Below are 138806 nucleotides of genomic sequence, written 5' to 3' on the forward strand. Positions count from 1 at the left end.
TTCAGTAGCCACAACCATGGCTGATGTAAGAGGAAAGCACCAGTCCCTGCACACCTTCCTCTCTCTCACACAGACACCTGACCCTGTGAGGGAATCCAGGGTGACCACACCTCAAAAGCAGCTCCTTATTCCCTTGGTTCCCTCAGGCCAAAGCAGCTCTCAGAGGTCATCTAGAGCCACTTGTGTCCTTAGGTGGAGAGGCTGGTGACCACTGATGCAGGATGTTGGCTCCTGTAGGACCTCTGCTCTGGAAGGCAGTTCTTGGTGACTGCTGCCTTCCACTGGAGCTGCTGCAGGAGGCCCTTTGCTGGCTAAGAGCCATACATCCCCCTCATCCCATCACCCATCAGAGCCTTCCCCTTATGATTCTGTCTCTCTCCCATCCTGGATCAATCCTGCACTGCTTGAACACCAGTTGAAGCTCCTTCTCAACCACTTCCTGCCCCTTGGGTTGCAGCCTCCAGAGCCGCAGCGGAAACCGCAGCAAGAGCTTGTTTGGCACCACGGTCTGTGTCCAGGAGAGCCGGCTCAGCCACTCAGTTACTCCTCTCCCATGGCTCCTCCTTCCCTCCAAAGGAAATAAAAACAAGCTCCAAGCCAGACGTGTCCTCAATGAATCCCATCTGTCAGAGCCATCACCATGGTCTCAGTGGGCTGTTGCCTGGTCAGGGTGTCCGGCCCGGCCATGGAGAAGCACACGTAGCCAGTCCCAGGGGCAGCACGCACCCAAGGGGACACGAGGCTGGAGCAGGGGATGCCACGGGACAGCCAGGCAGCTGTGTCCTCCCCGAGCACGCTGCCTGGGGCTGTGCTACCTCTTCTCTCAGCAGCGACAACAACTTCCAGGCAAGGAGCCAGCTGATAGCTCTGCACATCTGCAGATGTTTCCATGCAGTTCCCATTCACACTGTTTGGAGTGGTGAAGAGCTCCCTAGAAGAAACAAGAGTGGGCTGATGGGCAGGGGTATCCACCCATCTCCCCTATCTGCTTCACAAATTTCCTCCAAGGTGTATTTCCTAGTGCTTAGTTGTGTGACCCTTGTAAAATCTCCCAAGTGTTTCTCCCCCCCGCCAGGAGGTTTATACTAACATGTTTTTACAACATGCATTCAGTTAGTTATACTCCATATGTCCTCTGCACTCACCTCTCCTTCTCACTGGGATCTCCCATCACACCAACTACTTTGTCCAGCCTCCAACAGAGCCTTTATTAGAGCATGAACCCATGGCCTTCTGCCATCAACTCCCCCTCCAGGCATTTTCGCATTTCACTGTTCCCTCTCACCTCCTTGTCCTACCGCACAGATCAGTTAATAAGAGTAGATCCCACCTATTCTGCATTCTCCCAGTGCTCTTGGAGAGTTAAGCAGCTGCAGCTCCAATTCTGAGTCCCTCTACATGTCCCCAGCTGGCAATGGCTTGCTGCCCTGAGAGCCCCAGCAGCAAAACCAGTGACTCTTGCTGCAGACATCCAGAGTAGACACAGAGTGAAAACATGTGGGTTCAACAACACTTCAGCTCCTAACAGGGCTTTGCAGCCCACCACTGCATTCCCTTTGGTCCCTATTCTGGGCCAGGTTTGTTTGTACCTCTTTAAGATGTCCTCCAGGGACCTGTGGATGCAGCCCCAGCCCTCCTTCAGCATATGTGGTGAGGCCAGGACAGTTATTAGGGGCTCGTGTGGTAAACTGTGTCCAATTAAGGAAGCTCTCTTCCACTCCTTGCTAACCCACCTCAGGACTGAGGTAGAAAACAGAAGGGAGATCACCTGCATCAAGATCTGGTGTGGCTCATTTCTGTGAGCAGGTCTGGATTCTTGACACTGTGCTGTACACACCACTCACCAGAAAGAACCCCAGAACCTCCCCATGGCTCAGAGAGAGGTGCAGTCCCTTTAGATGTGCATGGGGCTCATTTGCAGTCTTCCTCCTCTGTTGTCTGCCTGCATCTTCTCACTTTTGGTAGGTTGTTTTCTGCAAGACCCGAGAATGTAAGAACACATCTACCTGTGCTTCCCCCTGCTCCAGCTACGCCTGCACATCTGCCCCACCTGCAGCAGGCAGGGAGAGCAGCCCTGCCAGCTGTGAGGACAGTGACCCCCAAGCCCAGGCTGGGCTGCAGGGCTGTGTTTTGCAGAGCACGTGCAGCCCCACGCAGGAGGCACGTTTGCTCCTGCCGCCTGTGGTTCCTGGCAGGCTTTCCAGGGAGCAGCCCTCGGCTCACAGAGCTGCTTGTTCGGGAGCATGTCGTGTTTTTGCCTGGGCTTGCAGCTGCCTGTCAGCTGCTGTACAAATACAGCCCTGTCTCCCGTGCTCCCCCCGGCCTCTTCTCACTCCTCAGCTCTGCTCTTTGTGGTGCTCAGGATTAGCCACACCTCAGCTGGGTAAACAGGAGCTGATCCTGCCCCATCAGCCAGGGGCTTTGCAGCCTCAGCTGCTGCAAGCAAGAAGCACTCCTTTATTTTTCTCCCAAGTAAATCTCTCTTTCATCATTCAGCAGATCTGAAGCCCTTAATTGGACACAGCAGTGGATGTGATCCTCTGCATTGGATTCATCTTCTATTTTTTTTATCCTTTTATTTTCTTTCTTTACCCTTCTGTTCTCTGCTTTTGTTCCATTCAGCTTCCTTATCTTCCAATCTGTTCCTCATTTTCTCATTCCTTTTACCCACTTTTTGCTTTTACACCCACCTGAGAAAAGCCATCCTTTCTTGCTGTAGTCACCTTCTGGGTGCTAAATAATGAACTAATGAACTATTCTGGTTGAAAAAAAATCCCTGGAGGTTGGTGGTAACTCCAGCCAGCATTTTAGTCTTCATCTCAGCTCAGAGGCATTTCTTGAAGATTTTTACCTGGCTCTGAAGGGATGCTGGGCAGGGAAGGAGGAGGACACCCATTCCCTGCAGCACAGCACCCTCTAGCCTCCGCCGGGGCGGTAGCTCTTTCCTGAGCTGGAAGGAATGAAGGACCTTCACCATCATCACTCAGCCATGCATCCTTCATCCTGCCACACTCCCTACATGTCCAGCCCTGCTCCCTGCATGTCCAGCCCTGTGTAATTCCGACAAAATCCTCCTGCAGCATTACTGCCAAATCCCAGGATGAAATCGATTTAATGGGAACTCTGGAGGTCAGGACCTTAAAGCTGGTCTGCTCTGAGGAGACGTGTGGCAAATCAGACGTCATTTCCCAAAAGTTGAGACATGAGTTTTGCAAGGTGGAGCATGCAATGAGCCAAGGTGGAGTCAGCCTGGAGATGGGGTCATGACACAGCATCAGCAGCACTGTTTATTTCCTCCAGCCCATGCAATACCTTAACTCAGAGGTGGTGCAAAGGGACGTGCTGCTCCTGCAAAGCCAGGTAAGGTCAGCCAGAGGAACTGAGTGCAGTGCCTCTGCAGTCGCTTTGTTCTCTTGGGACACTGATTTGCAGTTTTCCAGGTGCCTGTGAATGGAATTGGGTGGTGACTCCCAGTTCAGCCCTAGCCATGGTGGCAGACTTTCACTGTTCAGCTGTGCATCTCCAGGAAGTCATCAGGCAGATGGAGATGCTCTGGATTAGCCTTTCATCCCAGCCATCCCACTGCTCTTTGCAGCTTCCTGCTCACCTACCCACCCTGCCAAACCATGCTCCCGTGAACCCCACCAGCCTCACCCACAACCCACCTCCCTGCACCAGCATCAAGCCTGTTTCCTCTCACCCCTGCTTTCCTTCTACACCTCCAGGAAAGAGAACTCTGGCTTTCTGTTCCCAAACACCGTCACTCATTCTCCCAAATCACAACTGTAACCATTTCTTTTGTACTCACCATCATCCAAACACTGTTGTGTTCTCCCTCTCTCCCTCCCTTCCTGCCAGATCTATCCCAATTCTCACTATTTTGGCACAAAATCAATCTTCCGCCTCCACTCAATTTATTTCCACAAATATTGCTCTCTAGGAAAAGGTCCTTCCCCAATCCTCAGGCAATATTAAAATTTGGATTTTTACAAGGGGCTGCTAATCCCATAGTTCAGTTCACCGAGCACTTCAGTTTCCAGGATTGCAACTCTGCATTCTCCTCAGGCACCACTACTTCTATGGAAACTTTTCCACAGAAAGCCTTTTGCAAGCAGCCACTGAAAAACACCCCATAAAACTGTGGCTTTAGCAGACTCCCTTGCCAGCTTTCTGAGGGAGGACAATCACAGTCTTTCCAGACTCCAACCTCAGGAACACACTATAGTGGGAAATGTCAGACAGACCACTTGGGATTAATCAGAAGACCAGTGGTTTCCTTTATTCAGTATGACATCTTGGAAACTCTCCAGGACAAGCTCATACATCCTTCTGGCTCCAGTACATCCATTTTTCTGAATCCACCCTGCTTTCCTTCACAGACGCCTCCTCTCCCTGCCCTCACTGCCTGCCAAACACCTGCAGCTCTGATGCCACCTTCCCTGCACACAGCCCCCCTGCTTCTGCAGGTGGCTTTAGGGACAGGTGCCACACCAAAGCACCGCCTGGCTCCTGTAGCTGTATCTTAAGTTACCAACATGTGTGAAAGGGGCAGAAACAGCTCTAACTGAACGAGAGGTGGCATTAGAGGTGGCTGCAGGGAACAGGTCTGCTCAGCCTGGAAGCTTTTCGCACAGAAGGTATCCTGAAGGTAGGAATTTCACCTAACTAGACTCCCTGGAAAATTCAGTAGAGTTGTGGCACAGATTCTTTTCAAGGAAATACAGATGGATCCTTCTCCTGGATCCTTCTCCCAGACCACCAAGTCTGTTTGTGGAGCCAGGCAGGGTTCAAGTGCCATGGAGCAACCAAAAGCAGGACCAGCAGCACAGCTGATGCCAGGGAGTGATTTTCAAAACCTCTTCCTCTGGCCAGCCACTGTGGCTGGATGTGGGATAAAAGCAGTGAGCTGGCTGCTGGGAAACTGGGGACAGAAGCAACAGAACACAGACTGGTAAAGTGCTCAGCTCAGTGGCATTTCTCTTTTGGCCTAAAGTATTTGGGAATGCAATAGCCCATCTGCTCTGAAATGATCAGTGAAGCTCTCTTTAGAAGCAGTCTGAGCCCTCTCGGGTTTGGGAGAAAAAAAAAATAAGTGAGTCAGAAAGTCTCTAGCAATGGCTTTCAGCCATTAGAGGAGACCAGAGCCTGTGGTCTAGAGGGGACAAAAAGGTGGACAGCAGTACCCAGAAGGGCTGAGGTCAGACACTTCAGTTCTATAATTAGGAAATAAATAGCCTGCTAAATAAACCCAGAGTAGAAGCTTTTGAGGAGCGTGACAGAGATGAAGTTGGCAAGGAGCAGCTGAATGAGAATGTGATGGAAAAATACTGATCAGGTGGGCCACGTGCCACCCAGCTGGTTTGTATGATGCAGCCGTTCTCCATCCCTGGCACTTGCCTCTGTATGTTTCCAGCTCCTCAGGACACAGCCTGGTCTATTTAGAGCACTGCAAAGTGCCCATTACTCTTTTAGACACCATTTTCAGAAAATATGTAAGAGTCCAAAGAGCCCTGTGCCTCCAGATCCAACAGGCTCTGGAACAGCAAGGCTCTGCAGCCCACGAGCCAAAGCCTCACTGGCACTGCAGGGAAGGCAGAACAGGAGAAGAGGAAAAAGCATTGCCTTTATTTCCATCTGCAAAGCTTTTTTTGTGGTCACATGTCACTGACAGGCACTTTGCTTATTTTCAGCTGGCAATCAAACCCTGCCTAAGAGGTGTTTTCCTTTCTGCTACACACTGCCATCGATGCATACCCTGATGTTTCCTCTGGCAAAAAGGTTTCCTCAGGGGTGCAAAGTCCGTGGGAGTCCTTCATTGCACGGCACGCTTGCTGAGCAGGGGAAAAGCTGGGCCAGGGGAAATGAAGCAGAAAAAGAGTTCAGAGTTGTGGCAGCAACAGCCAAAAGGGAGAGGGATGTGAAGAACAAAAGGTGATTGTCACCACGGTGTTGCACGGGGGTGTCTCAGGCTGGCTCAGCAGCACGTGGAGTACTCTCTGCCTGGTACCTTTCCAATTGCTGCATTAAAAAAGGTGGAATTTTCATCAGTCTTTTTTTGGCCTCTCTGTACAGAGGTAATTGCCTGCGTTCTTCCTGTGCTTACAGTTTCCAGCATGTACATTTGTCCCCTTTTGCAGTAGCCACACTGCTCAGAGAGAGATCCTCCTGTCTCCAATGCATTAGGGTGTTCCTGGACACTCCCAACCCACCTCTCTGCAATAACAGCAGGCAGAAATACCTGCTGGGCTGAAGCAGCTAAATCCTTCCCTAGAAGGCTCATGAAATGAAGCTCAGCTCTTTCCAGCACTCCTCCTTTGGGCATGGCTCAGGCTCCTGCTCAGATGGCATTTTCTGAGTATGATCTGTTTGCTGTGAGTGGCACAGCCTTGCTCCTGGCTCCGGGCCAGAGCTCCACCCACGGCACAGGCACACAGGTCTGCTCCAGCACCAACCCTGCAGAGCCCACCAGCACATCGGCCCCAGCAGCTCCCCACACACTCAGAGAGGGGACAGCTTCCTTCCACCACCTGTTTCAACAGCCCAAAGCTGGATGTGCATTCCCAAAATTCTCTTGCTTCCTCCCAGACATCCCTGCTCCCATGCTACAAAGTGCAGCTGGAACCCCTCAACACTGCCCAGAGTAAAACACCAATGACCTGCACTGGTTCTTTCCTCCCTTTCTGGAGACACAGCACCTTTTCCATCACTTCCCTCCTTGCAATAAACACAGGTCAGGATTTTGGCTCCCACTGCCAAAGCCACCTGTAAGTTTATGCTGCCACCTGTTCAGTGTTCACCTTTCCTCAGCAAGAAGTGAGGAGCAAGTTTGGTTTGCTTTGTTTTGTGACAGGTCTGTACCAAAGCTCTCTTCTAACAGCTGAGCTTCTCTCAGGTCAGAGAAATCTCCAACAGTCTCAAGGACTTAAAACAAAAGCCCTGCCTGGAGGCTCAGGTCCAGTTTGAGGTGTGTTTTCCTGCCCGGATATGTTTTTTCCTGCCTGGATCAGATGGTGAAAGAGCTAAGGTACACCTGGAATCAATTGGACTGCAATTTTCTGTAATCAAACTCAAACACATTCCTCAAATACTTAGTTGAGTCTGATACCGGATGTTTATCTGCTGAGCCCATCTGTTAACTTGATCACAAGCACAACTTAGCTGCTTTGAGACTCACCAAACCTCAGCCCAGCTGAGCTGCTGCCAAATTTAGCAACCATGAACCCTGGGTATTGCCACAAGGTTAATTAAAAGATAAGGAATATAACTCTGTTTGAGTGGTGTGGGATCACACCTGTAGCAAGCGTGGAGGAGAGGAGGATGCTTTTCTTTTGCCACCTTCATTCCAGAATTTCCCTCTCTGCCTTTATCCAATCTCCCTCCCTCTCTGTGACTCAGGCTACAGCAATTACTCATCTCTCCACGTACACAGCGCCCTGGAAAATGTGACTTGCTCTTTGAGAGCTTTCTCCACGTAGGAAGCTCCAACACCCAGTAAACAGAGGAAACAAAATATCTGAAATGAGAGGAAGGATTTTTCCATCCAGTTATATAAAGCAACCACTAACACAGCTCAGAATGGTTGATGTTACCAGCAATATAACGCATGGCTCTTTTGGAAGAACACAAAAAAAATCGGTTTATAAATATCACATTGTTGACAGGTTTTTTTATGTTATATTTTCCTCCGGTGCCTTTCAGACGGGGCAGGGTCCATCTACCTCCGAGTGGATTTCGCTGTCCCTGTCACACACCCCGCTTGGTGGGACGATGCTGCGCTCACTCTGAGGGAGCAGGGAAGGAGGACTGGCACAGCCCAAGGGTGCTCGCAGTGTTTGTCACACAGAGCTGACCTGTGCGCCCACGACAAACAAACCCAGCGTGCTGAGGGCCCAGCCACCACTTTCCAGGCTCGAAAACAGTTTTTAAAAGATGCAGTATTATGTAAGCAGCATCTAGCACCGGGCACAGCACACGGCTTATCGGCAGCCTGGAGGGATTTTTGGTCCTCAAATTCCATGTCACTGAGGAGCAACCGTGGCCTTCAGCTGCAGCCGCTCCCCAGGCTGCGTTCCCCACGTCACGGTGGCCCTGGCGGCAGGAAGCGGCGTGCGGGGGACTGAAAACGCGGCTGGGGCTGAGGCTGCCCCACCACTCGCACCCCGCCGTGCCCTCACGCCCCGCTCTGTCATGGCAGCGGCACCGCTGTCCCCGCCGGCGCCGATAGCCCCGCCCCCAGCCCGCCGCCGCCAATCACCGTCGTCTGCCTGACTGACTGACAGGTGTCTGTGCCATTGGAAGGGCGCTGCCCCGCCCCGCGCTCCTCCTGCAGCCAATGGCGCCCGCGTGCCAGTGATGGAGCGCCCGCCCTCTGCTGCCCTCTGACCAACCGGCGCGCTGCTCTGGGCGGAAGCGGCGCGGCGGTGGCCAATGGGAGGGCGAGGGCGGCCGCTAAAGGGCAGCGGGCGGCGGGCCCGCGGCAGACGGACGGGAGTGGCGGCGGGAGCCGTTGGGGGCTTCGTGCCCGGCCGGGGCTGCAGGTGAGGTGGGGGCGCCCGGGAGCCCCTTCCCGCAGGGCTCAGGGGGCGGCCGGGCCTCCTTCTCCTTCCTCTCGGCAGGCCGGCGGAGCTGCCCCGAGGCCGGGTCTGTCGCTGCCCAGCCGCCGTCCCACTGTGCACTGTCTGGGCGCCCGGCCCCGCGTGTTCGTTGCCCGAGGGGGAGATGGGGTTATCCCTCCGTGGGCTGTGGCGGTCAGTGTCCGGTCCCCTCGCGGTTCTCCCCGGCGTTGGAAGCTCTGGGAGGTGCTGGTGCGGTGGCAGCCTCCACTTTGTCTCCCTGGGGGTGCGAGGCTGTGCAGGGCAGGAGCTGGGGTGGGAGCAGCGCATCCCTGTGCTCGCAGGGAGGGAAGGCCGAGGTGGGATGCGCTCGGGAGCTGAGTGCGGAGCAGAGAATGGTCCTTGGGTTAATGAGAACCAGGGGCATTGTGCCCCTGTCAGGTCATACTGCTCCCGCTAAACGAGGCTCTTCCCTGGTGCTCACGCTCCAAGGTCCTGACCCTGCTGCGAGCATCTTGCATCAGTTTCAGACTCCCCTTTGTTGCCTGCTGGGTACCTGCTTGCTACCCTGCGTGATGGGACTCTGCTCCATCCTGCACCTTCAGGTGTAACTTGTGAATCTTCTCCAGCACAGGATGTGTCAGTGTATGTATCACAACTGATGAATTACAGCTGCTGAGATCTCTCACCTGATGCTAACTTGTTTGTAGAGGTATGTCAGGAGCAGCTTTATTCAGGCAGTTGGGGCTGGAAGGATTCTGTGGCTGGAAGGATTGCATTCTGTACTTGCATTCTCTTGTAGGTTGCCTCAGAGAATTCATAGCAGCTTCCTCTTATTGTTGATGAACAATTGTCACTGGTCTGGCAAGTGCTAAAGATTCCTGTCAGCCTCTTAGATTGCTTTTTTGCTTTCACAGCACGGATGCACCCTTCTGTAACAAATGTTCCTGTCTTATTAGTCAGGCTAACTGGTACAGTGTGTTCGTCTTACACGCCTTATTTATCAATTATTATCATGCTCAGCCGTGTTCATAATATTGCTTAGGTTGACATGTTCTAGTCACTGCTGATATGGTGTCCACACAACACTCAGTTCAGTTGTTTGCATATATGGTATCTCATTCTTATAGTTTCTTTGATAATGTGTATTTCCTGCGCAGGGAGTTTTGTTATGACAAATAGTCTTGAGTTTCTGTCTTATCTTTCGTGTGTCACCTTCTCTCTGAGGTGCTTGCTGAGTTCTGATATCACAAGAAGTTTCAGTAGCTTCTCTTGTCTCTTCTTCGATCAGTGGACATGCAGCCATCCTTCTTATTCTAGACATTATTTATTTTGGCTTAAAGTCAAGAGTAAGAACAGGAAGGATATGAAAAGAGAAATAAAAGCTAATGTTTGAGTTCTTCTATTCTCCTGTCTTATTCTTAAAAATAGTTGCTTTTGCATGAGAGGTCCTCTGTGTTACTGAATGATTTAGCAGCACAAAAAGTGAAGCTGACCTAAGATTGTGCCAGACTGTTTTTTAGGTGTGGAAAAGATTTGGAGGTTGTGGATAAAACCTTCTATCTTGCAGAACTGTTTCTGAAGAAGTTAAACTTAAAAAATAACTTTTTCTATTCTTCCTGTTAAAGCTGTATTTCTCTGTTCAGGGACTGAATAGCAGCTTAAGCTCTTAGTGTTTCATAAAGCTTTATTAAACTTGTCATGTGAAAACTCAGAAATTAACACATTGAAAGAGTTGTTCCAGGATGTGGCACTAGAAGGAAAAATGACAAAATAACACCCTTTGACTTTGACGCAGGCATCTGAAGATGTTTTCTGAGTCTTCTAAGTTCTAGCTATACTCCAGATGAGATTTGATGTAGGATAGGAAATGGTTGCATTAGAGCAGTGAAATGCCTGGGTGCTACTGAATTTATGTTGTCCTGTTACCTTTCTTCTTCCACGTCTCTTGCCTCTTCATCCAGAATTTCACACTGCCAGCTCTGGCAGTACCAGAACTTGGATTAAGCTAACCAAGAACAGGATTTTTCAGTCTCTGGAGTGTTAGTGCTGAGTTTCTTGGGTGCTTGTAATTCCTACTGAAAGATGCAAAGACCAGCCTGAAACTGGTCACTTGGACTTTTCAGCAAAAGCCCAAACAACTGTAGTTTGTGAGTACTTTGGAGTCTTCATCTACACGTTTGAGTTGCTCTGGAAGAGTGTGTTTCATGATGTGTTACAGCTCTGAATTGCTGTTCTTAACGTGCTATAGATAATTGATCTTCTGTGCAAGTATTTGTCCTTCCTCTGCCTATATATCTTGCAGTGTTTAAGCTTATATGCAGTTAAACATCTGATCAAACTCAGCTGATTGATTGTATTTCAGTTGATTTAATTTCAGTGTGCAAGGGCACATTGTCCTTCTTGTGGAGAAGCAAAGTCCCACTTGCCCAGCATATATGGGTGGCACTGATGGTACTCTGTGGGGCAGCTATCTTAGCCTTTTCTGGCTCTAGGAAGACTTCTACACCCAAGGGCTTGTCTTCCCTTCAGCTCGCTCAGTTGACTTAATAATAAAGACTGTCTCTGGCTGCCAGCCTTACTATGCCAGTATCAGGCAGCAGTAATTGAAAATGCTTTGCAAAGCAGTTCAGTACAAACAAGGTGCTTGAAATGTCATTATGCCTGAGCTCTTAGAGGTAGTGGCAGTGGGAGGCAGTGCCAGACTTGGCAGAGAACAGATTTTTATCTGTATTTCTGGACTGACCAAGAAGTGCAGCTGCCTATTACTCTCTCTGCTGTTGAGAAGTGCTTTCATTTCTCCTTATCATGGGTTCAATCTGACTAAAATAAATGACATTGACAACTTCCTCTGCTAATATGGGTTGAGCCCCTGCAAACACCAAACTTTTCTGAAATGTCTCATGTCTTATTTGCAATTAACTGAGCTATAGCCCTATTCAGGGCATCGAGTACTCAAAAAGTATAGTCCAGGCTCCTTATAGGAAGGGACAAGTGACTGCTACTGAGAGGCTCACTGTTGAGTAGCTTGTCCTGCTTCTAAACTTACCTCAAAGCATCCTCAAAGATGCTTTTATATAGAGCTGCAGGTTCCAAAAAGCTTGTGCAAAAAGGTTTCAAGCCTGGCTCTCCCTTATCTGGAACACCCAGTTCTGTGAAGTGTTGGTTGAGCATATGTGAATATGAAGCGTTGTACTAAGAGGAAATAAGCACATGCACAGTCATTTACAGTGAACCTCCTTGTAAGTGGTAAGGACAAAATGTCCTAAAACATGTGCCTTAATACTCCTAGCCTGTCACTCTGATTCAGCAGGAGAGAGGGCAAAATAGCTGTTTGCACATTGAATTGCTGGTGACTGCTGTAGTGCTCCAAGCCCTCTCTTTTAGTTGCAGTCTGGGAGAACCTGAGTGTTCAGCAGTGGTGGTAGCTGTGTGTTGGTGAGCCCCTGTCTCTTTTGTGTGCAGTTCTTCTGTCTTGAAATGTTTTTGTTTCACTTTCAATGTATTTGTGTGAATTACATGACTCCTCTAGTGCGAGCCTTCTATCTGTCATGGACAGGCTGTGAGAGAATGACTCTGCAAATCTTCTGCTGCCCTGTGGAGAGGAGCTGCTCATCAGGGGAATAAAGTAAGCAGGGTGTTTAAAGACCTCAGTGAAACAGCACCTTAGCTTTTCATCATGTTCAATATAGGTGTTTTCAGACTGCTTGAACTGGACCATTCTCAAATAAAGTTCTGTTACCTGTGTTGTGATTTGTTTTCCCTGCTGTGTGTGGAGCATGTTCCCTACTTACTCAACCCTCTAGCTGAGCAAACAGCTGTGATGTGCTTGGACTTTGAGCTGTCCCTCCAGTATGTTCAGCTGAGCTCTGTGGCAGTGTGGGAATGGAGGGGTTGGAGTCAGAGGATAAATGAGGCTTTAACAATGTGATGCTTCAAAATATAATGAAGGAATAGAGCAGACTTCCTTGAGGAGGCTTGGTCTATAATGCAGTTTTTATTAGCTCACTTAGCTCTCTGTGGCTTGATTCCAACAGCATTCCCTCCACTACTGAGCAGGGTTTGTTGGGTTCTCTACAGTCTGTTTACTCCTTTCCTTCCCTGGAGCTTAATACTGCTCCCTGGCACAGTTATGTTGGTAGGCAAGGGACACCTGCTAATGCTGTAAGACTGTGGAAAGGTGTTACCAACATTTCTCTGTACCTTAAAGTTATCTTGACCTCTTCTACACGGACCTGAAGCTTTGCCCTGTAGTTACATAACATAGTGGTTAGGGAGACAGTCTCATGTCTCTTCACCTTATCTTGAAGGAAAGGCTCATGTTATTTGAGCAAACATAATTATTTGATTACTGCAATTAATTGATTTCTGTGAAGTCAGAGTCTGATCCTGTCTTGTTTTAATCATGTTCGTGAGGTGTGAGCAATAAAAGCCAATGCAGAGGTTTTCAATCCATTTGACACAAACAGGAACCAGGATAAGGTGATGTAACAAGGACTCTGCACAGCAACCTTAGGTAATATATTAAAGCTGCCTGTCCTGAAGTAGGGCTGTTTCTGATCAGTTAAAATGATATTGTGGGAAAACAAAGGCAGTTTCTGTAGTTAGAAGGAAGTGAAAAATCAAGGCTCATTTGACTGTAAATTAACCTTCTTAGAGAAGTGAGAGTGAAGAGCCTTTGGCCATATTGGCTGTAGATTTATTCTTGGGTGCATTTCTAAGGAACATGCCTTGGGATGTACACCCAGCCCTCTGAGATGCTTGATTTTTGCTCTGAAGGTGTAGAACTCCTTGAGGGCAAGGTAAAAAGCTCTAGTTCAAGGCACCTGTCTTTCTGACTGTGCTGATGGTTCCTTGTGCTGTGACCTTTATCCCTGTAACCTCACAGTACCTCTAAATTTAGTATGAGCCAAGTATTGTAACTGATGAAAAGGTCAAGTTCCATTGAAGGCACCAGCCAAGAAATTTTTTTGGAACAGTATGTGTAAACAATACTTGCTAGTTTCTGTGCTTGCTGGTTTCTGCACTTGCCAACCAGCCAGATCCTGGCCTGGGTATGGCCCTGGCACAGGGAGGGATTTACACTGAGGACTTCAATAGGCTGTCCAAATAGTGTTCTTTTAAGTGTCCTTGTGCTGGGGCATGTCAGTGCGCCCTCTTTATTTGAACATAAAATCTGTCACATGTTGGACAACAAACCCATGGTGGGTTTTGCCAAACTTCTGAGGACTGCGCTTTAGCTCTCATTGCCCATGTAACCCTAAACTGAAGTGCTTTAAGTGCTCAGCTAATTCCTAATTATACCCTCTGTGCATTGAGGTCTGAGACTTAGCTGGCTCTTGTGAATGCCCAGAAGTACCGAGTGATGCATCAAGATGTCAGCATTTGCTGCTGACGTGTTCTCTGAGCCACACTCAAGGTAATGGGAGGTTCTGCACTGGCTGAGCTTGGGCTGGGTAGATGCCAGTCTCAAGATAAGTGGTGTTATGACTTGGTTTATGTGCTTAAGCTGATGAGGCATATCATTGGTGTGGCCCTAAAATACTTGTCTGTGTTATTTTCAGGGAACAAAACAGTTTAGACTTAACACTTTGCCATGAAAACTAAGGCATTTTTTGTGCGAGTGCTGGATAAAAGGATATGGAACTGCACAATAAAGCTTGAGGTTTCTTCATGAGTCCTCTTGCACAGGTTCTGTACTTGTGCAGCTTGTTCTCCAGTGCTTAGTCTGGCAGCCTTTCCCATCAGGATACATGCCTCAGGGCCTTTCTCAAGTGTGTTCCTCTTCATATGGAGGGTCTCTAAACATCATCCTCTGCATTTAAACTAGTGAAAGCTCAGCAGTCTGACGCTTCCGTGCACTTCCTGGAGTGACATTTGAGTAATAAACTGTCATTAAACTTGTCTTTGTTTAAAAAGCTAGATAGTGCTCTGACTTTTTACTCTTTCCTTAATAAAGTTTCTTTCCCCATAATGGGGTTCTAAATAACTTAGCTGGTAGTGACAAGCCTTCTGCTTTTGCTGTATATCTTTCAGAAAAGTCATTAGCTTTGGCTGATGTTAAAGATGATTAATTTCCTGGAAACATGACATAAAGAACTAACTTCAGCCTTCCTCCTTAAGAAGGTGGGGGAAAACCCCACCTTATTTCTGATCCCAGTCTGCCTAGGCACAACTCTTTAAAAGTAGGGTGGGTTTGCTTTTCTCTTGTCTGGTATACTTGCTTTCAAAATTTTATTCCCAAGCAGACACCAAAATATATGAAACCAGTCCAAGAAATGTCTGATATGTTAGTTAAAGTCTGCCAGCTTGAATTTGTCAGAAATGGCCTCTCTGGCTCTTCTAAGTCCTAGTGGGTAAGAGTATTACTCTGCTTGGTAAACTTTACTGAATAGGAAAGGGAATTTTTAAGGACTTTCACTGTTGGCCAAGCATATTTCCCGTGTGTTGGTGTCCAGCTGAGCTCTGAGAGCATCAGTGAGCCAGAATGCTGAGGGGTGGGGAGGCATCCATGAGGCTTTTGTACCAAGCTGCTCTTCCTGGAAATGGCATTCCTTCAAGATCCTTCAGTCCATGTAATGAAGAAGAGAATATCTCCTTAGCAGAGCGCCTTTCAAAGAGGCCTTTGCTCTTTCTGTTCCATATAGCTGCATCCTTGCATTAGCCCAAAGCATTTCTAATGCTTCAGTGAAATAAATGAGTGTGCCAGGCTTTCAATGGCTTGTTAAAAGGCCTGAGGAGGAAGGATCCTGTGGGAATGGCTTCCTTTAATATCTTTGCTTTTTTAATGTTGGCTTTCCAGCGTGAAGAGTCAGACTCTGCTTCTGTGGGTGGAGAAGCTGTAAAGCTTTGGTAGCTACCAAATCCTGTGCGTGCTCTGTTGAGTCACAGTGACTTCTGTCCCTGGAACTTTCCTCTCCACAGGAAACCTGGAACTGAAATGTGTACAGGTCTTGGATTTGTGGATAGGAAATTCACAACTGAATTCACTTACTGTTCAAGTAAATATTTTGGTGATGGCTTTCCTAAAAACACAGTGTTTTTGAAAGGCTGCGCAAAGAATTTGCTGTAGCTCTACTGGCTTTTTGTTGTACTTCTGTCTGTTTCTGTCTGAAAAGGGTGAGACTTGGGATTTTTTTCTCATTATACTTGAACAGATGAAGTGGACTCTGTTAACAGTAATGCTGAAATGTTTCCTGTAACATGATTTTCAGCTTTTTGTGGTGAAAGGGCAGATAAAAAGACCGCAACTCCGGCACTGACTTTTCAGTGATTGATTTTAAAGTTATCCCTCAGTTAAAATTGGGACTTAAAACAACATTGCTTGAGAGGGCTGTGGGTCTTTGGGGCTGTCATGCCTGTAAGTGATTTTTAAAAAAGAGTACAATTAAGATGCTTCAAAATAACATCCTTGGGGCCAAGAGCTTCAACTTCTTTGGGTTCCTCAGTGTGGGTCTCAAATACTTTGATGGCTGGAAAGGCTTGATTGCTTCCAGTGGTATGCTTTTTTGGTAATTTTCCCTAGCCTTTCAGAAGTGAATCCAGTGTTTTGTATATGGAAAAAGCTAAATGTTTGGCCATATAGATTAATGCTGACCCAGTTAGAGGAGATTCTAGATTAGAATTTGTCAGGCTCAACCCTGTGGTTATATATGGGGGTTTTGTGTGGTTTGATTGTTTGTTAGGTTTTTAAACAGACAGGTTTATTGGGTCAATGCAAAAAGGGTTTAACAGAACAGAAGCAAGGTGACCTCATCCCAGCTGGTTAAAGAGGGAGACATTTGTCCTGTGTGATTAGAGGCAAAGCTCAAATCCATTTTAGTAAGCTAAACCCTTAAAATTTTAGAGCTGGGTGCCTTGACTCAGCCTTGCAAATCTGCCCTGGCTGAGACAGGTCTGTTTAGGTCTTCAGAAATTCCAGACTTTAGAGAAGTGCCTCAAGTGACACAGCTGAATCCATAGGGCATGGAGTCTTCATGGACTAGATCCACTGCTTAAATAGTCACTGCAGGAAGCCGTGCAACTGAAGCAGTGCCAGCTTTGTGTTACATCTACAAGCTGATCTGAGCTTTTGGGTAAAGATTTTGACAAATACATGAACCTCTAGCACATGTTTGAGGTGCGTAAGTTCTGTGAATGTGTTTTAGGCTGTCGAAAATGAAAAATACTAGTTCATAAGTGTCAAAGCATAATCCTGCCTACCAACAGCTGATTTTTCTGAAAGTAATGGCAAGCTGGTATGCTGTTTTAAGGGACTGACAGGGTAACATGAGATATAAAAGTATCAGAAAAGATGTGGTGTGTTTGTAATCTGAACATTATATGGGAGAGAACATTCTCAGGGAGATGGGGTTTAGTCGGATCAATTATACAGAATCACTAATACAAAATCCTAATGACTAATTGTGCTCAGTTTTAGTTTTAAAAAAAAACACTAAGGTGAAAGCTGTTAACAGCAAACTAGCTTAAAATCCAGGTGTCAGGATGGTCTCAGGTATTGGTGTCTCTTAATTTTCTGAATAAAACAATGATAAGAATATGATAACAGAACTTCTGGGAGTTTGATCTGAGGGAGATTTGCTGGAGCACCTGATTGTCCCTGAGTTCAGGAACCTGGTCTGCCCTTCAGGCAGTTGTACCTTCCCTGGTGAAGCCATTGCTGTAGTTTGCCTGTCGTCTCCTCCAGAACTGATGGCAGTGTTGGTGAAAGCTTACCAAACAGAGGTGTGACATAACATCCTGCAGCTAAACGTTGTACCTGAACGCCTCTCATGATGCCCATGCAATCTTCTGAGTAGAAGAATAGAAGGCTTTTTGTGGCCCATCCTCTCCCTTCTACTGTGAAGCTCAGAATTGGAAAACAAAAGCTGAAGAGTTGTCCAAGATTAAATGTCTCTGCTTCCCTCACTCTGTTTTTCTATGCAGATGGTTGTGGTGGCAGGAACTTGCAGCTTTCCAGCATGCTGTTAGTCAATAGCCGATGTCATGCATTTTCTTCCAAGGGATTTTGGTGTAGCTATGCTGAGTACAGAAAGTACTTCCAGGCTCTTTACTGCTGCTATAAAGGGGAGTAAGGCTTTGGTATGGTCTGTCCTGATAGTGTTTTCCATTTGGAAGCAGCAGCTCTAGTAGAGAGCAGACAGTTCTGGAGCTTTTCCTGGAAGCTCTGAGTCCCCATCCATTTGTTGTGCCTGTGGGAAGGAAGGCAGTTCTAATAGCAAGTATTGCTTACACTTCTATGGTCAAGGCTGAAAGCTTTTTCTTTTATTGGCCTCATCAAACTCTTGTAACAAGCCTTCTTGCATGTGCACCAGCATTAATTAGGTGTCTGTGTCTGAGCCTCCTGTGGCTCCCGCTGTGTTGAAGTGTGATATGTTGTAACATCTCAAAAAGCAAGTGTGGGAACAAGCAGAGACTGTTTACAAGCTTCCATCTGTAGGAGTGAGCTGCCTTGTTAAGGCTGAATAAAAGTAGCAGGAAGCTTCACACTTCAGTAACATTGTAGATATTGCAAAATTGAGAAGAGTACCCTGCTAATCCTAGTCCTTTAAATAGGAAGAGATTTGGGTAGGTTTTCTGAGTAGAAAGTCTCACTGTCTTGCAGAGATGAAGTCTCTCTGCTCATGAAGTTGCATATGCACACTGCAGATGAGTTAATATGCTGTGGGCAAGTGATCTAGCCTGGAATCTGTCCACTGGCAACAGATTTCTAATGCAGATGGATCAGAGCTGGTTATGGCTGACTACACAAATAGCTTGACTTGTCTGTGATGGAACCTTTGTGTAAATTTGTTTATCATTTCCAGCTGAGAAATGCAGCTTTATCAGTAATAATCAATTTGCTTTCCCCTTTCCTCCACAGGCTAGCTCGGGCAGCACGTGGATCAGTGACAAGTCTGCTGAGGACTGGCAATTTTTTCTAGCTTGAAGAAAATTGAAATTGGTAAGACTTGGCTTGTCACTTATCTTACTTGGGCTACCCATGTGACTTAGGAAAGACCCATGGAAAAACCTGTCTATTCAACAATAAATGCAGCCAGCTGTTTGAACTGTATGTTTAAAATAAGCTGGATCAGTTTAAGAAATTGATTTCAAGCTAGAAGCATATATTTTTATGCTACTTTATTTCTGTTCCTTTACTGTGAAGCCCTTGAAAGAGTAGATATTAATCTAGTCCTTCAGCTGCAGAACTGCAGCAGATAAAAAGAAGTGCTGAGAATGCCAGAACATAAAGTGACCATCTTAAGTGCAAGCAGGATTTAGTACCAGTGTTCTCATGGAACTGCGAACTTGGGCTGAGGAACTAACACAGTAGTTCTTTCAGGTGCTCCTTTTCAAGTCTGGCTTGTACACCTGTGAAGGAACACATGTCCAAAGCTGCCAAGGTGCCTTTATAACCTGGCTTTTCACCCAGCTTCTGTTTGACCTGGGTAGTCTTGGCCTAGATCCTGCATGTATTGACTGGTTGTGGACCAGGGGCTGACACCTGAGACACTGGTGCAATTCTAGGGCAGCACTGATTAGGAATAAATCTCCTTCACAGCTGATCATCCAGTTTTTCTTCTGTTGGTCAGGGTGTTTAGAAAAATACCAACTAAATTTTCTTCCAAATTAAAAGTTGCTGGTCTGAGTTGGTATGCTAGGATTTCCTTGGCAGTGTTGACTGACAAATTCAGTTGGTTAGCACAATTGTATATTTAACGTGACAGTTGATATTCATATCCAGCACTGTATTTCTAAAAGCTTTAATGTTGTTTTTACCTTCAGGCTGAAAATGAGTGCAATATTGGAAACCTCTGAGCTGCCAGCAGTGTTTGATGGGGTGAAGCTGGCTGCAGTTGCTGCTGTTCTGTATGTTATTGTTCGCTGCTTGAATTTAAAAAGCCCAACTGCCCCTCCTGAACTCATTTACCAGGACTCTGCTTTGGCTCGCTTTCTACTCAAATCCTGCCCACTTCTGACCAAAGAGTAAGTAGTATATTTTTTCCATGTTGACCTGTATTATAGGAAGAAGAGCTGCACTTATCCATTCTTCCTTGTGTTTCTTAGACTTGGGTTCAAACGAATATCAGGGTGTACTCTTACTAAAATAAATCTTTTCTAGGTCAAGCTTTTCCTTATTGTCTCAGATAACTGGATTTAAGACCACTTGTGTGGAGTTTTCTGCAGATGCATAGGAAAAGTCATCATTGTCCATCTTTATAGAAGCTGTATGCTGATATTATACTATATCAGCACCAATAGCCCACTGTCTGTAGAAATGGGGAGGGATGGGTGCAGTCAGCACTTGTTCATGTTCTTGTACTCCTTTTTGTTAGGGAAGGAATCTGTTTGGGCTCACAGGAAGGAAACACTTTCATGGTATGTCAGTGCCCTTATAATGAACACAGGGTTGTCTATTAGTTTTAAAGTGCCTGCTCTTATCTGAAGTACTTCAAGTTGATTGAAAACTAATGAAATTTATTACTCGGAGAGCACATCCTAACTAGTTTAATAAAGTAATGACACAGAGGCCAGCTCTAAGCCTGTTGAATACACTTTCAAATTGACCTTGTGTCAGCTGTGTATTTGAGCAAGCTGATCCCTGATCTTCCATTCCAAGACCTCCAGAATCAGTGTAGCTGCCCTTAGCTTCACCAAGAACATTCTCCAATAATAGCAAGCATTTTAGTACAATTTCATGAGGCTTTGGAGGGACAAGGACTTTGATTACAGTATTTCTCTTCTGCAATCACTTCGAAAACTTGCAAGTCCTATTTAGAAGCTCTAAGTACATCAATTATATAGTAAGTGCTGAGTGCAGCTGCATGAACTTTCCTTTTGGATCTCAAAAGTCAAACTGACTTAAGGATAGTCATTTTAGGAGAGATGAGAGGCTTTTAGCAGTGCTGTTAGGTGCCTTGATTACATAAGGTATGTTAGGCCATGGGGTCTGTAAACTTTTAGTGCAAACAAAGCATTATCTGTTAAAATTGGAACCCAGAGAGAGTTCTGTGATGCATTCCAGGTTGGTGGTGACATAAATGTGTTTGGATTCTTGATTATGTCTACTGCCTTAACTGCAAAGCAGTTCCTTTCCTAAGAAATACATTGAGGAGCTTTGAGTTACTTGGTACTTCAGATACCTGCCATCCCAGTGTTGCACTGCAGTATTACAAGTCTCCAGTCACTGAAGGAGCAAGCGTGAAGCTGTGCTGATTACCAGCCTTGAAGGCATATTAGTATCAGGCTAGTCTTTGGAAATGAATTGTAAGCTGTTTCAGAGTCCATTTTTCTATTATTTCAGCTGTGTTCTCACAGCTCAGGCTCCTAGCACTGCTGTATTAGGGCTACATCTTTTACTTTCAGTTTGAGAACAAAGCATTCCCAAATGAGTGAAAATGTAAAACATGTCCAGCAGTATTTAGACATCTGTTGTGCATTAATTGCAGGATTGATGAGCTGCTTGCAGAACCCTGGTATTGTGTTTATAGTGTGCAAGTCTGATTTGCTTGCTTTCTCTGGATCAACTGAGCTCAGGCTTGCCAGCTTCTCTGAAAACTGTAGCAGTCACCTCCAGTACCTGCTTCTTGGGCAAAATATTGTCTGAAAGACTTCCATGACAAAAGGAAGCAAACTCAGCTGAAACAAACCACAACAAAATGTGTTAATAGGTAGCTGTTCAATCCTCTTACCTCTCTATCTCTGTTAAGGAAGACGGGACTGTTGGGAATATAATTGCTGCTGGGAATTGAAAGAGTTTACAGGAAGGACAGCTTTAAGATGTATATGTGATTATTTCTTTTTACTATTCTAGTGATGTTATCACAGACTTTTTTTCAATATAGAAATTAAAAAAATCAAAGAAATCCTGTCTTTAGGCATGAAAGTCACCTGGAGACTAAAGGGGAACAAATGTATTTAAATTCCTGCAATTATGCATGAAACAGTTTGTAGGATAATTAGGAAAAAGCTATGTGAAAACAGCTTGTGCCATACTCTACCGAAAAAATCTTGCAAAGCTTTGATTACTTGCTAATTATTCAGAGTGTTAGGAAAGCTGATTAAGCAGCTCTTTTCAGATTCTACCATGAAAGCAAAATAAGTAGCCCAGCAATCCCTTCTGTTATATTAGTACTGGGTTTGTTGTCAGATCTGTTATAAGACCAATTCTTCTGTGCAGAGGAATACTCACAGCTGTGAACTAGCTTTCAGACCTGGTTTGTTCAGCTCCTGCTTAAGGGAGGAAGGGGTGAGGACACTGCTGTGAAAAACAGGCTGGCAGGGAGAAAGAATAACTTTTCTTTTTCCTATCTGTGCAGGTGTTTAAAAATTCTTAGAGTAAACACTTTTGGACCTAATTTTCCTTTTATGGCACAATCCTCACTTCTGGTCTGATTCAATGCATTGTAACTGTGGTGTCATTCAGTAAGCCAAGTGGTGGTGGATGAATAATTTAAGAACTTTGAACTGTAAAACTGCCTGAGACGGCAGGCAGTATGTTTGGTACCTATGTGCCAGGTACCTTGTACTTGTAGATGTTAGTACTGGTTTTTACAGTTCTGTAAACTGCCAGACACTTTCTACATATCTATCAAACACTGGGAAGCAAGAGAGCATCTTCTTAGAGCTCATGTTCTCTTACCCCTTTTTCCATTCCTCTGACCCTCCAGATCAGTATTTTGGCTTACCAAGTGGAGTAGCATAATCAGACCCTTTTCCATCCAAATTGCTTCTTCTTGTATGGAAGCTCTTGCAGTTCAGTACAGCTATTGGTGCCCTTGAGCACTTGGGCCTAACTGCTGGTGGCAGCTGTGTCCTTTTCCTGTCTTTCAAAAGGGTACAGAAAGTCCTTAATCTGTTCTTATTCCTGTAGAAATGCAGTGCTGGCTCTTTGATTCATGAGGGTAAATTTGGCCAGTGCTTACTGTACTAGGCTAGACATTTTTGGCTGTTTACAGTTTATTCTAACAAAAAGTGTGTGCATCTTTATTTCTGTAGAGATGTGGCACGTGTCATCTGTATCGAAAATAATTATCCTTGCTGTCTGCACACTTTTTATCATCAGTAAAGGCAAGCTCCTCAAAGATTGAGGCAAATGACTGTCAAACCTGTTAGTAAACACTGTCAAAGATCCAGCCTAGATCCTTCTTATCCTTTGTTTGCACACCGACCTATGCTGGGTGTGCAGGCTGCCTGGTACCACAAGACTCTTTTACACTGTCACTGCTTTTCTCTTAGATGCAAGGAGATAAGTAGTCAGAAAAGCTGTCTTCAAGCTTTTCAGTGTTCTTTTCCTCCCTGTAATAGCAAGCAGTGTTTGATCCCTGTCAACTCCTAGGTGTTTTACTCTGGGAGGAACACTTCCAGGAGAATAATAAACTAGAAGAACAGTGTTACCCCTGAAGCTTTGGCAGGTGAACATGCTGAGAGTAGAAGAGAATGGCAGCTCCCTGTTGGTAAATTGAAGCATTGACCTTGCAGAGAAGCAGCCTTGGGGGGGTCTGAGTTTCTGCTGGGTGCTGTGGCATTGGCAGCAGCCTTGTGTTCTCCAGCTCTTATCAGCAAGGAGGATTCTAAGTGCTATAAATCCTCATGCCTTGTTTTGACTAAAATACTTCTTGTAGTCACTGGTGGGGGAGGAGGGGTGTGATGGGCACTTTACTAAATAAAAGCTTCTTAAATAGTGAAGGAGGTGGTTTAGCCAAGGAAGCCAGTCTGTAATTTTAAATAATTCTGACTTCATACAGGTGCTGTGGGCAGCAGACAAACACTTCTACTCTGTTTGTTTCTTTTTTGAGACTCAGGGAATGTGGAAGCTCCATAACTTGCTTATTTTTTTTTGTTGCAATTTTTTTGCTGTGTCCTCATCACATTGAGCAGCATAGCTGAGCTGATGCAGAAAAAGGTGCTTTCTACATATTTGGGGTTGAGGGCTCAACCCTACAGACTTTTACATGAGTTTCCTTGATTGGAATTTAATTTACATTCCCTAGCATCAAATAAAGGACAAGGCTCAAATAAAGTTTGATTTTCTAAAGCATTCTTTAAATACCTCCAAATTGCTCTGTAAAGGGAAAAAATAATCTCTTACCTGTTGTAATGCAGGCAAAAATTCTTAGAATGTCCTGATGTTAACTGTTTTCTCACCATCAGTATCCAGTGTGCTATAGCACATAAAGGCCATGTAAGAGTTAATGTTTAAAGTGTTAATCTCCTCAGATGAAATGAAGCAATGCTCCAGAAATAAGCCTGTTGCTGAACTTCCACTTCACATCTTTGAGGACCTGAATGCTGATGCCTGCTAATAAAAATAGCACAGTTTTTATGTGCTTTGTGTGAGCTGCTTATACAGCTGCTGCTTTCCTAAATTCCTGCATACTGGATTATGTATGTGCTCTAAAATGATAATCTGCTGCCTGAGAGCCACCAAACTTAATCTACAATCACATGCTGGAATTGTTTTAAATGTTAAAACTCCAGGAGAAATTTTTGGGAAAACCTAGGAATTGTCTTGTTCTCGAGCACTGTGAGCAGCCATCTATCAAGATGTGAGGCTGTGCTGCACGGCTGAAATGCAGGTTTGGAGCTCAAACACTAACATTGGTGAGCAGATTTATGTAACTGGCTGTGCATTCACTTAGTCACTGAAGAGTGATGAGTTCTGTACTTGTTGGGCCGTGTAAGTGACCTTCCAAAATAAGTAACTACCATCCCCAGGCCTGCTCTCCCGTCTGCCTTCTGTTGCAGGGTCCTGTTACTGGAAGTTACAGGGCTGGTTACTGGAAGACAGAACTGCTTCAAATATTTATCTTTATTTGGAGTGCCTACTCTCTATTGCAACTGACCAAAACAGGGAAATGAATCAGTTAAAAGCCTTTCGGTCTGGAGAAAGCTCAGAAGCCATTTTTGGTTCACAGAAGTAAAAATCTCCATTTTTGGTACAACGCAACTTTTCCTTTGGATTTTTTATCAGTACATGTTTTTCTGGGTTGTTGTGCTGTGCTGTCCTTGTCCTCGTGTGGAGGCCTTGGCAAGAGGTCCTCCTGGCTGGTGTTCACTGCTCAGCTCCTGTCACCATAAGCCACTATTGCATAACAGTGGAAATGCTGCTTATGGACATGGTGTTTGTTCCTGGGCTTTTGAACATCTGGGAGCAGCTTCTCTGGAAGTGGGCACTGGGGAATATGTACTGAACCATCTCCATGCTGTGCTGGAGTAATCTCTGCAGTACACTGCATTTCAGAACCACTTCAAATTATAGCAGACAGAGAGGAAGGAGTTGGAAATCTGTTGTGTCTTTGAACACTTTCCTTGTTTCTACTTGTTATCAGTGCTGGAGGGAAGCCACCTGCTTTTGAGTGAAGGGCCCTTGTTTGGAAGACATGGTTAAATTTAGCAGTAATTATAGTTTTAGCATAAAGTCCGAAGGGCAGTACTCAAATGCTCCTTAGAGTGAATACTACTTAGTTGCTCAGTCTGCATGGTTGTGTTTCCCTGTGTTGCATCCTGCTGAGCTTGTTTTCTTAAGGTAAACCATGAGAAGAATGTCCTGAGTAAATGCTCTTCTGTCTGCAGGATGACTGTTTTGGAGAAGAATCTTTTTTCAGCTGTTTGCCACTAAGAATGTTGACTTCACTATAAAACAATCTGTTCTAGCTCTTGCTATCAGCACTGGGTAGTCAGGTTTTTTCAGCTGGGTTGAGGATAGAAATGTCTCTGGAGCTGCTTTTCACATAATAGGCTTAAATAAAATTGATCTGATCTGTCCTTTCAGAGGGTAAAGGCTTTTGCACAATTCCTGGCAAGTTTTCTCCCTCACCAGTGTGGTATCATGCACCTTCAGGACTGGAGAGTTCTTTCTGTGCTTTCTTCTTTGAATGGATTTAGTAAAAGCTAGCTGAAAGTCCACACAAACCCAGTATAAAAAGGTGACCCGTCCTTCAGTCTTGCACCATTAGGCTCAGTACTTGATCTTGGAAGTTCTTGTAGGCTTTGTCTCAGTGAAAGACATAAAAGTCACATGAAGATTTCAAAAATAGACTTGCCCACTGGCAAAATGGAGGGTCAACAGAAATAGTGTGACAGGCAGATCATATGTCTGATTCTGCTATAGATTATAAGGATACCTTGTCCTCAGCTGAGAACAGATTTTACCTGAATTCAGTAAGACAGAAATCACTCTTACTGTAAAGGCATTTGTAGCAGGTTAGATTGGCAATTTGTCATGGTAAACAGAAGTGATATTTTTATTAGCTGCTTGGTTTTGCATCAGTCTGGTAAGGTAAATTCTAATCTGTCTTAGTTTTTCACTGATAACACAAGATTTGTACTATCTGGGCAGCTTTCTTCCTTCTCCCTGTTAGTGTTGTGGTGTTCAGTCTCCTGAGCCTGGATACTTAAAGGATGTGTTTTGCCTCACAAGTCTATTGCTTAAAGGCTGATGGGCCTAAACAAAAAGACTGGTGAGATAACAAGCTTCTGCCTGAATACTTGCCTCTATTTCAGAGCTTCATCTGCTTTAAAACTTATATGCAAACTAGAAATATACTTAATGCCTTGGTAGAATTTACAAATCTCTGCATCAGAGTACTATGCACATTACTCATGCTGAAGCTTGGCCTTTGAATATTTATCTAAAAAAATGCAGTTACATGCAGAGTGACTAACACAAGCTATCTTTGCTGCAGGCAGCAATGCTTAAGCAGCTGACTGGAGTTAGCATCATAAAAGATAAGCTGAGCATTTTACTTGGTCAATAGGATGCTCAAATACTTGTGCATTCTGCAGGGAGCAACAGTGAATGCTCGCTTGTCCATAGGGTTTCACACAGTTTTAGCTTTGAGGGAAATGTGGAAACTGTAGTTGTCACTTGACCATCATTATGGATGGAGCAAAAGGGATTCCTGCCTTAAATAAAAAAACATGTCAAGGAAACTGCTTGTGCTGTTTGCCTGTAAAAGCAGTGTAAAGGTTTGATTTATTGCAGATCAGTACTTAGATAACCTCCAGCTGGGTTATGCAAAGACAGATCTGGGGATTTCTTTCCCCAGAGAAATCATCAGTGACCCGAAGAGGCAGGCTGTGGGAAGCAGTGTGCTTGAAACCATTTGCCTTTGTTTAAACTCTGGCAGTAGTGGTAAGGCTTTAAAAACTGTTCTAATTTCATCTCCAACAGCATCCTGTGGTATGTGCTGCTGCATCTGTTCCAGTGGATGGCTGTAACCTACAGCTGGAAACTGAACTGTAGATTAAACATGAGGATAGGATTGGTGCTTGCAGAGATCCTTGATTTTTTTTTTTTTCCTTTGTTTTGGCTTTTTTTCATGGTAGCAGTAATCAGTAATAGCTGTCTAGCTTAGCTGCTGTAGCTGGGCAAATTGCTTTCCTCTTAGCCCTATAGTGTAAGATTTGGGGATAGTCTTTGATTTGAAAAGCACTGTATGGAAGCAGAATCACCAAAACCTTCCAATCCATGTTCTCACCTAGGATTAGAAACCCTGAAGCAATGTTGATGTCTGAGTCTCTTCTAAAAGAGCTGCAAATTCTTATTATAGGTTGTATTTGTCAGCTCCCCTCAGAAGGTGCTGGAAAACCCTATCTTGTAAAGGATATCTGTGGAAGAAAAAAGACAAAAAAGCCAGTCAAGCACTGTCTAGTGTGGAGTATGGCTACTGATGTAAACTGGTGGTACAGTAAACAACTGGGGTGAAGCCAGCTGTTTCTCCTTGTGTTAGGAAAGTGGTGTCTCTTCCATCTGGCATAATAGTTGTGTTCAAAACCCTTGCACTGAGCTGTATGTGACTTGAGCAGAACCACATATAGTTCTTGTGCAGCCTGGTTTGGTTTGCCTGATTTATCCCAATGGATATCTACCCTGAATTGTGAGAATGGACCCACTGACTGCTTTCCCCCTCTAGCAGCTGTTGCAGAGCATGGGCTTGTCCAGCCTCTGTCAGTGCTGGGAATCTGCACGGTTGTACATTGTGCTTGGCAAGACCCAGTGCAGAGATGCTGGGCTGACAGAAGAGGGGTGCTACTCCTGGCCTTGCCTGGATCCTTTGAAAAGGTCTGTTGTTAAGTTATCAAATCTAGAATGCACTTAAGGGCTAATTCACAAGGTTGTGAGCATCAGCTGGCAGCTTTTGCAGCATTTATTGAAGCAATAGCTGCTTCTCCAGAAATCTGTTTTGGATCTCCTTGGGAAGTGCAAGTGCAATTTGCAAAAATGAGTGACACAACAGCAAACTGTTGTGTTGCTTTGACTGTAAGAAGTCCCACTCATAGATGTGGGAAAAGAATAGGGAGAAAGAGGGCATACTGCTGCTCTTGTCTTGCTAAACACCCTTAAGCAGTTTTTATTTGATAGGAAGTCTTTTTAAGGAGTTTATGGGGCAAGAGGGAGTTGCGGATATGACACATAAGAGCTGGCATGGGGAAAGGTCCAGCTGTATGAGTAGGCAGTGTCAGAGCACAAACATAGGGTTTCTATCACATTCTAGATAGTGGGCTTAATTAGTAAATTTGAGTCCTGAGCTGCCTATTTTTTTGTGAACAGGAAGAACACGATCTGTTTTATATGCTCTCTAAAAGTCAAAAGGAATAATTGCAGGAAGCCCTAAACACAACAGCGAGGGTGTTGCTAGTCCCTCAGGATCCAAGGCGAAGTCAGAAGCTCTCAAGCTGCTTCTGGATACCCTGGTCTGTGCACCAGAGACCACAGTTCTTTAATTGGAAATGTGTCCCTTGGGACTGCTGTTCTCCTCAACAATAAATCATTCATGCTTTCCTGTTCAGAGCTGATGTAACTCTCTTTTTCAAGGCATTGGCTCAGTCCCCTTTGCTGAGTGACCAGGTGACTTGCCCACATGGGTGGTGGTGCTGGGGCACAGTGTTTCCTGTTAAACCACTTGCAGCTCTCCTTGTGCTAAAAAAAAATCTGATAACTAAGCCTTTAATGCTTTCCAGCTCATAGCTGTGTTTCTCACATATCTTTTTTTGAGATCCTGTAAGCCAGGAAAGGAGAGACAATCTGCTTTGTCACATAGCTTTAATATACCCTTGCTAAGCATAAGTAATTGGTAGACTCACCCTTCTTAACTGAAAGGGATTTATTATTCAGTAGAGTTTGGTCAGTTCTGACTGGTTCTCTTAATACTGTCCCAACTTTTACCTAATTCTGAAAGGCAAAATCAACCTGTACTGTGCTCTTTGTTGAACTTAGTAAAGCAGTTCTGTATAAAATGGTCCCAACTAGCAAGCCTTGGGGCTTTCAATTTTCTGGAACTTGGTGTGGATCCTGTTGTTTCTGCCACTGGTTTGTACAGTAAAGTGCTTACACAAGTTCATGTGGCTCAACCCAGGAGGCTTCAGTGTTTCAATTAAAACAGATTTACAGCACTCTGTAGTTCTGGAGGTCACTTTGGTTGGTTGGCAACATGCACTCCCAATCTCACCAAGGTGCAAGGCCTCTGTGTATTTAGTGAGAAGCATTTGTTCCTCTAACATCTCAATATAGGGAATGTCTGGGTTTTGGCTTCTGCTGCTCCTATCAGTACTGATTTTTCAGCTTTGAGAGTGTTTTGTTCTCTCCTCTTGTGTAAGGCTGCAAAGATCACTGCTGCCAGTTCAGTCAGAGCAAAAACAATTCCATATTTGTTACTATATTTGGGAGCTGGTGAGAGATTTGTTATGGGAGTGCTTATGTATTCTCAAGGGCTTGTTAACACAGCAGGGGTAAGCAATTAAATTACTGCCTTTCAGGTACATTCCACCCCTCATCTGGGGAAAGAGTGGACATATCCAGACAGCTCTTTATGGAAAAATGGGGAGAGTGAGATCACCACATCCATATGGACTTCGCAAGTACCTCACGATGCCAGATGGAGCGACAGCCACCTTTGATCTCTTTGAGCCACGCTCTGAGCACTGCACTGGAGGTCAGTCCAGCAGCTGCTGCCTGCTAACTTTGATTCTTTGCTCTGGGGGACAAATGAGGATAGAGCCCATGGCTCCCATTTGGCCCTCAGAAAAAATAGATTTCTCTTCTTGAACTGTCAGTGTTGAGATCTTCATGGTACAATGCTGCACTAGAACAGTTACTGTTATCTTTATTGCTGAAGAGAGTCTGAGCAGTGCTTTTCTAATGAGATAAAAATTCAGTGGCTAGAGCTGGTAATGTTGGAGCTTTGCACATGAGAGTTACAGTTAATTTGAAGTGCATATGATAATCCTGAATGTAATTTACTGTGCTTACTTGAATTACAGCAATTACTTTCTTGGTTGATGAAATGATATCTTGTTAAACTAGTGAACAGTGTCAGCAGATCAGATATCATTAGATTAGCCACAAAGTAGATGATGGTTAGTGTCAGCTGATCAGAATGCCTGCACTTTGCAGAGCTTCCTTTGGAAGATCTGTATTACACTCAGCTCTGTAAGGGAAATGAGGGGGAAATAGCATAACCAGTCTACTTGGAGTGCTGGGCTCCACAGCTTCCACATGTCACAACAGGCTGTCAGAAGGCAGAACATGTGTAACATCAAAAATGTCCTTCAGACAGAAGAAAGTGCTCTTGGTCTCCAGGCAGTGCCTGGAGAACTGTTTGCACAGCTTTCCCTGAAGTTAAAGACTGTTCATCTCGTATAGCATGAATTACTTTTTCACATCTATCACTAGAGCTGCTGGTCTCCAGTCCCATACAGGATTTTTGGCAGACTGGTAGGAATTGTAGCTTGCTTGTGGTAGGTGGTTTCCCATGGATCTGAAATGGAAACCTTCTGACTCTCTTAATTTGCATGAAGTGACATTTACTTAACTTCCCTCTCTTTCTGAGCACAGAGGATGTCACGATGGTGATCTGCCCAGGGATTGCTAACCACAGTGAGAAGCAGTACATCCGCACCTTTGTTGACTATGCCCAGAAAAATGGGTACAGATGTGCTGTCCTGAATCACCTGGGAGCCCTGCCAAACATTGAGCTCACTTCACCACGGATGTTCACATATGGTAGGTACTTTGGGGCACCTAGGGATCTCATTTTCAAACTTATGGAACTTCTAGGGACTGATCAGCCTCCTTCAGGATAACAGAACTGCTGTACCCAATGGGGGTAAAACAGGTTTGTGCTGTTTCTTAAGAACTAAACTGAACTTAGCCTCCTCTCTTCCTCCCATCTAATACTAAATTCACTTTTGTCGCTTCTGCCTGCTCTTACACATGTATTCTCATCAAGGAGGCAGTTTTTTGTAAGAACTTTTCAGGGGAAAAAACCCTTTTGTGCCTACCCAGAGCCTATTCAAATGATTTTAGAGATACTGAATTTGCCAGTTTCATGGGATGTGAAACAAACCTACCTCTGAAGGATAAATGCCACTTCTGAGGCTTTGTAAAATGCAACCTGAGAGAAGTTTGTACCAGCCTATCCAGAAAGTACATTTAAATCTAAGGAGAGACATGTGAATATTTTTTCCTGAATGTAACACAAGTCAACAACAGCAACAGTTCATGAGTGTGACAGTAAAGCTACAAAAGTGGTAGTGCTTAACTTGCCATGATTATGGCTCTCACCTGGACTATAAGATCTTTCCTTAACCTAGAAATTAAAAGGAATAAGTGATTTGAAACTGTGTGAAGAGTGACTCTAGTTAGTCTTAATTGCCCTTTTGGTGAGTAATGTGATCTTTGTAGAATGGGGCCTCTTTGCCTGTGACCTAATCTGCTTGTTCCTGAGTTCTCTTGAGCCCTCATCTCCCTTTTTTTCTGTAAGTATCTGTGGGTACTCTGTCAATTGTGTGTTTAGCTGACTTGTGCTAGGTTTTATTTTTTAAAGTTAGCTAAACTATTGCTTAGATTTTGGATTAACAGAATAGTTATCTTCAACAGTTAAATTGTCAAAACAGAAATGCTGTGCCTTGAGATGCCAAGTCTGGCAGGCAAATAGGCTGTAATGGTTTGTTGCTTGTTTTAGAATTATTAAATATACCCCTCTTTGGGAAACACTTCAGGAATACCAAATACCCTCATTTGTAGTGAGGCCCTAGGCTGGCAATGCCTGCAAGACTACCATGTCTTGAAAACTAAATTTTAATGTTAAAGCATTTGCTATTTTACTAAAAGTTAAGAGTTTCCTTTCACGGAGCTTTGCTTTAGACCTTGGGGTGTTATTCTGTAGTGCATCTCTTGAGACATACCTTTCTGAGTCTTTTATAGCCTTGGGAAGGGCGAAGAATGCCTAGCACTTCCTTTGAGTAAGACAGTAAATCACTTGGCAAAGTTGCTTGTTAAGTTATGTGCTAGCAAGTCCAGTAGACGTTACTCTGCCTCCTAACCAAATAATTCAGTGCCCTTTCACCTTTGCTGGGTTCCAGGCATACTTGTTGAGGAGCAAGTAGCCTAAATTTGGGATTTGCTGAGTCCCAGCCTCTATATCAACCTTGACCTGTTGCTTTTCTATTTTTGCGTTTCCAAGCTGCCCTGAAATCACAAAGGTCAAACACTAACGTATTTTGACTGCTGGCTTCTTTCAGAGGAAACCAGAGCAGTGCAGAGTTTGTTGTCTTGAAGATTGCTCATTAAGAATGTTCACAAGGAAGTGCCCTCCCCCAAAAGCAGGAGTTTGCTGTTCCACTGAAGCAAACAAACCCTGGTGCTCAGAGTTCACTCCAGAGCTAGGTAAAAATTGGAGTCGGATGAGGATGGTACAGCTGGGGTGGGGGCACAGTGGAGCAGTGTTAGGTTAGTACATGGTGGAATGCCAGAATCCTAGGATTTATCTGCCTGGACAAGTTCCACAGGATAGAGCTGAGTTTCTGACTCTGGACAGGAAGAAACATCTGGAGTTCTATTTCTGTTGTTCATGTGATGCCTTCTGTGGTTTGCAGCCTGAAGTCCAAAGGGAAGGTTAACAAGCTGCATAAACAGTTGATACCAGTGTACTAATGCCATCACTATTGCAGCTGCTTTTCCATATCTCCTTTTCCCATACTCACAAGCAGGAGAAATAGTTATAGGTACTCAGATTGTATGTGTGGAGGTCTTCAAGTCTGTTGAACAATTGGAGGATGCCAGTACTGCCAGAAACTGGATCCCTCACTGCCTGCAGCCTGTGGGATGCAAGGGGGTGTTTGTTGACAGTGGAACAGATCTGTGTAGAGACACTTAACTCTTCTCTAGATGTGAGGATACCCATGTGTATTTCAGGGAGCTGCAGTATCTTTACCTGTTCATTGGTTACAAAGGGTTGAATATCTCTGCTTGAACCCTTCTCCCTGATTCCAGAGATCAGCTGCTTAGTCAGGCTCTGCAGCAGTGTGCTGGGAGCTCCTCCTGACAAGCCACTCCTTTCCCCTCCCCACTGCAGCGTGGATTTAGGGATCCATGGTGGTCTTGCTAAAAACAAAGGAGCAAACTGCATTCCAAATACCTCTCTTCACTTCAGAACTGGTAAACTGCCTCAGGAAAGTAATGATGTGTGCTGCTCTTGCATAGTAATGTCAAGCCTGGAGTTGCTGGACTCTGCTTTTTAAAGGTGTTTTAGAAAGGAAGAGTTTTGATTGTCATGTTAACTGTTGCCATGTTTTTTAAGCAACTAAATTTTGTCTTGTTTTGGCACTCTGTCAGAACTAAGCATGAGCTAAGCTCCACAGGACTCACAGATGTATGAACACATGTGAATCAGAGCTGTTAAAACCTTAAAGCTATTGAAAAGTCAGAAAGGGTAAGAAGCTGAATTCAAAGCACGCAACTGAAGCTTCAAGCGAGAATTTAAATATATTAGAAGATGTTTTTTTAACTTCATTCTTCTTTTTAGGATGCACCTGGGAATTTGGTGCCATGGTGAATTACATCAAGAAGACCTACCCTCAGACCCAGCTGGTTGTCGTGGGCTTCAGCCTGGGTGGAAACATCGTGTGCAAATACCTGGGAGAGAGCCAGGCCAACCAGGAGCGAGTCCTGTGCTGTGTCAGTGTGTGCCAGGGGTACAGTGCACTGAGGTAGGTCTGGAGCCTTCTCTGCTGCTCTCTTCTGGGAGTTCAGGAGGGGGCAGATCTTTGCTAGGGCCAGGTGAGGATGGGTGTTTCTCTTGCACCAAGCTGGCCTGACAGACTGTGTGGATGACACTGTCCTGAAGGAGCACCTGAAGCTTTGTTGATTTGCTAGCACAAGTAAACTTTGTCAGCCATGCAAACAGGTTTTGTGTACCTGGCCAGGTACATGCTGGCAGCTTTTGAACTGTGCATGTGATGCTGTCTCATGGCTACAGTGTCCTAAGAGCAGGCATTCTGTGTGCAGTCTTGGTGTAATTACCAGGCAGGCTGGGCAGTGTGTGACCAGCTGCTGAGCTGATGCCAGGTTTGCAGGCAATAGTTTACACTGTCTCATCACTCTGAGAAATATCCTGTGGTTCATAATAGCTTCTTTGGCTTCAGTGTGCAGTTTCACCTGGCAGCTCTTACCTGGGGAGCCCAGAAAGACACAGCACATTCTGTTAGTCTGTGCTCCCCTCTTAGTGTGTGTCACTGAAATGGGCTGATCAGGGCATGGAGAGGTGCTTGCAGCCGTGTTATAGAAGTGGGGAAGGTGGAGAGGAAAGGTATTACAGCCCTAAAGTCTGAAAATATTGATGTCTTCCTATGTGGAAACCAAAGCTATGGCACTTTAAGAGCTGTGATGACTTCACTTGCATGTTCTGATGGAGGGTCCAGGCACAGCAGTGCTGCTTGAAAACTGGACTCAACTAAAGTACTTTAACCTTTCCATGTATAAACAAGTAATGAAAATTAAAACACTGTAACTAATGGCTAAGCTGCTATTTCCAGTTTTTACTGTCTGTACATATGGACAGTTACTAAGGTGCAGCTGACTCTGCAGTAACTTACCTGCAGTTTTGAGCCATGAGACTACTTACAAAGCAAAAGGGACTGTTGAGACTCAGGTATTGGGGTCAAGATCCTTTGGGCTGATATGAAAGGTGAAACTGTGGCAGGTCTGTGAGGGGCTTGCTCTGGAATTCAGCCTCACAGCCTGGTCAGGGTAGCTGGTACTCTTGATGCTGATGATGCTCTGCCTGTGTAGGGACCAGTTTGTTATTCAGCAGTCTGAAGACACCTTTTATGAATCAGGCTCTTAGAGGTAAAAGCAAAAAGCTTTTCTGGAAGCACCAAGATGTGAGTAAAAGCTTGATATGCCTGTAATATTCCAGCTATCTAATACCTTTTGAGGTCAGATGTGACTACTGCTAAAAAAGTGTATAATCTGCTGCTAGTTCACACCCTTAAAGCCTGAACAGATGCTACAGGAACAGCTGTTCTGTTTTGTTTCAAGTAAAATGTTCTTAGCTGTCCTGGGGTTCTGGCATAGAGCACAGAGCATCTTTTTGAAGCCAGCTCCTTAATTGCAATCATCAGACAGGGTTTACAGGGATAATATCTGGCTGAGGTCCACTTGGTTCATCTTCTACAATTATGCAATATTGTATTCCTGATCTCCAAAATGCTGTTGTGAGTAATGCTGGTATGCTTGCATGGCAAGGCCAACCTGATTAACAGTTCTCCACTTGGATATTTGTGTGGAAAAACAACTTGCTGAGGTTTTTTTTTTTTCCCCTGAGTTTAATGCACCCCATCATGTGGGCTGTGTGGATTATTGAGCTCTTGCCTCCACCTGCTGGGTAAACATCTCCTAGCAAACCTCCTGCCACAAAACATCTGCTCTCTATTACTGGACAGCCAGCAGGGAGGATTTTCACGTCTTGTGTCTCCTTCCTAGTATCTGCATCTTCTCTAAGTGCTAATTAGCTGAAGAGTTAGGGAAAAGCAACATCTACTGAGCAGAAGACAGGAGGAGGGAGGGCCTTGTACCCTGGTTATAGAAGTGGGAGGGAGGAGGTCCAAAACACTCCAGGTAGAATGGTGAAGCCTCTGCCTTCCTGGCTTTGGTCTGGTACATTAAAATAGCTGGCTTCAGCCTTCAGGGGCTGCATGGAAGTGGATTACTCTGGTAACATAACCAGTTAGTTTACAGTTCCATTTTTTTAATATTGGTTTGTCCAGCATTTATTCCCCAAATAACTATCGTAAGTGAAGGAAAAAGTTTTAGTGAGCAAGGTGCACCAAGGATCTCAAACAGGAAAGCCTTTCCAGAGCAACAGCAGTACTAGGATCTGCCAGAAGAGTGAGACTCTTCGTTTAATGAATTAACACAGAGTCTAGGGAATGTGTTCCCTGAGGCTAAACAGGGACAGGTCTCCTTGTTCCTTAATCCCTGCCTGCATAGGCTTGATTCTGCTTCTTGATCTTGTGGAATGCATCTTCACCATAGCTACAGGCTGTGGGGAGAGACCTCAGCTCTGAACAGGGGCAGTCCTCAAAATACTGGAAACTGCCTTTTTTTTTTTTTTTTTTTTTTTTTAATGCTTGCAGCTCTTCATATTGTGAATACTGCTGTACAGCACAGAAACTGCAGGGAAATGTAGCAGCTTTAACTTCAAACATCTGGTAATAACTTAATAGATTTGCTTGGAAAACCCTTTGTGAGGAAAGAAATGTGCATTTTCCTATCTTTTTTCATTCCCCTGCCTTGGCATAAATGTGGTATAGCCTGGCTAGACAAAATGGTCAAGAATTTTTTTTTTTTGATCTATACTCTGCAGCATGGCTAATTACAAGAAAACAGCTTGCTCCTGCCTGGTAGGGGACTTGCAGGCTATAGCTTGGAAGGTCACGTTAAATCTACACTAGGTCTCATGGTATGTTAATGTTTAAGTGGTAGGAGAGCTTCAGTAGCTGAAACTGCTCCCAGCATTCTTCAGTCTCTCAGTAAATGATAGTGTGTTCCCTCAGTAACAGCAAACCCTGCTAGGAGTAAGGCTCTAACCTGCCCATGACCCTGCATAGCAAAGGAGTGCTGGTATCTGGCAGAGCTCACACAACTCTGGATGGCTTAAATTCTGTTTTAACAACAGATAAGCTGTGAAGTGCTCTTCTGCTTTGAGAATAGGTAGAGACTTCAACTCAGATGCCACTTGCAGCTGCAACTAGTATTTATTCCTACAGTTCCTGCCAATGAAATGAAACAATAATAGTATCTGTACATATTGGAAACATCTGCACAAATTATTTCCTCTGCAGAGCTGTATTACACAATAGACAACACTGTTGAGCAACAGGTTTTAGCCCTTTCCTTGAAAGTCCCATTATGTAAATTATGTTCAACTTCTGCAAAGGGATACTAAAATCCTCTTGTCAGTGTTATGGATCTTGATTGATGGCTCTTAAATGCTCTGATCAAAACTGCTAATTGTATTGTGCAAGATGAGACTGCAGATCTGTTTTCTGATACTAACAAACTTCATCAAACTGGAAGTCATTTCCTGGAAAAGGTTAAGCTGTGGCAGGGAAGGCCTGGAGGTTTGTTTACACAGCCCCCAGGCTGCCATAAGATGTTAACAGTGTATTAATCTGATCTTTCAAGAGCTCCATTAGCAGCTTTGTTTGTTCTGCACTGTGTTTTTTTCTAGGGCACAGGAAACCTTCATGCAGTGGGATCATTGCAGAAGATTTTATAACTTCCTCATGGCAGACAACATGAAGAAGATCATCCTTTCTCACAGGTACTGCAGTACATCACTCACACTGACAGTATTGATTGGGTCAATTGCTATATTGGATTTGTCTGCCTGGTCCTTTAAGACAGGACTCCTGAAAGGTTTAGCACAAGGTCCTTGCTGGGTCTTTAGATGAACCAACAGTGAAGGTGAGCCCATGTCAATCTCATTATATTGTAAAATAGACATATAAGCTTTTGTCATCTTGTTAGAAGAAAGACATTGTTGCCTTTTGTGTTCTGTGGAAATTTGCTTAATGAATAAACAAGACATGCACAGGAAAATATTGCAATTAGACTTCAAAGTGGAGTGTTCTGCATCTGTTTCACTTCTAGCCAAAGAATTCCCTATTGAAGGAGCCTCTTGTTCTGCCACCTACCTGAGGTAGGACTAAACTTCAAGATCTGCTATATGGAGTTGCTTCTTATCGAATAAGCAAATAGTTAAACCTGTAGCTCTGGCTTCTAGCTGTTCCTCTAGAAAGAGCATGTAGCCAGCAAAACACTTAACATTGCTGTTCCTGGAGTGCAAGTGTACTGTAGGATCTTTGTGCTGCTGTTGCTGATCCGTGGCTCTTGCATAACAAAGAAATTTGTGTGCCAAACAGGTGACATGCTCGATGTTGGTGATTTCCCCATCAAAAGTTCTCTGGGTGGTACTTTCTAGGCAGGAAAGTACCTCATCTGTGTGCATTGGAAGTTGCCTGACTGAGGGGAAAGGAGGGGAATATCTTAAGACCTATTTCACTGAAGGAGCATGTGTCACTTCAGATTTCTGGTTCTTTGTTTACACTCCTGTGCAGTATGAAACACTTGTAGAAGGAGGGTAGCCAATATAGGATGATCCACATGATTCATTCCAGGTTTACAAATATTTAGACAACTTGAACAAATTTGACATGTGAAGTTAGGTAAGCTCCCATTAAAAGGTACTTAAATTATTAACCTAGAAAAAGCTGGTGCTAGCTTGAAGGGAAGTGTAAGTAAACTTTTCCATAATCACTTGTGCTCTAACTCACCCAAATCAAACCTAGCCTCCCTGCTGCTCTGCCCTGCAGCTGCCTCTGAAAGGGAATAAAAATCCCTTTCCAACTTGTGGCTTTTGTTCTGTTTGTTAGAGAAGAAGTTTGTTCTGGTAAAGAAACACATCCCCCCTTGAGAGCAATAACCAATTATGACAAGTGTCCATAGTAAATAGCTTTCTGCTAAGGTAATACCCTGAGTAATTTCTGTGTGTGAGGTAGCCTGAAGTCTGTGCTGGGGGGCTTTAGAACCAGATGGTGCAGATGCTGTGCCCAGCACTGCTGGTGCTCTCACCCAAACCACCCACAGGTTTGATCTGAAGCCAAAGAACCCTTCCTGTAACATGTAGCCTCTAGTCCATATACCCTTAGTGCTCTCTGTTCTGGGAAGTTTAAGAGGCCCCTCATGCAGTTTTTCAGTAGATAAGAAGAACATTTTTTCCTACAAGGAGGCTGCTAGGGTTTGTTATGTCTTGCTGCAGAGGTAAGTGGACACATAAGCTGTTCTTGCTCCCAAGAAAGCCTCATGTTTATGTAGCCCACTTCTAATCTTATCTTGTCAGATTTGGTAAACTCAGTTGTCCTTGAACAGGTCATGGTTTTGCTGCCCATGTATTATTTGGATGTAATTCTTGCTGTCACTCTTCCAGGCAAGTTCTTTTTGGAGATAACAACATGAAGAAGCCACAAAGCCTGTCAGATGCTGACCTGGGCAAGCTCTATACAGCAACATCACTCATGCAGATCGATGATAACGTTATGAGGTATGAAGGGCAAGTCTCTGGTCCCCTGTGGAACTCCAAGTACCTTCTCTTCCCAGTGTTGCTCTTGCATGCCCCTTCTGTGCCTGTAGGAGTCTGCTTGAAATACAGTGAATTCTTACTTGTCTCCACATTAAAGAAAGTTTAGCAGAGGAAAAAAAGAAAACCACAAAAAACAACTGTTTACAGTCATAGCTTCTTTTAAATCATCCAGGAGGCATTTATTTATTGGTGACACTTGGACCTGCAGCCTTTGCTAAGGTAGGAAGAGGCAGCTCTGCTGCCAAGCTATAGCAATGAAAAGGGGAATGTAGAAAGCAGCTCAGAACTGCTCATGGATTTCCTTTGCTCTGTTTGAAGCATCTTCTCCCCATAAAACACTGCAGCTGTCTCAATACACAATAGGGCTGGCTGAGATAATATAACCTTTCTTATTTGTCATACTAACACCTCATTAAGTGCTCTGCTTTAATAAGCAGTAGCCTGTTACTGCCTGTGTCCTTGACAACATAGCACTTTAAGTGGCAGTGTTCATACCATGGCATGTTCTGTATCAGGCATTGACCCCTTTCCAAAATACAGCTGTAAAGTGTTAGATAAAAGGCTATGACACTTTTGGCAAACTGGGAGTATGGTTGGCTGCTTATAAAAAACACCATTCCTTGGGAAATCTCTCTGCTTGTCCCCCATCCCTGAGGCCTTCCTAGTTTGGACCAACAGCTATGTTGTCCCTTATATTAAAAAAAAAAAGACACTTGAATATAGGCTTACTGAATTCTTGGTTTGGGATGATATGAAGAGTTTTGGCAAAGAAGTAGAACCACAGTGAATTCTTGGGAACTTGTCTGGTAAATTTGAGGTTTATAAGCTGTGCTGGGCTTGTATTTGTAGAGACTTCTAGGGAAAGATGAACAAGATCCTAACTTTCTTTCATGCATGTGTACAATTCAGTGCAGTGGGATGTTTTAAAAGAAACACCCTGAAGGCTGCTGGTCTTCAGTTTGCATGTTTGACTTGCCCATGCTCTCAGAACGTTTGAGAAGGCACAGAAACCATCAAGGCATGTGCTGCCTTGGGTTTTGCAGAGAGACTGGGTATTAAAAAAATAGTCTATGGAAATTGAGGCATCATTCCTGTTTCTGCATATGTGTCCTCACTTAAAAGCCATAGTGACATGGCTGAAGCAGGTGACATTAATGACAATCTGCTCTGTTTCAGGAAGTTCCATGGCTACAGCTCACTGAAGGAGTACTATGAAGAGGAAAGCTGCCTGCAGTACTTGCACAGGGTAAGCTCTTGCAGCACTGCTCTTGCACTGGAGGGAAAATACTCTGTGGTTTCTGTTGTTAATCTTAGTTGGGGTTTTCAGAAATACTCAGGCACAGTATATTGGACTGGGATTTCAGATCTTGCTACCACTAACACTGGGGCTAAATTCTCTTAGCTTATAACTCTTGGCAGGTGGTAGCACCCAACAGATGGAGATAAAGCCACACATTCAGCTGAACTGCTCTGAGTGTACGAGGATAAAGTGGGAAATGGGTGCCTGCACTTTCAAGGAAGAAAGGCTTTTACTGAATACTGTGGAAGAGACTCAGGACACTGACAATCAGGTGCTTGAGCAAAGTTTTGCCAAAGTGGAACTGAGATCAATTCTTCCTTTTTCTACTGAACCAGCAAATGGAGATATTCCAAGGGAGTTTCCTGGACTTTACCCAAGGTGTCCATAACAGAGCTGGCAATAGCTGCCTGATATGCAAAGCAATGCAGAACAAAAAAAGGGTGTAGCTATTTCAGTTCTAAGAATGGGGACTCAGTCTGTTTGCTCTCTGCCTCTTTCTTACCATTAGAGGAAAAAAATTAACTCTGAAATAAGATATCTTAACTGAATTTTGCTAGGATACTTTTACAGTTGGTAGATTGACATTCAAATACTAACCCCTTTCTGTTTTGGTTTTGTCATTTCATGTCATATGTCCTGATGCAGATCTATGTTCCTCTTCTGTTGGTTAATGCTGCTGATGACCCTCTTGTCCATGAGAGTCTTCTATCAATTCCAAGAGCTCTTTCAGGTATGCTGAAACAGTCTCCTCAAGCTGTGCAGATCTGTGTGCCTACAGCTTGCTTATCACATCACAATTCCTGGTTTCAAAGCAGCTTGACTTGCCTCCTTACACCTGTAATGCTGTTGGAGGTGTGCTAAGCCTCTAAGTCATTAATTGCTAGAACTAACAAGGCTAACCCTGAGGAGTAAGAACTTCAGTCCTTTCAGGCACCTGTTGCTTGTGTTGATAAAAGGTGAAAAAAGGTTTCTTCACATCTCCATTGCTCACTGAGGTTTAGTAGGAAGATGGGTGGTGGTGACAGTCTGGATGAAGCACAGATAAACACCCTGCTTTGCTGATGAAATGGGGACAGTGCATGCATGGCTCTGTCACTTGGCACTGAACTGGGATCTCTCCCTTGAAAGGAGTTGAGCTGTCTGTCTTCAAACAAGGAAAAAGGTAAATTATCCTTAGAAGCTCAGAAGAGGGAGCTGCTGCTGCTTCATCACACAAAGAGTGGGTGCACAGGGAGGGAAGCATGGTTCATTCTTTTCCTGGTTAGAGGCTGTGAGCAGAGAATTTATCCCCAGCTGCCTTCAGACAGAAGCAAGCACTGAGAGTTTTTCACTGTCCATGCAACAAGATGCCTGATGCACTGTCAGAGCTTAGTGCAGCTTGACATGATACAAACAGTCCTAGTTCCAGTGAGTGTGAGTTAAAGGTGCTCATTTGTTAAAGAATGACCATTCTTACAGCAATACAGGTGCCAGCAGCACCTCTTGGGCAGCCTTTGTCCTGGCAACTCAAGATGCTTTTATTCTCAGCTTGAAGATGTTAACCTTCTGGAACTTTCTGCTTCTTTTTCTTTTACAGAGAAAAGAGAGAATGTCATGCATGTGCTGCCCCTTCATGGAGGCCACCTGGGATTTTTTGAGGGGTCTGTGCTATTCCCAGAACCTCTTACCTGGATGGATAAGCTGGTGGTACAGTATGCCAATGCCATCTGCCAGTGGGAGAAGACAAAGCCTCACTGCTCAGATGCTGAGCAGGCTGTGTCTGGCCAGGAGTAATCGACCCAAAGACTCTGGATCACTTCAGTATATCTCTCTGGGAACATCTTGTTCCCTCACCTGCTGCTTCAGGTTTCCATTCTCCTTGATATCCTATAGCTGGGGTCTGATCACCATGTGTTTTTTCCAAAATGGAATTAAAGCAGAGGTTGACATCTGGTCAGAGCCTCTTTGGATATCCAGTCACACGGATTTGTAATTTACTGCTCTGCTTGAAGAATTTGGTTGCTGACTGTAGCTTGTTACAGGGCTACTGAGCTAAAGACTGCTTGCTTTAATATAGCAGAAGTTTCACATGTCAAAATCTCTTCACCTGCTGGTCAAAAACTTGATCTGCAGCATTTGTTTAGGTGTAGATGATGGGATAACTGCGGCCCTCTTCTCTGTCTGGGTGCTGGAAAATCCCTGTACCAAGCCACAAGCCAGTGAGTGGTTCAGTCTGTAAGACACTACAATGCAGCTTGGAAAAACAGATGCTTGACTGCAAGTGTCGTGTCAGCTTTGCACCATCTCAAGGGAAGCATTTTAGTACCTAGGAATGCACTTGCACAAGTGAATCACTTTAAAAATATTCAACTTTTCCATGCTTGAGCTGTCAGTGGATTGGGGTGGCTTTATGCTGGGTCTCCAACTAGAGAAAATGCAGCTTGGTAATGCCAGTTAATGTTTCTATGTAAACATGTTCTCACTCCAGGACCTGATCAGTCACCTTCTTGTCATCTTTGCCTCTTTTTAAATACTGTTATCTTTTCAGTACTGGATTCTTTGTTTGACCTGGGGCTTTTTAAAGCTGGCTCTGGCTTCCAAATGGAAACCCATGATTAAGAACCTGCAGGATTTCTTCTGTGAGCTCAATTTGTTTGAAAGAATATTTCATGGAGAGCTATTGTACTCTCTTAGGGATTAATTGGTATGGGGTAGGGTATATCTATTTAGATTTACTTCCCTTGTGTCAGGGTAAATAATACCAAAATTCTTCCCATTAGCTTTCAGAGCATCAAGTAGGTTTGAGACATGTGACTTGCCTTGCAGTTGATGTGGAACTGGATGTCTCCAGCCCTGTGCAACTGAAATGACATCTTTGCAAGGCTGACTACTTCCACATCTGTGTAATGCTGTAGGATTACTGGCTCCAGTAAGACACTGGGCTCTTTCTCACTAGAATTTCTTTTCCACAACCAGACATCATCCCCCTTCTAGTTTTAATGTGCAAAGTGAAGTGTGAAAGCTGTTTGCAGGAAAGCTGGCTACTCACCTGTGCTTTTCCCTCAAGTGGCAGTTATGGTGCCAAGATAGTTACTAAAGGAAAGCTGTCCCATGACAATCTGGAGACTGAAACTAGTGGTAAAAATATTTGATTTTCCGTACTGTTTGTTCTGTCAATATTGTAGTGTCATTAATCTATCCTTAGGATTTCTTTATCACAGTGTCAGTGAAGTTCTTTTCCTGTCACACTTCCCTCATCAGCACTTTATTGCTTCAGCCTTGGTCTGTGTTCCAGGCACTTTAATTTATAGCTTAAGGGTGAAACAAGCTGCAAGTCTTCAGTCTGCTAACAACAAACCTGGGGAACAAGCCTCCTGGACTGCCCTGTCCCTGAACTTCTGTAGGTTGAGTAGGTGGGGTTTCATTTTAATAAAGCAATAATTAACTATTGTAGCAAAGGTGCATTGTCATATCAGGAAATTCCTTTCGTTTGCCTTAGGCCAAACACCTTGGCCTGTGATCCACAATGAACTGTGGATATCTGCACATTCTCCTAGTTGGTAAATCTGGGCTTCTGTTTTTTCTTCAAAGAGAAGATGAAACTAAGTAAAGCTACAGCAAGATTTGGCTGTGCTTGTGGCTGTTCCTTAAGAACTATTTTAGGGCATCAGTTAGCAAGGATATTCTTAGCTGATGGATATCTTGTCTCTGTGTTGTTATGCTCTTATTCATACTGCATCACTAAAGTATGTCATAAAAGACATTTCATTTTTTTTTTGCTTAAGTAGTGTTCATGTAATATTCATTGGGTATGACTTAAATATCTTCTCGCTTCAGCAGAAGTGGAGTGTAAACAACACATGTACACATCAAATAGATACAGTATAAATTTAGGTGTCTAAGTCTCCCAAAATGAGGTGAGCAACTGGGCAGTTCTCAAAGCAACAGGAGCTGGAGCTTTGTCTAATCAAGTAGAGATTTTTCTTTAAACTTGGAGAGCCTTTCTGAGTCCTCCTCCTTCCTGCCCCACAACCCAAGCCTTCATTCTTCAGAAGTGCCAATGCTGTGGACTTTCTGAAACTCTCAACCACAGAAGTACTGTGGGTCTGTCTTGCTCTTTTGCCCTCTTTTTGCACTCGAATCTAAAACTGTTCAAATCACTTGTGACTTGACTGAGTCTGGCTTCTGTGGGGAAGGACAACTTTAGTTGTGGCTTTTTTGTGCAAGGTTGCTGAAGCTTGAGGTTCAGCTTATTAAGCCTGTAGGTGGAAGCAGTGTAAAAAAAAAACCCGTTCTCTCCACCTCACAAATTCGATGCTTCTTTCAAAGCAAGACTTGTAGTCAGACTTGCAGCAGTCACTTAGAGGTCTTGGGGAACTAGGAGAGGAGAGAATTAAGCTGCAGTTCACGTTATCTAAAGACCTTTAAATTATGTATTAAATCTTGCTACTGACAATGATGGATAATTGATACACAGTGGCACATGGGACTTTGTCCAGTCCTAATCTGAAATACTCTTATCTCCCAAAATAAGGCAATACTAGTCTTATGTGGGCAGGTGGTCTTTATTTTCCCAGTGAACCCAGCCTTAAATGTGGTCAGAATTTTTCAGTCTTAGAGGTGAAATCTGTCATCTCTTGTCAAAACACATGAGGCTGCTGAAGTGTGCACTTGTAGGTCATTGCAGTGTGGTCTGATAGAGCAGTTCAAGATTACAACATGGTGAATCTGACATGTGCTCTGCTTAGTTTCAAACTGGGATTAGAAAAATCATTACAAGAGCTCTTCCACGGGTAGTTTCATGGTAAACACACCTTCCCCATCACTGAATGTAAGTAGCACTTGAACGTGAACCCTGAGGACCCTCTCAATCAAACAGCAAGTTGCAGAACTGTTACTCTTTGATGGTTAGGCTGGTCCAACCATCACCTTTGTCATTTTTCTGGAGATATCTGAAGATGGTAAATAAGCAGCTCAGACTTGCTTTGAACACAAGGACCTTCAGCTTCCACTACAAGAGCTCTGCCAGTATTTTTAATTGTCCTTTTGTTAGCTTCTAAATGATGGTGTTTTCAGGTGGGTCTGGCAGTGTTGTAGTTGCACTGTAAAGGCAAACACTTGAACTTCCCTGCAATCCTTTTCCTGAGTGTTATTCTGCTGTTTCTGTTCACGAAGATATGGGTTACAAAGACAGGGCATTAAGTAAAAATATTGGGAACTATTAACTCCAGTACTGAATCTAGCCAAGCTACCTGTGTGTCATCTGTCCTGGGTCTGTCACAAGTTCCTGGACCACAGCCCTTTGACACGTGGTGCCTTGCCCTTTTCCTCCTCCTCCCTTGACATCAGCATATCTAGAGACTTCAGTGACAGCTCTTTGGGGTCAGAGCTTTTGGGGCTTTGCTTTTTGGTAAATGAATTTTCAGACACTGAGACACACCAGTGATGCACACACAACTAAGTGCTGACTTAAAGCACCTTTGTGTAGGTAGCCTACAACTGGCTACAGTCATTTTCAAGGCTTAAAATAACAATGTATATAAGCAGTGGATCACTTTCAGCTCTCTGGTCCTCTAGTAGGAATTGAGTCATAGAAGCAGGGTTTGCTTTGCTTAATGTGTGACTTGTTATCCTGTAATCCCAAAGTTTTTGTGTCTATTAACACTCCAGCAGCATAGCTGGAGGTAGATTGCTCAAGTGGCTACATCTCAAAGGAAAGAGCACAGAGTACCATCTTCAGGATTTAATTGGCAGTTTAGTCACCTGGATTGTTTCCAAGTTTTTCTGGAAATGCTATGCTTATCTGGAGTTTACTGAAATTCTTCAGTCTTTTTTTGTCAGCCCAGAGAAGGCCTGAGCTTTGTGCTGCCTGTGTAAATCATTTGTTGTAAAGAACATCTTGTTTCTGGCTTGAGTCATTCTCCATGGGTCCGTATCCCTTACGTGGGTTGGTTCATTTGGGAAGGTGCTGGAGTCACAGTGACTCAAAGCAGTGTCTCTTCCATGGCTTCTAGGTGAAAAGCAAACAGCCTTTCTTGGTGTGAGGACTTTATGATTTTTCTCTAAGCTTAGAATGCCTCAGAGCAGCACCAGCCCAAGGGAGGGTGCCCTGTTACTGTACCCTCTTCTCACTGGGAATGGGAGTGACACGGGCCTGAACTTCCTCAGCTGTTAGGGGAGCTTAGGCAAAAGTGCCATCAATAAGTCAAAGCAGTTGCCAGCTTTCCATGCTGTGCTGGAAAGGTTTCTGGAGTTATCCTGAACATCTGTATGAGGTAGCACAAAAGCCCCTTTGCTTTGGTCTGACTGAAAAACTTCCATTGTAATCAAAGTTCTTGCATGAGCAGAGAGGAGTTAGAGAATTTTCTTCTAGGATCTCCACTATAGTTCTGCTGGGATGTTGACCCTACTTATGGTTCCTGCCAACTGGAATGTCTTTAAAATAAAATAAAAAAAAAAAGCCAAATAAAACCCATTTGTATTAGATACAACCAAATCCTACTGCTTTGCCCAAGTCAACAACTTTCCAAAGGGGCACATTTTCTCGTTGTGTTACATGACAGCTTGACTGTAATTCCCAGTGACATATCTCTAGCCATGCTTCTTGAGCAAGCATAGCCTCTTTCTCTGGAAGTTCCTAGCCAAAAACATGTGTAAAGAGCTTGGGAAGAGGAGACCTGTGCCCTTGCTTTTCTCATGCAGCTGTGTTAGAACAGGCAGAGTGACTTCCAGTGTTCCTGGTGAGCAGTTGACTATGAAAATATTTCAGTTTGGCCAAGTTCTATTCTGTAACTATCTCTAAATGCTGCCCTGAAGAAGCTTGTATACTGAGACACCCTCCCTGCTGCCATGTTCTGAGTCAGATTCTCTGGAGCTGAGAGCTGCAGGGGAGATGATTTGCAACTAGCAATGCAATTTTTCTATATCTGCTGATGTTTACCTTTAAAATTATATATAAATATATATAAAACTGTCTTTGATTTTTTTCTTTAATTTTTGTTCTTGTGTGTTGTAAAATGGAAGTCATTGCTGAACAAAATGTAATTTTGTTATCTTTGATTCAGTGGGGTTTCTTTATTTAAAAATAAAGGACTTATTGAAATCAGTGCTACATCTAGTGCCTGTGTGTGAAGTTTCATATGCTGGGAGAGGCTCTCAGTCTTCCCTGAGGCCCAGCTTAGGGAGCTGGCTGGGGAAAAGGGGGATACAAGCACTTGTGGTGCTCAAGCCTTTCCTGGTTGCTTTTTGTCTTCTGGACAAGAAGAGGTCTTTGATGCCACTCTGGAGAATGGGTATGGCATCATTTTTAAAAAACACATCTGCTGTGAAACTACTGAAAAAGTTATTTTTGCCAGTGGAATAGAACATCTATTATTTTTCCTTATGTGAGAGTAAATGCATTTCCTAATCTTTCAGCTGCTGGCGGAAGAAACACAAACCAGTGTCTCTGGCCAGGACAGTAACATCTTTGAGCCTAGGGCATACAAAAGCTCTGCCAAAAGTGCCACTCACCCTGACCCTAACTCACCAATGTGTGGTTTATTATCTACAGCCCAAGGGAGAGAGTTGTGGAGGGTAACTGGGCCTGGTGACCTGCTGGGGCAGCTGGACTGGGGGCTCTGTGGGAGACAGTGGGCTTCATCTGTAATTTATTGGCCATTAGCTGTTAGAATCCACTTCAAAACTCCATCCTGTCTTGGTCAATCACTCAGCTCCCAGCTCTACTGTGCTGTTCTCTGTCTCCCCATCAAAGCAAGCTCCTGGCTGACAATTAGTCACAGCAGGCACAGGCACCTCCCTAGAGCTGTGACTCTCCCAGTCCAAATCCCAGAGGTAGCTCCCAGTCCAAATCCCAGAGGTAGCAATGTGATACTCCTGTCTGTTTGGATGGTTTTCTCCCCTTGTTCTCTTTCCACAAGCTGCAGTTGCTCTGCCTGCCAGGCAAGCTGTGCTGTTGTGTTTGCATTGGCCTGATGACTGCGGGGTTGTCACACTTGGTTTCCTTGGGATGGCTCCAGGTACAGAAAGGAGCCAAAGGAGGTGGAGAGGTGCTTTTGCTCTGTCTCTGGACTCTTGCACAAGGTTGGCACAGCCTCAGGCTTTGGGACTTGCCATGCATGGGCTTACCAAGGAGCTGAGGCTGGAGCAAACAGATCTAACCCCAGACAGGCCCCGTCCTCCCTGTGGCTTCATAGCCAATGTCCTGTTTGGTTTGAGCCTGAGCCAGTGCCCTGATGAATGTGGCTCCTGTCAGCACCCTCCACCTCGGCCAGCTTTGGGTGGGAGGCTGATCTGGCTGATGAAGAGGACCCGTGTGGAGCTGGGAGGGGGGACAGGACACACTGTGGGACCAGGCTCAGGGAGAAGGTAACCTGGGCAGAGAGCAGGAGCTTGATCCTCTCTGAGCCCTGCTGCTGGCCAAGGGAGGAGATGGTCTGGGAATGGGTGTCTAATTGGCTTTTTGGAGGAGATGCCTGGTTCATGAACCAGACCAGACTCTTTTGCCTGGGATAGCTACTCATGCCTCCCTCCTCCCACCTGGGCAAGGTGTAATTAGTGTCAGGGGCAGCTTGCTTGCTGTACAGGTACCATCTTTTGCCCTTCATGGTGACTTTTGGTGGGGATTCCCTGACTGAGCTCTCTTTCACAGTGCAGTGCTAGGAGAAACAACTGTGCTGAAGCTTTTGAAGGATTTAGGAGGGTACATTTTGCTTGGCTTTCAATTGTTTTGTGATTGAAATCCATCTCCTAGTCTCGGTGGCTACTGCAGCTTGTTCTCCTCCCTGCCCAAGCACGAACTTGGCAGAAATAGCTCCACCAAGGACCCTGGTTGGATTTTGCTTGCATCTGTTTTCCCTGGTTAGAGCAGATAACGAAGAACTGGGGGTCCTTTCTTGGGCAAGAAAGGTACTTGATCTGGGATGCAGGGAGGATGGAGATGGGCAGTTCCTTAGTCCCAGTGCCAAAGTGTAGTCAGTGATGAGGGGATGGGGGTCTCCAGGCACACCTGATCTCCTTGGAACCAGCAACACATCCACCGCCCCAAAAGCTCCTCACCATGAAGGACTGCAGAGCTCTGCTGTTTAACACTTTATTTCTCCCTCACCGTAGCCCTCCCTTCCCAGAGCAGACACTCTCCTGTCCTCCCCTCACAGCTCCAGGAAATGCTGTGGGAGAGGGCTGGTGGCCTCCTTTCTCCACCGGCTCTGGAGGGAAGGGTGCTGTTCCTGGGAGGGGCAGCCCTGCCTGGAGTGGGGACAGGAGGGAGAGGCGTGGAACAACACGCCTGGAGCGCCCCAGCACGAGCAGTCACTCAACCAATGCTACAGGAGGGAGGTGGCTGGGTTAGAGGGCCACCTCTGGTGCTGTGGTACAGGAGAGGGCAGCAGGCTCCCTCTTTAGAGAGCCGTGTCCTCGGACTCGATGCGAGGCCCAAAGAGCTTCTCTGCAGTTGCTTTGCCATCGTACTTGGGCAGGTTGCCACCAAAGTCTGCTGGCAAGATGTCAGCGTCGATCTCCTGGTAGAAGGATTCCAGCTCCTCGCCGTGCACAAAGACCTGGGGGGAGATGGGAGTGACCCTCAGCACAGGACCAGGGCAGCTCTTCCCAACTGCTCTGTTCCAACCAAGGACACGCCTTTGCCTGCAGGTCCCTTTCTCACACTCACCCTCTCCAGCAGTTTGCTCTTCAGGAACGGTTTCACCACGTTGTAGGTGGTGGTGAAGTACCAAGGCTGGTGGATGAAGTGGACGGCCTTGAACCGTGCTGGGAAGGAGTCCTAGGATCCCAAACCCAGACACAGATGGTTACAAATGGTGCTGTCCAACCAGATCTGAGCAGGCAGCAATGCATACACCAGCACCACCACAGCTTTCCATGGTCCATGTCCCCTTCTCTGATGGCCACTTTCTGTTCTAACCCAGAGGATCAACCATCGCAGCCTCAGGAGCACCAGGGAGCTGAAGAACCTCCCAGATAGCTCACTGCTCCCACTCCATGAGAACCACCTTCCCTGGGAAGAGCCGAGTGTCTTTGGCATTTGGTCCAAGGGCAGAAATCCTGGAGTGCCTGTGAGTCTCCATCCAGCCTGCACCAGGCTGGGCTGAGAGGCTTGTGAGGAAAGACCTCCAGGCCATGCCCTAGGATGCTGCAAGGAGTGGTAGTACTGCTTCTGGTCAGGCATTTGAGAAGGCAGGGAGATGGAGTGGGAAGAATTTTGCAAGATTAAGCCAATTAGCTGGCAAGGCAGGGAGAGGGTGATGGGGAACAGCCTCTCCGGGATGCTTTGTCATTTTTCCAGCATAGTGGCAATCCCAAACACTGCCACCTCCCTTCTCTGAGCTCCCTGCTTCCCCAGGGTCCCCTTTGCCACTGCAGGAGCAGACTTTGCCACCTCACCTGCAGCATGTCCACCATCTTCTTGAGCTCGGAGGGTTTGATCCCTGATGCCTGCTGCATGGTGAAGCCCTTGAAGTTCTCAATGATGCAGAACCCATTGATCTGGGTCTCTTCGTTCTCCAGTAGCTTCTCCAGGATAATACAATAGGCACGAAGAATCTAATGGAGAGGAGAGACAGCAGGGTCTTGTATGAGCTCTCACCTCCCATAGACCCTAGGGGAAGAGTCCCATGGAGAGTTATCCAGGGTCTGTTGCACTCCAGCCTGCTTCTCACAGCCAGCCCCCAGATTTCAGAGCAGGGAGGGGGCAACCACATTCTCTGTTCAAGTCATGAGCATCAGATCTGGATCAGTGATACACTGAGACCAGATTCAGAGCTGAGCAGAAAAGGAAACTGGGAGAAGCTGTGAGTTCCATGCCTGGAGACCTCTTTGCCACAAAGCCCTTCCCATGCCCTATGCCTCAGTTTCCTCCTCTGCCCTTGATTTAATGGTGTGGTACCTTTCTTCAGCCCCTGTTACATGGGCTGGGCCATGCACACACTGAATTTGGCATGCATCTTGCACTTCATCCTTTGGGGTGGACCATGCTCTCCCAAAGGATGAATTCAAAGGGCCACAGATTTGCTTCCTCCTGTAAGGCTGGACGGATGCACATGTGTGTGTGTGTGTGTAAGGATGCTGTGCTCAGAAATGCCAAGAGGAACAAGCCCAACAGCAGAACCCCTGTGCTGTGGGAGCAACCTCCGAGTTGGGCTCACCTCATCAAAGGTGATCTCCTCGTAATCCCAGTTCTCGATGTTGAAGAGCATCACCACCCGCCCGTACTTGTCCCTGCTGGCCAGGATGCCGGGGTAGCCGGCCTCGATGGTGCTGCGCACGGCCTCGGGGCTCAGGTTGTCAAAGAGCTCGGGGTACTGCTGGCGGAAGTTGACGTAGCCTGGAGAGGCAAAAATTGGGAAAGCTGGCTACTCGCCCGGCCTTGGGAAGCTGGGGGAGCTGCCAGATACGAGATGGGCTGGTGAGGGTGAGATGTCAGTGCTGAGCCCAAGAACTGTGGAAAGCTCTGCCTCCAGCAAATGGGGGAAAGAAGCTCAGCAGCAGACCAGCCCCAGCATGCTTGGTGTCATCCCTCCCCTTGCCAGGATCTTCCCACACCTGCTTTCTCTCCAACAGCTCAACAAGTAGAAAAAGTAATTTCCCCCCTCATTTCCCTTCCCCCCTTCCTCCCTGTTTGGGTGAAAACCCCAATCTATCCTTTCTTGGCACCCTGCAGGCACAAAATAAGGAATTTCATCCTGGGAAAAAATGCAGGCAAACAAAAGAGCTGGTCTGAGAGCCAGCATTGATAATTACAACTCATTATCCCCTAAGCTGACACAAAGAAGAGCAGAGCTGGAGCCAGGCAGGTTCCAGTCAGCAGCCACCCTCTGGGCTGCCCTTCCATCCCTATGGGTCACTCTCAGTGTGAGGAGAGGGTGCCACAAGCACCCCAGCCTGTCCCCAGACCCAGAGATGCCCTAGGGGTGCAGAGCCCCCCAGGAACCGTGCACAGAGGCATGGGGAGGGTGCAGAACTGGCTCCTTACAGGGATACAGAGGGGGAGTGTAGGGCATGTATAGGGCATGGGGCTCTCAAGGGGATGCAGCCCAAGCCAGCTGGGTTTGCTGCATAAATGAAATCATCACCAAATGTGAGAGTTTTTTCTATTTTGTTTGGGTAAATTTGCAAGGAATGGGACTGTCCTGGTGCTGCCTGGTGTCACCCTCATTTATTTTCTTCTTCATCCCAACTCTTTTCCAAGCCCCTCAACCCTGACTTTTTCTATTTATCCCCTCTCTTCATGCCCTTCCCATGTCAGGGTCCTGCTCTGCCAGCACAGCCCAGTTTGGGCTAGGAGGCACCAGCACAGGACTGGGAGCTGCTGGGGGATGTGTACCCTCATCCTCCCCCTGCATCACAGCCCAGGAGCCCTCCCCACCTTTCAGCAGGTCGTAGGCTCTGTGCACATCGAACTTGCGAGCACGGATGAAGCGGAGCAGGAAGGAGTCGTCCTTCTCCTGCACCTTCTCGGCCACCTTCTGGCAAACATCCTCACCGCCCGCCCGCTCCTGCACCAGCTCCCGCAGCGCCTTCACTGCCACCTCCCTCTTCTCCTCCGTCTCGTTCAGCTCATCCTTTGCCTGAGGGGGGCAGAGAGGGCACCCAGTGATGCCACCCACACATTCTGAAACACCCCAGGAGTCGTGGAGGCACCCAAAAACCAGGGGAGGACAGTAAAACCCCTTGCAGCATCCCGGCATAGGAAGGGCAGGGTGACTCCAGTCCCCAGCTTGGAGACATTTCCTAAGTGCATCCCCCCAGTGCCAGAGACAGTCGAGGGTCTCCTCTGGCCCCTGAGGAGCAGCAGCCTCGGGCTGCCCCTTCCCCCCGTTCCCCACAGCCGCCTCACCTTCTGCAGGGTGTGTGCGGGGATCTTCTCGCACCTCCCAAAGACAGGGCCATGGTCCTTGGTGGTGAGGCGCTCCAGCTTGGTGCGCAGGGCCTGCTCCTCCTCCGACACGATCCGGAACGTGCCCGTCTGGGGGTGACCACAGCATGTGGGGGCACCCCAGACAGCCCCCCCAGCTCCCACTGCGAGTCTCCTTGGGAGCCACAGGGAAGGGGAGAGGCCCCACACACGCACCCAAGGGGGTGCAGTGGGGTAGGGATGGACTGTGTGCTGCTTGGACTAAGGGGCACCCTGTGCACCCCATCCCAGCACTGCAAGGAGGGCATGGTCAGAGCCCAGGGCATGGGGCAGCGTGGGGACAGTACTCACAACTGCAGACATGTTGTCCTCTGTCTTCTGTCGGCAGCAGGACACTGGCAGAGGAAAGGAGGAATCAGCATGGATCCAAATGGTGTCCACGGGCCCCCCTATGCCCCATTCCCTGCCCATCTTGCACAGATGGGGACAGAAGTGGGTGTCCAGAGGAGACCCCCAACCCTCTTCAGCTCTGTCACCTACTGCTTGCATCTCTGCCTGCCCGAGGAGGCTGAGCAGCCTGGAGAAACGCCAGGGAGGTTTACAAAAGCAGCTTAAAAATCTGTGTATTGATAATCTGATACTGTCATGTTTTTCCTCACTCTGCCTTTCCTCTTTGGGCTGGGGGCATCTCAGCCTGTGCTCACCCAGCACTGTTCTGTCTCAGACCACCTTTACATGGACAGAGGTGAGCATCTGACTTTGGCCAGGCAGCCAGGTCATCCTTTTATTTCTACTACCAAAGTAAATAATATTACCAGAATAAATACTTATCCCCAAAGTATTTCCCAAACTCTCAAGTCTCATGGCTCCACCAACTGCAAGGCTGAACTATAAACCTCTCAGCATCTTTCCAATGCAGTCAGGGTGAAACACCTTGTGAATCCATGGGGAGGAGGGCTGCCTTCATCCTGCCTCCAGCATCTACCCCTGCCTGGCTGTAGCACCAGCTCTGAGCCCAGGCTGTGTGAGGGATGCTTGGCTCCAGCTCAGCCATTTCCCAGGGGGAATCTTCTTTCCTTCCACCTCCTGGGAAAGGGATAGGCGTCCCCTTGTTCCAGGCTCTAAAACCAATTCAAACTCTGGAGGTGCCAGGTTGAGTGAGGATAGATGATGGTCTTCAATGCAGTTCTTTCTGTTGAAAAAGGTCCTGGATACTCACCAGGAAGAGGGAAGGCTGAGCTGTCCTCAGAAGGTCAGCAGCAGAGCTGAGATGGATACAGGGGTGGCGAGGCCGGAGTGGAGCAGTGAGGAAGCCGGGCGAAAGCTTTGTAGAGTCACCGGGTTGGGATTAGACCGTCACAAGGCATCAACTCACTGCAGCTTTGTAATTAAGTCACCAGAGCCCAGGAAAGAAACCACATTAAAACATTACAAAAGGCAGCTGAGGAGAGGGAAGGAGGGAGCTGGGGCTCCACGGCCAGCCGGAGAGGCGGGCTGGATGCTGGACCCGATTAACAAAGTATAAAAGCTCCTTGTTGTGTAACTCGCTCATTAGCACGGGGCAGGGGCAGAGGCAGGTGGTGGGCAGCCTGCCATCCCAGCCTGCTCCCCGGGGTGAGCAGGACAGGTCTTTTCCCCAGCTTCTGCCCCAAAAACGCTAGCAAGGTCCTGCTGTGAATTTCGCCATGTGGGCAGGGTCCGGCTGTGGGGATGGGTCTGTGGCAGAGGATGCTCCTGGGGCTCTCCAATTGCTCCCCCAGGAGGCCTCCCAAACCGGCATGCAAACAAGGCCCCTTTCAGCTTAAAAAAAAAAAAAAAATGGGCAAAACTTCTACAATGCCCTCAAGTGATGATTAACTGCTCAGAGCTCTGGGAACTGGAACCCATTCCACCCCCAGGGAGATGCCATAAGGGGCATATGGGAGAGACCCATAAGAGAGGGGAGCCCCAGGATGTGGGAGAAACAAAGGTGAGTCCACATGTGTGTGCAGCAGGATGGCAAAATGGGTTTTCTGGGATGCCCCAGCATGCTGAAGCTACACAGGGCAGGAGAGCCCTTGCAGCCTTAATTCTTTGGGTTAAGGGCTGTGGGAGCTGGATGAAGATGTGGTGAGGATGGATCTGTGCTCAAGCCCAGGAGAGGAGCTTGGCCAGGCTCTTACCATGATGGGAATTTTGGGGAGGTGGCAGGGTTGGGGTAAGCACCAGAGCAGGGCTGAAGGGGCTTACACAAGGCATGTTTTGTAATGCCTCTGGGATTTACGGATTTGGTTTCCACACAGGGCTGTCCTGCGAGCGAAGCTGAGACCCCGATGTGAGGGAAGGAGGAGGAGGAAGGCACGAGACTCCAGATGAAAGGTGGGGGTGCTGCTGAGGGAAAATTCGGACCTCTGCCAAAACCCTGAGCAATGCTGCTGTGGCCAGAGGCACTGCACGCTGCTCTTCAGAGGAGACCCCAAATCCTCCCATCCGCTTTCCACACCAGCCCTGGTGCAAGGCTCAGCTCCCTCCTACAGCCCTTTGGATCTTTGTGTGTAGTTCAGTGCAAGATAGTGGATAACAGGGGTGCATCATCAGCATGGGGTTTTCCAAATATATCAAATAATGTTCTGTTGGGGTGCCAGAAAGAACCTGTGATCCCTGGGCCACCTGGGCATCCTGGCCAGCATGGTCACGAGAGGTGAAATAGTTTTACAGACACATGTACAACCCCTGGCATCACAAACCGAGTGTTTTGCCCTGGGTAAACCGGTCTCAAGGAGGACCCACCGTGATGTACTGTGACAGAGCCCTAAACGCCTCTATCTCTCTTCCAGGTTATCCCACTTCCAGTGGTTATCCCATTCCCCACAGCCCCATGTCAATCCCGCTCCCCTCGCTCAGCAGCACCAACTCCACGTGAGCACGGGGCTTGTGAAAGCTCCCACGCTGTGCTGGCAGCGGATCCCTTGGCCAAATCCCGCTGCTTAAAGGCGGGCTACACCTCCTGGTACGCTGGAGGGGACATTCCTCACGTCCCCCGGCATTAAGGGGTTTACTCGAATGTATCCGAACCGCACGTGGGTGGCGCTCGCTGCTGATGCGGCGTGGCCCTGAATGGGCACTTTGTGCCAAAAGCCCCGGTACCCCCGGCTGTCCCCCCGCCGTGTCCGCACCCCACTCCGGTCACTTTTTCACTGTGCAGCCACCATGCACTGGAACGGGCTGCCCAGGGAGGCTGTGGAGCTTCCCTCACTGGAGATATTCCAGAACCACCGGGCTGCAATCCCGAGCCATGTGCTCCCGTGCTTGGCCCAGGTGACCCCCGCGGTCCTCTCCGGGCGGACCCGCTCCGTGACTCTGTGCCTCGGTGACGCCGCCCCCGCGGGACTCGAACCCGCGCCCCGGGGGCGGCGGGGCGGGGAGCGGGAGCTGTTCCCCGGGTGACGCGCGGCCACTTCCGGGCGGGAATTTCGGGGGACGGAGCTGCGGCCCGGCGGTGCCGGGCGCTCCCGGGGCACCATGGCCCAGCGCATCCTGTCCTTGGCGGCCGAGGAGGGCCCGGAGCGGCTGCAGGAGGCCCTGCAGAGCCTGGCGGAGGGCGAGGTGCGCGGGGCCCGCGGGGATGCGCCGCTGGGGCTGCTCGGCGGGCGGGCAGCGGCTCACAGCGTCCCGCTCTCTTGCAGCTGGGTGACATGGTGACCAGGCAGGCCCTGAAGGGGAGGGAGACGGCGGCTTTGCTGAGAGGGATCTTCAAAGGTGGGTGATGTGTGAGCTGCGCTCGGGGGGCTGCGGTCCCGGCCCTGGTGGGTGCAGCCCGTGCTCAGCAGTGTCACTTTTGGCAAGGAACCCCCTGGACAGGGCTGTCACAGCCACACGACATCCACAAATACATCCTGTCTCTAGTCCAGACAAACTGGACAACACCGTGGTAAGTGCGATTTACTTCTGAGAGCCCTTGCGTACCTTGCAGTAGGACTGCGCTGGCCAGATAAAAGCTAATTGCCAAGCTGGTTCTTCACAAAATTTTGACACTTCCTGATCTCCGGCAGCAGGCTGAGTGAACCACAGGATGTGATAACAGGGTGGGTGACTACCTTATGCAAGTATCTCATTTCCTGTTCTCTGGGGGTTTTTTTATTTATTTTGTCAGATTGGTAAAATAGGGAGTTGCAGCTAGGTGACAGTTTATCCCTGCTGATTTCCTGGAGTTCAGCAACATGTTGGTACTTGCATAACTTTTCCCCCTGTTCTTTTGTCCCTCTATTTGCTTGCTGTAAGGCTCCCCCTGTTCCCAGAGAAGCGGCGTTCTCAGGAGACTTCAGGTTTACAAGCACTGTGTCCCACTCGTGGAGTCAGGGGACCTGCATTTGGGCAAGGTGTCTGAAATCATAGGACTGCTGATGCTGGAGGTAAAGCTCCTTTGGGCTGGCTTTCCTGGGCTCTGCTGAGCATAATTTCATATGTAAATTGAGATACTTCACTAAGATACTTCACTGAGGAAAATCAGTTGTATCCTTTTCATGGATCTTCCCTAGACTAAATTAGCTGGTATTGGAATTGGCCCTGTGTGTGAATTTGATTATCTTTAGATATTTAGCCTTAGGCTCAAAACTGTAAACTTGTAATCACATAATCTTGATTTATTGCTCTGTTCTGTAAAGAACAGTACAAGACAGAGGTCTCAAGGCTGAACTTTCCTTTCAAGGGAGCATTTCCCTGTAAGAAATTCTGTCTTCTGCTGGGTTTTGGTGACAGTGTGGATGTATATGTGGAATTCTGTGTGCTGCCTCAGGCTCTCTCCTGTTCTGTGCTCTCCCAGGCCCGCCAGCTGCCAGGCCACGCGTTGGCAGAGCTTGCCAACCTGTTTGTGGATGTTATTAAAGGGGGCAGCCTGACCAACGGGAAGTCCTTGGAGCTGTTTTCCACTGTTCTCACAGCACTGGCCGGTTCAAAGGAGAACCTGGCTTATGGGAAAGGTAACCCCTATCAGTTTCTTCTCTGCAGCTTGTCCTCCCTTCCTCTGGATTCAACTCCTAAGACTTGCTTTTGCAGGTGAACTGAATGGGGAAGAGTTTAAGAAACAGCTGATAAATACCCTCTGCTCCAGCAAGTACGTATGCCTGGCAGGTCGTGGTTACATGGCAAAACGTTGTGTTTCACATTGTTCTTGGAAAAAGGCGTCACCATGAGCTGTGTGTCCTGTCTTCCTTGAATCTGTGTCCTCTGGGACAGTGTCCTCTCTAGCTGGGAAGGCAAGGCAGCACCCTATTCCCAGATCTGGTGAGACACTTGCATGAAGTGGTCTCAGAAAGTGCTTGTTTTTATTCCTTTCCTGGCTTTCATTATTAAAGGGGCTGGGGCAGTTCAGAACTATGGAAGTGTGGGGGATTAGATTTGTGCTGATGATTTCTGGTGGAAATCTGGCTTCTAATTTTAGTATCAGAATGTAACGGGAAAATAGTGACATTGAATAATTGTGTGGGAGGGAAGAGCTAAATGATAATCCAGCTTGCTCTCAATCTTCCAACATATCTTTGTTTTACCAGGTGGGATCCTCGCTGTGTAATACATCTTGCCAACATGTTCAGGTAATTCTTTTTCTCTTCAGCACTGACTTGTGCTGTGGTCCTGTCTGTGTCCAATTTCACAAGCAGTTTGGGCAAGTTCAAATAGGTCTGACCATGCCAGGCAAAGCACCATGGATGGTTGGTCAATCCATGCATCCACACCACAGCCATTTGGATGCAAAACACACCTGGGCATGGCATCATGGTTCTTATTCCATGTGTGAAAGAGCCTTGGCAAATAAACAATATAATGGAAAAAAAAAAATCTTTGATTCAACAGGGATATTCCTCTATCAGGAGAGGAGCTGCAGTTTGTGGTGGAAAAGGTCCTTAGGATGTTCTCCAAATTAGACCTGCAGGAAATTCCCCCTCTGGTCTATCAGCTGCTGCTGCTTTCTGCAAAGGTAAAAACTCTCGGGAGCTGGATTTCCCCAAGTTTATTCCATCAGAAAAAAAAGAGTGATCTATAGTCTGGATTTTGGCAGGGATTCTGATTGTTCCCAAACCACATTGTAGGGATACAATGCAATATCAGTAGGTTTTGTTTCCTCTAACTCTCTCTAGCCTGAAGAAGATGACTGCTCAGAGAAAGATGGGATTTTGGTCTTCCTTGTGGGAAAGGAAGCAAACCTTTGGGAAATAAAGGATAAGCACAGATCTAGCAGATAGCATAGAGAATTGATTTTTTTTCAGTGTGGTTTTGCTCACTCTCTGTGATCTGCATGCTACAATAATAGCTCATGCACTATGATTTTCTACTGGGCTGTAGTCTGGGGATATGTCATCTCCTGTGCTCTTCTCCAGAGCAGAGACTGCCAGGGACATCTCTGCCCTTTATCTGGGTGATCTGGCTCTTTTCTTTGCTTCATTTGTGACCAAGTCAATGCCAAAATGATCCAAAGACAAATTATATATGTGTTATAGAGAGTAATTTGGGTCTACTGGCCAAAAGGTATTGTTAGATTTAAGGTTAGGAGTTTGAAAGCCTTCCCAATTGATTAAAACATAAAGGATCCTTTCTAATTAATAACAACTTCAAAAAAAAAGATGGTCAGAACACCTGAGAGCCTGAGTTTCTTCCAGCAATTTGATAATGCAGTCAAAAGAAATAAGTGCAGTCAAAAGAAATATGAAAGCTGGAAATCTGGAAATGACCCATATAGGAGCACTCACCTGCCTTAGGAATTTATGGAGGGAAATGAAGGATACCCTGAGATTTGTGATAGGTGTGGGAATTGAGTATTGTTCTCTGGGATACTGCAGGCCTGCAATGGCTTAATGTAATGTCCTGCCTTGCAGGGCAGTAAGAAGACTGTTCTGGAAGGAATTATCAGTTTTTTCAATCAACTGGATCAGAGACAGAAGGAAGAAGAGAGGGTTCCACAGTAAGTTCTTGCTCTGTCACCCCCTTTCTTTACTGCCTGGATATTTGTGGTCACACTGGTCCTGCCCAGGTCTCCTTCAATTTGAACAGTTAAACCTTGTACAAAAACATCCTTCTTAATCCATAAGGAATGATTTCTGGTTTTGGATGGCTTGTTATTTTCTGGTAAAACTTGCAGGTCAGTGGACCTTGAGGTGGCCACAATGCCCCTGGACCAGCTCCGCCACGTGGAGGGCACCGTTATTCTCCACATTGTTTCTGTCATCAACCTGGACCAGGACCTGGGAGAGGAGCTAATTAGACATCTGAAGGTATGGCAAAAAGGGAGCAGCCACTGTTCTTGAAGATTTTGAAGCAGGGTTTAAAAACTAAGTTTATTATCTGGACAAGGGATTTAATAATTTTTATGACTGCAGTATTATTCTCTTTAGCAAGTGCTGTGATATGTTTGAAAACACACGTGCCTTCATGTTCCTGAATTTCCAGGGTGTTTCAGTTGAAGATAACAAGATTTCTCACTGCTCCTTGCTCTTTCCTAGACTGAGCAACAGAAGGACCCTGGTAGAGCCCTGTGTCCCTTCAGCGTGGCCCTTCTGCTGTCAGTTGCTGTAAAACACAGACTGCAAGAGCAGGTATGTGCTTGATTACCTTGCAGAGAGCTTCCATGGGGATGCACTGTGCACTCCCTGTAAAGGAAAGGAAGCATGGTTAGGTCAGAGTCCCATCAGAATTAGGCTTAAAATGCTTTCAGGATGCTGGTGGGTAGGCAATTATATCATTGGAATGCTGTACTTTACTGAACACTGTAAAAGACCCCAGAGCAATATCACAATTTTCCAGAGTAGTGGTTCCTGTGGGTTGGTATTGTAGGATGAGAAGAAAAGCAGCCTTATTTTTCTAATGTTTTGGCTCTGTGGTGGCCACATGAAGAGCATCTGGCAGCAAGTCACCCTCCTTGAGGCACTTAATGAGACTGGTGTATTTGTCCTGACAAAGAAGTGAGTTAAGATTTTTGGCAGGCTGTAGTGGAACTTGTGTCTGGTGCTGGCTGATGCTCTTACTGGAACATACCCAAGACTATACAGGTCCCATTTCAAAGATCATTTCCTCACACTTAATGATTTTATGTTCCAGATATTTGATTTCTTGAAAACATCAATCACAAGAAGCTGCAAGGACCTGCAGTTCCTTCAGGCCTCCAAGTTTCTGCAGGATTTGTTTCCTCAACAGTATGATATAACTGCTGTCATTCTGGAAGTGGTGAAAAATAGGTGAGTTGCTGCCACGTGCTGCAGAACATTCAATGGGCTTTAGGAGTGGGGAGAGTTTCAGCTTTGTTAAAACACTCTGGGATGCTAAATACTTCTGACCATGTGCCGGCAGGGATCAGTGTCAAAATCCAAAGGTTTTATCCCAGTTTTATATTAGCGAATTAAGAAAAAAACAACAACATGCGGCTGTATAAATCTGCTCCTTCTACCTCAAATCTCAGGGTCTGGTGGTACAAAGGATTAAACTGATCAGGGCCTAATCTGCAGTGTGAGTCATGCTGCTGGCTGTAGTTTGTGTTCTGATCAAGGGATGAGGAATAGGTACACTGTTTCATCTGGTTCACTGGTTAGACCTTTAAACATCCTGTGGGATAGCTCTGGTCTGTCACAGTTGTTCTTTAGTTTGGTGGGAGGCATTCCCTTCTCTTTTCCTCCAGCTTGAAGATCCTGACATCAGTAGGGTACTCGTGCATCCCAACTGTAGCCTGCTGTTATGTTCAGGTCAGACCTGAGGTCGTTCCTGATGGTGAGGAAAGCTTTGGGCTGGAAATGAATTCTGATGGAGAACCAGGACTGCAGAGATGTGCTGAGCACCTGTCCCTCAGCCTAAGGACAGTCACAGGTTGTGAGGGCTGTCATCTTCCCTGCTGTCATCAGGTGTCTCTCACTGCTGCTTTGGACCCTAGAATGACTGCAGAAGAGACGAAGTTGTTTCTTTCCTCATCTATTTCATCTTCTCCTCAGTGCGTTTGGTTGGGACCATGTTACTCAGGGCCTGGTGGATCTTGGCTTCAGCCTAATGGAATCCTATGAGCCAAAAAAGCCCTTTGGAGGAAAAGCTGCTGATAACAGTTATGGCCTTTCAAAAATGCCAGCCCAGCAGGCTTGCAGACTGGGAGCAAGTATCCTGCTGGAAACCTTTAAGGTAATGTAGGTTTTGCAGAAGTTTTTTTTTTTTTGGTGGAGGGAGAACAATTCTGTTCTTATTCTCTCCTGGTAAACAGTGTCAGAACTTTGCCTGCTATATCAATTGTGAATGTTTTGCAAACAATAGTAGATTTTGTCTCCTGTTTGCCCCTTTCCAGCTGGAAGAGACCATCCCCATGAAGATCTAATTCTAATCTGTTCCAGCTGTCATGATACTTGTATAATCCCTATTACAGTTTCCAAGAAACTGCAGAGGTAGAGAAGGTAGAGAAATTCAGAGGTACAAATACAGTCTGACAAGGCGGGATTGAAACCCATTCATCTTCACCAAATTGGTAAATTTTCATCCCATAGATGATTGGAACCATTATGTTCTGAGTGTATTACTTGTGCCTTGATGTGCTGGTTCTGATTGTCCTGGGATGAAATCTGAATCAATCTGTGTGAACTTAGCTGAAAAGGGACTTTTGGTGACCATCTTTGCTTACTTGTCAGATCTGGATTTGCTTTGTACTGTACAATGCCTGTGCAGTGAAGTACAGGAATATCTTAAAGGTTTTGATTTTTATTTATTGTTCTTCCTCATTCAGGTTCATGAGCCCATCAGAAGTGATATTCTTGAGCAGGTCCTGAACAGAGTCCTCACAAAAGCAGCATCTCCTGTCAGCCACTTCATAGGTAACAGGAAAGAGAGAGAAATGTGCTGTGCTCTATGGACAGTCATAACACAGCTCCTCAAAACACATTATAGAATCACAGAATTTGGTTGAGTTGGATGGGACCTTCAAAGGTCATCTAGTCCACTGCCTTGGAGCATGGAGATCTTCCACTAGAGCAGGTTGCTCAGAGCCTCATCCAACCTGACCTTGAATGTTTCCAGGGATGGGGCATCCACCACCTCTCTGGGCAACCCGTGCCAATGTTTCACCACCCTTTCTGTAAAAAAAGTCTTAAAAAAAGTCTTGTTTATATCCATATATTCTTTATATCCATATATTCTATCCATATTCTTCTATATATTCTTATCCTCTGAATCTGCCTTCTTTTAGTTTAAAACACTTAGCCCTATTCTTGTCACAACAGCTATTGATAAAAAGTCTGTCCCCATCTAATAAACCCCTCTGAGTACCAAAAGGCTACAACAAGGTCTCCCCAAGGTCTTTGCTTCTCCAGGCTGACCAACCCAAACTCTCAGCCCATCTCAATAGCAGAGGTGCTCCAGCCCTCTGAGCATTTTTGTGCCCCTCTGGACCTGCTCCAACAGGTCTCTGTCCTGCTTGTGCTGAGGACCCCAGAGCTGAACACAGTACTCCAAGAGGGCTCTCACCAGAGTGGAGTAGAGGGGGAGAATTTCCTCCTCAACCTGCTGGCCAAGCTGCTTTTGATGCAGCACAGGATGTGATTTGGTTTCTGAAGCTCCTGCTGAAGTGACCTGAAGCCAAGAAAATCAGTTGTTCCTTCTCTTCTGACTGAAGGATCAGCTGCATCAGATTGCCTTGTATTCATCACAGGTGAAAAGTATGTTTGCAGGCAGTTGCCATGGAACAGCTGACGCACAGAAAGTCAAAATCATCAGTCAGTTGCCTGTTCCACATTCCTAGCCGTGCCTTATTCTGGGCCTTGGGAGCCACTGGGGCTGCTGGGATGTCAGTGCTGCAGCCTCTTCCCTTACACCTCAGTGCCCTCTGGTGGGGTGAGGCCCTGCAGCTGGGCTGGGAGCGTTTTTAACGCTTGGTGCCTGCAGTAGACTCACTTTGTCGATGCTCATTTTATCATGACCTCTCTGTGTCGTGAAAGGTCTTTGATTAGTCTGTAATTGTTAGCTCTAGAGAACATCTTCTGCTAAGGCTTTTCTGGCCCCTTGGCATCAGCTGTTCTTTTTGTCCTTTTATTTTTCAGACTTGCTGTCCAATATTGTTGTGTCTGCTCCTCTCGTGCTTCAGACTTCATCCTCCAAAGTCACAGAGACCTTTGACAATTTGTCCTTTCTGCCCATTGACACAGTGCAAGGGCTCCTCCGGGCAGTACAGGTAAAGCTTTGCATTTCTCCGTGGATCTCCTTGCTAGTTTAGTTCCAGTCACAGCTCTGGGCCACAATTATATGCATGATCTGATAACCCTCCTCGTGAAATAAGCCTTCGTTCTCTGCTGTGGGATGTTCGGTGTAGCATGGAACTGTTCTTCAAGCATGGATTTGCATGTGCCCTCTAGCAAAAAGCATATGGTGTAGGACCAAAACTGCTCTGTGCTGACCTTTCATCTGGAAGATGCCCAGATGCTGCACCCTGTAGAAAACTAAGTCTGCAGTGTTTAGCTGAACAGCTGTAGCTGTCACGTTGATTTTTCTCCTTCCAAGCTCCATGTCAGTATTCCTCTTTGCCTGGGCTGAGATATTGCCCTGGTGTTTTCACTTTTACCTGCTTTGTCCAACCTGGAGATAGCAGTTATTTTCCTAAAACCTTGCTCTGTGTCCTCACTAACCTGCTAAGGTGTCTCACTGCCACAGCTCTATGGGTATTCTTGTCTATTTTAAAATGTTTTGGTCTCCCTACTGTACTGATGACAGTACTGGAAATGGAGGGCCAGATGGGCCTGAGGAAGATGAGCTCATATGCCCCAAGGGCTTGGCATGCCTTAGTGCTTTTCTCTCCAAAGGTTATTTTCCTTTCCAGCCTCTGCTCAAAGTCAGCATGTCAGTGAGGGACTCCCTGATACTTGTTCTCCAAAAAGCTATCTTTTCCAGGTAAGCTGGGGAGGGGATTCTTTGAAAAAAAATTCTACAAGTCATTTATGGTTTTGGAGCAGATTTTTTTTTTTTTTGGCTAACTATGTTCTTACAGTGTTCTTCCCATAACTAGGTAGTGACATCTCCTGTCCCTTTAGCCTGGAATTGTGGTACAGTCACAGCTCCACTGAACTGAGACACAAATCCCAGCCCCCATCTGAATGAATGGGCTTTGCAAGTTCAGAAAGCTGTTGAGAACTCCAAAGACATAGGCAAAATTAAAACCAATTCCAACATGTGTCTAGCACAGCTGAATACATCCAAGGAGGGTCTGGAAGGAACCTCTGATCCCTTACAAGGTGTTATTTTGGTCATGCTTTGAGCAAACCATCCTCTGATTGTAGACTGGATTTTGTTGGCCAGTGGCTGCCTGGTTATGAATATAGAATTCCAAAATATAGGATTATTTTTCAAAGCAAGGGACTTGGTATTTCTGTAAGCAAAGCAAAACAGGGGTTTTTTATTAGAAATTTTCCAACTCTGAGGTCTGTGACACTTAGCTTTCAAGGGATATTTAATACTTGGGTCTTGGCCTGGGCTCTCCCTGAGTGCAAGCACTGTAAGGACAGAAAGGAGATTGAATATTGTGAGTGTGTAGAGCAGGGGAGTTTCCAGCTGGGACTGCCCAGCTCTTGACTGTTTGAGACTGTACTGCCCTTTTGAGTAATACAGTTGTACAGGGCCCAGTCACTCTGTATTTGTGGCCTTTTTTTCATTGCTGAGTTGATATTTTATGTGCTTCTGAGCCTCTTGCTTCCATATTTCCTTATGTAACCCTCTTTCTGTCCCAATTCCCAGGCAGCTCGATGCTCGTAAAGCTGCAGTCGCTGGTTTTTTGCTCCTGTTAAGAAATTTTAAGGTTCTGGGCAGCTTGTCCTCTTCCCAGTGCAGCCAGGCCATTGGTGCCACTCAGGTAAGTGCTGTTCTGCAGTCCCTGGGTGCACATGTGGGACAGTCTGGTGTCTAATGTGCACTGTTTGAAGCAACTCAAAAGGGAAGTGTTCCTCCAGAATGGAAATACAGCTTTAGTAAGGATTAGTCCTGGAAATCCAGTAAGGATTTCCTTCCTGTAAGGAAAGGTTTAGGAAGTGCAATGTGCAATGAGAAGCTGGCCTAGAGATGTTGCTTCTCAGAGTCATTCTCTCTTACAGCACCAGTGTTCTGGGGAGCATTCCCACTGCTCCATGACAGAGATGAGGAGCCTGACAGCACAAGGACAATCTCAGTGATTGTTCAGGGGCCAGACCCTCACCACCTTGCTCCTGTGTTGTGATATTGTAACCAGTATAAGGTGACTCATGTTCCTTCTCAGGTCCAGGCAGATGTTCATGCCTGCTATAATTCTGCAGCTAATGAGGCCTTCTGCCTTGAAATCCTGGGCAGCCTGAGGCGATGTTTGAGCCAGCAAGCAGACGTTCGGCTCATGTTATACGAGGTAAACATGGATTCTTCTGTCGTAAACAGCCACAAGCTCTTCTGTGGTCTGATTCTTCTCTAGGCTCAGGTAAATAACAATCATGTTATTGTGAAAAACGGCCTTTCAGCTCAGTTTTCTTCTTCATGGAACATGTGTAACATATTTTCACTCCTTCTGCTGCTGTTTTTTTGACCATTATAAACCCAAGGACACATTGATGTATCTTCTTCAGCTCATGCATTGTTTAGGAGCAAAAATATGTCAAAGTCTTTCTTGCTGTGGTAGGGCCTAGGGAATGGGAAGGATTTTGCTGCCTTGTGAGGAAGAGTGGTATAACAGGCATTGGGTAGATGTGGAGCTGTTGAGAGTTAATGATGGGCTCCAAAGAAAACCCTGTCTGGAGAGTAGGGAGAAACTTCCTTAGAGACTGCATCAGGGATCTGTCTTTTCTCCTCTTCTTTCCAAGTTTCTATAAAAGCTTGGCTGTCCTTAGGTCTGTTGTGATAGGCCTGCTATAAAAGGCCATTTTTGGGTACATATCTTAGGTTGTGTTGTAACCATGGGGTACCACCTTGAGAAAAAATAAACCTGTACAGGTCAGAGAGGTTTGTTTCCTTCTTGGGTTGGATTGACCTTTGATGAGCTGCAGGTTCTGGGTGTATTCGTCACTGTTGCTAGAAAACTTGTGCTTTTTTTCACTGCTTTATCCATCCACTGAGTTTTCTCAGTCTGCAGGATTTGTTGCCTCCTACAGTTTCCCCACTGGCTTGTTTTGCCTTTGAAGCAGGGTTTCACAGTTTGAAGTTGGATCTTGTGCTAGTGTTAAATAGCAGTGAAAGTCACTCTGGGCTCCATGCCACCGCTGCTAGGGAGATACAGCTTGTGAGAGGGCCCCTGTGAGGAAATTCATACTTTTTCTGATTCATACCTTCTTTCTGTGGTGCCTTTGCTTTGCCAGGTATGGAGTTTTACACTGAGCACATTGTTACTTCCTCATGGTTCCTTGGAGTGCCAAAGTGTCGTTGCTATCTTATGACGCCAACTCATTATGCCTGTGGTTCATTTTCTCTGCTGTGTCAGCCAACCTGTCCTTCCTTCCTGTCTCCAGGGTTTTTATGATGTCCTTCGCAGGAACTCCCAACTGGCCAGCTCCATAATGGAAACACTGTTGTCCCAGGTAAAGTCCTGCTCCCTGGTGGGGCTGCAGGGACTCCTAAGGATTCTGCACTTCAACCAGTGTGGCAAACAATTCAGGTTAAATATTGGGGAAATCATTCTCCCTCACACTGGAAATGTATTTGAGTGCTGTGACACTTTCCCAAAGAAGTGTTCAAACCCCTGCTATGCTGAGAGAGCAGACTAGGTAAACTTCTGGAGACAGGTTCATTTCCTGCCGTAGGGTGGAAGAGCAAGGATCTCCTGGAGCTCTTTCCAAGCCTTCAGTTCTTAGGTGCTGTGGGAAGTGTGAGCCCAGAGAAGTTCTTTGTGCTCTCCCTGTTCCTTAGCAGTGCACAGCAGTTCCCCTCCCGTAGTTCCCCAAGGATATGTGCTGACACAGTAATTATTGTTGCTATCCTCCCATCGGGAGAATACCCAAGCCCATGTAGGATCTGGGAGGATTAACTCATCCCCCAGCAGTGTTGCTCATGGCAACAAGACAATCACACTTCCTCAATCCATTGGACAGGCTGTGCTTTCTTTGAGACAAGTAATTTTCTTCCCTTTAATCATCCAAAGAGTTCATGCTGACTAATTCCAGCTTTCCCATGACAGTATAGGGTTTGAGAAAGGAACATGTACAGAGCCAAGACAGTTTTGGTTACAGAGGGCACTTAATAGTAAGTTGGTGTAAAGGTGTAAAATTTTATAGCATCATTATGTATCTATAACTTTCTATAGCAGCAGCAGCTATTGATCCTCACTGTTTAAAGGAGGGGTAACACTGCAGGTGGGGTGCAAGTGATGTTACTTTTTGAGACAACACAACAGCAAGTGGTCAGCTAATCTTGTTCTCGGGCACTGACGTGTCCTGGCTGAGGTACAGGAGCAACTCAAGAAGGGATTTTAATCACCAGTAGAGCAGATGACGTGCCTCATGTACTTGTATAGTCCCCTTATCACAGTGCCAGGTTTTGCTCTCTAGAATGGGGTACAAAGATTATTGGACTCTGTTTTCAAGCATCCTAAGAGGCTCAGTTACCAAGTAACTGGTTATTTTTACTTCTTGTTTTCTGTGACAGATAAAGCAATATTACTTGCCCCAGCCAGACCTCCTACCTCCACTCAAACTGGAGGGATGTATTATGGCTCAAGGAGATCAAATCTTTCTACAAGAACCACTGGTAAGAGCTATATTGGTTGGCCACAGCTGCAGGCTCATCTGTTACTAGCATTTTAGTTGTCCTCCTACATGAGCTGAATACCTTGTGCTTCTTCAGCCTCTTCTAGCCTGGAGCAATTCTTTTAATGGCACCAGAGCTGGGCATCTCCCCCCTTCCTCAGGCTATTTATTAGAGCTCCCCAAGCATAGTGGTTGTGGGGACCTGTGTGAAAAATGCTCTAGGAGTAGTGTTCTTCTGTTATCCTCTATTGAGTTCACCCTGCGGGGTTTTTTCCCCTCCTTTAACTTGACTCCACATAAAATAGTTGTGTAGCGTTTGTTTGTGTGGCAGGGGGAAGAATTTGTCCTTTGGTTTTGCTCCTTTGAAATTGTTGGAGATGAGACCTCAACAATCTCTTGGATTTCCAAGGGAACAAATTCAAATAAATAGTTTTGTTTTCCCCTAAGGAAGCTTGTGTGCAGTAGCACACCCAGGAAAGGTGCAGACACGTTGACTAGAGTGAGAGTCCCTTTGGAAATTCCCTTTCCATCTCCTTCTGTACCTGAGGTGGTTGGGTGGAGGGAGCAGTGGGAGTTGAGTCTTTACATCCCATCTAGGAAAGCTCAGGCAGAGAGCACTGTCTGGAGCTGGAGCTGGGTGTCTGTGTGTGAGATTGCTGATCCCCTCCATTTGGGAATGAGGCATATCCTCGAGACTCAAGGCAGTTACAAAGGCAGCTACAACTTTTTACATCCCACCACAACAGCCTGGCCCGTGTCCACTTCTGCCAGTGACCTCCAGCTCAGAGGCTGAGTGTAACTGTGGCTGCTTCCTCCAGGCCCACTTGCTCTGCTGCATCCAGCACTGTCTTGCCTGGTACAAGAGCACTGTGCGTGCGTGCCAAGGAGCTGATGATGACGAGGAGGAGGAGGAGGGCGTGGGATTTGAGCAAAACTTTGAAGAGATGTTAGAATCTGTCACACGACGAATGATCAAGAGCGAGTTGGAAGACTTTGAACTGGTAAATCAGATTTTCAGTTTGACTCAGTGGGAGAAGATGCCGAGTTCTCGTCAGGCTTTGAGAAGATTTTTCACTTGTTTTCTTTACCTCTCAGGATAAATCAGCAGATTTTTCGCTGTCTTCTGGTGTCGGTGTGAAAAATAACATCTATGCCATTCAGGTGATGGGAATTTGTGAGGTTTTGATTGAGTACAATTTCAACATCGGGAATTTCAGGTAAAACATTAAATCAACCCTCTAGCACTAGCTGTCCTAGTATTTGCCCAGAAAATACTTTGGAGTACAGCCTCATTGCAGGCACAGCATGGTAGTGCCAACACAGAATCAGTGATCTGGGTGTGAGTGCCTCGTGGCACAGCCACTCACAGAGCCTTGGGGAGTGTTTTCCTTTGGAATGTCATGTGCTGTGGGAGATAGGATCTGACATTTTGTAGAAGAGCAGGTTGAGGAGGATTGGGTGAGGTATACACTGTTAGGGGGGCAGGGAGATGTAATAGGTTTCATCATTTAGGAAGTGTCATTGTGCAATTTGGCAGCTCAGCTTCAAATGGGAAACTCCAAGAATGCATTTTCTCCATTAATGCTTTCTACTATTTTATTGCAGTAAGAACAAGTTTGAGGATGTCCTAGGCCTGTTTACATGTTACAACAAACTCTCTGAAATCCTGAAGGAGAAAGCTGGAAAGAACAAATCTGCCTTGAGCAACAAAACTGCACGGAGCTTCCTGTCCATGGGTTTTGTCTCTACTCTGCTCACAGCTCTGTTCAGGTGAGAAGGTCTCCAGTTCTCTGTGGAGCAGAGCCAGACATCAATTCAAACCATGTGTTAGTGTGCTTCAAAAGCCTGGTGCAACTCTTATCCCCTGAGTGTTCACTATAATCTACCAAAACAAAGGGTCTTCTCCACCCTCATTTCAGCCAGAGATTTTATTTGCAAATGCATCCTAAGTTTTGGATCTCTCTTGGAGCTCTCTCTGTGCATCCCCAGCTCTCTGACAGTTGTCCTGGTGCTGCAGGGACAATGCCCAAAGCCACGAGGAGAGCCTGGCTGTGCTGCGCTCCAGCACGGAGTTCCTGCGCTACTCTGTCAGTGTCGCTCTGCAGAAGGTGCAGCAGCTGGAGGAGACGGGACAAACGGACGGACCGGACGGACAAAACCCAGAGAAGATGTTCCAGAACCTCTGCAAAATCACGCAGTGAGTCAGGGTGGCGTGTGGAGACATCAGCAATGCATTTGGGGGATTTTTGATTCTGAGGTAGGGTTCTGAAAGAGGAGTGTAGTCCATAACTGCTTCAAACTATTGCTGTTGCTGGGTTGAGGCCTTTCTGTGCTCCTGAGAAATCAACAGTTTCTGTGCCATAGTGAATGATACAGCTTTAATAACTTGGCCTGGAAGAACCAAATGCCATCAAACATTTTCAGCCTCTTTCTGACTTCCTATTCCTCACTCATTGTTATAGAGAAGGTAAGATGATTATAGGCTGGGTTCTTGAGGCCTCTGGAATGCAGCAAAGTTAAAATTCACTTTGAGCTACAGAACAAAACAGATGTATGAGGGACACAAGCTTTAGAAAGCATTTGTTTAGGACTTCTGCTAGATGCTTGAAGACATTCACGCATCTAATCCTTTGGAAATCCAAGAATGTGAGCCATGTAAATGTCTTTTGGAATCTAGGTCATATCTGCATGGGGTCTTTTCAGAGCCCAGTCAGCAGAGAGCACAAAATGCAAATTACCCCTGCCATGCATAATGCCGGTTTTGTGTCTCACCCCAAATAATAGAGGCTATTTTTGTTGCAGTCATTAGGACTACATGTGAGCTACATGTTTTGTGTGATTGGACATTGAAACAGAATAAGATCATCTGTGCAGGCAACAGAACTAATGAGAAGAAAGGAGAGGGAACAAAAAAGGGAAGAAGTAGGGTTAGGGAAGCAGGAAAAAGATGTTTGCCTACAAATAGAAGTCTCCTTTGGGCCAAACAGTTTTGCTTTCCTCACAACTTTTTACTTTGCTTTGCCTGCCTTTACTTTTCTGTTTTTATTTATAGAGAGCCCTGTAGTGAATTCTGACATTTTACAGATCCAAACTGCCACAAGAAAAGCTCTTTTTGTCACTGGTGGATTTGACACCAGTGGTCAGGGTAGTCTGAGAAAGAGAGAAAGCTGAGTGGAAGAAATGAGTGTATGAAGATGGATTAAAATGGGATTGGAAGGTCCCTTGGCACCTGGGAAGAATTAAATTATTTAGCTGTGCAGGAAGAATGCAGTAGCTGTTTTGCTGACATTGTAATAAAATCTTCTTAAAAAAGAGCTCTTCCCCCACTCTTTTCCTATAGGTAAAAGACCTTCCAGTTTAGTTGTATTAAAAACACGCTCCTAAGAGTAGAATCTAGTTCCTGCTCTGTGCAGCCATCTTTACTGGAGTGAATCTCATCTCCCATCCCACAGGGTTCTGCTTTGGAGGTACACTTCAATTCCCACCGTTGTTGAAGAGTCAGGGAAGAAGAAGGGCAAAAGCATTTCACTTCTGTGCTTGGAAGGTTTGCTGCGGATCTTCAACACGATGCAGCAGCTGTACTCTGCCAGGATCCCCCAGTTTCTGCAAGCCCTGGGTAGGCACGTGGTACAGTTCTGTTCTGGTTTCTACCCTCCAGGTTCCAGCCCATGTGTAGGGACCTAGCACCCTTTATCCATAAGTAGGGAGAGATGGATCTGATTCTTGTCTCTCAGTAACAAGATGGGCTTAGTAGCATAGATTTTCACACCAGAGACAAGTTCTAGAGATAAATTTTACCTGCCTTTATAGAGCTTTCAGTCTGTCAGCAGAGGATAGTTGGGGTCTGATACAGCATTCATCTTTTTGAAATTTGCCTTTAACGTGTTTTTTGCTCACTGTGGTTCTGCAGTCTGTATTCCTCCTCTAGCTGTGAGCAGTCTTTCCCACTTTTGGAAATAAATCCTGTATTCTGCTCTTGGCATTTAGGTTTTTTTCTGCACCTCTCTGTCTCTGCCAGATATTACTGATGGTGACGCAGAAGAAACGGATATTAATGTCACAGAGAAAGCTGCCTTCCAGATCCGACAGTTTCAGGTGAGTGCCACTGTGTGCTGCAAGAGTTCCAAAGCATTTGGGATTCTGGCAGGAAGCACTGCTAGCCCTCTGTTGCTTGGTCACAGGGTTGAGTATGTGATGGCAACTGTGGCACTGATTCACTTGCAGTTCAGTAAAGTTTCTGATCCCTAAGGAAAGCTTCTTCGGAGTGCCCTACAGAGCTGGGTGGACTTGCATGTGTATTTACAGAACTCTAGGTTCTTCAGTGCAGCATAAACTTACCTGAGTAGTCTAAAAGTCACACTGACCATATGCAGGCCTGTATGTAAGCACTCCTATCAAAAATCAGCACTTGTTCTTGAGCAGAGTCCTGGTTTTGTACTCTTTGTCATTCTCCTTGCTGCTGATCCCTTTATCTGCTTGCAGCTTCTGGTTATGTGCTCATGCAATACATATTCACACTCAGGGAGTGTTTTCCTTCCCCTAACCAGAGGTCCCTGGTGAACCAGCTCAGCAGTGCTGAAGATGACTTCAACGCCAAGGAAACGCAGTCCCTCATCACTGTTCTGTCCACATTGTCCAAACTCCTGGATCCAGCCTCGCAGCAGGTACTCCTCAGCCTTCACGTGGTGCCTGGGTGTCATAGCACAGACCACACCAGGTCAAAGGGGCAGTTCTGTCACACTGTGAAGGGCTCTCCTGTCACACACCTGCAAGGACACTTAACAGGAAGTTGTCTTGCCACCCGCTCCTGGACATTCTGATCCTGCCTTTGGGCACCTGAATGATTTGTTGGCCTGAGCAGGGACTCCTAACATAGTCTAGTTGTTGTGTGGCCTCCACATGGGAGCAGAGGCAAAAAAGGCCAGCAGACTTGTGTCCACTCCAAACTGGCTGAGTGCCTAATTCCTCCCATGCAAGGAGTCATTTTCTAAAGTGCCCCAGTTTTACAAGCTAGGAACTGCACTAACTGTGCCAGAAGTCTGGAGTCATCATTTACCTTAAATTAAATGGACTTGTTACTCTATCCAAGGGAATATATAGCCATTACCCTATCCTGGGTCTCAGTTTTTGACTTGTTAGTAGGCTAGGTGTCCCTTGTGGAATTTCACAGAGCACAGCTGGGTTCTCTACTCATCTTCCTCTGCTGTGATTCATTGTCTTGAACTTTTAGTAGTAGTAATAGTTTTGTGTTTTGAATTCTGTTTCAAAGTCATGATATCTTTTCTCCTCCTAAATAGTTCCTTCAGTTCCTGACTTGGACAGTCAAAGTTTGCAAAGAAAATGCTCTTGGTAAGTAAGCTTTGAGGAGCATGTTTAGATGTGATGTGTCAGGTCTGATATTAGACCCTTAAATGCTCTGTCCTGGTTTTACCTCTTCATCAAGATACATTCAGGTCCCATTCTGTGGCAGATTGCCACAACACTGTGATTATAACTATGAGTATTAGAGAGGGAACTCCATCTCTAAAACTATTAGCATTTCTGAAGGAAAGGAAGGTGCTCACATACTTGACTTTTCTCCCTTGTTATTTAGGCTCAAATCAGGATTTTGTACTCTGGAAAGACAGTACTCTTGCCAGGGTTTGTATTGCACTTCCTCAGTGCTTTCGGTCACCATTTTTCTATGACAAAAGAACTCCAGTTGGCCACAGTTCCCCTTGCCCTATTATATGGCATGCCTGATGTTTTAAACCCTGCTTTTTTAGCTGGGGTATTTTGATAGGATTTCCACCTACTGTTAAATCCATACTGAATCTGAGACCTTCCCTCACTGTATGTCTGATGTTCCTAAGCAGCTAGGCAAGCTCTGCACCTGGCACTGTGTCACTTTCTCTTCCCCACAGAGGATATTTCTTGCTGCAAGGGTTTGCTGTCTCTGCTCTTCAGTGTCCATGTTCTCTACAAGAGCCCTGTTGGTCTCCTGCGCGAACTTGCACAAGACATCCACGCCTGCCTGGGAGATATAGATCAGGTATGATACAGGAGCAGCTGAGCTTTTCATCACATAGTGCTGTCAGAATTGAGTGCATCTCTGGTGCAAACTATGTGACAGCAGTTAAAGTTTTACTCACCAGAATTTGTTTTCTCTCCTCTGCCCAGGATGTAGAAGTGGAGGGTCGGTGCCATTTCGCCATAGTGAATGCCAAGACTGCAGCCCCCACTGTCTGTGTGAGTCAGAACAGTGTGTGTGACACCTGCAGTGTCTGGGCCACTGTGCTTGGAGCAGCTTGCAGGTTCCCGTTGTGCCAAACTCCTCCAAAAACCTGTTTTGTTATTGGTTTCTGTCTCAGCTGCTGGTTCTGGGTCAGGTGGATAAGGTCCTTGAAGAGGTGGATTGGCTTATCAAGAAACTCACCAGTCTGGGGTCAGACACATCAGGTAATGAAAGTGGTCCAGTTCTTACTGCTACACCTTTGTCAAAAACAGATAGAGAGCAAAAAGATATTTGAGGATTTTGAGATAGCATCATCTGAGGTCAGGTTAAACTCTCCCTTGAGCTGGTTCCACATGAACAAAGTAAGATAAGGGTGTTGTTATAAAATCTCTCCAGTGATTATTTTCCCCTTGCCCCACTGGGGCTTTATGCAGCAGACACAAAGATGGTGTTTTGTGCCTCCCACCTGCACAACTGGATTCATTAGATATATATTCACCAGATATTCATCTCTTTCTTCTAGAAGAGTCCTCTCAGGCATCAAACCAAACTCAGGCTCTGGAGAAAGGTGTAATTCTGCAGCTGGGAACTCTTCTGACAGTCTATCATGAGCTGGTGCAGACTGCACTCCCAGCAGGGAGCTGTGTGGACACACTGCTGAGAAGCCTCAGCAAGACATACGCAATTCTCACCTCCCTCATCAAACACGTGAGTGTGCTCTGCTGACAGTGGGCTGCCTCTGAGCTAAAAACCTTCTCCCCATCTGCTGCAGAAAGCTCACAGTGACCCCTGGCAGCAGCTGTGCTCAGGACTGGGCTGTTGATCTCTTCCAGGAGTTGAGCCCTTGTTCTGTTGCTTTTATGCCCTCAATTTCGTGACCTTTCTGAGCAGTGATAGTTGTATCAGGGGAGATAAAAGGAAAGCTTCTCTCCAGCTGAATTTGGCTTTGCATGGCTTGGAGTTGCTGCTTCCAGTGTGTGCTGTGGCTTCCTCTACACAACTGTGTGCACAAAGAAGGGCACTCACAGTGATCTCACCAGCCCTGCCCTTGCCACTCACTCCCATGCCCTGAAGCAGGACCTGGGGGAGCTGGGCCATGAAACACAGGCCTGTGGAGCTCCTTTGAGAGGAGGTGGTGACTGCCCAGAGCTCTCCTCTCACAGCTCTGGAATGCAGACATGGCATTTGGGATATAACAAGCCCCCGGGGAGGATAGCTGTGCAAACCCTGCCCTCCCCACTGTGCCGTTTTGTGAGCTGCTCTGAGCTCTGCCTGGATACAGGATGGGAACAGCACACCTAGAAAAACTCCTGCTCTCCTTGCAGTATATCCAGGCTTGCCGCAGCAGCTCCAACACGATTCCAGGAAGACTGGAAAAGCTGGTGAGTGTGAGCAAATTTCTGAGGAAATGGCTCATTGCCTTGAGTTAGGAGTAACACCAGCCTCTCTGTCTGCTCCTTTACAGGTGAAGCTCTCAGGTTCCCATCTGACCCCACAGTGTTACTCATTCATTACTTACGTACAGGTGAGGCCTAAATTAACTGGCAGAATCACAGCCAGTCTTACCTGATGCTGAGTGGTGTATCAGCTTCAGTACACAGGCACCCTTGGGGATTATTAATCTTCTTGACATGACCTGAGTCTTACTGTTCAAGCTTTACTTTGTCAAATATAGTATAAGACATTTCAGCACCATTGGGACTGAGCATGCTGATTTCTGCTTGAGCAGGAAAGGAGGTGGGTTTTAGCTGGGTTTTTTTCCCCTCTGTTCATGTGGGGGTTTTTTGGGTGAGATTAATACTGCTGTTAACCACAATGGCAAATAAAGGTCAACAACACTGCAGTCATCACAGTGTGAAGTAATGTGGGTGCCAAAGACTGCCGTGCTGGAGCTGGGATTTATCTGCCTGGGGAGGAACTGGGTACTTGTGTGAGGACCACAGGAATTGTGTAACATATTGGGGAAAGTGTCATGTTGTGCAGAGCTATCACTACTGGGGACTTATCATACACGCACATTTCGGAATGTATAAATTATGAAATTAGTTTCTTTCATGGTTTCTTTTTTTTTTTGAGATCACACCTAATTCCACCCTTACATTGCTACCCTTCTGTTATCTAGCTGGTGATGCTGTTAGCTGGCTAGAGCAAGGACTTCTCTGGCCTTTCTTGGCTGGCCTTTCTTCCCTGCTCACCCTCTAATGACACATCTTTTGGCATCCTCCTTCAGAACATCCACAGTGAGAGCTTAAGCTTTGTAGAAGAGAAGAAAAAGAAGAAGAAAGAGGATGAAGCTGCTGCAGTCTCCACAGTAATGGTAAGACGACTCACTCCATCAGAACATGGGCTGTAGTTGCAGGATCATATACCTCAAGGCTTGTGGTACCTAGTGGCTTCTTACAGATCACCAGACAATTTGTCTTTTGGGCCTTTAAGTAAAAATCAAATTTAATCTACTGTAACTTCAGAGAAAAGTCTAAAAAAACACGAACAAACAAAATACAACCAAAAAAAACACAACAAAAAAGCTGTCTTCACTAAATGCAGCTTAAAATCTCATGGAGATGAAGCAAAGGTCAATCTGGATAGTCTGCCTTGTCTGATATTTTTACCATTTGGGGTAAGCCATGAAATTACAGATACGGTCTAATTTATTGGAACAGATTGCATCCTCTTTAAGTGTTTCTTCGTTTTATCAGAACATTTAAAGATGAAGAAAGGAATGGATTCCACTAAAGTAAAGCAGTTGAAAATAACTGGATTATTTGTTTGGGAGCAAGTGAGCAGGCTGGCAGGTTCCTGGTCCTTGATGTCCTTTCTTTGTGCTCCCAGACAGCATCTCCTCCATCTCATCAGCTGTCCCAGACATTCCTGTGATGTTAAGGGTTTAAAAGCCACAAGTATGATCTTCCTAGCTCTTCCCTGAGTGTATGGAAACAGGGTGAAATGCTGCATGTCCTTTACCACTCTGTCACCATGGGGAACGAACACCAGTGGTGGTAAATAAGCAGGACAACAGTGTGGTGAAACGTCAGAGTGCTCCTTGTTTGGATGGCCCGTGCTTGTGACGCCTTGGGAGAGCTGGAGCAGAGGAGCTGCTGACAGGGATATCAGGGCTGTGGTCTGCAGACAGAGCACAAAGCAATGCACAAGACTCACTGCAGAACCATCCTGGGTGTCAATTTAAAACTAGTGACAAAGCTGGCAAGGCTTGCTGGGTGGGCAGGACTGGTACAGAGCAAGGCTGCTGAAGACTCTTTTCTAAACTGGGAATGTTGTGGTCTTCATGTCACGCTACAGTGCCACTGTGCCCTTCCAAATCTGACCCATCTCACTCCTCTCACATTTCAGGCCAAGGTGCTTCGGGAGACCAAGCCAATCCCAAACCTGATTTTTGCAATTGAGCAATATGAGAAGTTCCTTATCCATCTCTCCAAGAAGTCAAAGGTAATGTAAAGCAGAGATCTTCTGTGACCTGAACCTGGTGGAACAGTGGGATCGATGGCATGGTGGAGGACTGTTCAAGTCTCTTAATGCTCAAACTAGGAAGGTGTAAGGAACTTTCAGCCCTCTCCCATGCTCCTGGCCCAACACAGCTGAATTGCTGCCACACTGATACCAGCCTGTGCCAACATCAGTCCTGCCTGTGACCTATGGTTCCTCGTGCCAGCTTTCCTCACTCTTTCCCAGTCTGTGGTGAAATGTACCACGAGGTCCTACACAAGAGTGAGAGTAGCTGGCAATCACTTGGCTTTTAGGAAAATGGAAATGGGCCCCTGGACTGCATGAGGGCAGGTGCTTTTTCACCCACAATGTGCTTCAATCCTGCATTGTTCCTGTGATGGACCCTGTCGCAGTGCTGTGCAAAGGACTAGGCAGGGTAGAAAACTAAACTAAAGATGTTCATGGCTTAATATTTTCCCTGCCTGGCTGTCCCCTGGTTGCTGCAGGTGAACCTGATGCAGTACATGAAGTTAAGCACCTCGCGGGATTTCCGCATCAACGCGTCCGTGCTGGACAGCGCCCTGCAGGAGCAGAACTCGCTGGGTGCTGACAACGAGCCCCACCACGACCAGGTCAGGACTCATTCAGCTGCTTTTACTGACACGGTTACTCCTCTTTACAAGCCAGCTGTATTTGTGAGTTGTGCAGGAGTGTGTGAGGTTAGAACAGCTTGTCTTACCCAGGTCTGCTCTCACTGTATTACTGAGCTGATAGGAAGGAGTGAACAGGTTCCCTCAGAACACTCCCTGCACCCCAGCCCTCTGCCTTGAGTGGCCTTTATTTTCATGCACCAGCTCTGTGTCCCTGGTCTTGGGGAAGTGAAACTGTTGGCCAGACCTTTGCAGCATGATGCAAAGTGGTTATGAATGCAAGTTTTTGTAGATAAAGACCTGGCAGGGCAACTTCTGCAAGGCACCATTCTCCTCAGACCAATCTCTACTACATAGTGCTGGTGAGGGCAGTGCAATGTGCTGGCTAAGAAAAATAAACAATTTACTCTGCTGATTGTCCAGGTTTTTATTGGTGCTTCTGTCCATATTTTCCTGAGTGTTTCAACAAGCCAAAACCCAGGACAGAGTCCATGTTCTGTGCCACTGGTAGCCTGTGGTTTAAGTTCCAGCATGAACTGGGGAGGGGGTGGCCCATGGGGAAAGTCCCAGTGGCTGACATGAATCCCATATTCAGGACATTCTGTTAGTGAGAAAAAAAAGAGCTAAATCCTGTTCTGCACAGCTGGCTAATTGCTCTAGGTAAACATTTCTTAGACTACTCACACAAAAACAATCACACCCTACTGCTGCTCTCTCCCTCCCCTCTCCAGAGCAGCACAGCGGAGCAAACAGATGAGAACCAGGAACCCAAAAAGAAGAGACAGAGAAAAAAATAAACTGGGGTTGCTGCCACTGCCTCCTCACAGTGCTGTTCCACGGTGGACTCGCCTTGGCCCCGGAGGCTGCAGATACAGAGGTGATGTTTTATTGCTTCTCTTGCCAAATACTTCTGCCTTCTTCCTGTGTGTCCATGGGAGCAACTCTGGCCCCCGTCTCAGGTTTTACAGCTGGCTGCTGCCATCAGAAGTGCCTCTGCTATTTGAATGTGCTGCTACAAAAATCTTCCCCAGGAACATCCCTTCTTACAGCAAGATGGAAAGGGAGCGACTGGGATCAATCAGTGCCTGCCAAAAGATCTGCTTCTGAAAGGACAGGGAGGCTTTGGCATGTGGTCTGGACAATTGTCCTGGCACTCTGGTGTCATCACTGCTTCTCCAGCGAACCTTTGGTTATTTCAATTATCTGATATATATCCAGTGCTTCCCCTGGAAGACAAGGGGACAGTCAGTTCCCTGCAGTACACGCAGATTGTGCAACGTCAGAGAGCAACGGTTGGGATCTGCTTTAGTTCAGAGCATCTAATACAGGGATTTATTCAAATTTCTCTTTTGGGTGGTGGTGAGAATGCAGAAACCAGCACCAGCAGGGAACTGTTCTGCCTTGGAGCTAAAGCTGCTGTGTGCAGCTCCTGAGCAGTGAGAGGCCACAGCTTCCTCTGCCCAGGCTGGTTTTGCATGGTTTTGCTGTTACGTTTCTGCTGACCCTGATTGTGATGCACTTGTTTAATTTGCCTTGTTCTTGGTGAAAAATGCCCTTTTTGCCTACAGAGCACAAATCCTGTTTATGAAAGCACCCTTTGCCTGTAAGAGTCCTAATAAAGGTTACTTGAGGGTGGAGCATCTGATGTGTGCAGTGACTGAGAGAACAAATCTGAGGGCAGGTTTTTCCCTTATCTGGGAAAGAGCTGCTGCACAGTGAGGAGGAGCTGTTTTCCCAGCCATCAGTTAAATGTTTGCTTGCAGCAATTAGAGGGTTACACTGAGTGCAGATACAGATGACTTGAGGCTTTGGGACTGCTAAGGAAGCATTGAGCAATGCCAGAGCAGTTCTCTGAACAGAGCTGTGCTTGGATAAGGGAGAACAGGGAAGGAATGGGAAGATGGAAAAGTGTGGGTCTGCAGGGCAAAATAGACAAGGTTGTTGAGGTGCTTCCTTTCAGAGAAGAAATTAAATTTGGTTTGTGTTAAAAGTGCACAGGAGGGCTCCTCCAAGGGGCACAAAACAAACAAAGCGTGGGAGAACAGAGCCAGGCCTGGCTCATCACTGTCACAAATATTTGGAAAGCAGCAGCACAAACTGCTCGAGGACTGAGGAAAGGGGCAGGCTCCAGCACAGTGGTTGCCATGTAGGTCAGAGGATGTGTCAGGAACCAAGGAGCTCAGAGGAGCCCTCAGGGAATGACTACTGAGGCCAAGTGTTCTGCTTAAGCTGGGAAGGCTCATGCAGAGATTACAGGGGGCAGCTGGTACAGACACAGCTCACCTTGAGGGATGCCATACTTCTCCATCCCCATGGGATTTGACGGCGTCACACAGTTCATGGTCACCTCCTTCCTTAGGCACTGGTCAATATCTACTGCACTGAAGAAAGCCACGGACTGTGGCAGATCCTGGAGGCCCAGTTTGTAGGCAAACATGCACCTAGAGAACAAGAAAGCAGGTGGGACAGTGCTGGATGTCACCCTTGGCCTCGTCACACCCAGTTCCAGTAAGCCACACTGGGCAAACACTGGCCAGCACACTCACAGGGTATTGTGCACCCATGTCACTCAGCAGGTGAGGGACAAGGCACCTTCTAAGTCCTGGATAGCAGGAGGGTCAAGTATTGCTAAAGTGGGCATGGGAGGAACAGTAATGGTACCTCCTTGGAAGGAATGGAGCCTCCTTGAGAAAAGGGAAGAATCCAGCCCCTCACTGCTTGCTAATCCTCCCTGGCAGGCAGAGCAGATGCAGGATTTTCCCAGCAGGAAGCCCTGTGCTCACAGGAGCCAGCACAAAGGCAGGAACGTCAGGGCGCCTGTCCCTGCTGCGGCTGCAGAAAGGCTGTTTGTGGCATTCCTGCCTCCACGCAGGAGGAACAGCTCACCTGGGCCAGCTACTGTGTAACCAAATACCCCACGTATTTGGCAAGAGAATTTGGGAGGAGGATTTGGCAAAGTTGGCTGTGCCAGAGCTGGATCAACAGGAGCCTTTGGAGGTCAGGAGCTTTCTAGGTTGAGCTTAGTTTTGCGTGGGGCAGGGAAGCAGCAGGAACAGCCCATGCTGTGGGAGGGGTGACAGTGCTGGTGCTCACAGCAGAGATGAGCCGTGTGCCTTGCTGTCCCCTGAAGGCAGCAGGGGATGAGGGATGGGACAGTTTCAGGCTCCCAGCTCCTCAACCAAGCCCAAAGGCTGCTGCCATGTGACAGCTGCAGACCTGAAGGGAGCAGGAAGCGATGCACTTGCATCCCAGCACAGCCAGTGACTGGCCCAATCCCTGCAGGGCCAAAAGCAGATTACATCCCCCTCTTGCCAGCACATTATCCCTGGAAATCAAAGCCGAGGTTCATTTATAGTCACACATGAAGGAACTGCAGCCTCCAGTGCTGCTAACTTGCTGCTAACCAGGAGAAAACTGCTCTGCACCAGCTTGCCACAGGCAAAGCCAAGCCCAGCCCCTGGGGCTTGCCTGTCCTGCTCCAGAGTCACTGCTTCTCCTCCCCAGGAGCCACCAGAGCCACCACATCTCACCTTGTGAGGAGGTTGGTGATCTGCAGTGCCAGGGCCGCCCGGTAGCGGTCCTGGTGCTGGACCAGGTACCGCACCTCGTCGTGGATGCTGATGCAGAAGCGGCCGTTGATGTCAAACTCCTCAAACAGCCACTTCATGGCAACCAGCATGAGGTGCAGGTAGTCAACAGCCGAGCTCTGCACCACCCAGTTCACTCTGCTGGTCACAAACTGGAGAAAGGAAAGAGATGGACAGTTAGAGAGCAGTCAAGGGCACAGGATAGCTCCTGGGAGAGATCGATTACTCAGGGGAGCTGGGTTTTCCTGATGCAGATAAAGGCACAAAGGGTTTCCTGAACTGCTACAAGAGACTAGTGGGTCTCCAGCAACCTAAAAGGGTCTGAACATCAGGTACCCATTTTGGAATAGATAAGCAAAGCCAAACTCTCAGCAGCCTAGAGCTGCATTCTTACCTCCCCCTTGACCATGGCAGGCTCCAGGGCCCTGCTGATGTGACAGCCCAGCACTGGTGTCTGTGGGGAGGGGGATAAGGCAATGCTTTCCAGCTTGTTGAACATCTCGGACTCCGTGCCTCCAGCCCACACTCTTTGCTCCACCACATTCCACTTCTTCCCACTCCGGGACCTGTGGGGCAGAGGGGAGGTTTGCTGGAACGGTGGGAGAGAGCTGCAGGTCACCATTTGAGACCCTCAAACACTCCCTCCTGGTTTGGGGCAGCAGGACGAGACCCTGCTAACTGTTCACTGGCAAAGTGGGTGAGGCTGACAGCCCCCAAACCAAACCTCCTGGGCCCTGGAGGAGCAGGGAGGGAGGACCAAGACTATCCAGCCCCACCTCCCTTCTCTGCCCACTGTCCAGCAGGCTGCAGCCCCCTCCACTTCACATCCCGATGCCACAGAGCCATACAGGATCACACCATCTCACCTTCTCATGGCTTCTTTCTGGAGCCGCTGGACATCCTGGCCTGACACTGATCCATCCTCCGCCCTGTCCACAGCCAGCTCCAGCTTCGTCACCAGCCACTCTCCCTCCTCAGAGAGATGAAACCTGGAGGGGACAGTGAGTGACCCAGCTGCCGTGCGGCACGCTGCTGCCAGCCCCGTCCCACCGTCCCCGGGCAGCCCCACCTGCGGATGCCCTTGGTGACGGCGTACATCTGCTGGGCCTTCTCCCGCGCCTGCTGCGGCGTCAGCCGGTGGTTGAACTGCATCAGCAGCCGCTCGGCAAAGGGCTGCCCCGCCCCGTAGATGCGCCCGTAGTTGAAGACCTTGGCGTGCTCCCGGCTGATGCCCACGGTGGCGGCCGTCCTGCTGTGCAGGTCCGTGGCGTTGCTCTTCTTGCCCTGCAGAGTCATCCAGCCGAAGGCGGTGCAGCCTGTGGGTGGGGGCAGAGGTTGGACAGCAAACGGGGTCAGGGTGAGGATGGGGTTCACCCCCTGTCCCGTGAGGCCACTCTCCCGTGGTGCAGCCCCGGCTCACCGTGCATGCCGGCGAACTGCGCCTCGCCGAGCACGGCGGCGATCCACAGCTCCTGGGAATCCACGTCTGCTCCCACCAGGGAATAGCCAGGTGGCACCTGGACCATGGCTTTCAGCTCACTGCCCACACGGTCGGCCTGCAGGACACGGTGTCCTGGTGAGCACATCCCTCTATTCCTCAATGGCACAGGAGCAGCCTTCCTCCCACAGCCACAGAGAGCTGGCACTGCACTCCCTGTACCCCTAAATTTTGCTCTCAGTGGCAAAAGCAGATTTAAGCCATGTGGAGCATCACCCACTTGGTTACTCCAGCAAAGAAAGTGGAGCTTGAGAAAAGACAGGAACTGGTATGCTGGTGTTTTCTTCCCCTTTCACCCCATCCTGAAGCTCCAGTCTCTGCTGACTCCTTCCTTTCTCCCACATGAAAGTACATCAGCAAGAGGACCCCAGCTCTGGCCCTGCTACCCCAAATCCCAGCATCCATATCCACCTCCTACTCCAACCCAAGCTCCCAACGGTCCAAAACACAGAGGCAGCCCCAAACCACTCCCACAGGGATTCAAGTGTGGCCATACCCGGGCGTTGCTGGCTGTCAGCCAGGTGGGCTCCACCGCCCGGCGGGTGACAGTGCCTGCGGTCACCACCTGCGGCAGGATGGCTCCGTAACTGTCCTCCTCGTTATAGTCAGGATGCCTGGGACAGAGGCAAGGATGAGCATCACCCTGCAAGAGCCCTCCTGGCGCAGGGTAAGGGGAACAACAGTCCAGATTTGGGTACCGTACTTGGTCACCACACGAGGCAGCTCCCCTTTCTTCAGCCACACCACCATCTGGGAACTGAGGGGACACAGGGCAGGTGAGATTCTGAGGCCCCATGCATCCACACAAACTTCCCTGTCTCAACACAGCCTCCACCCACAGGGGTGTCACCATTAAAGCAGCTGCTCACCTGATCCGCTTGTGAGCATTCCTCCAAAATGAGATCATTTTGTTAATCTCGAGGGCTCTTGTCCCGTGGGTGCGGCCCACAGCAGCCCGCAGGGTGCCGTCCTCCATCTGGGGCAGGAAATCCTTGGCAAAAGGGCTTCCCACGTTGTTATCGTTGCCATCCTTTAGCAGCAAAAGAGGTGTCAGGGCTCAGCAAGCCACCACTCCACATCAGCAAAGCTCTGTGCATCCTCCAGTCCCAGCTACAGAGATGGATTTCCCCCACCCCCTCCCATGGGATGAGATCATGTGGGTGCCAGCAGCACTGTGGGGCCAGGAAAAGCCCCAGGAGCCCCAACTTGCCTTGTGAGGCAGCTTGAAGAACCAGCACCCAGGGATGTTGACATCATTGTATGGACCATTGCCATGGTGGAATGAGGGCTGGCTCTTCCTCTCTCCACACCTCAGCTCTTCCATCTCCTCCTGCGACCGGCAAAGTGAGGCAATGCCAAGAACATTTTCAGGCATGGTGGGAGGAGGAAATCAAAGAAAGAGAGACCAGTCCACCACCCCATTCCACAGGAAACCCTCCTTACCAGCACCAGGCTCTGGTCTGCTTTGCTCATTTTCTCCTCTGGATCCACCTCAATCCGGCTCAGCTCCTCCATCTGCAGCAGAGGGACCATGGGGAAGCCAGATCAAACACCAATCCTCCAGTAACCCTTATTAAAGGGAATTTCTTACTTGCAGCCCCTGGAGCTGCACACAGGGCTGGTTACTGCATGCACAGAGGAAGACACACAGCTCCACACTTCCCTCCCACCAGGGAACCCTCCATCCCTTCCTTCACCTTCTGCCACATCGTGCTGCTGTCCATCACCAGCAGCTCGTCCTCTGCAGCTGCCTCCAGCCCAGGGGGCTGCTCCTTGCCCTTCTCCAGGCAGTGCTGCCTGTACAGGTCCTCAATCACCCTGGCAGAGGAGAGGGCAGGGCTGACACACCCAAAAGGGGGCCCAAGGCTCTGGGGCAGCACCTGGGCAGAGTGCCAGGGTGCTCCCAAACACCGCCATGGGGCAGCTCCCAGCCCAGCATCCCACTGCATCCCTCTCACCGGTGTGGGCAGGAGGGGCCATCGGTCTCTACAGGGGCTGCTGGCAAATTGTCCTGCCGTCCTGGCACCAGGTATCCCCAGCCATGTTTTTCTGAGTAATGCAGGGGGAAGCCGTCCCAGGCCAGGCGCATCAGCTTGGGAGTCACCCTCATCTGCAGGCTGATGAGGCTGGGGCCAGGCACCCAGCCCTCCTCCTCCAGGCGCAGGCACAGCTTGCGGTACCAGCTGGGGAGCAGCAGGGATGGGTCAGAAAGTGCAGGGAAAGCCCTGGGGACACTCAGGGTCCCCAACTCACCCCGGGTGGCCCGGCAGGTGCTGGAGCCTCTTGGGTTGCAGCGTGACCGTCTCCTTCAGGCGCTCCAGGCAGAGCTGGCTCGCAGAGACTTTCTGCTCCTCTTCCTCACTGGGGGGACCAGGGTCTGGTGGGGCAAGGAGAACTGGCTTGCAAGGGGCCCTCTGTGTCACCCTTCTGGGGACAGCAACATCAAACCCCCACCATATGCAGCAGCATGGGACATAGCCCAGCCATGAATCACCCTGCAGCACCAACAAACCTTGTCCCGTTCTCTGGGCACCCCTGGGAAGGCAGTCCTGGAGCATCCCTCATCCCCAGGGATCACTTGTGCTCACCCTCCTGCCATTCCTGTGCTGACTCTTCTGCATCCATTGCTGCTGGGGAGACTTGGCTGTTCCCATCCTGACCTTTCTTCTTCTTCCCTGGATTCTTCTTCTGCTTAAACTCCTGTGTGTCCCATTCAAGATCCCAGAGCCAAGGGTCATCCTTGTACCTGATGACACACCACAGCTTTGCTCCTCCCCCTCACACCCACCCACAGCCCCCCATGGACTACCTGGTGCCTGAGCTCCTTCCTGCAGCCCCAGCCCATGGTACCTGTGCTCATGTAACAGCTGGCAGGCATCATTGGCCAGGTTCATCAGCGACTTCTTCATCTCCTTTTGCAGCTCCTCATAAATACCCTGAGCATCATCCAGGTATCTCTTCCAATTCCCATTGACTGGCAAGTAGGACACTCCCATCTCCAGCATCCCTGCAAATGTGACAGGGTGGGGGCACCTGGATCCCAAAGCAGCAAGGAATTAGATACCTGCCAGAGGGGACTGGCCCTACACTAGATATGAATGTGTCTTCATCTAGAGTTTCCCAGCCTCACACAACCCTGGATGCTCCTCCTCTAAACCATATGGATCCCTGTATATTCTGCGTGCCCTATGCAACAACCCCAGAACTGTATCACTCCAGACTGCGTCAGGAAGCCTGCTCACCTCCCTCAGCCACCTACATGAGAGGGGTCTGAAATCCTTCCTGAAAAGAAGTTCAGGACACCATAAGGACAAGAGGAGCTACATCTCATGCCCAGAGGGACCATGACCCTCCCCACTGCCCACCAAGCCACAGCCCCTTGGCCAGCACCAGCCAGAACCTGGCAGCTCTCACCTCTCCATAAACAGTGGCAGCTGCTCTTGAAACACCTCATGGGTGGCCTGGACATCACGGGCACAGTATGACATCAGGTCCTGGGGACAGCAGCAGGTGAGAGCAGGCAAAGCAGCCACCCCTCTGCCAGCACAGGGCAAGGCATCGGGGCTGCAGGAGCACACAGCAGGTCACAGCCCCGAGCACACCCAGTGCTGCAAGAAATGGCAGCAAAATGGCAACCACCCCAGCAGCTACTACCACCCTGCTCCCCTCTCCAGTTCCTGCTGCCTGTAAGGATGGTGGGATGGCCTCCTGCACCTGGAAGCTACTCCTGATGTCAGCCATGGTGCCCTTCACAAAGATCTCCCGTGCCTCCTTCTCCAGCGGCTCCCCCCCGACGTAGAGCGCGTGCACATCAGCCAGGTTGTTGATGCTGCTGACGTGTACCCAGTCCCACGAGGTGATCTGTGGACAACGGGGGGGTCAGACAGTGCGGGAGGATGACCAGTTGCAGCCAAGATCAGGGGGAGCACAGGGTGCTGCTGCTCCAGCTTAAACCAAGGCCACCTTATCTGAGCTGCGCTGGGAGAGCTTCACTCAGTGGAGCCGCTCCAGCAGCTCCCACTGTGCCAGTGCAGGAGCAAAGGGCCCTGTCACAGGAGCACCCTGCCACCCACAGCACTGCCAGCAGCTCAGCTCCCGCGCTCACCGCCGGCCCCTCGGCCTTGCTGCGTGTTTTCCTCATGTGCTCCTTGACCTGCTGCAGCCCCTTCCTCTTGCCGTGCTTGGCGGCCATCCAGAGGCTGCGCTGGAAGCCCGTCAGCCCCGAGATGGCCATGTGCATGCTCATGGTGTCCAGGAAACGCATCTTGGAGCCCTGCAACACAGCACAGTGGGAGAAAAGAGAGGGTTTGGGATATGCTGGAGGAGCTGCAAGTCCTTTGCTCAAGCTGCTTTTGCTAAGGGAAACTTTGCCTCCCACACTCCCCTTCTGAGAGGCTATCAGTTGTTCAAAGGTTCCTGCCACATCCCCAGCTGCCATCCTGCAGCCTCCAGCAGCCCTATAAGGTGCAAGAGTATTTTCCTCTATAGGGATCCAGCCTCAACCTGCTATGCAGGACAAAGTGAGCACAAACCTGGGGTACCCGTGCAGAACAGCATCTGTCATAATAACCCTCAAGAGCCAATACAAATGACTATCTGGATAAGAAACTGCAGCTGCCAGTACAAAGCAAAGGCTCAGTGATTACCTGGATTAGGTACTGCTCCTTGATGAATGCCCGGTCGAAGGCCACGTTGTGTCCCACCACTACTCTCTCCATCCAGTCCTGTTTGCTGGCACAGCTGGCACCTGCTGGGCTCTCCATGGGAATGAGGTCAGCCAGGGTGAGGTGGCTGGACCAGGAGTAACGCTGCTCCAGCAGCCGCCTGCTGCACCACGAGTACCTGAGAGGGACACATGGCACCCGCAGCTGTCACAACGCACCCTCAGTGCCACGGGGAGCTGAGCAGGACCCCACCTGTGGGAGGGAGGTGATCAACCCCGGGGAGTGCTGTGCTTGCTAAGCAGGACACACATCCCACACCCCACATCCCAGAGCCACACTCTGGGGCTTTGTTGTGTCTTCCCTGCAAGCCAGCAGCGAATTGCAGGAAGAGGCTCCGCTCAGGACCATCCCCATCCTCTCAAAACCGTGTCCCCCCAGCCCTGCTGTGACCCCAGCGTTGCTGCTGGCACTGCATCTCACCAGGCGTGCGGGGACACCGCCACGGCCAGCGTGGGGCAGTGGCCATCAGCCACGCACACCTCCACGTCGAACACCAGCGCCCGCTCCTCGGGGAAGTCGACAGGCTGCGCTTGCCCGCCGGGGCCATAGCGGGTCCAGCCCGGCTCCCACGCCCACTGCTCGGGCAGCGGGGGCAGCTCGCAGCGCAGCAGCTCGTTGGCCGCCTCCAGGTAGGGCAGGCTCTGCTTCTGCGCCAGGAGGCGAAAGTGCTCGTCGATGTTGTCCCCGTACATGCGGGGCAGCTGCAGCTCCACGTCGGGCAGCGTGGAGGTCTCCTTGCCCCACAGGTCGTGGTGCTGCAGGTGCCGCACGCTCCGCTGCACGTCCTCCGCCGAGTAGCGCACCTGGGCCCCGCGGAAGATCTGCTCGTGGAGGCTCCTGGACAGCATCTGGATGTTGAGGGGGTTCGTGCGCCGCTGGCCCGCGCCCGGCTCCTGGCCCGGCTCCTGCGGCAGCGGGCGGCTGGCCGAGGAGCTGGACGGGCATCGCCGGGGCTGGGGGCTGCAGCCCCTCACCGAGCGCACCCAGGACACGCGTCTCATCGTCCGCCCTGCTCTGGGACGTGCCCCGGCACGGGCGGCTGGAGCTGCGGGGGAGAAAAGGCGAGGGGCGGGCTCAGCACTGACCGCCACCCCCGCCATGCACGCACTGCCCTGGACAGTCACGCACTCCTCTGTACAGCTGTGCCCCCATACAGCTGTTTCCCCATACAGATGTTTTTTCTCATACAGTTGTGTCCCTATACAGACGTTTTCTCTCATATAGCTGTATCCCCATACAGATGTTTTCCCGAATACAGATGTTTCCCCATAAAGCCGTGCCCATACAGCCGTGCCCCTATACAGATGTTTTCTCGATACAGCTGTGTTCCCCATACAGCCGTGCCCCCCATGTTCGCTTATACAGATATGTTCCCCCATACAGATGTGTCTCCCATCCAGATGTTTCCCTCCCCAAATTCCCCTCGGTTCCCACCTGGTCCCCGCAAGCGCCGCCGGGGCCTGGACCGGCGGGCAGATCCAAACCGGGGCGCCCGGGGGAGCTTCCGGCCGCGGTGACGTCCCGTCCCGTCCCGCCCCCCTCCGTGCATGGTACGGCCCTCCGGGATTCCCTCAGTAACGCACGCGGGATGGCGGGAGTGGAGGTGGCCGCGTGGCCTAATGGATAAGGCGTCTGACTTCGGATCAGAAGATTGCAGGTTCGAGTCCTGCCGCGGTCGACTCTCGGAGCTCGGTACTGGCGCTCGTTGTTTTGCTCCTCCCGCCCGTGACGCCGCTCCGGGGCTCCCGCGGCCCCGGTACCGCGCTCACCGCGCCCGCGGTTCGCCTTTTGCTCGAAGGTTTAACGGGCCCCACGAAGCAGGCGGGGCGCGGGAAGCGCTGCGTGCGAGCAGGCGGGAATGCTCAGGGTGGTGGGGCCAGCACCACGCTCGTCCTTGTCAGCCTGAAAGCCCCAAGCCTCAGGGACAGGTTTGGGATGGAGCAGTGGGTGGAGAGGCAAACATGAGCACAGGTGTGGGATAATGGGCTGTGGGGTGGGGGCAAGGGGGTGTAGAGTGCAAGGAAGGGGGTGCAGAGTGCAAACAATGGATGTAGGGCGAAGGGAATGGGATGTGGGGTGCAGGGTGCAGAGAAAAGGTCACAAGATGGGGGATGTAGGGAATGGGTGTGAGGAATGGGATGCAGGTTGCAGGCAGGGAAAGGGCCATAGAGGCAGGGATGGAAGGAAGGGCGTATAGGGTGCAAGGAATGGAAGATATGGTGCAACATGAAATGTAGAGTCCAAAGAATGGGCTGTAGGATGTGGATGGATGTGGGGTGCAGGGAAGGGCATATAGGGTGAAGGGAATAGGCCACAGGGGCAAGGGATGGGATATAGGGTGCAGGGCAGGGATGCAGGGTGCTAGGAACTAGAGTGCTAGGATGTAAAGGGGAAGGTATGGATGTAGAGCACGAGGAATGGGATGCAGGGTGCAGGGGAAGGGTCACAGGTGCAGAGAATGGGATGCCAGCTGCAGGGTGCGGGGGATTCAGGGTGCAAGGAATGGGATGTAGTTGACAAGGAAGGGAAATAGGAGGTGCCAAGGTGCGCACAGGTGGGTGCAGGCCCACTGGACGCCGCAGGAGCTGTTCTGGCCGGGACGGTGGCTCCCGGCAGAGCCCAGCCCCGCGCTGACATTACCGTGCCGTGCCGTGCCAGGCCGGGCCGAGCCGGGCCGCCAGGTGGCGCTGCGGCCCCGCCGCTGTGGGCCGGGCCGGGCCGGGCCGGGCCGGGACCCGCGGGGCCGTCGGGGCGCGGACATCGCTCGGGTCCGGTCCCGCTCCCCGCCTCGCGTACGGCACCGGGCAGGGGCAGAGGCACCGTGAGTCCCCTTGGCCCCTCCCGGCCCCTGCGGAGCTCCAAACCCCGGGTGCGCCTCGTCTCCAACACTCCAGCTCCTCATCACCCCCCCTCAGGGGTGCAGGATCGGGGGGATGGAGGGTGAGGAACCGCTGCCCTTCACTCCCCGAAAAGGCAGAGCCAGCATGGGAGCGCTGTGGGGTGTGAGGAACACGCACACAAACACAGGGCGCGATGCAGGCTTCTGCGGCTCGGAATGCGTTTCACAGCCCCTCGGTGCCCCCCAAAGTCCCTGCTGCCCCCCAGCTTGAGATTCGATGTGGGGGTTGTGCTTCACCCAGGTTCACTCAGCAGCGGGAGGCACCTGCTTTGCCCGAGCCTGCCGGGAGCCACAGGGGTTGCCTGTCCTCGGCCACCTCCATACCGGGGACTTGAGGTTTCCTGGTCTTTCTGCGGGAGCTTGGCGAGGCGCGGGGTGCGGAGCCGGCGGGGAGAGATGCTCCAAGACTGCGGGTGCTCTGGGGGGATGGAAGAGCCGTGAGCTGCCCTGGAGTGAAGGGAAGAAAGGTTTAGCTCCGGGGTGGCTCTAGGAAAGCACCCGGGTGCACTTGTTCTCCCCTCCGATGCATTGTGTTAACGCCGTTTTCTCTTATTTGGCGCCTTTCGTCTCCTTTTTTTTAATCGTGTTCGCAAAAAATTAAATTCTAAAAAACCCAAACCCGCCCTATCAAAAAATTTCCTCCTCTCTCCAAAGCGCAAATAGAAAAAATAAATTCTCTTCTAAATGTTTCTCGCGGCAGCGCTCTGGGGAGGGTTGATGACAACGAGCTCCGCTGCCTTGTCCGCAGGCAGGACCGGGCCGGGGCTGCCTGTGCCTCACCCGAGTGCGGGCAGGAAGGTTCGGCAAGGTGTGCACCATTAAAAAAAAAAAAAATCACCACTGTGGACAACCCGAAATAACCACAAAACCCCGCGTTTCGGAAGAGCTGGATGCAATGCATAAGTCGGAATGGGATATGTATATATATTTTTTTTTTCATTCTCTAGGTTTTTTGTTTTTATGTCTGTCTGTCTGTCAGAGGAGCATCCCCATCCAGGTGCGCCCCGTCGGGGTCCGGTACCGGAGGTGGGAGCTGCGACTTGTAGCCAGCTTCTTGGAGACCCCACTCCCCGCCGGGAGCTCAGTGCTGTCTGTCGGATAATGGGGCGGTGGGACTTTGTTTAACCCCGTTGCCCCCGGGGCCAGGGGTCAAGGGCTTCCTCTTCCCCCGGGACACGGCGGAGACGCCGCTGGTCACAACAGGAGGACCGCGGTGAAGAGGAGGAGGCGATGGCCGCTGTGTACCCCTGTCCCCGCCGCGGCCCTCCCCGTGCGATCGGCGAGGAATCTCCTAAACCCCCTTCTCTCCCCGGTATCGAGAGGCTGAGAAGGGCTCCAGATGGGTGTTTTGGGGGAGCAGGGGGCGGCCAAACATCACCACGGGGCAGAGGGTGATGATGCAGAGAGGCGGCCCCTGCCCGGTTCTGCTTTCCCCTCCCAGCTGGAGCAGGACGTTTTTAACGGGGCGCCGGTTTTAACGGGGCTTCACCTCCTGCCTCCACAGGTAGAGATGTCTCAGCTGCCCCCCCGGAGCCAAGAAACGGGAGAAACGGGCAATTTTTATAGGTGACGTACGGGCTTACGTGGGAATCCATGCCCAGCACTGCTCTTTCAGCTTTTTTTTTTTTCTCCTCAAATAACCCTTCCGTGAAGCTCGTATCCCCCTGTTTCAGCTCGCAACCCCTTTTCCAGGCTGGGGAGGAGTCGAGAGAGAGGGAAAGAAAAGAGAAAAGAGAATCACCCCAACATCCCGCTCTTTCCCTGCTCGGGAAGCGAGCCCCGGAGCTCCCAAAGTGAGCGCTGAAGAGGGCGACGGGAGGCAGGCGGGAGCCGGCTCCGAGGTGGAGGGGTCGGGGGTGGGATGAGAGCAGAAGAGGACCCTCCTTTTCGGGATTAAGGGAGAACCAGCGAAGGAGGGAAGCTGGCGGCACCGCGGGCAGCCGAGGTAAGTCCCTCTCCTGCCCGCAGCAGTGGTACCCGAGCCAAGGCTCTGCTGCGAGGGATGCTTTGAGGGTTCAGAGGAGCCCGATCCCGTGGGGCGCCCCTTCCCGGGGCTGCCCCAGCACAACCCGCGGGCTCTGCGGGGCCCGGGCTGCTTTGGCGGCTGCGGCTCCTGTGGAATCGGTGCCGGTTCTCGCGGCCCGGGGGCTGCCGACAGCCCCTGCCCCGCTCCGTGCCCGCTCCCTCGGGGCTGGGTCGGGGTCCCCCCGGGCCGTGCAGCCCACGGATCCCGCTCCCAGCCCCCGGGGCTCCTCCCGTGCGTGTCTCAATTCGCTCAGGCTTGACTTGGCAATAAGCTCTCTCAATAGGGTGACAATAGAGCCCCGGTGGGACCCGAACAAAGAATTTGAAAGTAGTTAAATTGCAGGACACGTCCATCGCCTGGGTGCTTGAATTAAAAAAAAAAAATAAAAAGAAGAAAAAAAAAAAAAAAAAAAGAAAGAAAAAAAAACAGAGAAAAGAGAAAGGAGAGAGACTTTTCTTTGGGCTGGTGAGAAAATGCTCAGGGTAAAAGTTGGTTTGGCGTCTTCATTTCAGCGACAATGGAGCAGAGCTAATTCAATAGGAAACGCGGGGATTTTTTAATGAAAAGACCGCCGGGGTTACACCGAAGTTAAGCTCTTGTGAATTAATTATTAGGGCAAATAAACTGGGAGGGGGGGAGCGCTCGGGAGGGAGTGTTGCAATTTCTTAATATTCTCCTTTTCGTGTTTAACGACAATGCCATTAGGTTTTCGACTCTGGGTGAGCAAAAGGATTTCTTGCACTCCCCGGGAAGAGGAGAAGACGCGCTTTTTTCTTTCTTTCTTTCTTTTTTCTTTTTCTTTCTTTCTTTCTTTTTTTTTTTTTTTTTTTAATGGTGTTAATTGCTTTTAAAATAAAATACTACTGAATTTGGCAACGAGCTCCAATTTCTGCTGGCAGTGGCATTTGGAGTTGTATTTCCTTTCGTGGCAACTCGCAGATGCAAAAAAGAAAAAATAACGGGGGGATTTAAAAACACGAATGTAAAGGCGAGGCGGCGTGTTCGGCTGATGCAGATCTCTCGGGCTCGATCGGTTTGTTTTTTCCTACATAGAAAACCTGTCTGGGGATCCCTGTGTATTCATCGGGGTGGCGAGAGACTCCCCAGAGCCGCTCCGGGGCATCGGTGGAGTGAATCGGAGATAAAAATTAGAAGCCAGGTTAAACGCAGGAAGGAAGAGGAGAGGTCAGAAGCGAAGTAAAGGTGTGCCAGGAGGGATTGGGGGGGGGGGGGGGGGGGGCTGTGGGGTTTTGGGGAGGGCTTTTTGAGCCTTACAGCAGGCTGCAGGCGGTGCAGTATGTGTGTGATTCTGTAAAGACCATAAGGAAGGTAGAGGCGGAGGGGAGAGGAGGGGGACGCGCCGGCTGTACCTGCGTGCCCGCGCCCCGCGTCCAGCTCGCTGCGGCCACCGGGAGCTGCGCTGCGCCTGGCGGGGCCAACCGGGCTCCGGGCTCGGCCTGTGCGTCGGGAAGGCACGGCACGGCCCGGCCCGGCCCGGTACGGCTCCAGGACAGACTGCCTTTCCAAGGCCGGGGACTCGGCCCGGGGGCAGTCTGTGCCGCTGCTCTGCCCGACGGCTGCAGGCGGGCCGTGCTGTGCTGTGCTGTTCCGTGCCAGGCTGTGCTGCGCTGGGCCGGGCCGGGCCGTCTCGGGTCCTTTCAGCATTTGGACAGCGGTGCGAGGCCAAGAGACCCTGGGAGCTGCCCGGGCCAGGGGAGGGTTAGGGGCAGCCGCAGCCCTTTCCCTGTCCCCCGTCACGGGGTCCGTTCCTCATGGGATGGGGGGCACCACCAAGAGGGGACTCGGGTGGCGGGGTCTGGGAGGGAACTGGTCCCGCTTTCCCCTGGAGAATCGCTTCCCGGGGCTGGGGGAAGAGCGGGGCGCCCGGTGGGGCGGCCAGGTGAGCGACGGCGGCCCCGGGGGAGCGGGAGGCAGAGGGACTCACCGGGGGGAAGGGGGGTACACGGCCCCCCTCCCCCGCAGCCCCGTCCTCGGGGGGTAATTAAGGGGTGAGGCGGAGGGGCTGCGCTTTCTGCTCGGCGGAGCCTGCCAGCCACCAGCCCCCGCCGCCACCGCCGTCTTCCTCCCGTCCTCCTCCTCTCCCCCTCCCTCCCACCGCCTCCTCCCCTCCCCCTCTCCCTCCTCCTCCTCCTCTCCGCCATGGTTGGAGTGAATAGGCGGCTGCCGGGCTGACGTCAGTGCGGGCAGAGCCTGCCGGCGGCGGCAGCTCCCGGCCAGCGACCAGAGCCGGCTCCGGCAGCAGCCGGGAAGACGCACGGAGCCGGGGCAGAGCCGCCTCCGCCGCCCGCGCCCGGGGCTGGGAGCTGCGGGAGCCGCCGCTCGGCCGGGGGCAGCCCTGTCCGCCCCTCCGCCCGCCCCGGGGAGGGGAATGGCCCCGCCGTCCGCTTCTCCCGGGGACCACCGTCCTGCCCTCCGCACGGCAGCAGAGTGAGTGTCGCGGCCGGGCATCGCCGCCTCGGCGGGGCGGCCCCGGGGAGGCGGGAGGGCGCGGGGGGACAATCTGGTCCGGGGGAACACACCGGCTGCCGGAGGGGGAGGAGGGAGGCAGGGACAGAGGGACGGGGGATACGAAGTTGGGCCGGTTCCCGCCGGGAAGTTGGGCGCCTCCAGGTGCCGGCACCACGCGGGACCGGGACCGCCCAGCGCCGCTCCCTGGCCCCGGCTCACCCCTCTCGGGGCACGAGTGCGAAACACAGGGGATTTTGCTGCCGGGGACGCGTTTGCTCCGGCAGCTTCTCCCTGGATGCCCGGCACGTTGCAGCCCGGGAGAGGGGCCCGGAGCGGGCTGAGTCCGGACGGAAAGGCGGGGAGCTGGGACCGAGCGCTGCTGGGGACTGCCGAATTTCCCCCAAACCTCCCCTCTCGCCAGTCTGAGAAGCGGCACCGGGCAAAACGCCCGGATGAGGCCGAGCCTCCCGGGACACCCAGGCTTTAGGCCGCGGGAGAAATCCCGGGCTCCCGAGGAAGTTCATCCTCCCGGTGCAGCGGGTGTTGCTGCTGGGCCTGTTTTTAGGGGTGACGGGGAGGACACCAGGGCGTCCCGCTCCCCTGCTCGTATTTACCCCTGAGGACCAGCAAAGGGACTACCGCTGCTCGTGCTCTGATCTGCCACCAGCTTCTCGTGCTGGAGGATTTATTTCATTTTTCATTTGCTGCATGCATTTTATTTGCTAAAAAAAAAAAAAAGGCGAAAGCATTTTTATTTTACTTAATCCTTGTTTATTATCATTTCCTTTTTCTTTCTGATTTTATCCTATTTTAAAATATTTTTCCTTTTTTTAAATTTTTTTATTTTTTATTTTTCCTCCCATTCATTTTTTCTTTTTGCTCCCTGCCTTCCCGCGAATGCCTGCTTCCTCTGGGTTTGTTGTTTGGTTTTCGTGGTTTTTTGGCTTTTTTGTTTGTTTGTTTGTTTTTTGTTTTCCTTGTATCACCCTGGAAGTGAAATGCATTTTAGGCCTCAGCCTTAAGGAAACCCGAATCATAGCAGTGCAGGTGGCCTGAGAGTCTGCACCTGGCCGGATCCCTTCGACGTGCCTCCACCCCCGGCCCCCGGACAGGCAGCACCTCGCCCCGCCAAGCGAGGAAGGTCCGGGGCTGTCCCCACCCGGTTCCCGGCCCCGACGGCCGAGAGAAGAGAGGAGCCGGGGGTGAGACGCAGCCGCTTTGCCTTTTCGGCGCCGGGGTTTGCTCAGAGGCGGCTTTTAATTACTAAACAAAGCGACGCGTCTCCTTCACGCCCGTCGGGAGCTGCCGCTTCTTTGCCAAGCCCCGATGGTGAGGGGAAAAGCAAAAAAAAAATCAAAAAAAATTAAAACAACCAAAAAAAAACAATTAGAAGAAGATGCAGCTCGAGGCTGCGAGGCGTGGGGGGTTACTCCAGGTTGGCTAAAAATAACTTCTCCTAATTAAAGAAAAGTGACGTCAGACGTGCAGGACGTAGAAGAGGGGAAGGCAGCGGACTCGTTCCTGGGCGATCACGTTAAATAATTCAGGGGCGGCCTGGTGACCGGGCTCTTCCGAGGTGCGGCCAGCGGGGCCGCCCGCCTTGCCCGGGGCCGGGGTCACCGGAGCAGGGAGCGGCAGCGGCGCCGTCCTGCCCGCGGGTGGGGCCGCAGGGCCGGTGCAGCACCATGGCCAGAGCCACACCGGCACCTCCGTCCCTCCCCGTCCCGTCGGGCCACCGCCGCTCGGGTTGTTTTCTCTCGTGCAGATGAAGGCGAGCCCCGCGGCCCCCGTGGGCGGCCCAGGGGAGGAGGAAAGGAGCTGTCTCTGGGCGATGCCACCGCAGCTCCGGAGCCAGGGCAACCCCGCCGATCCCTCCCCAGGCTTCTCTCTGGTGCTTTGCGCTGTGCCAAGGAGCCATTTTGTACGCATCCTGATAAAATTGCGCCAAAAAGAAAGCCCAAACAAACCCTACTCCCCCCACCAAAAAAACTCAAAAAATAATCTTTTTTTTTTTTTTTTAATTCCACAATACCCAAAGGCTAAAGACAAACAAAAATACCCCTAGCGCAAGGTATTATCTCCCACGTACTGGGGCTCTGCCTATAAGGAGAGGGTCAAGGCGAGAGCTCCGAGCAGAGCAAGACATTGCCGAAAAGGAGCAGGGAAGAAATATATTATCATATATATTTCTGCCAAGAAAATCACCTCCTTTGACCGTCAGAGAGAGGGAATCCCCTCTCCAGCCCCGAGAAGCCCGGCGAGCTGCGGTGGTTTACCCGTAGCATCCTCGCTTGAGCTACACGGCGGCCCGGAGGCTCGGCACGGCGGGCGGGAGACCTCGCACGGCGGCAGCCGGGCAGAGCTGCGGCTTAGGGGGGCTGGCTCTGCCAGTCTGGGCCCCCTCGCCGCTGCCGCAGGGACAACGAGGCTGGAGCGGGGCCGCCTCGCCGCCCGAACGGCCCCGGGAGCGGGGAAAGCTGCCGGCGGCGCCCCGAGCTTCTCCCGGCCACCGGGGCCCCGCGGTGAGAAAGGGGGCCTCCCCCGTGGGGATAAAGCGAGGCCGGTGCCTGGGCCAGGCGAGCCCCTGGTGCCCGCTCGGTGCCACCGTCCCCGCACCCCGGGCTGTCCTCCCAGGCAGCGGGGCGGACGGGCGACTTCCCCCGCCCCAGCCGCCAGCGTTCTAGCTGCGACCACCCTAACAGAGAAATCAATAAATTAGGAGAAAATCCAAGGCCGTAAAATTAAGGAGATCCCAGTCATGGCATTTCCCCCCCGCCCTGTCTCTAAGATAGATTAAAATAAAAGCCGGCCAAGTCCCCTCTCGAGCGGCTCGGGCCGCGGGGGAGGCACCGAGGGGCTGGGGACGGAGAAAATATTTCTCCCCACCTTGTCCAGCCCCATCGGGGCGGCCAGAGCACCCCCGGGCCCGTTTCTCGTTAGGCAGGAGGCGGGAGGGAGCCGGCGGTCCCTGGGAGCCAAGCAGGGGTGGCCGGGCTCGCCTGGGCGCCGAGAGCAGCGCCGGCTCGCAAAGGGCTGGCAGCCCTCGTCCTTTAGCTTTTAGCCTGATTGAGCTCGTAGATTTTATTTATTTAATTTTAAAATTATTTTTAAGGAGATGGCGGGGAGGGGGAGGGCGAAGAGAGGGAGAAATAAATAATCCGAGCGGAGCTCGCCGGGAGACGGAGGCGGCGGGACCGGCAGGCAGCGCTCTGCCGCGGCTGCTCCCGCCGAGATCGCTTCGTTTCGCGGATCCCTCGTTTTGTAGCAGGTCACATTTTTTCCCTCGTTTGGGATTTAAAGAAAGGCTGTGTCCAGAAGCGGCGAGGGATTACAATTATTTATTTATTTATTTATTTATTTATTTGAGTGAGGAGCAGGTCAGTTAAGCACCCCAGATAATCATATTTACTTCCTGGCATTTTAGTCTGATTATTGTTGCTGGTATTATTCGTATGTGCCGGATTCGCTGCTACACGCACACCGCGTTAAGAATCTGTGCAGGAAATAGCAGAACCTGGAGGGGAAATAATTAAAACTGTGGGGAAACGGGGAGCAGAGAGGATCTGTGGGGGATCGCGGGTACGTCCCCGGGGCACGCCTCGGGACGGGCGAGCCCCGCGTCTGGCTGGGGAGAGAGGGTTTGTCGGGCTGCCCCCGGGTGCGGAGGCCGGACGGGAAGGGCATTTCTGGGGGAGGAGAAGGTGTGAGTGAGGTAGGCAGCATGGAAGGGGGGCGGTGCACGGGGAGGAGAGGGAAAAATGGGAGAAAGAGTCGGGAATACGAAAAGAAAATGGGTGGAAAGGGAAAAGGTGGGAAGAAAGGAAAGGCCAGGGAAAGGCAGAGAGTGAAGGGGAGAGGGGCTTGGGAGAGGGGAGAGAGGGGAAAGGGAAAGAGACGAAAAGGAGAGAGGGGAGTGCCGAGGAGGCGGAAAGGGAGGTTATAGTTGCAAGTGCAGGACTGTGCAGGGGTGCTGCTCGCCTCTCCCCCAGCCCAGCGGAGGTGCGGCGGGGGCACGTCGGGGCGGGAGGAAGCGGGGAGGGGGTAGGGGAGGTGAGCGATCCGCGGCGCAGCCCCCGGCACAGGCCGGGGCAGGGCGGGAGGAGGCGGCCGGTGGCGGGGTGCGGCTGCGGGGCCGGTGCCGCCCGGTGCCGCCCGGTGCCGCCCGGTGCCGAGCCGTGCCGAGCCGTGCCGTGCCGTCCCGCCCCGTCCCGTCCGGGCCCGCTGCAAAGCCCATCCCGGGCTGGAAAGCGCGGGAAAGGGGGCGCTGATTTAAATGAGGGCTCGGGGATTGGCTGGGCGCGGCGTGACGTCACTTCCCAAAGGGGGCGATTACCATGCGAGGGGAGTAGAAGTTGGGCAGCGGGGCGGGAGCGCGAGTGCCGCTCGCCGGGCCGGGCCGGCGGGCTGGGCACCGAGCGCCTCCGCCGGCCCCGCAGCCCAGCCCAGCCCAGCGCTGCCCGGCCCGGCCCGGCCCGGCCCGGCCCGGCCCGGCCCGGCCCGGCCCGCATCGGCTCGGCTCGGCACCGCCCGACCTGTCTCGGTACGGCGCGGTTCGGCTCCGAGCCCCCGCGGCAGCCCGCCATGCGCCCGTGGCTCTGCCCCGGCTCGTCTTCTCCGCTTCGTATTTATCTTTTTTTTTCTCTCTCTCTCTTTTCTTTTTTCTTTCTTTCTTTTTTATTTCTTTTTTTCTTTTTTTTTCTTTTTTTAATTTTTTTTTTATGTGTGTGTGGTTCCCGGTGGCAGCTCCTGGCCGCCCTGCCCCGGCCGTGCCCGCACCTTGGAGCGGACGGACGGACGGACGGACGGATGGCCGGCATCCCCGACGGAGGGATGTTTCTGTCTTTGGTTATCTAGCTGTATGAGTGTTGTGGAGCCATCATAAAGCTAGATAACCGAAAGTAGAAATGACTTCCAGACCTGCTCGCCCAGGGGAAGCGGCCGCACCAGGACCGGCAGTGCAGAGACGGCCCGACTCGCCGCCCTGGGGGCTCCAGGTAAGGTCTGCGGTTCCGCGACCTCCCCGTCGGGCCGCTCCGGGTAGCCCGGGGCTCCGCGGCAGCGGGCGGGAGGGACAGGGACAGGGAGGCGAGCCCTGCGTCAATTCTTCATTTGCCAGATAAACCCGGGGTTTAATTATCGTTTAAACGCACGGCGAAATTCACTCCTAGGCTGCGGGGTGTCGCGGCCCTGGGGGCATGGAGAGAGCGAGCGCCCTCCCCAAATAAATCTTCCCCGCATCCCAGCCTACGGGTCAGACCACGGAACCTCCCAGCTTTTGGCTATCTTTCCTTCTCTTTCTCTCTCCTGCTCTATTTTTTTCGGCTTTGGATTTGATCCTGGCCTCTCTTTGGAAGGTCAAGTTGGTGAGAATGTGATCACTTTTCTTGCGTGGTGGCTGTTGCTTTTGTCCGTAGCTGCGGGGGAATGCCCGGGGAAGGGGTCCCGCTGTTGGGTGCACCCCTCCAGCGTGCAGCCGCCCGGCCTGAGGCTGCTTTGGGAGCCGAGCACTTGGCAAGGCACAAAGCCTCCCTCACCTCCGCTGCAAGCCCCAGAAGTTGAAACATAATATGTATTACAATGTCTGGCAAGTAATAATAATAATAAAAAAAAAAAAAAAGAAAAAAAAAAAGAAAAAAAAAGGTGGAAAAAGAAAGAAAGAAAAGAAAAGCAATTGGCACATCTGCATTCCGTTCCCATGGCGACACAAAGCACCGTGCTCTCCGCCAAGCCTCCCCGGCACGTTTTCCCAGCTGGCGTGGGGCGAGCGCCCCTGGCCGGGACCGGGGTCCCCCGGGCCCCCCGGCACCCTGGGGCAGGCTGGGAGCATCGCCACCAGCCCCTCGCCCGGCGCTGGCCGCTCGCATCCCGCAGGGATGATCCCCGCGCTGCCGCCAGCCCGCACGGGTCGTGACAGCTCCGGGAAGGCTGCAGAGAGAACCCTTCCCGTGGCAGGGGTTGCGAGTGGGCTGTTAGCCGGCTCTCTGCCCCCCAGGAGATGCTGCGGGAGATGAGGAGGGAAAGACGCTGCCGCGTTCCCACTCCTCGGCGAGGTGGAGCGCGGGTACCCGGCCCGTGCTCTCCTCCGCAGTGGGCATCCCTTGCCGCGGGGCCGAGCCGCCCGTGCCCGGCGGCGTGCGGGGGCGGCGAGAGGTGGGAGCCCCCCGCACCTCGCAGACAGGTTTTCCACCTTCCTTTGCACGGGGGAATGGCGTCAGATGCCACGTAGGCCCGCAAAGCTAAATCTGCCTGTGCACCCTTCCAGGGCCAGCAAAGCACCGCCATAACCACAGTAAGGAAAAAGGATCTCAGCCTGAATTTGGCTATACCGGGAGAAAGAAAAGTTCTGAGGAGCTGTTATTATATATTCTAATGAGAAGTCATTGGAGAAATTAAAAAGGGCAGAGAAAGACGAAGACGCCAGCACTAATTCCGCAGGAAGCCTCCCAGGGAAAAGGCTGTGTGAGTGTGAACGCTGAAAAGCATGAAGGCCTGGAATTAGACTATCATTTAGAAAGCGTTACTAATCCGAAGTTACAGCAGTAATTCCATGATTTGCTGGGTCCCACACGCAGCGCCAGAATTAAAGATACGGATTTTCTAGAAATGTAACTCAACTGTGGCACCGAGTCTCGGCAAGATCCGAATGAATCATTCATTCCAAAGGCAGCGAAAGACGTGTCATTAAGAACCAACCTCCTTCTCTCCAGCCCATCTGGAATATGTATACTTGATGCAATCCCAGAAATTGTGGAAGAGATCGGAGGTGGGGAGGAAGGAATGTAGTCCTTTCCCTCCTTTATTATGTTGGCTATTTTTAAGAAATAATTTTCCAATTATTTTCACAATATTGTGAGTGGCGCTCAATTCTTCTCCTATTTATTTTTTCCCCCCTTTCGTGCGCTAGCATCGAGTCAGGTGGAAACGGTTTCAGTGGAGATGCTTTGAAACTAGACTGAACAAAGCAGGAGGGAACTGAGCAAGGTGGTTGATGAATGCATTTATTCCGGAGTAATGATTTGATGGGGGATGGAGGAAAGAAACATTCAAATTCCTAATGAATGTAATTCAGGAGGAATCATTCAACCAGCATGTTAGAGAAAATCTGTTTGGTGGGAGTGTTCTGCACTGGCAGAACCCAGGAGGTATTTCTGTCCCTGGCTTTTGTAATTGCAAAAGGTGAAAATATAAAAAGAGGATGTGAGGAAAAAAATACACACACATATAATAAATATCTTTGTGTGTGTATATATAAATACATATATATATATATATAATTTTATGAAATAAAATGGAAGTGTGGAAATCCGTGTCTACGTGAGAACTCTTACAAAGGATTGATGCAAGCTTTTTCACCTTGCTATTCAATCAGCTGGTCAGAAACCACTCTTGACTTTTACTATTTTTTTGTCTGCACAAAATCACCTCTCCTGAGCTGATTTTTCGGGTATTTTTTCAGGCCACGTACTTGGTGCACTTACCCCAGAGCAGCTCCCCCGAAGGGCACTGAGACAGGGACTGAGCGATTTGGCCTTAAATGTCCAGGAGAAAGAAATTGCGGTTGAATTTTTTCTGGTGCTTCAGTGCTTCATTTTTGCCCCCATTGTTGGCATGAGCCTGTGGGTGTCTCGAGGAGGTGTGGAGGCAGCACCCCCTCAATTAACAAGGGAGGTGGCAGTCAGTGATGGGGGACAGCGGTGTGAGAATCCCCAGCTCATGCGTGCGTGGGTGGGGGTGAGGTGGTGGAGGAAGCCCCCCAGCAAATCTCTGCTTGTGACATACCCGCTGCATCTAGAGAGTCCCTGGCAGCCCACTGACAGGTCTCTGCTCTCTGTCTTTATGTTTTTTTAAGTGCCATATTGGAAGGGAGGTCCCCAAGGGTCTGTCCTTGGGCCAGGGATGGATTTTGGCTGGACACAGTTCCCTTTGTGGCTTTGCTTTTTGCCCGGTAAGGGTAACTGTTGGTTAGGATGGATCTTTGCCCCTGCGTAGGCAAAACCCAGAAGGGGAGGCATCTTTTTCGGGCGTGCTGAGAGTCCATGTCCCGGCATTCCTGGTTCCTTCTCTTCTCAGTGGGAGTCTCCTGGTGGAGCAATAGGATGCAGCGTAGGCCAAACGTGGGTGAGGTTCCTGGAGCTGGGTTGTGATGTCTTTGTTCTTCAGGCAGAGCTGGGGATGGGCAGAGGGAGACAGAAACAGAAGAATCAGCATGTGCCATTGGGGGATAAATGGAAAATATAGTTTGTGGGTTTTATCCCAGGGAAATGATTCTCTGGGAGATTGCGTGCTCCTGCTCATGATTTCCCACCTTTTCCTAAAACTTGTCTGCCATGCAGTAGGTTTGGCTTAGTGCATGTGATGAAGGGGTATGTGATATATAAATACCTGGGGAAGCCAAACTCACCAGGGCTCGGGGTCAGGTGGAGAAGAGGCTGTCCAGGCCCTGCTGTTTGAAGGAGCTCCTCTGGAAGCCAGGCTGTGAGAGCATGCACACTTGGTTATGGATGAAATCCCATCAATGGGCATTTTTGTAGAACTGCCTGGCAATGGCGAGTTCCACTCCTGAGGCTGGGCTCAGCTATTTCTTTTGTCTCTCTTGGCTCCCGTGCCCTCCCTGCACCCTCAATGCAAACGGATGGTGCCTCCCTTTACCTGCTGCTGGAGTTGTCCGTGCCACCGGAGAAAGGGCAGAGCCCAGGAGCTTGGAGGGTCCATCCAACCTGTGGCCGTGGATGGGTGCTGCTCGTCCATCAGGGTGGGATCACGGCTGCTGCTGGAAGCAGTCTCGTGTCTGGGTGAAGGGAAGGGGCTGATTTGGCACCTGCAGGTGCAAGCCCTGAGGCGCCTGGCACGTGGCAGTGCACACACACCGTTTGTGGTGCGGGTACCGCGCGTCACCCTGACACTGCTGCTGCCACATTGCAGCCCCTCAGTCTCTGGATGTCCCCAGGGGTCTCCAGCATGAGGTGGACATGTGGCTGCCCATGCTGACTTCCCCAACACATGGTACAGGGGTTGCCCTGTCCAGGTCAGGGATTTTGGTGTTTCGTGCCCATAAGCCTGGTCACCTTGGAAAGGTGTTTGCCAGGACCCAAACTGGAAAAACATCATCTCAGGCTTCTCACCATCGCTCTGTCCCTCTGAGTGCACGTTTGTGACCAGAGCTTGCATACGAAGCTGGGCCATCACACTGCCCACTGCCGGGCTCCCAGCATCCACAAAGAGTCAGGATGAGGTTCTGGCTTTCGTGTTTTCTAATATTTATTCAGGGGCTCAGGTTTGGTTAGGAGCGTTTGTCTTGAAAGCTGAGGAGTGGGGGTAAAAAAAAGAAAATGGGGGGAGCAAAAGAACACAATCTCCGGCAGTTAGCTGTCTCTTGGAAACTCAGCTTGCTGTTCCTATAGAGGCTTTCTCTTTTCCTTCACCCTGGTCTGGCCTTAAGTACCACTTTAAGCGGGCTTTGCTCATTCACATCCAGGCTCCTTAGAGCAATTGAGCCCGTGGGGGTTTGAAAAGAAGGGACAGTCCTTCAATGGCAGGACCTTGGGCCAGGCTAATTGGTTTTGGTTCAAGGGGATACTGGATTTGTGAAAAGCCCAAAGACATCTTTCCCACGCCAAATCCCGGCTCTTCAGAGGGGGAAGTGAGGGGTGCTAGGTGGAGACGGGAGCTGAAAGAAAGATGGTTTAGTTGAGGAACCTTGTAAGGACCCAGACACCCAGCAGCTTGGGCAGGGATGGGTGCAGCCAGGGGCAGCGCCCAGGGTGGCACAGCAGCAGGGGCACGGTGCCCTTCCTCCTCGGGGTAGGTGGACAGCTGTGGCTGGCTCCCAGTGGCATGCTGGCAGCAGTGACCTGGTTTCATTAAAACCAGGCTTTTTCAGTGCATGCCAGACTCCCATGGAGATGCCACGAATGCAGGAAGGCTGGGACACGGCTCCAGAAACCAAATCGCGTCTGTGTGCTCACCTGTGCAGGCGTAGGGGGAATTTGTTGAGGTTTCCTGTATCTCATTTTGATTTAGGGATTTATTTATTTTTAAACATTTACTCTCTCTGGCACCATTCCAGCAGTCCCACGACCTTTACTCTCTCCAATCCATAAAAATCACTTAATTGTTGGGCTGAAAATCAAGGCTTGGAAACAAAGCCAGCTTATGGGACCATGAGTTCTTGATATATTTCCTGAGAGGACATATTTCTGGGCACCTTCAGAGCAGAGCACACAGCTTGCTGGATATGAGATATCAAGGCATTATTTATTGAGGAAGTCTTCACACTCCCTCATCTGTTATAATTAACTGATGACATTTTTTCTTAGGTTCAAAATATGGTGAAAAAGTATAATTAGCACGAAGCTGAGGCACTGCATTAAAATGTCTCCTATAGTTAATGTAGGGTAGTCGTGCTATTTATTATAGGAGGAGCTGCCTCTGACCTCTGTGTTGCCTAACACTTTTTATTGTAAAGATTCTTGAACTTTTTTTTCTTTTTGAGAACCTCTGACACTCCCATTGTTTGCTGTGGGCCCTTGAAATTCGTCTGGGGGAAGCTCTTCGAGTGGTGAAATGCCTATTCTTTGTCCCTTAAATTCCTTTCAGGTTTAGCTGAATTATGAATTGTTCAGAATCACGATTTCCCTTCGCTTGCCTCTTGGGGGGGGTGGAAATTAAAATTTATTGTTTCCCTGGAATAATAATAACAGATCAGGAGCAGGGTGAAACCATGGTCTCCCACCACTTTATTGCAGAGCTCTGGACCAGCCAGGGAAGGTGGGAGGGTGTTCACAGCTAGCTCCGTCACCCCTTTCCACCTTTAGGTCATATCTTTCCAGCACAGAGCCTTCTCCTGAGAGAAAATTCTTCCATGTTCTGGTGCCAGGAGGAAAAAGTGAAGGGTATGTGGGTGCACTGGCCTGGGCACTGCCAGCCCCAGCAGTCCTCTTCTCTGTCGGCCCCGGGAGAGCAGCCTTCTGCCGCTGCCAGATAACATTAGTCCTGTATTTCATAGTGGCAGAAATCTGTGCTGAGGCTTGGGGCTCGAAATCTCTCTGCCCGTGCAGGATGAAGCAGGGATGGGTGCGGGGTGGAGGAAGGGGAATTTGTTACACTTGCCTACAATTGTTTTTCTTTTTGCTTATATAAACAATCTATTATTTATTAGCTATAAATAATGCATTTTTCTGTATGTTTAGAATGCACGTGATTTCTGTATATTAAAAATGTACATGGTTGAAGGCACCAAAGCAAGCGCTGGCAAGTCGGGGGGTACCTGATTTCATTTTGGCCATGAGACGTTAATTCAGCCTCTCCTTGCCCCTGCCCTTACGAGGCTGACGACACGGTCACAGCCTATTTTTAGCTCACTCCCTCTTTTCCTGTCCAGACTGGCTGCACAGCGAGGTGGAGTTAAGGTTGCATGGACAGCCATAAATTGGACGTTTCCTAACTTTGAAGTGCTTGACCACGCAATCTAAGCGAGGGCTCTTCAGGGCAGTATTTCTGCATGTGGCATTAACTGCATTGGCTGGGGATGTCAAACACAGGGGTAGAGAAGCTGTAGAACAGAAAAGACCCATCGGACTATTGAAAGTGTTGATTTGAATAGGTGGGAGAGTCAACAGAGCCTACACTTGATCTGAATGGCCAAGAAGATGTCTCCAAGCTGAGAGGGGGGAAGCCTTTGTTCCTTCAGTCCCTGCCGTGATGTTTTCTTTGCCTTTGGTTTTCCCTCATTTCCTCCTAAGGAGGTTTGGGCTCTTGCTTTTGAGGAACCCTTGGCTTGTGTAGTGAATTTGTGTGCTGGTGGAAGCGAGGGTGTCCCTGGGAATGTGCACACACACGCACGCTCCCGTCATCGCACCAGCAGACGTGTGCTACCAGCTCGTAGGTCCTTGCTGATTGGCGTCCTTGCCTTGTCTTGCCTTGCCTTGCACACTCCCTCTTTCCCATGTCACTGTCAGGAGCCATTCCACACGTTGGAGGGAAAGGAGAGGCCTTTGTGTTTTACATAGGAAGGATAATCTCTTTTTTAGCTGCTGGAAGAATTACTCTGAAGGTGATTATATGCAAAGCACATTTATCTTTGCTTGAAATAGCACTTTTTTGTTTTCTTTTTTTCCCTTTGTTTACTGGTGGGTATCTCCATTCTGGCTCTCAGTAGAATGCTTGGCTGTCTGTTTTTGAGTGGAGTGGACACCTTGAGCAAATCAGTCTGGAAAGTAAGCAGCCCTTTGTTTTACTTTCCCAGGTATAATGCAGTCACAGCCCCTTGCACACGCCTTGTGCTGATACCAGAGCACTCTCCCCCAGCTGGCAGTGTATTTGCCCTGGGTTATAATTATTTGACCCAGCAATTTTGTGTTTCCAGAATTCCTGGAACCTGATACCTGCCTGGGGCTGTTTCTGGATTGGCACAGGCATCTAAGTGTCCTGTGTTTGGGTTTCCATTGTTTGGGTTTGGCTTGTATTTCATGAGCATCTCTTTCATAACTTTCCCCCTCTCTCCTACCTCTCAGTTCAGCAAAGGGCCTGTCTATCTGAATGCAGGCAATAAACATCTGTTCTCACCCTCACTTCTGTTAATGAGATAGAGACAGGTAAGCATCACACATACCAACTTCCCTGCTCTCAGCAACATCAAGGAAACGGTGACAAGCTATTAATGGAAAGTGATGGTCTGGGTGCTAATTAGTGTTTCCTTTTCAACTTTTACCTACATGTCTGCTGAGATGCCCATCCCAGCCTCTTCTCTCTCCCTGCATCCCTTTGTTTCCAGCATGTTCTGTGTTCACTGTGCACATCCCATGTCAAAGAGTCTTCACTGTTTTCCCCTACCGATCACTTTCTGCATCCCTTCATTCCTTTTTTTCCCCCTTTTCCCTGGCACCTTCATTCTTCTGTGGTTGTTTTAGCAAAGAATAAGCATGATATGATAGTAGGATCTGAAAGCTTGGGGATGGGATATGAGAAGTTGGTCAGGAATTGCTCATCTTCATCACTGGGTAGTAATATTTGCTTGTGGCACTAGTGCATGGGGTCAAATTACCCTGGGGATCTGAGGTCAGAGATCTATCCCCTCTTCCCACAGGTAATGCTGTAGGGAGTCTCCCAGCAGCTCACAGGTCTTGATCATGGAGCAATTAGTATTTAAAGTAGATCTTCTGGTAATGCCCAGAGACCAAATAGGACAGGCCTCCATGGTGTGAGCCTGCAGGAGATGACAGGTCCTGCCCCAGAGAGTTTGTGATCTAAACCCTAAATGGTTTTGCTGTCCACTAGGCCCCTGTTTTTTTAGTGGCTGGTTTTTGAGATCCACCCCAATTTATGCTGCCGCAGCAACATGATTCCTGGTCTCAGCTTGGTGCCCGGTCTGTCTCGTTTCTCTTTCTTCTGGTCCTTGGGCTCTGCCCCTTCCCTAAGGACACTAATCATCCCCTCCTCACCTTTTTTGCACAGGCTGTGGGTTTCTTGCTGCCAGGCTTGTGTCCCAAGGAGCTGCCTAATCTGCCCCTGTCATTCCCAGTCACAGGCTCTGCACACACCATAGCTTTATGGGGAATGCTTGCAGGGCAGTGGGAAGAGGCAGCCATGGTTTGCACATCAGCTAATTAATTTTCATGACTGAACGATGCTGCCTGGTCTCTTGTTTATACTCCTCGCCTCTCCCCTTCTCCCCCTCCTCGCTGACACACACACAAGACGACACATCTCGTAGGAACGTCAGCATCCTTCCACAGCCTTGAGATGCGAGCGGTTATTCTGTTGGCTTGTCAAACGTGGGTTTCCCTGCTTCATGGTACACAGGGGCCCCCTGTTTCACATTTGCTGATTCTTATTAGACCCAGCGCGCCAGGGCCCTGTCTCTCCCTGCAAAGCAACGCGCCGCATCCCATCCATAAATCCAACCCTGGAACAAAGCCTCTTCTACCCTGCCCCATATTTCTACCCAGCCTGCCCGCTTTCCCCTCTCTCTCTCTCTCCCCCTCTCCCGTGCTGAAGGTTTCCTAGTGCCAGGGAGATATGATAATTCTTGTGAAGAGAGCATGAAATGCCTCTGCTCTTTGTGTCTGTTTAATTCAATGAGAATCCCAGCCCCAGATGTCATGAATGGTGGGCTTTGTGCTGGCCCTTCCTAAGCCCTAACCGCCAGCCCAGCTTTCTGTCTTTCTTGTTTCCCACCACTGGATACTGATTAACAAACTAAATTATTTTTCCTCCCTAATGATGTTTTCCCACTTTGCCCACCAGGCTGGAAGAAGCCACGGGGAGGAAAGAGTTTGTGCAAAGGATGAGATAGCCAGGGAGAAAATTAAAGAGACAGTGTTGCTCTCTGAGCTCTGGCAATGCAGGTCCACTCGGCTTTATTTCCTTATTAGAGAACGGGGTCGTGTCTGGCTGTATTTTACGTGGCTGGGTGTATTTCAGCCAAGGGACGGGGTTGAAAGCATCTGCACAACGTATGCTCTGGAGCATGCCAAGGTCTCTAACTCACTTGCAATTGTGTGTGCAAGTTTGCACGGCCCCAGATTTAAGGTCTCTTTTCCAAACATGAGTGACATGCGGTAATTACTTGACATCCGTCCATGCTCTTTCTAATTGAGACAAATTTTCTTTTCCTTAATCAGACATGTCTGAGAGTTCGTGGAGTGGGATGCCTTGGGAAGGGCTGGGACGTCTCCACCTGAGCAAGAAGAGGTGAGTTCCCTGGAAGTCTTGCTGAAGGATCGAGTCCAACTCATGCGTGGGACACCAGCTCTTTTACCTGATCCCTCCCTCCCTCCCTCCTTCCCAGAGCCAAATTCCCGGCCAGGCGTTTGAAACAGGGCCAGTTGTTAGCTGCTGGTAGAGAAGACCAGCAGCGATAATCCAGGGAGCCTGGATGGAGCTGGAGGCAGGTGGCCAAGGCAGGATTGTGCAGAGCCACCTGCTTCTTGGAGCCCAGATGTGCCTCTTTGCTGGACACCAGCAAAGCTGTGTCCCGCAAACACCCTCCTGGAGCAGTAAAAGATAAGTGAGTAGAAAAGATGGTAGGGAGGGAGAGGACCTTTTAACAACAATCTGGGGGTCTGAGTTGTGCTGTTGGGGATCATTGAGAGGGGGTTAGTTTGGCATTTTGATTTAAAAAAACCCGAAACAAATGCAAAAACAGAGCAGCCACTGTGTTGGTGGTGTGGACTTCTCTCAGCTGGGACACAGGCAGGACAGGTCTGATGGACAGGGCATGACAGAGAGCTGGGTGTGCTTAGGAGGGCTCTACAGTGGTGCAGTGCTCAGCCCTGTATTTTCTCGGACAATACAATATATGTATTTATCTCTCAAAATTGAGAGCTTGAGTCAGAGAGGGCCAGAGCCTTGCCTTTCCCTGTGCAGGTCTGGGAGGCTTGTGCAGGCTCAGCTTGTGCAGCAGCTGTCCCTGTCAGAGCCACGCCAGTGCTGCAGTACCCAGCCATGGTTCCCCTTTTCCTCAGCTTCAACACAAAGGGGGAATAAACAGGGAAAAGGGAATTGCTTGTCTGCACCCACCAAACCTCTGCAAGCACACACACATCCAGCAAAGCACTGCCTCTTGTACGGCCTTTGCTTCCCACTTCAGTCACATCTGACCCTTATTACTTCTGCAAGTTAGAACAAGGCAGGAAAAATGGCTGTGCAGTGAGTTTCTTCATGCGCCAGGATTTATTAAGAACAATAGGGGAAATCAATCCATCTATGTAGAATACATCGCAGGCTGCAATGGGATAAAGCATTTATTCCGCTCTTGAAGGGTAGAGCTATAACTCATGGGAGGCAAAACCCTTAGTGCTCTGGAGTCCCTTCCCTTCATGTGTGCAAAGAAATGCTTTAGCCCATGGCAACCTACCAGCTATTGAATTTGTGTGGAGAATCTGCCGTCCTTCCCCTTTGCCGGCCCCTTTTTGGAAGGCGAGTCACTCATTAAAACACACCTCTGGAAAAATGAAGGGGCTGTCGGTTCGAAGGCATCTCTGCATCTCGGTTTTACTTTAAACAGAAAGGGAATAGAAATGTCTCAGTGATTTAAAAGCGACCCCCCACCAATTCTGAATGGACAGATTGTGCTTTAACCAACACAGGATTTGCTGCAACTTTCTGCTGATGCCCAAGGACCAGGCACTGCAATTACAGCAGAGAGGGATGGGTTGGGGTGTTGTGACAAGGCGAGATGCTGTGCAGGGAGATGTGTGTTGTGCAGCTGAACACCTCCAGTGCTGACTAGATAGATGTGTGTGTATCTATATAAGTACTCCCTGTGCCCAGCTCTCTACTCGTGGTAGCAGGCATGCGGTGCAAAGACTGGAGCAGTAGTTAGCAGGGGCAAAAGGTGACCAGGATTTGTTATAATCTTTCTGGGTGTGCGAGAGTGTGAAGCTGGGGGAGGTGGGGTGGATGGCATTAATAGTGAAATGGTATTTGCACTAAGCCTATTTTCACTGGGTCTAATCTATGTTGTGGAAAGAGGATCTCCTCCATAGGGCAGACCCAGTGAGGCTGGTGAGCTGTTTGGAGGGGTGTGGGCTGCCAAGGAGTGCGGGCAGTGGGAAGCAAGGCAATTGAGCAGACACGTCAGACGGCCTTCCTCAGCAGAGATGACTTGGTAGCGTGCTGTTGGGCAGATGGGGTTAATTCTTACACCCAAATCAAAAGGCAACCGAGGGGGGAATGTTTTATTAATGAAAGCAGCCCTTTGTGAGTATTCCTCCCGAGGCACGTTCCCTCCACCCGCTGCCTTCCCCCCTGGCTGCTGTCTGGCCCCACGTCTTGCTCAGTACCTGCTCAGCTGCCACTCACCCACTGATAGGTTTCATCAAGAAATGTCTCCATATGTGTCTGAGTCCTGAACCTGGGTATGTGGGATGGGAGGAGGAGGAGAGATGAGTCCTTGGCCATGCTGGAGACAGGGGTTTGCCACAGGCAGGCAGAGCTCGGGCTGTCACACGTTGCATGTCAGCCCGCTGATTGCTGCAATGGTGCTGCAGGAATCACCTCTTGCTCACTGAAGAGCAAGAGAAACAGAGTGCAAGGTAAAATGCAGGTTGAAAGTGGGTACTTCAGTGGGTAGGGGATGGAGGGAACAGCTGGAGATAGGGTTGGTGAGGGTGGAAGTGCCTTGCCCATCATCCAGTCCCCCTCCCATCCCGCCATCGCTCTGCCTGCCAAGCAATGGGGTCAAGAGAGAAGCAGGGGATTTCTGTGCACCCAGAAGGCAGCCTTTCCTGGTCCTTCTTACCCTGCTGTCTCCCTGTGCCCACGTCCTTGGGGGTCCTGGACACCTTGTGCTGTTAAAGGACAGGGTCGTGGGAGTGGCAAGGGCTGTGCGTGGAGATTATTTCTGTCGCTTTGTTAAAAATAAAACAAAAGCTGGTTGATGACAATTGATTCAGGAGAAAGAGGAAGTGGAGCTCAATTCCCAAAGCACCTTTTAGCAAGGCTCTGCATGCGCGCGCGTGTGTCGTACGCGTGTCAGAATTGAGCACCCACGGAAGGCCGGGTCGGGAAACCTCACATGGAAGCGGGGAAAAGACCCCAGTGCATGGCTGCTTCCCTGAGGGAACCCCCGCAGGGCTAATGTTTGATCTGAGGCTCCGTTGTACTCCTCTGAAACCTTGGGATGTCAGGAGCTTGAAGCGAGCCTGGGATGGAAGAGGATGCTATTTGCATTTTCCTATGAATGCATCTATTTGTATAAATCTGGTGTCTCTGTGCATGCGCACACTCCCCTACACATGCATTTGTTTGAAGAGCAACGCGCTGTCCCCGTAGTCTTCTCTGCTCAGGGCCAGAAGTGGTTAGTCTGAAATTCAGACTCTTCCTGGAGGAGCTGCAACTCCCCTTCCCGCTTCAAATCTAGCAGTGGCTATGGACATAGGAGTCCTGAGATGGTTCACCATGCAATAGCAGAGTTTCATTGTGGGGGATGAAGGCTCCCCCTTTCAAATTTGCACAGACATCAAAAGAGTCTGGAAGGTTCAAACAGATCACAACGTAATCAAAATGCCAAGCCACCGTCTGCTTCTGCCTTTGGGTTGACAAGCAGGATTAGCACCCAAGGGAAGCAGGGTGTAATAGTGTTTCACGGGCACTGTGAACAGCCCAGGAGTGTGTGGAGTACAGAAAGGTTAGCCGAAGGGCAGGTCTAGCTACAGACGTACGGTTGGGGGGCGGATTTTAAAGCAAGGAGCTGTACACGTACAGCCTCCGTGGGTATTTACTTTAGCAGAAGGCAGGACTCTCCTGTATACCAGTGATGTCACGCTGGAAGCAGTTTAAGCTAAACTGGAGAAAGCCAGTTTAAGAGTGGAGATGTGCACCAGCGTGGCGAGGAGCAGCAGCAGTTGACCTATAGTGCTGTCATTATAATGGTGTGGTTTTCCATGTAGACAACCCTGGAGCGGAGCAGCTAGCCTGCCATCCCTTATGTTTCACTGTCTAGCTGAGATGTATAACATGGCCCTGCCTGCATGCGGTTGCAATCACCCTCTAGTCCTCCACAGAGTACTGGAGCAGATGCCAAATTTTCAACGTGCGTTGTGTGCCCATTGCACCGTGTGAAATAGTCCCATCATAACTAAAGACACGTGAAATTCTTCCCAAATACTGCTTTAGTGTCAGTAATTGCTGGTCTTGTCCTGAGGGCAGCCCGAGACCAGAGATGAGGGTTCCTTGGTTGGTATTTGGTGTTGCTCATTTGGAGAACTGAGCAACACTGATGTGTCCACTGTAAAGCTCTCATGGAGTGAGAAATGTATCTGTAGCTTTGTCTGTGTCGTCTGTGTAACCATGCGTTTTATAACTGACCTTGTTTCAAATTTGTGTTAAATTAAGGTTTAGGAAGCTCACGTCTTCTTTACTGATATCTCTGCAGTTTTGGTTGGGGATTTATTTTGTTTTGGCCAGGGGAAGGGCATAATTTGCCCATAACTCACTCTCTGATGGCTGGATAGGTGACATCTTGCCTTGTAGCTCTCGGAATTCTCTGTCTGTCCAGGCCGTGTCTTCCAGGGCCAGTCCAGTGCCTGGCAGCCTTCAGAACTCACTGAGACACAGTGAGGCGGGCAGTTGCCTGTGTGGGGGATAAGCCCGCTCGTGTCCAATGGTACAGCCATGGCAAGGGCACAGCCACCTCTGTGGCCACGAGCAGGGCCCAGGCAATGTGTGCTGCCTGGTGAAGGAGAAGCGTACCAAGATTGTCCCAGCCAGGAGGGCTGGGGAAAGAGCTGTGGGAGTGCCGCGTATCCGGCGCCTTGGCACCGCGAGCATGGTTCGGGCTAAGATGGCCGCTCGCCAGCGCACTCTGGCCCACCATGGCAACTCCTTTTCTCCTGGGGCCCCTCTTTACTGGCTGCCACTGCTCCCGGGTGCCCACTGCCTCGGGGCTGGCGGACGAGAGCCCGCTGGGATGGGCCAGCTGCGGGCCTGAGGCAGCGTGGGCCCCGGCGGCCATTTTGCGGGAGGCGAGCGCCGCCTGTAAGATGGCCGCATGGGCATGAGGTGGGGTGCAGCGCTGCCTTGTCCTCGCCACGCTGCCTCACTCACGCCGTCCCCTCCTTATCTTGCTAATTACCGATGAAGGCAGAACAATAACGGGAGCTGGCATGCCCCAGTTCTTTCTCTGCCACCTCCTTCCTCGGGCGGAAAATCTGTGCGCACACCTCCCCCCCACCGCCCGCCAGCCCCTCTGTGATATTAACTGAATTAACATACTTCCTAATTTGCCCTGTGTTTTTCCTGCGCCTGCTCCGAGCCGCCTCGTCATGGCTTCTCCAACTGGTGGGGAAGAAGCGAGTGCGTTCATCCCCTCCGCTCGTTTGGTTGTATGCGAAAAATCCTTAATGACATCTAAAAGGGGTGGTGGGACAATAGCCCACGCGGGGTTTGGCAGGAGATGTGCGATATTTACCCCGCCAGACCATCCTCGCTGCCTCTTTGCCGAGGGATTACGACGGCCGCAGTCCCCGCGTTCCTCCATTTATTTATTTTGCTGGTGGCGGGGGGACGCGTTGGCACGCGGCTGCTTTGTGCGCCTAGCTTCACCTATGAAAAGGACATATTAAGGTGTTGCCATAAACCCCCAGATGACAAAGAAAGCGCCTTTCTCTTCTCCTTGTGGGCAACAATGACAGAAGCCTTTAAACCCAAGATTTTTTTCCCCCCAGTTGCAGAAGGCTTCCCCTAAAAGGAACTTAAATACATACCATTAATTCTAAAGCGCTGAGCTCCTGCTAACTATGCCATGCTTTTTGTTTCTGATAGTATTTGTCCATTGCAGAGAGCAAGCCAAGGATGCGGAGCCTCCCCCGCCCTCCTCCCTTTGTTTAAGTGACAAAATGTTTCTATGTTCTTGTTTAGAAAATAAACCTTTGTGTATTTTTCAGTTTTTAGTTTTATTTTTTTCCCCATTTATCATGGTGTGAAATCCAAACTCCCCTTCTTCCCAGATCTTGGGAATCCATGTTCCTCATGATCAATTTTCTCTCCTTTATCTAAAAATACAACATTATTTTATAGCATTACTCTGAAAATGCAGCAGTTATATTTTGAATTTGAGTATTCAGAGCTTCAGGATATTGCAATATTTTTTTTTACAAGCGATGAATGAAATGCAATGATTTAAGTGTGTAATGCACAATACAGATGCCATGCATTGTAAATACATTTCAGGGGCATAAAATCCAACACAGAGAGCCGGTGTTCCACGAAACCCGGGAGTCCAAAAATAACTGTAAAAATGAATTGTCTGTCGGGACAAATCTCTCAGATCCAAGCCAATATTTGCAGGGTTACAACATACAACTGGCTTACTTATTGGCATAAATATCTCATTTTAAAATGCCGATGATAAACTGAAAAAGAGGTGAACGAGATATTTGACTGATTACTGGATGCCATGGATTCCCTGCATTTAATTTCATACTTACATGCTATTTACTTATCCCATGTTTATGGGTATGCGCTTTAGCTTCATATAAATCTCTCCTGTCTGTCTGTCTCACTGCGTTCTTTTCTCTTCTGCCATCCCATCTGCTTCTCATGGTCCTTCTCCTGAAACCACATCACAGGATCTGATGGGGATAATGGGAATCTGCCTCTGGTCTCTATCATAAACATGCCAACATGGGCTATTGTGTCGGGAGCCGGCGGTCACCAGATGGTGCTTGGTTGCCCAGGGTCTGTGTCACTGGGTTTGGTCTCTCAATAAACCAACAGCTCCTTTAGCATTGTCTTTTCCCCCAAGATCTACCTACCCTGGCTGACGAAGGTGTAAGGACCTTGGGTAATGAATCCCAAGGGAGGAAATCCTTCTGGATGTGTTGGGCGCTTTGCAGCCTCAGCCATGCAGCTATGAGCTGTCCTTGCAGAGCTGAGGTTTGTTAATCCCTGTGCTCAGCCGTGTTCACCCTGTCTGCATTTCTGGAAAGGAAAATGAGCGTGGTAGTTTGGGACTGAATGCTGTCTCCATGTGAAAAGCGGTCCATGTCAACCTAAGCAGACATCTTGCTACCTTTATGTACCAGGCTTGGGAAGACAGGGCAGAGACATCTCTGTGATGCAGACAAAATCAAGCCGCCTCCTCTTGCCTGGGCTCACAGACAACTCTTGAGTGTCTACAAAAGGACTGGCTTGTGCAGGTATCATTGAGAGATGTAAATGTTACAGAGTGACTGAGGCATGGGGCTTTCCCTGTGAAAAAATGTCCTCCAGCCAGGAGAGACCCAGGGACAAATCCTGCTCTTCATTATGTGCCTGTATGTCCTCAGGAGGTCCTGGACATTGTTGTACATGTGAGCTGCAGAGCGGGGATTAATGCAGAAATAAAGATTGAAGATAAAAACAGTGAGAGCGATGGCTCTTCCTGAACGCAGACAGATGGAGAGAGCCTGGCATAATTACATTTAGCAAAGGGCCGCCATGAATGAAACCAATTAAAGGAGAAGCAATGCTCGTATGAGAGAGAGGGAGAGAGGAAAGCAACCACCTCTCTGGGTCTTCTTGGGCATCCACCTTCTATGGGGGGTGAGTCACGCACAGTCCCCAAGTCAGGGGTGAGCTTGTGCATGCACCTGCCTCCTGGCTTAGGGGGACCTTGCTTATCTGCCATGGTGAAAAAAGAAGGAAATGCGAAACATCGGGCGCTGGCAGGGCCGGCATGGAGCTGGCTTGCAGCCAGCCCCAGCCTCGCCGTCTCCATTGTCTCATGGCTTTAATGCGTGCCTAGAAATCCAGTATTTAGGATTCAGGTTACCGTTGTAAAGCAGAAAGGTCGTGCTCAGTGCTGCTTGGCGTGGATTCCTCTGGCAGCTCTTTTGCCTGCGTGCCCCATGTTGGGACGATGTTGGCAGAAGGCCTGGGGCCAGGAGGCTGCAAGGAGCACGTCTTTGCTGCCTCTGGCATGGTGTGCACCTTGCAAGGGATGCTGCTGGCTTTGGGATTTAGAGAGGGCAGCGGGAGGTGTCCAGAAAGCCACACAAAGGAGAGGTTTGCATTTCCTGGGCAGCCAAAGCTGAGCATGCCTTGCTGACAAGCTTGGCATAAAATCTAGCATGGCAGGATCAATGTGTCTCTTCCTTTGGCTCTCACTTGGTGGGAGCTTCATGAGGAGCTGCTGCTGGTGGCCAAGGCTAAGAGAGGCTTTTGGGACTGTTCCTCCTGATTTCATTTGTAGTCCCAGAAATGGCTGTTTTCCAGCTTTCTTCCCTTCTTCTACTATCATGCTCTCAAGGGAAGGTGCCTTTTGGGTAGAAGAGCAGCTGGCAAGGCTGGACTAGAATAATTCACAGGGGCTTTACAGCAAACCTTGGGATTTGGGGTGTCTGTTGCAAATCTCCAGCAACTGTAATCAAGGACTGTTTAAAAGTCTCAGTTCTCACTTAAAATTAATAGAATTATGCTAACAAGAAATGTATTTAGGGACGTCTTAATTGCAAGGAAAACTCTGGAAACAAGTCAGAGACCCTGTAAGGCTTAGACATTATCAGTCTGAAAAACAGTCCTCCAATTAGTTGATTTTTGGAATGAGTCTTAGCAATTTTGGGGATCAAGACTCAAAGCTCAAGGCTGACAATGCAGGATGCTGAGTAACACCCAAACAGGGAGTAAAAGAGAGCCTGAAAATTCAAAGTGTCATGGATCACACTGGGTTGGATAGTGGCTGGCTTGGGTCTCATTCAAGCCCCTAGACATACTGAGGGCTCTCAGGAGTGGTCCCAGTCACTGTTGTATGGCCCTGGGCACAGAGAAACTTGGGCACAGAGGTCTGTGGTCTGCAAGGTAATAATTGGTGATGTTGGTCCCTGGCACCCTATTCTACAAGAGTGGGATGCACATCTCTGTATGTGCTAATGAAGGTGATGGGAACAAGGCCATGCAGCAGACTGGCTGTGCCTGTGGATATGTGTCGCTCTGTGTCATTCTGGGAACAGCTTGAAAAACACTATTTGACTTCCATGCTGCCAGGACTCAGAAAAAAAATCGTTTTTAAAATTTATTTGGTCCTTGCTTTAACTGAGAGGTCATGTACCGTGTGCAGCGCTGTGGAAAACTCTGCTTAAGAGCCAGAGGAGGAGATGCTGTCTCTGTGGTGTCCTCATGAGAGTGTGCAGGATCTCCCCAGGCTGCTGCAGACATGTCCCAAGTTGCCTCTTGGACCAGTGACTCAAGGGAATGTGCTCCTTCAGTCCATTTGTGATACATTTCATAGGTATTGCCTTGGTCCCAGTGGCCGCTTGTCTGAATGTGCTGTTGGCAGTGTGAGTTTTAATACATCTTATGCAGAAGGGTACTGGAGCTCTTCAGAATGAAGGAGAAACTGCATGTGTGAGTCTGGACCTGTACCAAGCTTTTAAGGCAGTTGTGGTCCTGCACAGTCACCAGGCTGAGCTTTCTGATGGCGTGACACTGAGGAGCAGAGTAGAAATAGAGGGCTTCTGAGTGGGTGCAAGGCTGGGACCCATCTGACTCATTTTGCTCAATCAGGTGAAGGGGTGATGTGTCAGAGCAAGCTGAGAGCTTGGGGAGGAAACAAATGGTTCACATAGATAAGTACTGGCTGGGGAGCCCATCAGGCGCCTGCTCCCTTGCAAAGGAAAGATCCTTCCTGCAGCTTGTTGCATTTCTGTAGGCTCTGACTGACTTCTGCCTCCTTGCCTCCTCATCCCCAAAGGACAGAGACGAAAGGAGTGCCTGCTATTGCTGCAAGAGCTTGAGGATGTGGTAGGAAGTGGCTGGTCTCTGCTACCTAATTAACAGCATGGCTGAGTGCTGGGAAACAAAGGCTCCAGTTTCTACACTCTTCATCATTCTTCCCTTCCTCCCTAGCCCCTAAAAGAAACCACCCTACTGATACCATGGGATGTTTCCATAGATACCTCTGTGGGTGTGTGGATGTGGAGGGGACTGTCTTGCTGTGTGCAGTGGGATGAGGGTGGTGATGGTGTGCTCTATTCCAGACTTGGATCAGGCACTCCAGGGAAGGCGTGGCTGGAGGAACAGGGTTGCATCTCCTCTGCTTGGGCTATTTCCAGCTGCAGCTGTCTTGAAGCTCTGCGGAGTGCCCTTCTGCCTCCTTTAGAGAAAACCTGCCTGTGCTGACCCATTTGGACATGGAGCAAGCAGAACTGGCCACAGACGCCTGCTGCAAGAGAGGCTTTGCCAGTTCCATGCTCCAAAGGCAGTACCTATCTACTGGGACTGTGGCACCAGTGATCAGCAGGGCCAGTGCACTTGGCTGAGGGGCTGAGAGCTGCAAGGGCTCTGCCAAGGAGGGATTCTCTGCATCTTGGGGAGTTTTCATACCTGCATCCTCTGATCAGACCCACTCAGTGAGAGTCGTGGAGGCAGACAGAGGGACATTGGGGTGTTTGAACTGCATCCTGTACTCCTGAGGGACTTGCTTTATGGCTGTGCAGAATTAGTCTGTGTTTTCTAGGCCACCTTTGAAAAGTGGCTGAAAATTTGATTTCCAGCCTAAAAACTGAGCTCTGTGTTTGGCTCCTTAAAAGACAGGCAAGGACTAGAAATATCCTGCGACCTGAGAGCCCAGCCAAGCTCTGAAAGGCTCAGTGAAGGTGGAGATAGGCTTTGCAGTTTGCTTTTACCACAGCTGAGTCTACTGCTGCTGCCCCAGTTTGTGCACAAGTGCCACACACAGGAGCTTCCCAGATCCTCCCTGCTGCCTGAAGTTGCCAGGGCAGAAAGGCTCCTTTGCCAGGGCTGGTTTGGGAAGGACAGGAGTGGTGGCTCTCAAGACTGGCACCTCTTTAGTGCTGTGTTTTCGTGGCTGTGCTTGGAAAGGGTGGGTGGGCACGAGGCCACCAAGCCCTGAGAGGAGGGATGTCTGTGGTGACGACCACTCTTTCTGCCATGCAGCCCTGAGGAGCGCGGGGCTGTGTGTCAGCCCGATGGAAGCTCTCTGCAGGTCCTCCTGCCCGAGGAGCTGGCAGTGACACATTTCTGACACAAACTGAGAGGAGATGCCAGCGTGAGATCCTGGTCATGTCATCTGGGATCAGGTACCAAACCCAGCCGTGGCTGCAAGCGGGGAAGGAAGCAGCTGCCCCCAGCGATGGTGAACATGATCCAGAGCTAATCCCGAGGCGTCTGCTCCCTGTGGCAAGGTGCTACCCTCGAGGTGCCCCAGCCCCACACCGTAGCTGCTGGCGGGGCTCTGTGGCTCTCTGCAGAGGGGAGCTGTGGATGCCGGAGGGATGCCGGCTGAGGATGTGACGGGTTCGCGCTGGGCTTGCGTTTGATGACGGGTGCCGGCTCCACAGGGTGCAGGCACAAATATCTCAGGGGGATTTGCTTTCCTACAGAGCCTATTGCTCTCACAGGAAGATGGAAAAATTCGGGTCCTAAAGGGATGAACACTGCCTGCACTTTGAAGGCAGACATCCCAGGAACCATAGGGAAAAAAAAAGACACCCACTGATTTTTTTTTTTTTTTTATTTCTCCCTGTTTCTGTCTGCCTATCAGCCTGTCAGCCAGCTAGATGCTAATCCACAGCAGCAGCAGCACAAATAAAGCTAGGCTAGAGGGATGCTAATTTATGCCTGGATTTCATGCTTTGTTTTACTTCCCCACTTTATTGGACAGAGTAGGCTTTGTGAGTGACGTAAAATGTTGCGTGTGCTCTCCCCATGGCAGGTTCATGCACATGCAGCAGGAGAAGTTCATTTCTCTGTAGCCTCTGCAGCCTTGCACATGTCTATCTCTGCCTCCCCTGGATCATTTTGGGAGGGTCATTCCTCGTAAACCCCCATCTGATGAGGACTCCCTCGAAGTTTTGTTGCACTCTACATGAAACCGAGGGATGTGTTTCCAGTCTCATCGTGTCTTCTCTCATGGTGCCAGCATTTATGCATCTAAACTGTAATTTTTTATGCTCTTGCTGGGTAACCAGACTACAGCCTCGGCAATTTGCATGAATAAATGTCATGTAAAATCATCTGCTCGTGGGTAGTGGCCAGCTGAAAAGTTATGTTGTGAGGCAATCTGTTCTGAGTGATCTGTTTAATGAGATGTAGAGATTTACAGCTCTCAATGTCCATGGGGAAGAGCATGTATGGATTTAAGATCACAACCCTGAGGTGACTTTACCTGTGTGGTACAAATAGGTGAAGTGTTCTATTACTTGTTACTTGGGAAACTCTGTGTGTTAAACTGTGCTGTTGGGCAAAAGCCTTTGAAATGCCCTGTCTTGAAATAAAGGGAAATGTAAAGAATGGTCAAAGAGGTGTTAATAACAGAGGGTCTTGCAGGGTTTCTTGCACGGGATCCCCACTGGGACCCTACGAGTATTGGAAAGGAAGGATCAGCCACCAGAGGCAGGGAATGGATGTTTGGGGGTTTGCTGGGGTTTTCAGTTCCCATTAGAGACAAAGGAGATACCCAAATACCATTGAGTCTCTGTGCTTGCCAGGCTGGTACTGACTGTTCCCTGCAGCCAGAGCTCCATGAGCAAAGCTGCAAATCACTGGGGAAGGAGAGAACAGGCAAGACAGAGCTGAAGGGGGCTTTGAAATGGCCACACTGGCAGGGATCTATGAATTCCCTTGCTTTTTTGCTCAGTTTTCTCACAACTCCTGCTGGCCTCGGCAGAGCAAGCTGAGGGGAAGAGCTCAGAGGTCGGTCTTGTAGCAAGGTCTGCCCTCAGCTTCACCAGGTTAAATCCTAAGTGAGGATTTAATTGCATTCAGTAAAAGCCCAAATTTACAGCATGGAAATGAGAGCAGAATCACGAGTGTCCTTGTTTCCTTTTACCATCAAATAGATTTTCTCAGCCTTGAGTTCTGCAAGCTGATCTCTGTAGGGTTTTATTTCATTCGCTGTCTTCATTGCCCTATTAAAACAACAGCTCTGTCCCCAAGTCCCTGCGTGTCACTGTGTGTCGAGTGCTTATCTCTGTGTATTGGGGCACAGGAATGTGGCAGTAAAACTGCTCACAACCACTTGTTTGGATAAAAAGCACAGATTTGCTTACTTGGCAGTAGTTTCCCTTTCTTAAGCAGAAATGTTTGCACAGGTGACTTTTGTTTTTGTCACAGTGGTTGTGAGAAAGAAATTTTTTGCTTCATGTACATTCTTGGGTTTCTCTGTGACATTTTGCCCAGCCTTGTTTAGTAGTGTCCAGGAATTTCCTAGCTTTCCTCTTATGGAAAGCACACAAAGGTCTAGGGGGTGGATCTGACTGCAGGAGCAGTATCAGAGGAGCAGAGCTACCCCTGCCCACCAAGGCAGGGCTCACGTGGGTTTACATCACAGCTTTTCTCTTCTCTGACTAAGCTAAAGGACAGAAATAGTTTTGTACTCCTAAGGTGCACCTGTTTGTGTAGGAGGATGTGGGATTGTGGCATTTGTCTTTGCAGCTTTCACTGGGCTCCTCCACCAGGCTTTCTTTAGGCTGATACCTGCTCAGATTGGGGGGAACCTCTGAGCAACATTGCACCTTGCATTGCACAGGTCCTCGTGTGCAAACACCGTAGGCGTGCGGAGGTATCTGGCTTTGTGCGGGTCTCAGACCCAGCCTCTTTGAGGTCTCTTTGTTTTGTCTCCCTCTGGGTATCTTGTGTGGATGTATTTGCATATATGGAAAACGTTGTCATCATCCTCTCCCCCTCCCCAGCTCCCGTTCCCTTTGCTCTGCTGGCTCTTGGGCATTTCCAGCTGAACGGAGCCTGCCAAGGCCAGCCAAGCGCGGTGGGGCTGGGGGCGAACACCCCCCATCTGCACCTTCGCTATTTCCTTCCCCAGGCGTGCCTGGGGGCTGGTCAGGGCATTGGGGCATTTGTCCCTGTTTTTTTTATTTTCCTGGTATTTAATAACTAGCAATAGGCAGACAGCAGGGTCCTGCAGGGAGCCTGGTCCATCCTCTGAGCCCCCAGCTCCAACACCCTGCTGCTCCCCCCCTTTCTTCTCGTGCTGTAGCGTGTCTGGCAGCAGCACCAAAGAGAGCAGTCCAAACCGTGCTGCGAGGCTGCTCACTTGCTCTAAATCCACGAGGCCAGGTTTAAGCACTTTTTGTTCCAGCCTGAAAAAGCCTTGGAGTGGTTGTACCAATAAATCTCTTGCTCCTCCATGAAGATGTCCTTCCCAGGACATTTTAAGTCCCTAATCCTCTCCAAGGCATCTCTGGCTCTATCTTCTCTTCTCTAACCTGTACCTGCCCCCCTGCTGCCAAAGACTTGAATGCTTTGAGGCTTCATCCCTTCAGCCTGCCTGCTCTCTGTGCACCTCTTTGCAGCCCTGCTCCCACTCCACTGTCCTGACATCCTGCTGCCCACTTCGAGCTGGGGACAAGCTGGGCCATTGGAACGGCTGGGGGCGGAAGAAGGGGGTGGAGGAGAGACAGGGCAGCTGCGAGGCTTGTGTTAGTAAACACTTCCTTGGGTTCACATTTTAATTCCTTACCCCCCTTCCACATCTTCTCCCCCATCCTTTCCCTTTTCTATATGCTCACACAATGAGACCATTGTCAAGGGGTGATTTGAATGAGGGGTCTCCGGGCATGTTCCCAGCATTGTCAAACAGAGTGGGAAAAAAACCACAACTCCAGCCTAGTCAGGAGGACCAGACCAGACTGAGACAGATGCCTAAATTAGTGACAAAGCCTTTTGAATGTCCCCCCTAGACAAGGGTTGCCTTGTGCATGCGTGCGTGTGTGTGTGCATGCTCGTGGGTGTGTATTTGTGGCTGGGTGGCAGCTTGCATGTCTCCCCATGTTAATTAGTTTTGCATGCATGTCTGATAAGGTGCCAATGAATATATTTGTACTCCTTCCATTGGTGAAAGCTGTCTCGGCGGCGGGGGAGATGCGGGGTGGTGGGGGTGTGCTCAGTGCAGCCTGGCAGCCTGGGGTAATTGAGCTGTGCGGGGCTGGGAGAAGGGGCGAGGGTTGCATTGCCACAGCTCAGCTTCCCAGCAATGGGATCTGCTGCTTTCGTTGCAAATCATGGAGAGTTTAAAAGAGAACTGAGGCTTTTTTTGGTTCACTGGGTCTTTCTCTTCATCTTGGCTGATTGTCTGGCTGAGGGTCTGTAGGCTCTTTCTTCTCCTCTGCCCTGTGTGTCTTTCTCTCAAGTCCCTTAAAAGGTGTTTATTTCCAATGGATTTGTATCCATCTTTGTATACACACATACACATGCAATCACTCACACAAAGCCCCAGTAACAAAACCTCCGCCTCTTTCCCCAGAAAGGGAGTCAAATCTGCTACCAGTTACAAAATATGGGAGGGAAGTGAAGCGTGTGGGTGCCAGGGGTGGAGCAGTGGAAACAGACAAATGGAAATGCAGAACAGGAGTTGGAGAGACAGAGATAACGTGCTCTATAAAGGATTTATCAACATTTGCTCAGGATAGAGTTATTAATTACCAATGCAGAGAAAAGTCTTTCTACATCCCCAGCGTATGGACCAGCACATAATGTCATTCCTAGACTGCTGTTATCATTCATCCATCCATCCATCTGCATTCTGTAGGTTCACACAAGAATTCATTGCTTGTGTAGGGATGTAAACATCAGTTCACATCTAATTAATTTCCTGTCTAAATTAATTTTGCATCCTTTCTCTTAAATCAACAAGACTTAAGAGCCCACGTAGATTTCTTGAGCAGAATAGGAAGAAACTCTTGAATGGGCCAAGATGTCTTTTCTCCCTGTGGTCCCGTCTGAGCAGCTGCTAGGTGCTGAAAGAACAGGGATTCACATGGCACAAGGCTGCTCTGAAGCAGAGGTCAGTTTGGGAAGTTTACTGGAGCACGGCTTGCCTCCTGTGCAGCTTGATAGCACCCAGCTTCATGTTGGTTCCAGTTTGCTCTTCCTTCTCTTCTATGCTTGGGTTCTGGTGCAGTGAAGGAATGAAGAGTAGGAGCTGATAGACAATGGAGCAGGGGCTGGCCCTGCGTGGAGCCTGGCTGGGAGATGCTTGGTCCAAGCAGCAGAGGATGGGGTGGCTGGGGAGGAAGGGTCATGAACAAGGTGAGGTGGCTGTTGGCATCAGCAGGGTTTGGGTTGAGTAGGGCTGATGCCTCTTCCCCCACTGACTTTGCAGCTGCACTGGGCTTTCCTCTGCTACTGGGAGGGAAGCTGGGAAGTGACATGGAGAGATGGTGGTAGCCAGGGAACAACAAAGCCACCTGCTTGGAGGAGAGCTGGCAAGTCCCTGGTGAAGCAGAGTGGGCTGCGGGAGGAGCAGCTCTCCTTTGTGCTCAGGGAAATCCAGGAAGACAGGCAGGGCCAGGCTACACCTCCTCATCGACCTGCACGGGACATCTGTGAGGGCCAGCCCAAAATCCTCACTGCCGCTCTAGCAGTAGGTACAGTTGTCAGTAATGTGCAGGAAAAAAGGGATTCCCATGAAATGCAGGTCTTCCAGTTGGAGAACAAAGGCAATTTCATGTGACTTATCAGCGGTGCCTAATTGCACAGGGTGAATAATGAGCAGCTGGAGAGGCAGCACTGCGGTCCCTCCGGCGGGCTGCAGCCGGTGGCCGCGGCTGGAAACCCCGAGCGAGTGCCAGCAGAAGGTGGGCATCCTCAGAGAGGTGCAGCCCCAGCACTCTGAGCCCATTTCAGAGCTGTTTGGGCTCCTCCATTGCAAAGCAATTGTGTTAATCCCACAAGGATGTAAGAGGGGAACTTGCTGTTGGAACAAGTAGCTCGCAGTTGCTCAGACCTTTCATTTACACAGAGGGTGGATGTGTCATCCATGTCTGACCCAGATGTAAGGTGGTCTTTCATCACAAAGAAGAACCAGGCACCTGCTTCCTGCAAAGAGCTTGCAGTCCCTCCCTGTCCTGTGTCTCATCTCTGAGCAGTGGCTGTGCTAAGGACCCCTTCCAGCTGACCTCCCACCCCTGTGCCCTCCTCTCCTGTTTGCACATCCCTATCTCTTCTTAATTCTGCTCCCAAATTCTGGGCAGGGCTGTGGAAACCGCTTTGTCAGAGCTCCTCGCCAGGTTGATCAGAGCAGGGCTTTTTTCCCTTTCCCATTGGGATGACTATTCCCACACAAGCAAAGCCTCTTAATGAATCCGTGGCAGCAAAGTAGGTAACGTGCTCACCCTGCCAAGGCTGCTTGGCACAGCTGGAGTCACGTAATCAGGCTATGCTGCAACCCGGGGACAGAGTGGGAAGAGTTAAACTGAGGACAGTGCAGGGACAACTAATCCCCAACAGGAAGAGCAGCAGAAACCTCCCTGTCCTTCATCATCCTCCCCCTCCATTCATGCACTTTTCCTCCCTCTCCACCACATCCTATTCCTCTCCCACATCCTCCCTTCACTTATTTCTTCTTCCGTCTTTCTCACCCTCCTCTTCTCCGTTGCTTTCTCACTCCTCCCCCCTGGTTTCCCTTCAGCCCTCCCTGTCACCAGCCCAGTCTCCTCTCACATGCTCTGTCATGTCTCCAGAGCTGGTTTTCGAGTGGGACCAAGGGACTGTGTATTTGGGCTGTGGTGGAGGTCACAGCTATATGGGGATTGTTTAAAAGAGATTTGCCCACATCCCAGCCCATGTGACCAGCCTCAGCTGCAGGTCTCTCTTTCTTAATCTGGAGATAAGCGTGATTATCCGAGGAAGGGCTGTTTGGAGCTTTGTAACTGTGACAGGGGAGCTTTCAAGTCGCACTTTGCTGGCAGAGCAGCGTTTAAAGCCGGGGAATCAGATTCCAAGCGTGGCTTTGCATCTCTTTTCTGCTGGGAGCATGGTGCAGGGCTGGCAGTGGGGATGGGAGCTTTATTAGGACTTTGCTTATGATGCGGAAAAGGAGTTAGGGGAGGGAAAAGGGGGGAAGAGGGAGGTGAAAAAATCCCAATTCGCCGTTTCCCCATCAGTGGTGGCATAGGAGAGATTGGCACTGATTCAAGGGGACAGGCCAGCCTGAACCCTGGTGCAGAGCAATGAGGTCCATCAAACCTGGGGTCTGGCTTGTTTTTAGCCTGGGGTTGTGTCTCCTTGTTCTGCTCTACCCCGCCTCGCTCTGTTGAATCCTTCACACAAGAGGTCTCTGGGGCCCTGTTTGGAAATGAAATGCTGTTTTAGCAGCTCCCATGGCACAGCTTCCCTGGGAGAGATGGCAGGGCCAGCTTTGCTGCCCGATAAACACATCGGCCCCAGTGCTCAAGCCAGCCAACTCCCTGTCCTTGTCCAGAGGAATATTTGCTGGAGATGAGCCCTTGTGGGGCATGTCTGCAGCCAAGGTGGAAGTGCAGGGACATACAGCAGTTGTGTAGCTCAGTGTTGTATCAGTGTCTTGTATTGCTGGAGGTTAAAATCTTTAACACCTCATACAAGTGACATGGGTCCCAAAAGATTTCTTTGGCCGGGACAGGCATCAAAATAGGGTTTAGTGGAAATGTTCAGCTCTGGAGCAGGTGCTGCTCTGCTTCTATTTGTAGACTAGAAACTCAGAGCAGAGACTCGTAACAGCGCTTCTTTTGATGGAGATGGGTCAAGGAGAAAGAAACCTGGAGGCAAGCCAAGGGCGGGAATCTGGGGCGAGGTTGAATCAGGACGCAGTGCCAGCGCTTTGGACCGTCACTTGGGCAGGACTCACTGTTCTTGCTGTATCCTCCCTGGAAACGGTTCAGCTTCCAGCACAGCAGCTGAGGCCAGCCTGATCCAAAGGACACCCTGAATCCCATCTGCTCTCCCCACACCACCCATTCCTAGTGGGAATTTGCAGTGAGTACACCAAGCAGCTCCTTTGCCCGGGTTTGTTCATGGAGGGGCAGTTTCTTGCCTGTGTCAGAATACCAAGGGATAGAGTACATCCCTCTTCTTCCTCTCCCATGAAGGCACATTTCATTTTTGCATCATGCTGTCACAAGGGCCAGCCAGCCAGCCTTAAAGCAGCCCAGGACAAGGTCCTGTGCCTGAAGATTGAAATGTGTCTCTGCAGGGCAGGTAGCTCAATGTACCTCCAGTAGTTGAAAAAGGGAAGCAAATGCATCATTTTGAGAGCAAGCTCTGAAACGTCTCCCACGTTGCCTGCCTGTCTCTAGAGCCCCACACAGCTGCTCTGTGGGTGGAAGCTCTGTTTTTCGTGTGCCCCCGTGAACTTTATTTTTTGCTATTTTTCTTTGTATGCTGCTTAGATGAATCCTCTTCAGTGCCTACAGCTTATTCCAGGGCTTTGCTGAGGATCTGGCCAACACACTTACTCCAGGGCATGGTTCTTGAAGAAACTAGATGGGTACAGCCTCTTTTTAGTCTAGTGACTGTAAGACCAAAGAGCCCAAAGCCCAACCTGCAGCCGTGCTGTGCAGATAATGCCTGTGCCCCATTGGAGAACAAGAGCTCCCCTTGAAATCCCACAGCCTGGATCTGGCAGCGGGAACGTGGGCACGAGCGTGTAGGTGTTGGCATGTGCAGGCAGGAACACGTGCATGCCAGGGCAAGCGTGCCCATCTCTGCAGGCACAGGCCCACGCCTGTCTCTGTACCAGCCCCTCTTGTGCACTGGCCTCGCATGAATCTGCCCCACACCTGCCTGAAATGAGGGTTTAGGGACATAGGGCTGATGGGAAATTAACCAGTGGTAAAGGGAGGGAAGCACAGTAGATGGGTTTAATGGAGAGATCCATTTGGGATGCAGCAAGGGGAGGTTTCCTGATGGAACAAACAGGAGAAGGAGCTAGAAAAGGGAGCAGTGTGGTAGATATGGATGTGAGATAAAAGGCTGTGACAGGGCCAAGAGAGATGAGAGGTGGGAGCCAGGACCAGTTTGTGTTCCTGGGTGTTGAGCAATGCTGAGGACAGTGAAGGAAAAATGCTGGCTGCTCTGAAAAAACCCACTGAATAGGGAGATAGGAATGGCATGGAGGGGACAAAGCAGGAGTCACAGAGCAACAAGCACGAAGCACGGGGGTGGATGGCTTTCCCTGCTGGGTGAAATGGGCTGGAGAAGGGGGCTTGCACCCAGCGAGGATGTGCAAAAGTGGTCATGGCCCATGACAGGGAGCCAGCAGAGTGCCACAAGTTTGGGGCACAGAGAGGCTTTGGGAAAAAGAAGCTGTCACAAAGTGACAAAGTGGGTGGTTTCCCCAAAGGTGGCCAGTGTTTCCAAGACAGGGAAAAGTAGCTCTACACCTGGGTAAGGAAGAGCAGAGTCATTTCTCCAAACACCACGTTAGGCCAGATGCTGGAGTTTGAGCACAAGCTGGGCAGTAACACAAGCCTAGACTGGAATGCCTGCACAGCATCCCTGAGCCATACTGGGCCTGCAGCTCACCCTGCAGCACCAGGACTCTGCAGGGTCCAAAGGGAAGGGAAGAGCTCTGGCAGTTGAATTCGGATTCTCCTTTCACTCACTCAAACATCCACCCTCACTGCACAGGCAGCTGAGACCCAAGGGCAGTTTGGGCCCCTGCTATGGTTGCTGTTGATCAGAGAGCCTTTTCTTACAATGCCTTGGCACCTCCTTACATGAGTCTGGTTTTTGTGATTGAAGACAATCAAAACTCTTGTCCAAAAGACCATAATGTTTGCTTGCAACCTCATTGCTATAGTAACAGAAATCCTCAGGACACCTCTGAAGTGGGTCACCACGGACCCCATTTTTCTGTGTCTCCCAGTGCAGCACAACTCCAGAAACAGAATGCACCCACACAATCCAGCTAGGCATCACCCTGGCACAGCCCAGACCCTCTCAGGCCAGGCTGGAGAAGCTGTCCTGCAGTGACAGCACCCAAGGGTACAAAGGGCTGTCCTGCACCTGGTCACAGGAAACTTCTGTTCCTCATGCAGCCCCAGTGCCAGCTAATGGTGTTCCCCAAGTCAGGGCTCCCTTCCAGCCTCCTGTCTCCCCATCCCCCACCTCCTTGCTGCCTCCCTCCCCCCTTTCTCCCAGCGCCTCTCCTCCTGCTTTGCATAATTTTCCATTTTCAGTGTCCCCTTTTCTTTTTCTCCTCTCCATATGGTGCGTCCCCCTCTCTGCCTGGCGCAGGAGCCATCCTTAACAAGCTCAGCAAAGCCCTCTCTCAGGGACTGCACATGAAAGATGCTCTGTAAAAACAGAGGCTGGGATGGAGCTCCCCCTTTTTTGCCCCTTGATTTATATGGGGCTGGGATGTGGGAACGTTTCTGGGTCGCATTTTAGAGCCGCCGGGTGCTTGTGCCTGTTCTCTCCAGCCATTCAGTGCAGACCCCTAAGGCCAGCTCGTCCCCAGCCTTTGATCTGCAATGCAGAAAGAGCATCCAGGGCAAGTTTGTGCCTCTCATGCAGCCCTTGCCCTCATTTTGGCTGGCAGGGAGGGATGCCCTGTCCCACCACACCGGGGAGAGGCCATGCCCTTTCCTCGCAGTGTCCGGTGGCCTTTTCCAGCTGGCTGCTTTGGCTCCTTCCTGGCACCTTCAGACTCACGAGGTCCAAGGCAGTGGGTCATAGTGAAGCAGCAGGTTGTGGGATTTGTGATACTCAGCAACTCTGCATGTCTAACCCACCCCTGCTCCTCTCCAGCTCCACTGCAGATACCGGCCAGTGAGCACCCAGGGGTGCGTGGAGGGTGCTGGGGCTGAGCAAAGGGTGCTGAGGCTGGCAATGCCTGCCCAGCATTTGATGGGTTAAGCCAGTCTCTAGCTAATTTCTCCCAGCGGCTCCCCTCCTCCTCCTCGTACTTCTGTATGCAGCAGGCAGGGCCTCAGCGCAGGTTCCTGCACTGAGCTGTTGCCAGGGGAGTAGTTAGGCGAGTCTGAGCTATGTGGGGAAAAGGCCCGGGCTGTCAAAGTGTCTGAGATGAACCATAGCCCAGTCCCCCTGCAGCTGGGCCCAAGCATGCATCAGCCCTTGTTTGGAGCCTGGGAATGGCAAAGCCCAGGGAGGTTCAAGGGCAAACTTGCTATTCATTAGTCAGGGGTCCTTGACGTTCCCACTCTCTGTCTCCCTTCTTCTTCTTCTTCTTCTCTTTTCTGTCCCTCTTTTGACAGATTCCTGGGTGCTTTTGGGGAAAACTCCCCTCCTCCTCCTCGCCCCAGCAAAAGCCCTCCACATAAACTTCCCCAGCAGACAAGGCAGGAGGACAATAACGTCAGGGCCGCGATGCAAACGAGAGCCAGCGGAGCAGCCGCATCCCCCGGGTGTCCTTTCTCCCCGGCCCTTCCCGCGCTGCTGCGGGAGGCGCGGCCGACGCATTCATTTCGCTCATCTTGCCCATCGTCGATGTTTTATTATCTTGATGCTTGCAGGAAATTGTAACTTGAGATAAGGAAAATGTCAGGCGTCTTCTCCTCTCTCCTGTAGCCCAAAGCAGCGAGAAGTTGCTCCGTAGGAAATGTAAATGCTTGGCCCAGGTGCAGAGGATGAGCACGAGATGGAGGGAGCCTCGAGAGGCCGCACGAGCATCTCCGTGAGGAGATAAAACTCGCGGCATAGGCGTAACACGGAGCCTCCCTCCCGCCCTGCTGAACAGAATATTTCATAGCTCTTAGAAGCCGAAGCTCCCTTGTAATTATCCAAAGCAAACAGCACGTGTTATTAGTTTAAAATGATTTTTTTTCCCCCTCCCCGGGCCCCTGGAGCAGAATGGAGGTGTAATTGTGCTAAGGAGTTAGCAGGGGAGAGCACAGCTTTTGGTCACATTCAAGTTGGAGGGCTTGAGCCAGGGAGGCTGGTATGAAAGGCTGGTATTTGCATAAGCAGCGTGCATCCCTACAAAAAAGAAAGATATCAGGGGCTTGCAAAATTCAATCAAGGCTGGGAGGGAAGAAAAAAAAAAAAAGGGGGGGGGGTGGAAGGGAGGGGGGGAAAAATTGACAGTGAAAAAGGTTTTTCTAAGTAACACCCTGTCGAGATTAAATTGTCCAGAAAGTTTCTCCGTGTGAGCCGGTGAAGCGGAGGCTGGGCTGAGGGCAGGGGAGGAGCGGGGTCCCTCCTTCCTGGCCTCAATAGGGGACAGGAATCTGATTAGGCAGAGCGTTCTGCATCCATTTACCATTATTTGAGGGGTTTTTTTTTTTCGCTTCCCACCGCCCAGAATTGCTGTGGCAGGGCAGTTTATCAGCATATAAACCTCAGTGCTGGTTTTGTAAGGGCACAGGGAGGCACAGGAGCAAGTGTTGGGGCAGAGGCTGAGCTATAATTTCAATTATTTATTCAGTTACAAAAAAAAAAAAAAAGCTGGACTGTAAATCCACACACAGAGGAATGTTTTCCCTGTGCAGGGCCTTGGGGAGGGGAGGCAGTGTTGGGGCTGAAACTGGGTCCTGGTGGAGTGCTATTTTTGCAGGCACCCTCAGTGCAAGGCTGAACTCTGCCCAGAAAGTGCATGCAGGAGATTTGAGTTTTCCTGAAGCTTGTATCTAACAAATTGGGTTGGCCCAGCCCCTCCTGCCCTCAGTTCCTGAGTGCCAGAAGTTTCAAGTCCACCAGGCAGGCAGTGGGTGATTTCCAGGCTGGGTTGATGTCTGGTACTAACAAGCATCCTCTCTATCCAGACTATGGAGGAGTTTCTCTGTAGGCCAAAGCAAACTCAGCCTGTCCCTGCAGAGGCCAGCAGCTCTCCCTGCCCAGGAGACTTTACCTGCCAGACAAAGTTCCCCTGGTGAGAACAAGGGTTCAGCCACCTCCTCCTCTCCTGGGCTTGTGAAAGCACCCACCATCATTCAGATCTCATCTGCCCTCACCTCAAGATCCTTGCCAGGCTTGGGGGAACATTCAGGATGACTCTCACATAGGATAAAGAAGTGCTGAGCCTTGGCATTTTGCAGCCTTAGTCTCCCTAAACACACACAGCATTTCTGTCCTCAGCACCCAGAGACAGACACAGCCCATGGTCCTTCCCCAAACACAAACACATGAGGTGGGTTTGCCCTCTGCCTCTCTTAAGTTTTCGGCTTGCTTCAAAGTTGCAGAAGGGAAGGGATTTTCCTTGGATTTCCATCAAGTGCTTTATGAATATTGCAATAAAGGGGTTACAGAAGATCTATTTTTAAGAGACAGAAAAAATACCCATGAAAATTGCAGCCTGGACCCCAGAGTGTAGAGTATTTGCACAGTTCAAAGAGTTACGGTGGTTCATCCAGTCACAGCCTGGGAACGTCGCGGTGCGACCTACAGCAGATCACATGCCCGCTACTCCCAGGGCGGCTCATTAGAGAGCCACACAGAAGATTTATCTCTTAAAATGGGCTTGCAAATATTTTATAAAATTTGCAATATTTTATAAAATTACAATTTGGTGCAATAAAAAGAATAAATTAGCCAGCTGATGGTTCCTTTTACAAGTGTACTCAAGGATTTGTTATATTAGTCTTTACTCCTTCCAATGTAAGAGTTTATGGGCAGAGCAAAGGGAAGATAGGAAAAGGATGGGACTGGTTTGGGGGCTAGGGAATACACACTCAACATGGATAAAGTATAAAGGAAATAGATGAAAAAAATCAGGAAAAAGGGAGGAGAACGTGCTGCAAGGTGCAAAATGTGTGAGGCAAAGCACAGGAGGCATGGGGAAAGCCGAGAAGGGGACTTTGGCTGAGCGTCACAGCTTCGGCTCCAGCTCGGTGGCTTGGTATCACTTTCTCCAGTCAGGCAAGGGCGCCGAGGGCAGGGAAAGTTAACACGAAGATTAAAACATCAGAGGGCTGTGCCTTTAGTGGCTCTGACATGCAGAGTAATCCCATGCCCCAAAGCCTAGGAAGGAAGGACAGGCGGTGAGCCCTCCCCTGGCTGGCAGTGTGCGGGGCAGGAAGAGGTAGGGGACTGAGGAGGGTGCAGGGGAAGCTTGGCATCTTGGGGACTACAGTTTTCCTGGTAAGGAAGAGGGTAAGGTGGTCCAGAGCCATGAGAGATGTGTGGTGAGGAGGGAGAGAGGATTGGAGTTCTGCTCCATCAGAGACAAGTTTATCTGTTCTCAGCCAAGCACTACTGGACCATTTCTCTGACAGAGATCATAACCACTTCCTTTTTTTTTGCTTTCCTTCCTAGATCCCCAGGAGTGGACAAGGGACTTTTGAAGCCTGAGAGTTCCTTCTTGCAGTTGGTTGGCACCTGCCCAGACTTGCCATCTGACTTCTCCGAGTTTCTCCAGGAGGGTCCCAGCCTGCTTCTCCATTGGCCCCAGAAAGACGACAGCTTTGTCTCGTGAACACAGTGGATTTCTGCATCACTTTGAATTAAAGCGGTGCAGCCATGGGGAGGGAGCCAGGGCAACACAGGGAGCCAAGGGATCATCCCACATCGCTCCTGTATGTTGGCTACAATGCCCTCAATACCCCAGAGCAGGGCCAAAATGCTTAGGCAGACACCTGAGCCAGTCACTGTCCCACCTGGTGAAATACCAGGTGTGTGAAGTTTGGAACGAGCTTTTAGCTCCCGGCTTTGCTCATGGAGCAGAGCTCGGCCCTTGCTACTCTTGATCTCTGGGTCTGTGGAGCTGTGGGAGTGCACCCTTCCCACAGGCACTGTGCTTGGAGCCCAGAGGACCATGAGCCTGTCCAGGCCAGGCTGCCCTGCTGCTGTTGTACTGCACCCTCTGTGTTCCTGTAAGAGAAATGTACTGCCTGTAATTCCCTCCCATTCAATCCCTCCCCCACCCCATGCACTGTTGAAAATAAACTCTCCCTTTTGCAAAAGTGAGCGTGTGGTTTGGTGCAGTCTCGAGATGGAGGAGGCAGTGGGCACAAAATAAACCCAGGCAAATCGACAGGGAAGCGGGAGCCAAGCAGCCGGGCTGCGCCGTGCCCCGCATCAGGCACATTTCCCTGAAAGCCCGAGCGAATCCCTCGCCGCTCAATGATCTTTATTTGGTCTGAACCCAGTCTGGGAAGTAACCGCTAAACCCAATGCAAACAGACCCCCGTGAAAGAATATAATGAATATGTCTCTCAAATGATTTGGAGCCCTTCTGCCTGCAGAGCAGGGTTCCCCATTGTGCCCCGCTCCCGGCGTGCTCGGGGCAGGCTGCGCGAGGTGGCCGCTTTCCCAGCTGAAATCCGAAAAAAGCAAACAATGGGTCAAGGCCGGCATTGTGCGAGCCCAGGCAGGCAGAAGGAGCGCAGCCCGGCATGGCCAAGTTCAAGGCTGGGCAGGGGGCCGGGCGCGGGGATGCTAATGGGGGCTGCGCGGGGGCTGCGGAGCAGGGGGGCGGGGGGGTCTGCGTGGTCTTACCCTGTGCAGCCCTGAGCACCCAAAAACCACCTTACAGAGAGGCAATGCTTGCCAAGTGCAGCAAAGGGTGCTGGGGGCACTGGTGGGACTGGGAGGAATTTGGGATGCTGGGGGGCTGATGGCGCTTGGGGGGCTAGTATTGCTGCGAGGGATTAACGTGAGTTGGAGGAGAACTGATGCTGCTGGGAGCAGAGTGGTGCTATGAAGGTGTTACAGGGGGAACTGGAGTTGCTCATGGATATTACTGGGGGAGCTGGTGCTGTAGGGGGGCTGCAAGCAGAGATGATGGCAGAGTGCAGGGCCCTGCCAGTGCAGTGGGCGTCCTGGGGGCGATCCGGGCTTGAGAGCCCCGCAGAGGACACAGCCTCTTCGGGTCTGCCTGGCGCTCCAGGCCCGAGCAGAAGCCCCCCCCACCCCCTCATCTCCCCGCCGCTCCCCCCTCCCCGGATGAAGTGTGCGGAGACAGGCGGAGCGGCCCGTGGAAAAACACCATGGAGGGCCTGCACAAAGGGGGTTTTATTCAAATTTGTTTAGAGTTTAGCGGATTTGCATGAAAAATGTGTGAGAAAAGCCGGCTCCAATGACCTCATCCCCAGCTGCCATTAATGTTCAATTAAGTGCTGAATAGTAGCAAAGGGGGGACCGGCCGGGACGTGCAGAGAATCCAGGCTCGGGCGCAGACTGTGAGAACCGAGCGGCCCCCCCGACCGTCTGGCCCCGGCCAGCCCCGACGGGGTCCCCGCGCCGCCGCCCCGCTCTGCACCGGGATGTGCGCTGAGCCCGTCGGGTCTCAGCCCGTCTGGGCTATTCCCCGGATCAGCCGCATTCTGAAGCAGAGTGCCCCCCTGCCGCGTCGAAGGTGGGTGTTTGGAGGGGGTAATGTCCTCTGTGAGTTGCCGGGGCTGTTGTCACTCCCCCCGCAGCCCGCCTCGCCCGGCCCGAAGCCGCTCTCCGCCTGGCAGACGGTGTCAAAGCCCAAGTTCAAGTCCACGCCGAGGGGCTCTGCCCTGGGATTCCCAGCTCCTTTCCATCCTCCGCCTTTTGTTCGCTTCTGACAATTGCTCTTTATTTCTTACACACCCCCAGCCTCCCCCCCGCACCCCCCTCCCTGCCCGCACTTGGCACCGTTTAGCTGTCTGCCTGCAAACTTAACAACCCCGGTTCTTGGTATAAGCACTCAAATTACCCTTCTTTCTACATATAAACACGGCCCGGGGTGTGCGGCTCTCCCCGGCCACGGGGTACCCCCGGCACAGCCCGGCTCCCCCGCACCGACCCCGGCCCCGGCCGGAGGAAGTTTCCGGGACACGGCAGGAGAAAACGAGCCGAACACAGAATCCCCGCTCTGCGCGGCTGCCCCGGGCCGGCGCTCAGGTAAGGGAACACACCCCCCATTTGCTTTTGGGGGGCTGCCTCTGCTTCATTGGGGCGTGATGACACAGCAGGTTTTGGGGAGTGATGGGAGGGGGTCTCTCTGTAAGGGTTTCCACATACTGCTGGCAAAACCAGCCCTGCCTCGGGCACGCTGAAGAGGAGCCCCGAGCCGACGTCCCCCGGGCGTGCGGACCCACCCCCGGCCGGGGTGCGGCGGGGACACTGCCTGGCGGGGGCAGTCGGAAAGCCAGGGGAGGTGGCCTTCCCAAACCTGCCTCTGCCCCGGCCTGCCTCTCTCCGCCCCCCTCGAGAGGGGAACACCCACCCGGGGAGCGGACCGTGGGGTTGGGGGGCCTTTGAGGGCCGGCACCCCCAGGGCTCCCGAGCACCGACACCCCCGGACCCGCTGCCCTTCGGGACGGGGCTTCGGGGCAAAGTGCCGGGGGTCAGCGGCATCATCCCGTCTGGGTCACACTTCCCTCTGCACAGGTGTGATGACATGGTGACAGAGGGAGGTGCTGACTGAC

The 138806-nt window shown here is 49.7% G+C and overlaps 4 protein-coding genes, 1 long non-coding RNA gene and 1 other non-coding gene across 8 annotated transcripts; 4 read left to right on the forward strand and 2 right to left on the reverse strand.

The window, feature by feature from the left end:
- The first annotated feature begins 8420 nt into the window (after positions 1-8420).
- Positions 8421-47352, forward strand: ABHD2 (abhydrolase domain containing 2, acylglycerol lipase). Of its 3 annotated transcripts, none has more exons than XM_063412105.1 (12): positions 8451-8537; positions 9077-9264; positions 18415-18495; positions 19320-19520; positions 29295-29470; positions 30373-30540; positions 33344-33527; positions 37052-37144; positions 38810-38923; positions 40139-40208; positions 40908-40992; positions 41839-47352. In XM_063412105.1, the coding sequence occupies exons 4-12, from the start codon at positions 19327-19329 to the stop codon at positions 42033-42035; spliced, it is 1281 nt and encodes a 426-aa protein (XP_063268175.1). In that variant the 5' UTR covers positions 8451-8537; positions 9077-9264; positions 18415-18495; positions 19320-19326; the 3' UTR covers positions 42036-47352. The 3 variants fall into 3 exon arrangements, with proteins under 3 accessions (XP_063268174.1, XP_063268175.1, XP_063268177.1); XM_063412107.1 differs by having other exon boundaries at positions 9077-9197; XM_063412104.1 differs by lacking the exon at positions 9077-9264 and having other exon boundaries at positions 8421-8537.
- A 1979-nt stretch (positions 47353-49331) lies between these two features.
- Positions 49332-53472, reverse strand: RLBP1 (retinaldehyde binding protein 1). Its single transcript, XM_063413025.1, has 7 exons — positions 53461-53472; positions 53092-53220; positions 52621-52822; positions 51401-51579; positions 50640-50798; positions 49909-50019; positions 49332-49798 (listed from the first exon to the last, which is right to left on the reverse strand). Exons 1-7 carry the CDS (start codon positions 53470-53472, stop codon positions 49640-49642), a joined length of 951 nt encoding a protein of 316 aa, XP_063269095.1. The 3' UTR covers positions 49332-49639.
- Positions 53473-56559: 3087 nt separating this feature from the next.
- Positions 56560-79959, forward strand: FANCI (FA complementation group I). The gene is made up of 37 exons (XM_063412383.1): positions 56560-56694; positions 56775-56847; positions 57370-57500; positions 57911-58067; positions 58144-58201; positions 58638-58679; positions 58939-59062; positions 59958-60043; positions 60221-60353; positions 60582-60674; positions 61177-61313; positions 62058-62238; positions 62831-62918; positions 64140-64270; positions 64913-64983; positions 65824-65938; positions 66338-66460; positions 67551-67619; positions 68683-68784; positions 69602-69784; positions 69879-70000; positions 70389-70553; positions 70801-70980; positions 72236-72399; positions 72802-72878; positions 73331-73447; positions 74081-74132; positions 74687-74814; positions 74943-75011; positions 75134-75221; positions 75521-75705; positions 76323-76379; positions 76463-76522; positions 77228-77314; positions 78349-78444; positions 78948-79073; positions 79823-79959. Exons 1-37 carry the CDS (start codon positions 56611-56613, stop codon positions 79886-79888), a joined length of 4020 nt encoding a protein of 1339 aa, XP_063268453.1. The 5' UTR covers positions 56560-56610; the 3' UTR covers positions 79889-79959.
- On the reverse strand, positions 79504-90464 carry POLG (DNA polymerase gamma, catalytic subunit). The gene is made up of 23 exons (XM_063412385.1): positions 90335-90464; positions 89321-89945; positions 88823-89018; positions 88282-88449; positions 87891-88037; positions 87591-87670; positions 87027-87209; positions 86765-86922; positions 86430-86553; positions 86135-86359; positions 85874-85994; positions 85620-85691; positions 85387-85506; positions 85046-85206; positions 84880-84933; positions 84673-84790; positions 84099-84234; positions 83748-83994; positions 83545-83667; positions 83073-83244; positions 82622-82830; positions 81375-81532; positions 79504-80317 (listed from the first exon to the last, which is right to left on the reverse strand). Exons 1-23 carry the CDS (start codon positions 90447-90449, stop codon positions 80256-80258), a joined length of 3774 nt encoding a protein of 1257 aa, XP_063268455.1. The 5' UTR covers positions 90450-90464; the 3' UTR covers positions 79504-80255.
- Positions 90465-90505: 41 nt separating this feature from the next.
- Positions 90506-90578, forward strand: TRNAR-UCG (transfer RNA arginine (anticodon UCG)). The gene has a single exon. It is a non-coding gene; the product is annotated as a tRNA-Arg (tRNA).
- A 16813-nt stretch (positions 90579-107391) lies between these two features.
- LOC134558716 (uncharacterized) lies at positions 107392-136348 on the forward strand. The gene is made up of 3 exons (XR_010082400.1): positions 107392-110769; positions 110916-110985; positions 135724-136348. It is a non-coding gene; the product is annotated as an uncharacterized LOC134558716 (long non-coding RNA).
- The last annotated feature ends 2458 nt before the right edge of the window (positions 136349-138806 follow it).

Source organism: Prinia subflava, chromosome 15 (genome assembly GCF_021018805.1).
Source record: "Prinia subflava isolate CZ2003 ecotype Zambia chromosome 15, Cam_Psub_1.2, whole genome shotgun sequence".
Taxonomy (NCBI): Eukaryota; Metazoa; Chordata; class Aves; order Passeriformes; family Cisticolidae; genus Prinia; species Prinia subflava.

Bases quoted from the DNA above. Each gene is read 5' to 3' on its own strand.
- RLBP1 (XM_063413025.1), bottom strand. The intron at 52,823-53,091 runs GTGAGGCGGCTG...TGCCCCCCTCAG, and splicing joins CCGCACACACCCTGCAGAAG to GCAAAGGATGAGCTGAACGA. The intron at 50,799-51,400 runs GTGAGCCCAACT...CCTCTCCATTAG, and splicing joins AGGAGATCACCTTTGATGAG to ATTCTTCGTGCCTATTGTAT.
- POLG (XM_063412385.1), bottom strand. From the start codon at position 90,449: ATGCACGGAGGGGGGCGGGACGGGACGGGACGTCACCGCGGCCGGAAG. The intron at 87,210-87,590 runs GTGAGAGCTGCC...TTTGGGATCCAG, and splicing joins CTGCCACTGTTTATGGAGAG to GTGCCCCCACCCTGTCACAT. The intron at 81,533-82,621 runs GTGAGATGTGGT...CTTGTTCTCTAG, and splicing joins ATCACCAACCTCCTCACAAG to GTGCATGTTTGCCTACAAAC.
- FANCI (XM_063412383.1), top strand. From the start codon at position 56,611: ATGGCCCAGCGCATCCTGTCCTTGGCGGCCGAGGAGGGCCCGGAGCGG. The intron at 56,848-57,369 runs GTGGGTGATGTG...GCTTGCTGTAAG, and splicing joins GCTGAGAGGGATCTTCAAAG to GCTCCCCCTGTTCCCAGAGA. The intron at 64,984-65,823 runs GTAAGCTGGGGA...CCCAATTCCCAG, and splicing joins CAAAAAGCTATCTTTTCCAG to GCAGCTCGATGCTCGTAAAG.
- ABHD2 (XM_063412104.1), top strand. From the start codon at position 19,327: ATGAGTGCAATATTGGAAACCTCTGAGCTGCCAGCAGTGTTTGATGGG. The intron at 37,145-38,809 runs GTACTGCAGTAC...TCACTCTTCCAG, and splicing joins AAGATCATCCTTTCTCACAG to GCAAGTTCTTTTTGGAGATA. The intron at 38,924-40,138 runs GTATGAAGGGCA...GCTCTGTTTCAG, and splicing joins ATCGATGATAACGTTATGAG to GAAGTTCCATGGCTACAGCT.